General features: G+C 39.8%; 7 protein-coding genes and 1 pseudogene across 9 annotated transcripts; 4 read left to right on the top strand and 4 right to left on the bottom strand.

The window, feature by feature from the left end:
- Positions 1-6,352: 6,352 nt before the first annotated feature.
- LOC117987895 (uncharacterized) lies at positions 6,353-12,108 on the top strand (annotated as a pseudogene).
- A 31,035-nt stretch (positions 12,109-43,143) lies between these two features.
- On the bottom strand, positions 43,144-88,095 carry Hel89B (histone acetyltransferase 1). Its single transcript, XM_069502753.1, is given in 44 exon segments — positions 43,144-47,423; positions 47,834-48,009; positions 48,488-48,746; positions 49,612-49,760; positions 50,520-50,693; positions 51,377-51,550; positions 52,187-52,482; positions 52,593-52,773; positions 54,739-54,974; positions 55,346-55,478; positions 56,353-56,588; positions 57,183-57,330; positions 58,142-58,293; positions 58,886-59,013; positions 59,862-60,080; positions 60,854-60,996; positions 62,115-62,211; positions 63,041-63,152; positions 63,934-64,108; positions 64,603-64,688; positions 65,356-65,398; positions 65,401-65,495; positions 65,937-66,089; positions 66,092-66,116; positions 66,891-66,940; positions 66,943-67,028; positions 67,079-67,176; positions 67,178-67,195; positions 67,197-67,245; positions 67,879-68,141; positions 68,617-68,793; positions 69,086-69,192; positions 69,737-69,856; positions 69,859-69,880; positions 69,882-69,943; positions 70,668-70,693; positions 70,695-70,885; positions 71,098-71,121; positions 71,124-71,248; positions 74,349-74,489; positions 79,213-79,273; positions 79,676-79,853; positions 83,291-83,342; positions 87,889-88,095. Coding segments are annotated over 43 exon segments (5,649 nt in total). The 5' UTR covers positions 83,302-83,342; positions 87,889-88,095; the 3' UTR covers positions 43,144-47,173.
- A 2,329-nt stretch (positions 88,096-90,424) lies between these two features.
- LOC117987894 (nucleolar protein 12-like) lies at positions 90,425-97,119 on the top strand. Of its 2 annotated transcripts, XM_069502752.1 has the most exons (4): positions 90,425-90,614; positions 90,697-90,802; positions 91,401-91,903; positions 96,558-97,119. In XM_069502752.1, exons 1-3 carry the CDS (start codon positions 90,541-90,543, stop codon positions 91,875-91,877), a joined length of 657 nt encoding a protein of 218 aa, XP_069358853.1. In that variant the 5' UTR covers positions 90,425-90,540; the 3' UTR covers positions 91,878-91,903; positions 96,558-97,119. The 2 variants fall into 2 exon arrangements, with proteins under 2 accessions (XP_069358853.1, XP_034830850.1); XM_034974959.2 differs by lacking the exon at positions 96,558-97,119 and having other exon boundaries at positions 90,426-90,614; positions 91,401-91,946.
- Nthl1 (Nth-like DNA glycosylase 1) lies at positions 94,049-97,494 on the bottom strand. 2 transcript variants are annotated; one of them, XM_034974562.2, is made up of 5 exons: positions 97,190-97,494; positions 96,979-97,113; positions 96,126-96,296; positions 95,405-95,564; positions 94,049-95,055 (listed from the first exon to the last, which is right to left on the bottom strand). In XM_034974562.2, the coding sequence occupies exons 1-5, from the start codon at positions 97,382-97,384 to the stop codon at positions 94,154-94,156; spliced, it is 1,563 nt and encodes a 520-aa protein (XP_034830453.1). In that variant the 5' UTR covers positions 97,385-97,494; the 3' UTR covers positions 94,049-94,153. The 2 variants fall into 2 exon arrangements, with proteins under 2 accessions (XP_034830453.1, XP_069358852.1); XM_069502751.1 differs by having other exon boundaries at positions 97,331-97,494.
- Positions 97,495-97,689: 195 nt separating this feature from the next.
- Positions 97,690-100,806, top strand: EMC3 (ER membrane protein complex subunit 3). The gene is made up of 5 exons (XM_034974569.2): positions 97,690-98,050; positions 98,159-98,297; positions 98,671-98,788; positions 99,299-99,460; positions 100,141-100,806. The coding sequence occupies exons 1-5, from the start codon at positions 97,902-97,904 to the stop codon at positions 100,314-100,316; spliced, it is 744 nt and encodes a 247-aa protein (XP_034830460.1). The 5' UTR covers positions 97,690-97,901; the 3' UTR covers positions 100,317-100,806.
- Positions 100,807-101,509: 703 nt separating this feature from the next.
- Positions 101,510-112,751, bottom strand: LOC117987541 (developmentally-regulated GTP-binding protein 2). The gene is made up of 8 exons (XM_034974566.2): positions 112,465-112,751; positions 112,054-112,214; positions 111,229-111,399; positions 110,331-110,474; positions 105,454-105,561; positions 103,970-104,127; positions 103,384-103,510; positions 101,510-102,927 (listed from the first exon to the last, which is right to left on the bottom strand). Exons 1-8 carry the CDS (start codon positions 112,526-112,528, stop codon positions 102,766-102,768), a joined length of 1,095 nt encoding a protein of 364 aa, XP_034830457.1. The 5' UTR covers positions 112,529-112,751; the 3' UTR covers positions 101,510-102,765.
- A 360-nt stretch (positions 112,752-113,111) lies between these two features.
- Positions 113,112-138,996, top strand: LOC117987544 (uncharacterized). The gene is made up of 15 exons (XM_069502762.1): positions 113,112-113,208; positions 113,615-113,709; positions 114,352-114,549; positions 114,678-114,835; positions 115,551-115,748; positions 115,828-115,921; positions 116,135-116,320; positions 117,493-117,635; positions 120,634-120,752; positions 121,738-121,829; positions 123,204-123,499; positions 124,095-124,306; positions 124,949-125,146; positions 135,110-135,266; positions 138,877-138,996. The coding sequence occupies exons 1-14, from the start codon at positions 113,120-113,122 to the stop codon at positions 135,210-135,212; spliced, it is 2,181 nt and encodes a 726-aa protein (XP_069358863.1). The 5' UTR covers positions 113,112-113,119; the 3' UTR covers positions 135,213-135,266; positions 138,877-138,996.
- Positions 136,023-136,826, bottom strand: LOC138403204 (uncharacterized). Its single transcript, XM_069502744.1, has one exon. It carries the CDS (start codon positions 136,824-136,826, stop codon positions 136,023-136,025), a length of 804 nt encoding a protein of 267 aa, XP_069358845.1.
- Positions 138,997-144,179: the final 5,183 nt, after the last annotated feature.

The raw sequence follows: 144,179 nt of genomic DNA, 5'->3' as shown, positions 1-144,179 counted from the left end.
TAAACGAATAATATGTCGTTTTGAGTTAAATTTAATTAATTTTTAAAGGCAAACAAAATAAAATCGGCTGAAAATATTCATAGATGTGCAATTTAAAGCAATCCTATTATTTCTGCATAGCAACGTAATTTTTTTTTATATTTTGTTTCGCGATTTTTTTTTTTGCAGAACTCATATAACCATATAAATTATGATGATTACTCAGATTATAACAAACACTAGATGAAACAAACAATTTTTTATGAAATAATCTGTAAAAAAAATTCAAATGAGTCATCGAATTATTTTATGGCGAAAAAGACCGCGTTGATGTCTTTTGTTAGAAGGATCAATCAATAAAGAAAATACTCGAGCTAATAAAAGCAGTAACACCAACATACCACAATAAAGCCTACAATATTACATATTTAGTCGATACTTAGCATTCAACACAAAACAATAGCCAATAAACTTATTTAATATTCAAGTAACGTAATTTGAAAATGTATGACAACAATGTTACAAATGAACATAAAACAAAAGTATCGAAAACAATAACAAAATCCACGAACAAGCACCAACTACACGCTACAAAACAATGGGTAACAGAGGGAGCTAAAACAATAGGTCATTCTAATAACATTTGACACAAGGACCCTATAGGTCCTTCACAACAAAGAGCGTACCGTCGAGGGATGCCGTCGTATGCCTGGTAAACTTTTTTTAGTCCCCTCAAAGTCAACACGAGTCCTTAAAAAGTTCTAATATTATACCTGACTTAAAAACGCGTTCAAATCCAAATTCTATCGAAAAATCCAGCAACATTACATAAATCAAGCACCAGAACACTATGCACACTAAACACAGATTATATGTAATGACATTACTACTAATAATAATAATAATAATTTACTGATACACGAAACTTTAATTAGGAGAGAAAAGTTTTATAAGATCGCGCGTCAACTTTTTTTACGTATCTCAAGACGGTGATATACCGCAGCAGCGATGACACCAGCCCGGGTCGAGATCCAGAAGACACTGTCGGAGAGCGGTCGCCGGCGTGCGCGCGTCGCACGTGGCGCCGTAGAGAGGCGGAGCGAACCCATTCGCCCTCATCTATTGGACGAACGATCCCTTTGATCGGCCGCCGGCAACTAACAACATCTCTTTGCGCCTTAATCTCGGTAGTAACGTCCTTTTAAAACCGGTAATTTTATTAAAAAACGTGGATAGTTTTTACGGTCAGTGGAGCAAGCGCTGCGGCCGATAAAGTCCCCCAATTCCAGCGGATATTTCCCTATGCACGGCCCAAGTGACGGCGGATGCAATCCCGATAACGTATTACGCAGCCGTGGTCAAAGGATAAAAGGTTGCCTTTTTTGGTCGTACTAAACCGTTTTTGAAATTGTACGCATCCCTTTGAAATCCGCACATCAAAGACATTGCACAGTGGCATCACGTAGCCAAAGAAAGAGTACAGTGTAGAATGTTGGATCTGTGATCTGTATTTATATTGGTTTGTGTGTAATTATGTAACAGAGAAAAGAACTCCCACATGATGAAGAGCTTATATCTTCCAACGTGTTTCTTACAAATTTCTCCCTACTTAATAAGGTGGTGTTTTGTAAGAAATTTTAACTAGGTATTTCCAAAATGATATTAGCAGAATCAGTAATTTATATCTGATGGTACGATATAGCATGGAACTCAAACACTACTATAGACCACCCGTGTGCTGCTTCCATAGATTTACCGCAAGCTTTTTGATAATAAAATCAAAAGCACGATATCGATTTAATTGTTCTCATGCTCATCAAAATCAAAACGATGTTAAACTTCTGAACCTCAATAAGTAAAGCCGGATTAATGTACTAAAATTATGAAATGCACTCACGATAGTCTACACTCTAGTTTGTATAAACAGCGAAGTTGCAATATCAGTTAGAGCACACAAATAAGACATGGATGATGTACTGCTGTAGACGCGATATGTTTGCGAGCGTCTCATACTCTGCCGCAGAACTCGTTATCAGATACAAGCTCACAAACCTATCAAGAATGCTTATGCTATTGCTGGTATTAAGAAAAATATAGCAAGATGACATTTCAAAGTCACCTGATAATAATGACTTGTCTGATACAAAAATAAAAGCTTTAGTAGTTGTTCTGCTTAAAGTTATTAAAGTTTTCTAATTATGATAGCTAGATCTTCTATCATAATAAGAAAACTTTTTGCATACATGACCGCCCAAATCAATTAGGTACTTAGATAATGGCAAACTACGAGGACGATAACAATAAATAATATACCTAATGATAAGACTGGATGAGGAAGGTTGAGGACAGGATGTGGTAACGATCACTAGTGGCCCAGGAAACTGCCGGGATATTCTACAATCTGCATGTGGTAAGCAGCAGTCTCACATGGCGCGGCATCATCCAGGAAATCATTGGCCAGAGTGTCAAACCTCAGCAGTAAGATTAACACAGACAGAAGATTGCTCAAGAAATCAGTCTTCTGGTTAGAATCGGGCAAAAGAAGGAACCACATTAAAATATTTTTCTCATAAATAGTGTCTAAATGTTTTAGTTCGTCTACTTCCAAGTCTCTAGTTATCAGCTAAATGAAACTCCGAACTAGTTTTAAGAAGCTCGGTTCAGAGGTCTACCGAGCGCATTGGGCGCCAGTACGTCTGAGCGGCGCGGCGGCGTGCATTATAACCCGCAGTCGCCGCTCGAGGCAGAGCGTGCGGCAAAGGCGCACACACGCGCACGCCCGCACACGTCCCCGTATAATGTCAAAGGGTGAGCACGCCGCCTCACAAAGCGTAAGTGCAACCACTAAAAGCCAATCCTAAGTTTTATTGATACACATTGTATTGCGACAAAGTCTCGTCGGCGGCGGGCCGCCCCCCACCCCACGCGCCGCACAAAGACAATATCGCGACGTCAAAGGAGCGGCGTCCCGCGCCCGGCGAGCGCCCGCCGCCCCGCGCCTAGAGGAAATGAAAAATTAAATTGTCAACACATTTAATATCTGCGAAAACGTGCGCGGCGTCTCCTTTGAACGCGTCTCCTTTGCGGGCGCCGCCGAGAAGGCTTTGCGTATTAAAATTTCAGTCGTAAAATTGAAATTCTGTTTAAGTTTAATTAGACGTCGCCGGAGTTCGAAGTTGCATTAGATCAGCGGCGCTAATGAGGCTCGCGGTGAGCACACGTCACGGGATACCCGGCGCGGGGGGAGGGGGCGACTCCCCGCGTTTGATCGGCGCCGCCGCTTTGACAATTATTAAAATTTGCCTCGTACCTCTCCGGTCTCATCTTTTTCCGTCGCCTCGATTACGCCACGGGTTTGTCTCATTAGGGCTTTTGTGTAGTATCGCGAGCTCCCTTTGATGCGAGGCGAGGAGGCACGGGGCGGTCCACCTGCACTTTTATTGTTCCCGCTCGGCTTCGAATTTGCACGCTCCACTTTGAGTCGTCTCTTTGAGATTAGCGACCGTGCTCTCTGCCCTCCGAGTCTGACCACCGAGACGTTAACGCCCGGTGACACGCGGGTGCGAGCCACTGTCTCCACTCCACCGCTCGGAAACACATACAAAAGCCACTTTGTCGTTTTCGATTTTGCACATCCAAATCAGAATAAACGATACATTTGACAGTCAATCGTTCGCGTGTTTTAATGCATTGTAGTTTTCCGGGGCGGCGTAGCGCACTGTTTGTGAGCAAGCGAGGGCGGTGCGCGATGAACACTCGACACCCCTTTATTACTTTTGTGCCCTTTGTGCGCACCATCATCGTCGAGCATACGACTCGAATTAAAATTTTACACAGCGATTTGTCACGGCGCGTTTATTGAGGCCCGACGAGCCCGTGTCAATAAATACACTCGACAAAGCTTTGTGACAATTAAATTCCCTTTTGACATCGTTTGGACTAAATAGGTGTCTGTTATATTTAATTTAGATTTTAGTGCACGCAAATAAACTGGCACTAGGTGTCTTATCCGTACCGCTAACTTTTAATTTATCACTTGCTTTAAAGGCGAAGGAAAACATCGCGAGGAAGCCCTGAGAATTTTCCATAGTGTTCTCAAACAAAGGTGAGTTAAGTCTACTAATCCGCACTCGGCCAGAGTGGTGAACTGTAGTGAGCCGGCGATGGGTTGATGATAAGAGGCCTTGGCTTTGTTTTCCATATCATACAAGGATTTTCCCATAATGACCGTACTAAGCATGCGTGTTGGTCATCGCAGGGCTAGAGTGACTGGTCGCACCAGCTACCGCCATTTATCCAGTAGGTATAGCCAATTTGAAATGGTTCAGTACCAAATACCACCATTTGTCGGTCGCCAAGTTTGAAGATGTTTGCTGCGGGACGGTAAAGCACTGGTAAAAGCGCAAGGCCATGGCGTATGGAAGTCCTTCCAAGATACCTATGTCCAGCAATGGACGTCTATCGGTTGACGATGATGATGATAAAATAAAATAGATATTTACTTAATATTAGCTGATTCCCGCGGCTTCGCCCACGTGGATTTAGGTTTTTAAAAACCCGTGGGAACTTTTGATTTTCGAGGACAAAAAGTAGCCTATCTGTAGTAGCCTGTCCCCGAGATGCAAGATATCTCTATAAGAATGCAATTCCTTACAGCATCAGGGCCGAGGAGAAGGGTCCTCGAGTTCAAAAAGTTTTTACTTGGTAGGTACCCCCAATATTAATTTATAACCGACAGTTTCTAAATCCCATCAACTTTTGTGTTCAGAACTCAGGTGCCGTACAGCATCAGGATTCAGGAGTTGGAATCCAAAATTTTTATGGGATAATATCGCAAAGCTTCTCTATCGATTAAAAAAATCACTATTATAGTATAGATAAACAAAAAAAAGATTCCGACGAATTGAGAACCTCCTCCTTTTTTTGAAGTCGGTTAAAAACCGAAAGACAGCCCTGAGACGCTCCAACCATGAAATAACGTTCGAAAGAAAGAACACGCTGATGTCCAGCGCACAAATTAAATATTTAGACTAAAATTCCCCAACAAAAGAGTCACGGACGTCATTAAATACAAGCATTAATTACTAAACAAATGGTCCGTGTGTGCGCACACTTGCAGCTCTGCTCACAAAGGCCTTGGCAATTCTAGTAGAGTTATCACAGACTCCGTGTAATAAGAGAACAGAATCTTCGCATTTTTTAGGGTACCGTACCTCAAAAGGAACAAGATTAAGTTTAAATCCTTTGATCTTTTATCGCTTTGTATTTTATGTCTTTTTTCTTGTACCTTTTATTTGTATTTAAATTTATTATTAATCATCTAGTTAGTGTAAGTGGCACTGCCGTTCTAATAAGATAAAAATTAAATAAATAAATAAAACTCAAACCCGACTACGATCCTCTTAATAAACGCTGAAATACATATAGTAAAATTGTATTTCTGTCGCTTGGTATATTATAATATTGTACTATATTTACATTAATAAACTCAGTATTTTTTCCTTTTTCACATTTGACATCCCACCCGATAATTTTTGGAGACCCCCACTTTTTTGGATGTAACGTCTCCGTCAGATCAATTTTGTTCGTATAAAATGTAGCATGTATTGTGCGGGACGATATAGTGTATAGTGTTTGTTTGTGAAAATAATTAATAGTTTAATAGTTATCATAGGATTTTTATAGTATGTTTAGCATGTAACTTAATAAAGATAGTTAATAGGTATTAGGGCGTAGGACATAGACTTATGTTTAGCAAGGTCTTATGTATAGTACATACTTGAATATAAACAGTAGCGTAGTATGTTAGGATTTGTTAAGATTTTACTATGTAAATTTAATAGCCTTTTATAAAGATTTTACGAATAAACAGAGATAGGAAATAAAAGTAGACAGAGAAAGCAATAGTTTAGAGCGAGAGAAATAGCGTAGATAGAGATAGCAACAGTGATAGAGCGAGATAGTTGTAGAAAGGGATAGGAATAATTATAGAGCGAGAGGCGCGGCTCTCACTACGGTATAGCCCGGAGTCGAAAAGACCCCTCTGAGTAGGCCACACCTCTCGAGCTTGCTCTCTCCTGATTGGTCAATGTAAAGATCCTCTGATTGGCCAGCCAATCAGATGGTCTACTTTTTTTATGGGATTTTCAAATAAATACTGGCCCGGTTTTGTATGCCGGTACAGTTCTCCTCCAGACCTAGCGGTAGCAGTACCTAAGGAATAAAGAAAATAGTGCTTCAACAAGTGTTTTCCTGAAGAATTCCAACCAATCCAGCATAGTGAGATGTGCAGAAGCGCACATTGAATGGTCCTTCGAGCCGGATACGTTGGAAAATCGGGAAAATTGAAGAATATTCATCGAATTCGGGAAATATGCCAGTGACACGGCAGGAGCTCAAGAACCGCAAGACTTCAACAGAAGAAGAGTCTCCGGCCGCATCAGAGGGTACTGCTACCACCACCGCAACAGAAACTACAGTGTCGGAGCGAACGGCGTCGAGGGCGGCAACAGACACCTCCGCGACATCCAGGTCGACGGCCGTGCCACCCTCCGAGACATCGACGTCCGCCGTGCCTTCCTCCGAGTCAGTCAGAGAGATGACTGCAACCGCCGCCGCCTCACAGATGTCTGCGCCCACCACCGTCGCGTTGGCACTGCCCGCCGATGCGACACAGTTGGGGCCCCCCGCTGCCGTGGAGGCCTCCGCTATAGAACAGGGGCGTAGCCAGGCTAGAGAAGCGTCGGCCATCCAGAAGAGGAGGAGGACTGTCAAGCCGCAAGAAGTACCACTCCCCCCTAGCAAGAAGGGGGAGGGGTCGACCCACAGCCGCAGCAAGGCGCATAGAATAGCGAAGGCCAAGGAAGAACTGCTACGTCTTCAGGTCGAAGTAGCCGCTGCCCGCATCGCCGCCATGGAAGCTGAAGAAACAGAAGATGAAATAGAAGATGATGGTGCATCCATCCACTCCGGAGCCGAGACGAGCGAACGAGTGGGCAACTGGTTGGAGTCACAGCTCCCACGCCCCGCGCTAGCGATCACCAGCGAGCCACACTACCCTATAGAACCAGTGGTCAACAGCACGGGACAACAGAAGCACCAGAATCCACTTCAGTCACCGGCGGGAGTGCAACCGGGTCTAACAGAACTCGCCGAAGCCATCACGCTCGCCGTCAAAGCAGCACGACGCCCAAAGTTTATCGAGCTGCCCATCTTCGGAGGATCACATCAGGAATGGCTACCGTTCCGCGCCGCATACTATGAAACAGAAAGCATGTTCACCACAATAGAAAACACAAATCGTCTAAGAAGAAACTTGAAGGGAAGAGCGAAAGAAGCAGTTGAAGGTCTTCTCATCACCAGCGCGCACCCAACAGAAGTAATGAAGACACTGGAATCCAGATTCGGAAGACCAGAATCCATCGCTATGATGGAGATAGAAGCTCTACGTGGATTGCCGCGCCTTACCGAGTCACCGCGCGACATCTGCATCTTCTCGACAAAGGTCTCCGATGTGGTCGCGACTCTGAAGACACTCAGCTGCGTGAACTACATGTTCAACCCGGAGGTTTCGAAGACGGTCGTGGACAAGCTCACACCTACGCTGCGCTATAGATACTACGACTTCGCAGTGCTACAGCCGAAAGAAGATCCGGACCTAATGAAGATGGAGAAGTTCCTCAAGAGAGAAGCGGAGCTCTGCGGGCCGTACGCGCTTCCTGAGCAGGTGGCACCACATACATCACATGCGCCTGCCACGCAACAGAGAAGGCCGCAGAAAATTCACAACGTAACAGAAAAACAGTATACACCCAAGTGCGCCATCTGTGAAGGAGAGCACGGGGCAAGCGATTGTGAACAATTTAAGAATGCGGATGCAAACGGAAGATGGGACATAGCCAAGTCCAAACGCCTATGTTTTCGATGTCTTCGGTACAGAAACAGAACACACAACTGCCGGGTCAAGGCGTGTGGCGTCAACAGCTGCAAATACTTTCACCACAAGATGCTGCACTACACCAAGGCACCGGAGAAGAAAGAAGGCGTCGAAATCACAGAAATAATCAACTCGGCGTGGACTATACAGAAGAAACAATCCTATCTGAAGATTATTCCAGTGCAAGTTGAGGGGCCCAAAGGAGCTCTCAACACATTCGCCTTGATGGACGACGGGTCAACAGTGACATTGATAGACAACAGCATAGCCGAACTCATCGGAGCATCAGGACCCATCGATCCCTTGAAGATAGAAACTATCAACGACATGAAGACATCAGAGTCAGCCTCAAGAAGAGTGAACATCAAGCTGGAGGTCTCAACGATCATGAAGAACGTATACAAGCACGAACAGTGAAGAACCTTCAAGTGTCATCACAACGGGTTTCAAGAGAGTTGGTGGACGGCTGCACACACCTGGCAGACATCCGCGACTACCTCGTATATGCAGACATCAAGCCTCGAGTCCTGATCGGTCAAGATAATTGGCACCTCCTGCTGACAACAGAAGTGAGAAGAGGAAATAGCAATCAACCAGTAGCCTCTCTCACACCGCTGGGGTGGGTGCTACACGGCAGCCAGAGCCGCGCCGCCGCACGTAGCATCGACTTCGTATCGCACGTCACAGAGGGAACAGAAGACGACCTGGACAGCCTCGTCAAACAGTATTTCGAAATGGACGCACTCTGCATACAGCCGAAGAAACCGAAGACAGATCCGGAAGAACAAGCACTTCGTATCCTGGAGAAAACCACTACCAAACAGGAAGATGGAAGATATGAAACAGGACTTCTCTGGCGCAAAGAAGACGTTACGTTCCCGGACAACTACCACAACTCACTGAAGCGACTTCACAACATAGAAAAGAAGATCGATCGAGACCCCAAGCTGAAACAGAAGTACACAGAACAGATGGAAGCTCTCATCTCAAAAGAATACGCTGAACTCGCTCCGAAACAGAAGACTGCTGGCAAGACATGGTACCTGCCACATTTCGCAGTGATCAACCCGATGAAACCTGAGAAGCTTCGAGTGGTACACGACGCAGCAGCGAAGACAAAAGGAGTAGCTCTCAACGACATGCTACTCAAAGGACCTGATCTCCTGCAGTCACTGCCTGGCGTCATCATGCGATTCCGGCAACACGCAGTAGCAGTCACAGCGGATATCAAGGAGATGTTCATGCAAGTCAAGCTGCGAGCTGAAGACAGGGACGCACTGCGCTATCTGTGGCGAGGGGAACGAAGAGACAGCCAACCACCTGAAGAATATAGAATGACTTCGTTGATCTTCGGTGCATCAAGTTCTCCATCTACAGCAATCTACATCAAGAACTTGAATGCTGAACAGCACAAAGAAGCTCACCCTGAAGCCGCAGCTGCCATCGTACAGAAGCACTACGTGGACGACTACTTGGACAGCTTCAGAAACCTCGAAGAAGCAGTGCGCATCACGAAGTCAGTACGCGAAGTGCACTCAAAGGCCAGCTTCGAGTTAAAACAATGGAAGTCGAACTCGCCTCAACTGTTAGAAGCACTGGGCGAAGTTGAACCAACAGAAGACATGGAACTCTACAAGCCAGAAGAGAAGACAGAAAGGGTGCTGGGTGTCATTTGGAAGCTCAACACAGACGAACTCACCTTCAACCTCAACTTGGCACGCGTCGCACCAACACTCATCAGTGGGAAGACACCGACGAAGAGAGAAGCGCTGCGAGTGGTCATGTCACTCTTTGATCCGCTCGGGCTCGCATCACCTGTCACCATAAGAGCGAAACAGCTGCTGCAAGAAGTATGGCGAAGAGGCACGTCGTGGGATGACGAAATAGATGAAGACCTGGCTGAGCAGTGGCAAGACTGGATGAATCATCTGAAGAACCTCAGCAGCGTGGCAATCCCAAGGCATTACCTACAGTACAACGACGCCACTTCAATCCAGCTACACGTGTTCACCGATGCAAGCGAAGCAGCCTACTCAGCAGTCGTCTTCTGGAGGACAGTGACACCGGATGGTGAAGTCAGCCTATCGCTCATCATGGCCAAAGCGAAGGTTGCGCCGCTGAAGTTGACGTCCATCCCGAGGTTGGAGCTCCAGGCAGCAGTAATGGGTACAAGACTCGCCGAAACAGTCATAGAAGAGCACGAAAGAAAACCAGACTGCAAGGTGTTCTGGACAGACAGCAAGACCGTACTCACCTGGATCCGAACAGGAGCACGCTCATACAAGCCCTACGTAGCACATCGCCTGGCTGCAATAGAAGAGTCTTCCAAAGTCAACGAGTGGCGCTGGGTGCCAACGAAGCTGAACGTAGCAGACGACGCTACGCGAGACGTGCCAACATCATTCGAAGAGAAGCACCGCTGGTACAAGGGACCTGACTTTCTCTACGAAGCAGAAGACCAATGGCCCGTCGAAGTGTCTACAGAAAAAGAAGAACCTTCTGGCGAAGAGAGAATACACCATGTCATAGACAGAAGCAAGCCGAAGCTTTCACAAGCCTTACGTGAGGTGTCCCGCTTCTCAAACTGGGACAGACTCCGGTACACCACAGCTCGAGTTCTGCAGTTCATCGAACTCTGTAGAGCCACCAAACAGAGTGTCAACTACAGAAGGACAAGAAAGAACACAGAAAAGGACCCAAACTGGAAGAAGACGAACAAGCCTGCGACGAAACAGAAACAAACAGTGAAGACAACAGCATCGTCCAGCAGGAAGTTTCTCCCAGTCACTGCAGAACATCTCCGAAGAGCCGAAGAACTCCTGATGCGCTCATCTCAAGAGGACTCCTTCGGAGAAGAAATAGAAGCCTTGAACAATAGCAAGACACTTAACAAGGAGAGCCGCCTACACCAGCTGAGCGTCGAGTACGTCAACAACACCATCAGACTGAGAAGCCGAATTCAAGCAACAGAAGGCATAACAGAACATCTGAAGAGTCCAATGGTGCTCGACGGTGACCACTCGACAATCAGACTCTGGGTGAATGCAGTGCATCAGCAGCTTCACCACGCCGGCGTCGAGACGACAGTGAACGAGTGCCGACAGCAGTACTGGGTGCTACGCCTGAGACCTGTAACAAGAATGGTCATACGACGCTGCCTTTTCTGCCGAATGAAGACACAGAAGCCACCATACCCCAGGACTGGAGACCTGCCAGGATGCCGCCTAGCTCATCACAGACGTCCCTTCACATTCACCGGGGTGGACTATTTCGGGCCTCTCTCCGTGACCGTCGGCCGAACAAGACAGAAGAGATGGGTGGCCATCTTCACCTGCCTGACCATGAGGGCCATACATCTGGAAATCGCCGGCTCACTCGGCGCAGACTCAGCGGTGATGGCACTGAGGAGAATGATGGCGAAACGAGGGTCTCCAACTGAAGTCTGGTCGGACAACGGCAGCAACCTGAAGGCAGCAGACAAGGAGCTGCGTCAAGCACTCGACGAAGCAACAGCAGAGGAAGCAGCCAAGAAGACAAACTCCTGGCGCTACATTCCACCCGGGGCGCCGTTCATGGGCGGAGCTTGGGAGCGACTGGTGCGCTCCGTGAAGACGGCGCTGACAGCAACACTCCACGAACGCCATCCTACAGAAGAGGTCCTCTCCACCCTGCTGGCCGAAGTGGAATATACAGTCAACAGCAGACCACTGACTCACGTCTCAGTCAGTCCAGATGATCCAGAAGCGCTGACACCGAACCATTTCCTGCTGGGAGGTCCAGGACGTGTACCGCTGCCAGGTACATTCGACGAAGAGGATGCGGTCTCCAGATCTACGTGGCGAGCTTCGCAGCGATTGGCCGACATCTTCTGGACGCGCTGGGTGAAGGAGTACCTGCCGGAACTCCAAAACCGGCGGGAGCCGCATGGACGAGGCCCAGCGATCCAGAGCAACGACCTGGTGCAAGTCGTCGACGCCAACCTGCCCCGAAACGTGTGGATCCGAGGCAGAGTCATCGCAACGTATCCAGGACCAGACAACGTCGTGCGCGCAGTGGACATCCGGACCAAAGGCGGAGTGCTGAGACGGCCGGTGAGGAAGCTGGTGGTCCTGCCTGTATCGACGGACGACGCGCCCGCACCGACAGACAATGCGACATAATCGCACGGCGGGAGGATGTGCGGGACGATATAGTGTATAGTGTTTGTTTGTGAAAATAATTAATAGTTTAATAGTTATCATAGGATTTTTATAGTATGTTTAGCATGTAACTTAATAAAGATAGTTAATAGGTATTAGGGCGTAGGACATAGACTTATGTTTAGCAAGGTCTTATGTATAGTACATACTTGAATATAAACAGTAGCGTAGTATGTTAGGATTTGTTAAGATTTTACTATGTAAATTTAATAGCCTTTTATAAAGATTTTACGAATAAACAGAGATAGGAAATAAAAGTAGACAGAGAAAGCAATAGTTTAGAGCGAGAGAAATAGCGTAGATAGAGATAGCAACAGTGATAGAGCGAGATAGTTGTAGAAAGGGATAGGAATAATTATAGAGCGAGAGGCGCGGCTCTCACTACGGTATAGCCCGGAGTCGAAAAGACCCCTCTGAGTAGGCCACACCTCTCGAGCTTGCTCTCTCCTGATTGGTCAATGTAAAGATCCTCTGATTGGCCAGCCAATCAGATGGTCTACTTTTTTTATGGGATTTTCAAATAAATACTGGCCCGGTTTTGTATGCCGGTACAGTTCTCCTCCAGACCTAGCGGTAGCAGTACCTAAGGAATAAAGAAAATAGTGCTTCAACAAGTGTTTTCCTGAAGAATTCCAACCAATCCAGCATAGTGAGATGTGCAGAAGCGCACATGTATGTCACTCGGACGGAAAAAAGGAAAAATCCGAAAAAAGTGAATTTGTGGTTACATCACAAAAAAAAATTTACTAAGCCAAACGTATAGCCCATCATTAACTTGCAATGTTCTACATAAAAGTGTTAGGAATATCTTGTACGATGGTACAGAATCCTTCGTGTGCGAGTCCTACTCGTACTTGACCGGTTTTTTAAATAAAGCTCAGTGGGTGGGGAGAAAAGAGAATTTTCCCCGTTTGTATTAGTAGGTGAAGTAAACGTGACATTCGTTGGTACACGCGGCTCCTTTGTGATACTGTTCTATATACCGTTCGAAATGAAATACAGGAAACTTCGGAAGTACCTTTGAAATAAAAACGCATCCGGCTCGAAGGACCTTTTCGTAAATCACATATCATATAGCATTTTCATTGTTTTTTCAAACACAATTTAAATATTATGTACGTCCGTCTGTCTGTCCGTCTGTCACCAGGCTGTTTCTCATGAACCGTGATAGTTAGACAGTAGAAATTTTCACAGATGATGTATTTCTTTTGCCGCCATAACAACAAATACTAAAAACAGAATAAAATAAATATTTAAAGGGGCTCCCACACAAGAAACGTGATTTTTTGCTTATTTTTATAGATAATGGTACGAAACCCTTCGTGCGCGAGTCCGACTCGCACTTAGCCGGTTTTTATACACATGTCTCTACTATTAAAACTTACTAGCTATATGATTATATTACTAAATAGGTGCTTCATTAAATATTTGAAGCATAGTTCTTCAAACTAATAAGTTAAGAGGTGGGTTTATTAAGCCTGGCTCTCATCTATTCAACACTGGACGCCTCTATGAATATTGATGGAAAATTGCTTTCAAGAATTTTAATTTAGCACTTTCATAATGTTTCTACGCGAATTATTTATAAATATAAAAAGCTCTAGCTATTTTATTATAAAATAAAATAAAATGGCACGATTTATTGGTTAGACTACTACATTAAATATTATATTCTAAAATAGTAATCGTAAAAATAACAATATTTGAAATACGTAGAAAAGTTAACATAAGAAAGATGGTAACTTGTGTTTTCAATGAAAAATAACTTCCTGTTATAAATGAAAGAAACTCTACAGAATATGGACACGATCTTTGATGTTTCAAAAGCTATTTAAATATGTATTGTATATCCAAAAATGGAGGTAGTTATCTATCTGCTATCTCCTAAAATATTGTTTTTCAGAAGTCCGAATTAAAAAAAGAGTTCACGTAACGAGTAAAGAAAACGAAGATACGTATTACATAGATATAAATGCGGAAATATGTTTGTTTGATGGTTTATCCTTCATCACGCCGCAACAGAGCAAAGGATCCATGTGATTTTTTGGATGGACATAAGTAGGTAAAAGATCTGAAAAGGATCATGATAGAAGATAGATAAATAGAAGTAGCGGGTGGCAGGAATAGTTAAACCCTTACAAATAATGATACCATTCAGACAGTGTATTGAAGTGTGAAAAGTTGCCGCATCAAGTGCGGTAGTCGCACACAGGCGACTGTAGCACTGTGTCACTCTACAAGCACACTCGGCGCGACAGCCCTTTGTGTCACATGGGGGTCTTTTTAACACCTCCGCGGTATACTGCTGTGTGAATAAATACATGCAAATTGACCCACAAAGGAAATCAGACCTACACTTTTACATGATAATAATATTATTAAGTTTAAAAAAAAAGAAAAACCCCCGTAGTTTATGCAGTAATCGAGTAATCGGCGATATTTATTCAAAATGGATAAATAATTGCATATAACATTGAGAGTGCAGCTGCACGGAATTTGAAAGTATACCTCATGTGGCTAATTCTGTGTACACAATCTCTAAACTTTTACAGGTCATTATCTAGTGATATGTTTTTCCGTAGGGAGCATTGTAAAAGGGATAGCAGTACATTTAGTCGTGTTATTAGGTAAGTTTTAGAGATTGTGTACAACTGAAATAACCGTACCTATAACGTGATCAGCAAAAGAATAACAACAGAGGAAAAAGTGTTTATTTAGAACCAAAAGTTTAAATTATTAGAAACATCAATATTTTTACACTGATCTTGTGCTAAATCCTCTCAAGGAACTTGTAAAAAAATAGTTAATCTATATCTTAAATATATAAAAAGAAAAGGTGACTGACTGATCTATCAACGCACAGCTCAAACTACTGGACGGATCGAGCTGAAATTTGGCATGCAGATAGCTATTATGACGTAGGCATCCGCTAAGAAAGGATTTTTGAGTCGCGAGCGTAAGCTAGTCTACATCTATACTATTATATAAAGAGGTAATGTTCGTTAAGTTTGTTTGTAGGGGGTAATCTTTGGAACTACTGAACCGATTTTGAAAATTCTTTCACCAGTAGAAAGCTACATTATTCCCGAGTGACATAGGCTATCTACGGGATCTTTAAAAACCTTAATCTACGCGGGCGAATCTGCGGGGATCAGCTAGTATTATATAAAAGGAAAAGCTGACTGACTGATTGACTGACTGACATAAGCTAGTTTAGAAATACAAATGATAAAGAACTTGTACAGAAAGAAAAGTTTCGCGTCTTCACGTAAAATAGTGTGCGAGTGTACCAGTACGTCACTTCATAAGTACACTCCAAACAACAACCCCTTTGTCACCTATGGGATTCCTTTCACCTTCACGCCTCCGCGTTGTATCTACGATGCGATGTGAGATGAATGCTAACGTGTAGCTACCTCAAGGCTCCACATTATGAGAACATGGGCTGAACACTGTGCAACTAGCAAAGTTCTGATATTCACATTACAACTATCTCAATTATTGTTATCGGCTGAGTTTTTTTAATTTTTTTATTTATAGACTAGCGCTTGGCTGCAATCAGACCAGGGCAAGTGATGATGTAGCCTAAGATGGAGCGCGTTTGCCTAGAAGATGCCTATTCACTCTTGACTTGAAGGTACCCATATTATAATTGGAGGGGAAAACTGATGCTGGAAGGGTATTCCAAATCTTAGCGGTTTATTGTAATCTTGCTACAATTGTAACTGTGCGTGTGTTATACCTATTAGCGAAAAGCAGAAAAGCGACAGACCTTGCAAGCTTAGGTTCTAAAGCTCTTAAATTTTAACTACACTAGCGGCACGCTATGATGGCCGGTTTGACACATTACAATAGTGATGTGGAATGTCAATTTATTCTCGAACAAAAAACAATTAAGTTTTGTTTTTGTACCTGATTAAATAGGTTTAATAAAACAAAAATGTATATGTTTATTTAATTTATTTGAACGAACTGAATATTTGAACGAAAATGAATATACATACTTTATATGCACACAAGAAACATATGAATACAAAAGATACCGAAAAAGGTGCCACAAAAGGCCATAATTAATCAGATTCGTCCATACTACTATTTTCACTGTCGTCACTGCTATCATCACATACATTAATAATTATATGTTCGTTTTCTATAATATTATCTATTTTCACATCTCTTTCATAATCTTCCCTTATTAATTTAACAGTTCTATTCACAACCTTTTCCCAGTCTCCTTTAGTCACATGTTCACAAGCTTCTTCTAATAATTTTAGCATTTTTTTTGTGGTAAATGGGGGTTCTGTATTGTGTCTTGCAGCATATCCCTTAATTTGAGCCCACACCAACTCAATCGCATTATACTCACAATGGTAAGGCGGTAACCGTATAACTCTGTGCCCATGTTCTAATGCTATTTCGTCAATGACGTATCGGATCTTGGTTGGTTTGTTTTCTTTTAAAAGACGTACTAATTCCGCTTTTAACATATTCATGTTTGCATCTACGCCATTTTTACGAAGCCATGCGACGATATCAGCTTTCTTTTGGGATTGGGCAGGTGGCTTGTCAATTTGCATCGAGTGGTATGGGGCGTTGTCCATAATTATAATAGATGGTTCAGGGAGGCTACACAACATTGAGGTAAACCATTCAGTAAACTTTTCTCCATTCATGTCTTCATGATAGTCTCCAGTGGTTTTTGACGCAAAAGCCATGAGAGAACCTTCGACAAACCCGTTGATGGTTCCGGCGTGACAAATTATAAGTCGCGATCCTTTTCCTACAGGAACTTTGGAAGTAGATGCTGCTGTGTCATCGTTCCAAGAACGGCCTACAGTATGGTTAGCATTAAGCCATGTTTCATCCAAGAACACAACATTTTGCCAATTTTTGATTTCTTTCACTTGCCGTAAAAAAGTATACCTTGCCATCGCTATATCAAATCTTTCCATCAATATTTTGCGTTTGTTACATTTTTTGTATCGAAATCCAATGGTCTTCAAAATCTTCGTTAAAGAACTTTCCCCACCGAAGAATAATCCAGCTTCCTTCAGTGAATGCACCAACTTTTTTCTTGTTGGATACTCCTTCTGTAAATAGTAGCCGTAAACATGTCTTCGGATAGCATCGGCATCAAAGCTATCGATGCCTACGACTGGTTTTGCTCGTTTTCTCTTTTTTGGTGTGTGAAGTTTATTTTCTTCTGTGCCAGTCTCGCCATATTTTTTTTTAGTTATCCGTCTAACAGTTCGTTGTCCAATATTAAGCGCATCAGCTACGCGTTCAACCACTGACGTTATAGGTAAAATTGGCCCTCCATTTTGAGCTTCACGATCGAAATAGTTACGAAGGCGTATTAGGAACTCACGTGTCTGACTATTTAGAACAGTTCTCTGCGTACGTTCGGTCATATCGACGAAATCCACAACAAAGGGCTTGAACAGAGTCCAAATTAACGAGCAAGGGTCAACAGTAATGCAGTATCAATATTTGAAATCCAAAGCCAGGTCAAAACTATATCACAATCGCATTGCACTGACAGTTTATACTTTTCGAAGCAACGTCAATTCGAAACTGCTTTGTTTTGCATTGAGCATTGACGCGAGTTTGCCGGAGGTAGTAGTTGTGCTAGCCAGCGATCCTATGTGACGATCGTATTAGATTCCATTTTTAAAAATTTATTGATATTTTTTTGCGATTTCAGAGGTTTGTCCACATAGTGAAAATTGTTCATATTCACAAGTACATTCACCCCTTAAATGGTGCAAACTGATTTTTCTACACTTGTATACATTTAAGAAATCAATTTAATAAATAAATTTTGAGTCCTAAACCTAAAACTACATTCGATAAAATTTATGAATCTCTGCACATCACTATCGTCAATAAAGTAATACAATTATTTCCTTCAAAGTCGTTATCAATTAATACGGAACTTCATGAGCGGACAAACGTCAAACCGGCCATCATAGCGTGCCGCTAGTTTAGTATTTCTCGAATTAAATAGAAATTGTTAAGTACTACTCGTAAATTACGGATACATACGAGTAACGAGTCAAACCTCTTTCAAAGTTCTTTATCTTCCAGTAGGGCGATTGTCTAAAACCTGCATCAATCATTATTACAATCTCAATTGTTCTGATTGACTGAATTTGTGCGATTCTTGTTGCAACAATGCATTGTGGCCAATAGTGAGCGAGCATTAACCAATCAGAGATGATTGCGATCGTGACATTGTAGCTGTCAAACAACCGCGGTAGGGCCACTGAAATATTGATGTTTCCAAGGTATTTCCTACTAACCATCAGATACCAGAGTAGTACTTCACTTACATCAAAATGATCTTTTTGATCTGTAATCAAGTGAAGTTTGTTGTTAACTAAATTATTGTAAGGGTTGCTTCATGTTTGATACATTTTGGCAAACAAATTAACTCCAGTCATAGAAACAGTCCGCTCGCTATAGGCTTTTATATTGCATTTTTCCAATAATATCATTTAGAGAGAGCACATCTTGGAAAAGTAATAAAAGTTCCACAAGCGCGACATTTGATTGTCTCCGAGGCAGATGGAGTCGCGACTCGCAAGGCAGATTGAAATAGTAATTTGGGCGGGAACTGCACTCCAAGATGCTAAGTTAATTCCCGAAGAACGATCGCGCCGATATGTGGCACGCGGGAAGAGAATAGAAAAGAAACTGAAAAATTCAATAATATGAAAAAAATGCCTAAAGATATTATTTTCTGAAAAAATCATGGCCATGCATAGTTCAAACTTATTAATTAAAAGAAGAACGAAGTTATCAGAGAAACATCATAAATAACATCATGCAATGGGGGTGGAATTGTTACTAGCAAATTAATAGGTAACTTTATGTAAAAAAAATTGGACTCATAAATTTTTGGTACAACTACACATCGCGGTCCTAGCCTCAGCTTGCCAAGATGTTACGGACTATCTAACACCTTGTATAGATTTTAAGATAATATTTTATTGATACTTTTCACGTGCCTCCAAAAATCGAGGCTCAAAATATGAAGGTTCAGTAGTTTTTGTTCTATTCTGTGCGAAAACAGAAAACGGCAAAACATACAAGTTACTTATTTATTCTCAAAATGTGGTAGAAAGCTCCTGTCATCTTGAACAGATTTTCAGTTTCGCCATTCACGCGAGCGGCGTCCGCAGATTTTTCTATTCAGCGTGCGGCAGATGTTTCTCGCGGATTGAATAGTCAATGCGATAAATTCGGTTTGCGGAGACGGCGCGGCGTCGAGCCTGCTGCCACAATCTACATAATGTACCAGCCGTGAGTCTGAGCTGGCCAGATAGCGGGGAGCTATTCGATGCTTTGTTACCTATATTACTGATGTTTTAATACTTTGACTCCTAGCTTTACTGCTAACTAGCTTTGGCCCATAATATGTAATTTAAACGTGGGAACTCTTTGATTTTCCGGGGCCAAAAGTAACCTATATCCTTCTCCGCGACGGCTATCTCTGTACCAAAATTCGTCAAAATCGGTTGGGCGGGTGAGCCGATATGGAAACATAACAGATAGACAGGAGCACGTTGCCATTTATAATATTACTATAGATGTTACTTCTGGATAAACTAGCTTTCTAATGGTGAGAGAATTATGAAAATCGGTTCAGTAGTTTCAGTTTATCGATTTATGTTAGATAGTTAGATTATGTAATTATTGAAAAAATTTCAAACCCGGCGTCATGAATCCGACCTACAAACTCAAGAACTAATCATAATATTAAAAACATTGTTATTTGTGACTCTACCTACTGTTACTATGTAATGTGTGTTGTACGTATAAGACAGACTAGCCTAGAAACGTTATGATCATGAACTAGTCTCGAACTAATCTAACTTCTCAATCATCCGTTGAAGGCAGTTTGGCAAGTTATTATGGAACAAATCAATAATTTTGTACCTTTTACTAAAACATTAGTGGAGACATTATACAGTGTTGAAAATAAAATATTTACTGGTATCAAATTATTTATTTCTTTAATATATTCATTTTTTATTATAGTATACTAGCTGAAGCCCGCGACTTCGTTCGCGTGGATTTAGGTTTTTAACAATCCCGTGGGAACTCTTTGGCTTTCCGGGATAAAAAGTAGCCTATGTCACTCTACAGGTCTTTGACTATACTCGTTTAAAAAATCACGTCAATCCGTTGCTTCGTTGCGACGTGATTGAAGGACAAACCAACAAACCAATAAACCAACAAACAAACACACTTTCGCATTTATAATAATGTTACTGATTATATTGCAAATATTAATTCCTAACATAAAGTGGAGATATTTATTTAGTACCTACTTGTATATATGTGTTCTGGGAACAACAAAAATATAAATGAAGTATGCCGCACACAAATTACCTACGTCTACGTACGAAAGTAAAAAATTGTCAAAGTTCAAACACAATTGCGTTCCGTCAAATAACTCTGTACCACTCGACAGGTTCCAATTAAATTTCCTTTCAACAATTTAATATGAGGTAATTTGTAGATCCTGGGAGTCATATAAAGAGGAAGCTGACACCGGTTCTCACACCCCTCCTTTGATAGGCAAAGCAAGTCAAAAGGCTCACTTAACCTTAGCGAAACTCAATAACTTTCACTTTAAATAATAAATTCTCCTTTGAGACGAGCCGAACACAACTGGTTCAGGGTTGCGATGTTTAAATGAATACATTATCGCTTGCCTTTAAAACCTTTTTGTGCGCAAGATGTGGGAGAATTAAAAAACATTATGCATAAGTAACAGGCAACATTGTTCTTCACTCAAATGCTTATATAAAACGTTTTGCATAGATGATGAAGATACTATCGTATGCCCACTTTAAATCTTAAGTAGGTAAGCGATCTAGAACAAATAGAGTCGAACTGCAAAACGATTGTATTTTTCGAAATTCATAGCAATTGAACATATCTCTATATATAAAAATGAATCGCTAAATGTGTTGCTGATCGCAAATCTCGAGAACAGCTGAAGCGATTTCGCTAATTCTTTTTTTATAACATTCCTTGAAGTACGAGGATGGTTCTTATGGAAAGAAAAATTTAAAAATTGCCAGGTTCCCACGGGATTTTTAAAAACCTAATTCCACGCGGACGAAGTCGCGAGCATCAGCTAGTATTGTATAAAAATATTTATTTACCATGTTCTCTGAAATTTTAATAAAACATTTTTGTGCTCATACTGCTTGTGCTTTTAACAACTGTATAGTACTGAATGTTTTAAACAAATGAAAGATTGTGATACCATAATAATTTTGATAGCAATTCAACCAGAATACCTTATCGCATTAAATTGATTCCTTCTAAGACATGGAATTAAACTAGCGGTCCGCCCCATTTTCAAATGGCAATAGATGCAGTGGTTCTTTCTGCAAATTACCCTCCACATACGCACAAACACAAAATTCGCACTCTTTCTTTATAATAATTATTGGAGTATTCAACAACGGAACGTTTTTATGATATTATGGTATACTGGTAGTTGTTTAAGTGATAATGAACCGTAATTCAGGTTTTAAGAAATACAAAGGTAATAAAGTCCCGCCAGCCCTGAAATGATGAAAATTGGCGTTATCGGAGACGCGCGGGCGGAATCCTGCTAATACAAAGAATTGGTGAGACAGACAAAAGCGTCTTTACTCCTTTGATTTTTGACATATTCTCTTACGTAATGTTATCGCACTTGTATAATTGCCGCCTTAAAAACGAACGTCACGTGATCTGTTGCGTCAACATTGAGTCGATTGTATAAATACGGCTGGTTGATGGTTTTTAAAGCTACAGACTTTATCGACTATTAATTTTGTGTTTAGGTCGCCATTTTGATTGAGTGGTCGCAATAGCAATTGGGCCCTAATCAAGTTAATATTGCAGTTAGGTTATTATAAAAGGTAAAAGTTAAAACTATCGATAAGCCTGCGCGCGTCGTGATTAATATTTAAATTCACTTCTTGTATGTTTATATAGATGTTTAATATGAATGGAAATATGTCCACGTTTCTCTCCTAAATGTCAAACACATACCTACATTTCGGCAGATTTACCCACAGTTAACGTTAACTTTAATGTAGTAACTTTTTTGGGCTCTAGAGTATAGTGTACTCGTAAAACCAGGTTAAAAGTTTAAAGTGACCAACAGAGTGATAGCGGAAGATAGTTAGGACAACAGAGCTAATGGAGTTCAGCGGTTATTTTAGCCCCGGGGCGGTGGTTTGTTCATAATTAGTTTAATATTCGTCCGTCAGAACTCGCCACGCCGCGGCTCGCGATCGAATTAACCGAAATTGCATTGTCAACGGGAATCGCCATTCGCCGCGGCTAAAGTTTGTCCAATTACCAAATGAAATTTAGCTCTACAGGTCCCTAAATATTGTAGCACTCGTAGTTTGGTATAAAAGCAGTGAAACATTGCACGAAGTTTGATAAAGCGATAACGAATATTCGAGTTAACGTTCGTTGAGCCTGAGCTGAGACTTGAGGTCTGAAGATTCGGAACACAAAAAGGGTATCTGGATACCTCTGCCCATATTCGTCTCATTATTAATTTCTTAAAAACTCTCGATTCAATTATATTTTATTATCAGAAAACTGAGATGTCCTTGTTATTTACTAGATGAGTGTGACTACGTCCGCATGAATTTAGGTTTTTAAAATCTAGTTCCGTCTCCGGGATGCAAGCTATCTTTGTACCCCTCAAAATCCGTAAACAGATGGGTCGAGAAAAAGTAACAGACGACATTACACATTTATAATATACTGGCGACCCACCCGGCTTCGCACGGATTACAATTTTCGTAGGGATCTCCGATTTCTTTTTAATAAAGTAAAGCCTACGTCACTCAGAAATAATGTAGCTTTCTACTGGTGAAAGAATTTTCAAAATCGGTTCAATAGTTCCAGTTATAAACAAACTTACAAACTTTACCTCTTTTTAATTTCAGTATAGAAGTATGGAGTAGTACAAAATCTGTAATAAAAGCGTTAAAAATGTAACTATACTTATTTCTAATTTTAAAAGAGTCGCAAGAAAAATACAACAATCTTAACGAATCTTAATCTTAACAATCTTGTACAAGAGACCACGAGACTATCAAAGCTCTATCAAGAGTCGCGACATTTGAAATTTCAATCAACAAGCCAAAGTTAAAGAGAAGTAAACAGCATCCGTCGCGCCGTAAGAATCCGCAAACAATAATCGATCGGCCACCACAAACGGAGGCGCGTTAGGCCGATCCAGTCTCATTCTGATCTTCTAGCAAACAAAGCTCGGCTGGCGGCGTCAAAGGCTCTGTGTAAAAAGGAATCCAGCGATAGAGGTAGGCGACAATGGGCCGCAGACTATGACGCAATTCATAGGCGAACGCGATTTGAATAAGATTTTATTTAGGTTTTGGAGTGAGGCACAGTCTTCTTTCTTTCTTTATCCTGGGTTCTTTTTATTTATATTTAATTTAAGTACACCAATAACTTTTCTACAATTATATTATGGCCACAATATATTCAATTTAACTTCATCATAGTTGTCAACTACAGGTGTAAAAAGCCATAATTCATCGACTTTAAAAAAAAATACTGTTCCAATGTGGCGTCTAGTAAGCACCATATTTTTTCGCATGGCTTTAATAAGTATATTTAGTAGCACTCCGACGATCAATCACAAATCTATTATTGCAAGAATCATTAAAATCGGTCCACGGCCATGTATTTAGTCTCTTATGTACCACAAATGAAACAAAATAAACATACACAGACTGATTCAAACACACACACTCGTTTGCGTTGGGTAAAAATACTCACATGCACTAACTTAAAATGAAACAATATTATAATAACATTTACTACTACTCTCGTATCTTAAGATTCTAATAATAAAATCAAAATGTGTCACATATTGCCTTGCTTTATTCTCTACTAGCTGATGCCCGCGACTTCGTCCGCGTGGATTTAGGCTTTTCAAAAACCTCTTTCTTTGATTTCCCGGGGTATGTCACTCTCCAGGTCGTTAAATATACCCATGCCAAAAATCACGTCTACGGTCAATCAGTTGCTCTGTTGCGACGTGATTGAAGGACAAACCAACACACTTTCGCGTTTATAATATGGGTACTGATTATATGTACTTTAACATCGTTCTTTCTTTAAATTCTTTTATCTTTAAACTTCGTATTTATAACACATATTAAGTATAGATTGAATCGCATCACTTATGACTTACACACGTCGAGCGCACCGAGGTGAGCTTCCGGACTCTACATCGCCGATAAGTATTGTAGCGAAATCTCCATGCCTGCAGCCACACTACATAGCCAAACATTGGCCTCGTCTTCCTCCGAACATTAATGTAACAGAACCTCCTCCGTGCCAGATATGGGGTGAAATCCCATTTAATATAGGAAGTCCTACTAGTGCAGTTTTAAAGTTATATTTTCCTTGTAAAGAAAATACTCTTGCTGAGAGGTAGGTATCTGTGGGATGTGGTACGGCAGTACGCATTGGTAATTATAGCTTTCCCCCGAATGAATAATATAAGTTTTTGACTCCTTCCCCCCTCTTTAATTTTATTAATTTCAAGTTTGAGTGTATTGTTGTATTGAATCACATTGTTCGAAAAACCGTCAGGCGTTGGGGTCCCACTACAAAGTGCTGGCGAGCGGAAAATACTGCTATGCAGACCCTCCCAATAGGTGGACTCCCAATAGCCGCTGAATTTAGGCAGCGCAAGACTGTGGCGTGTGAAAGTTCCTACAAGAAACCAGCAGTGGACGACTATCGGTTGACGACGAATTTTGAAAGATTAATGCCACCCAGCGATCGTGTGCTTCTTCTACATTCAGAAAGATTCCGTGAATGTATATAGTTACTTTCTACGGGCGTTTTTGTATCATCCCGCTATACAAGAATTCGTCTCACCGAGCAAACGCTAGTGGTAGACTCACAGTTAAAGGCAGTGGAAATTAGACGTGTATCAACTGCATGTATTTATTCAGTAGTCACTGCCATTTGATATCGCACAAGGGATGTTTTGTGTGAATAGGCTACTGGTTAGGTTTGAGTATAAGGCTGGGGACAACTCTGAATTGTCGCACGCGGATTTTCGCTACCTCAACTGAACGCAACCACCAATCTATGATATAAAATCAGTTGTTTAGCAATAATTTTGCAACGTTGTGAGGTTATACTTCGTAACACTCTTCGCAGAGCGGTCGTGATAATCACGAAGTGACACCTTTAGGGGCATATGTGATGCAACTCGACGAGCATTCGTCAATCGTCACTTAGTTTGGTGTTGCTGCCCACAGCAGACAATTAGGTCGGTCCATCGCAAGGGCTACCTTTCGCGCTTGTTAAAAAGGAGTTATTCTTAAGATCATATATTATGAAAAAAAAACTCATGGGTATATAAGTGGACTGATAATATCCCGTACGTAGTACGTTGTTTAACATTCCACCCATTAGATTTTTCTTGAATCAACTCTTCGCATAATTTCAGGTTTAGTTAAAGGAGAAAGAGGAATAACAATCTTCTATTCCTCAAAAAAAAAAACGCTATAAAAATGTCCTTCTCTTCTAACCTTCATAATGAGAATCTTGAATCTTTCAGGTGTTACAATTCTACCGAAACTAAGTACTTACGCGTCAACATGGTAAGCCGTAAATTCGCGGATGTGTGAATTTTTCAGTCCAGATATGGCACTTGAATATGATGTATTTCGGAATGCCAGCGAGTTTGCTGCGATTTTCTACTTAGATTTGACCCTACCCTAAAGTTCCCCGGTGTCGACAGTCGCAACTCAAACATAATAAATCGCTTGTGCGCGTGTAAACAACCGACAATCGTTATGATCTAACCGAGCGAGGCTTTGACGGTAACCTCAAAGCTCGCGTCATCCGCTCCTGATAAAGTCGTTTTTGCCACTTTTGTTTGTTCATTTCCAACGCGCAGGTATTTTGTTTGTTTGATACACAACTAGTGACAATGTATCATAATATTTGTAGCTTCTTTTTGAAGAATAATTATCCTTGTCTCTTTTTGATATTATCTTGTCAGTAGATTCTACTTTCTGATCCAACATGGTAGATGTTGGCTTGATCTGTCATAAGCATCTCTGTTTATTCGTTTAGTGCATTATAGTGTCTGTTTTATTAGATTCAATTGTTTTCAATACATTTTATTAAGAAGATCGTGATCTTCATGATGATGGAGATCGGTATTTTCTTTGGAATTGCGTCTCCGATCGTAATCACTGTATTTTAAATTTTAGGGTTCCATACCCGAAGGGTGCCAACGAGACCCTATTACTAAGCCTCCCCCGTCCACCGAACCGAACCATTCGTATGCGAGTTTGACTCGGATTTGCTTGTTTTTTTTTGATAATGAGCAGATATTAGTGCTATTTATGACTGACTTAACACGTAGGTACCTATAATATGCTCTGACACACAAATTCATTGTCATTGTCGTAACGATATTGCTCAAAATGTATGAGACTTTTCTATATACATAGAAAAACCGTATTCGCTTATCAACTTATTTAATTGAACGTGACAAAGTGAAAATCCAATTAAAATTGCATAGCTACAGCCTACTGGATACTATGTATAACGCCATTAAAAATAATAATATGTCGCCAGCCCTGCTCAGTGCTCGGCGGCGCCGTCTCTTTGATCTCGACGCTCTCACGCCTTTCGCGAGCCTCGATTGATTTCACTACATTCCCATTAGAGGACGACTGACGACCTCGGCTTAGTATTGACTTTTTATACAGATCTGGACTTGACCGCGATCTCATCCGTAACTTTGTAAGTGATGATGGAGTCTGCATAAAGTACATATAAACCGCGTCAAAGATTCTTAAACGTTATTTAAGAGGGGTTTATTCGTTCTAAACAAACATACTTAGGCTCTCAAGTCTCAATACACGAGATACGTTCTATGAAATAATATCTATGTCAGTGGTATTCCAGATTTCCTTTAAAATATTCAGTTTCAAAGTTACACGGTCTTTAAAACTATATAGGTACTAATTATTTTTACAGAAATCTAGCAAACCACATACTCGTAGATATAGGTATTAGTTTCTAGAACACGTCTACAAATTTACATCGAGTTTGATTACTTAATATTCAAATGAGAACCAAACTATAATACGCGACAGGTCGAGATGGCAATCGGCAGATGACCCCCCGCAATCCCGCACCGGGTTATCGCGGGGGTTGTGCGGGTATGCGGGGCGTCCCCACCACGATCTCGACCTGTCGCGTTTATATTATGGCAACTAGCAAGTGGCGCATTTGAAGATTAAGTTGATGTTGATACATTTGTTTTTGCCCGTGATAGTGTCATAAAGTCGTATCGTGCCGTAGTTTTATAATCCTCCTAATCAACACCGATCTGTAAAAGCGATACGGCTTTGATTAGTTGCCGAACATAAGAAATTAAGAGACGATCAGTCATGCTTGAGTTTTCGCACTAATATTGCGAGGTTTTATAAGATCATCGGCATCACCATTCACCAACGAGTCAAAGTCGACAGGACAGGATACAAGTAGGCAATGAGAATGATAATTCATCGAACAGAGTGAAAATTTAAAGAATTTCCAAAGTTAGAATATAATGTAGAGTATTTGTGATTGTAACCCTCCATCGTTTGGTTAAAATAAAATCCAGCAAAAAAAATTGTTCCTGCTTATTATGATGCAACTGTCAAAGGAATTACGGACAAAAACCCAAAGAGACCATAATGAGTTGGGCCCGGGCACACACCGTACGCAGCCGAGGTGCGAAACGTCGAACCGAGCGTAAAATTGTACAAATAAATAGCGGTAAAGATAACAAATTACGGGGAAATTGCTAATGATGAGCGGAGCGGGGCCGCGGGCGGTGCATTAAGCCGGCGGCAAACATCAAAGGGCCCTTTGACCGAGCCGACACTCCCACTACCCTCCCGCGCGACCTAAAGCCGTGTCACAGTGGATGTTTTTGTACGTCGCGTGTTTTTCGTATTCCTGTAATTAAAACTGCTACTGCGTATGTAAGTACGTTCAGGTAAATTCAATGTCATGCACAGTATACCTACACTGTTCAGTTCATTGATAGCAAAGTGTATTTAATACCTATTACTAATATTGGCTTACCTTCAAAAGAAGAGTGAATAGGCACCTTCTAGGTAGGCGCGCTCCACATTAGGCTGCATCATCTTCTACTGTTTTGTATGATTGCAGTCGAGCGCTAGCATATAAAGTTAAAAAATCAAAGAATCTTCTTCTGCTTGCCCTTGTTCTATTTGAATTGGGGTCGGACTTCTTTGAACGTAAGCGGTTGCTTCTGCCCGCTTAAGCGCGAAACTTGTGAAATCTCATTGCTAATAATATTTCAATTGTTGTGATTGATTGGCTTCAGCCTCTCAGGGGATCTGCCTCACCCTCGTGGTTCGATCGAAATGTTGAGTAGGTATCAAGGAATCTATAATTTTTATCAACATGAATTATTACCTACCGAAATAAAAATCTTAATCGCTAAATTATACCACCGACTGTTTCTTTTTATAATGGTACTTATTAGCAACATAAAGACTGGCCGTTTTAGCTAAATTATGATTAACAGATCAAGATAATAAAATAAGTAGGTACAAGTACAACCAATAGAATTAAATATAGGAGAACATTTCATATTCCTAATTATTTTAGGATTAAAACATAATTAGCAATCTTTTTCATATTTTTTGTTAGTAATGTGGTTCAGTCACACTTTAGTGAAGTTTCAAGGGTAAAATAAATAAATAAAAATCTTTTTATTCGAATAAACTTTTACGAGTACTTACGAATAGTCGGATGCATCTACCACTGGTTCGGAATGCCTTTCCTACCGAGAAGAACCAGCAAGAAACTAATTGGCACAGATACTAAATAAATAATTTGTTAATTTACAAGTAAATTGCTTCAATCAGACTATTTAATATTGAGTTTCAATATATCTGTAATCTATCGATAAGTTACTTAGCAACTTTTTTTGACAAAAAATACCATATACCTACATATATCTTTAATTTTTGACAAGTAACAACGTTGCTACTAACTAAGCAATTTATCGACAGATTACAGTTATATCGAATATTGAAATCCGATACTGTATTCTATCAGTTTGGTATAGCCCTTACCGATTCTACTAGTGGGTACCAATTAATCAATGACTCCCGTATTTGGACGAGCGCCGCGCCTTCCGGACTTTTGCTTTGTAAGTTTTTGTACGATAGTGATTTAGTGCGAGCTTTACTGTTCATGGCACACTTCACCCCTTTCATTTATCTATAGCTACTCATTTTAATTTATACAAATAAATAAAATTGAATTGAAGAGTCTGTTTGTGATTTCGAAATAACTGTCTTTTATTAAGCTCATAAAATATGATTGTAAACGACGCATAACTAAAACACGTTAAAGCGTTTATTTGTAGCGAGCTCCTTATAAACTTGTTACGATTTTCTTTTTTGAACAGGTATGTATTAAATTATTTATTAATCACATCTCTAAAAATGTGCACTTACTTAGTTTCAAAGTCTCATGGGCTCAAAGATTTGTACTTAATCTGTATCTTTAAAACCACACATTTTTACAGAAAACTGGGTGTGTATTATATTCGGGATCGGGGTGTATGTAACGAGTTTGATCGATTTGTTAATCAATATTAAAAGGAGAACCAAACTACATTTTTATGGTGAGCGCTGGAGAGCGCGCTAGGGCAAATTCTCTTTAAAATTGTATATCTATCTATCTGTGTGGCCAAGCTAAATATGAGGAACTTCTGTGCCGATATCGACGGGCCCTTCACAAGCTGTTACTAGTACAATTTATACAAGGAGTAACCTACTAACTAATTACTTACTTGTTATCTCGAAAATATTTAGTGTACCTACCTGGGTAAATAAAAAAAAACTAAAGTTAAGGGAAGAGTGTATAGGCATCTTCTAGATCTAGGCCTTAACTGACCTCATCGTTGGTTTCCTAATTCCTTAAGGCATGATTTTCGTCAAGCGTAAGTCTATCCTGTATCGAATAAAAACAAAAAATTTACCCTATGGTAGTAAAACAATATTGAAATATTGGCACCGATTCTGAGTAAAAATCTTCTTACCAATGTAATATGAAAAGGACAGACGCAGTTTGACAGTTCTAAATTTAATTTTATATGGTAAAACCCGTGATTTTAGCGCGCAGTTGCGAACCTACTGATTAAATTTGTATTGTGCACTAAAATTTAGAGTCTTTAAATGTGAAAGTCATGTTCCGTTCCTTTTTAGCATTGTTAAAAAGAAAAGGATGCAGATACTCTAAATTTAATTTAGAGGAAGACAAAGGAATCGGTGCCTGACGTGTAAGTAATTAAAATCCATCAACGTACAAGTGATGCCGCGCATGTAGCATTGCAACGGGATTTACTAAAAATGTAAATCCACGCAGACGAAGTCCGGGTATCAGCTAGTGTATATCAATACAAGTAGACAGCCTTATCCGATTAGCCTCTTTGATGCGCGGGTCAACAAATGAGGGCCCGAATTTGTTAGATTAAACGATAATGAGATTAAAGCGTTTGATTGATAGGTATTTTAAGCCACCCAAAATTACACGAATTTGTATACAGTATGTAATTATAAAACTACTAGCTGAAAGGAACTAGTAGGAAGGTTCCAGTAGGAACTCTATAATTTTCCAGGACAAAAACTAGCCAACGTCACTGTCAAATTTCTCTTCAATTATATTCATATTATATAAAATCAGGTCAATCCGTCGCTCCGCTGCGACGTGATTGAAGGACAAACCAAACACACTTTCGCATATGGATAGTGAATAGTCATTAGATACGCCCGCGACTTCTTGTCGATAGATCCTTTTGACTTTCTGTGAGGGAGTTAAGTGCTTGTTGTCACACTTTTCGCAATCCCCTACTACTAATGACTATAATAAACTCTTCTCGCCGTTGCTTTTACTTCTTCAAAGTAACATTTTGAGTAAATCCCTCATATCAGTGTCACATATCGCTGCGGAACCAGGGCGGCTAGCGGGATGCTCTAAAGTGCTCGTTATCACACTCTCAGCGCCCGCGGGCTGTTCCTCTTTGACACCACCTTAACACATTTCAAGGGGTTTGATACTATCACACCCTCCGCGGGTGCAATATTATCATAGATAAAAGAGTGAATATTATCATCAAATACAGTGCGACAAGGCTATCTTGGCGCATGGCGAAAATCGGGACTAACATTGCCGTCATGCAACGTTAGTTCCGTCGTTGCCCTTCTCTGGTCCCCTTTGTTCTTGATTGAATATTCTAAGCCTTTGTTTTCCAACAGCACCCCCTGTCAATGTCATTGAAGTGCCAAGAGAGCCTTGCTTGTCGCACACTGTATCTTAAAATTCTTATCGATTGATATATAGATAGATTATATACTAAACACTAATACTATTTTCAGTTTAAAAACGAATGTCTTAAATTTAAAGTGCTCAAAAATTAACAAAAAAAAACTGTTAATACCAGTCCGATAAGTAATATCCCTTTGTTTTTCTCTGTGGGAGTTACTTACTATAAGAATATTTGTTAGACAGAGGTTGGACACTTTTCATCGTTTGCAACCATTTGCAACTAATGACTGTTATGGGTTTATGGTTTCAATATTCAATCGATAAGTTTCTTGACGTTATTTGTCAAAAAAGACCATACAATTTTTAACAAAAACAACATCGCTATGTAATTTATCGACAGATGGTCACATAATAATCTGTCGATAAATTACTTAGCGATAATTAATATCAGAATATCATGTCAAACACAATCGACCTTTGCTGTGACCTCTTTAAAGTAACATTTTAAGCAAAATCCTCAAATCAGTTAACATATCGCTGTGGAATCAGCCCAGCTGGCGACATGTTCTAAAGTGCTCGTTATCACACTCTCAGCGCCCGCGGGCTCTTCGACTTTGACACCACCTTATACCTAACGACACTGTCAAGTGCTGATGTGGAAACACCTAGACGAGAAAGTTTGACTCAGTATTGGACTTGGATATTCTAAAATGTACAAGACTGCCCAAAAAAGGGGTGTTATGTTTTCAGGGTTGATGTGTGTATTATGTTAGTTTCTTTATTCCTCCAAAACCTTTAAATGCCTGAACAGATTTGGATTTAGTATTGTTAGAATCATTACACCATCTCGAGAAGCACTGGCTAATTTTTTTTTGAAAACATTCAATATAGCGGCTGTTTTTAATTAAGTAGGTACGTTTAAGTTTTAGTAGTAAGTACAATTTTTTTAAATTCCGACTTTTTCAATATATTATTAGCGTTAGTGTAGCCAAGATAATTAGGAAGCTGAAGTGGCAATGGACGGCCAGTTCAGCGGCAGGACATGTCTGCCGCAGAATCGATGGCCGTTGAGGCAGACGCCTCAAGAAGTAACAGACAAAGGACACTTTCGGATTTATATAATATAGGCAAGTACTCAATTAATGTGCCCTACAAAGTTTTAGAGATATTTGACATTTAAATATAATTTCGTTTGTCTAGAAAGTTACGAAATTGGCTTTAATCGTTATTAGGCAAGTTGTACTCAACAGACGATTGAGGTTGTTTCGCTTATGCTTTGAACATAAATATTCTATTATAACTTATAATATGAAAGTTCAAATATCACATCACATAGCATCGCCATAGGTAAGATTTGTTTGTGAATTTTTGAGCTGCATAACTTTAAACTGCACACTTTTACATAAATCTGGCAACCTACAGACACATAATAATATGTACTAGTTTTTAGAACATATCCATTGAATTAGATTGGTCAATTAACGTTTGTTTTACACCAAACTTATTATTAACAGCACAAGGAGTAGCTATTTTTATTTTTCCTTGGACTGTTTCGTCCAATCGAATTTTGATATCTGGTTAATTAGCGTTTGTTTTACGCCAAACTTATTTTATAACAGCACAAGGAGTAGCCATTTTTATTGTAATTTTTTCTTTGACTATTTCTGCCAATCGAATTTTGGTATCTACCTCATTATTCGAAAAATATACTTGCAGTCATGTTGCAAATAATTAGCGTGTCCAGTGTCTTGTGACGAGATGGCGACGCCTGATGCCATTGGCAACGGTCGCCACTCGAAGCTAATGAAGATAGTGACTGAACACTGTAATTGCAACCCATCAGCTAGCAATATCACAAAACCGTTATACTAGAAACAATGTCTTGATATTGAACAATTTCCAAGAGCTTGAACAAGAAAATCTAAAATATTTTATGAACTAGCTTATGCTCGCGACTTCGTCCGCATGGACTGCATAAATTTCAAACCCCTATTTTACCCCCTTAGGGGTAATTAATTACTTAACTTTATTAATTTTCAAAAATTCTTTCTTAGCGGATATCTACTTTATAATAGCCTGCATACCAAATTTCAGATCTTTTATATATTTAGATGTAAACAGAGAAGGCTATGGTGTTTTAACTTGCTTTTTTGTTCTCAAATCTGACATCCCTACTGTTATATTTTCAAACCTCTGCAACGTTCTTAAATGAGTGAAACACTTATTATGTTGATAATAACTTCGGAACTACTTCGGAACTTTACAGATCTACTATAAAATAGGATCCCCTATAAAATTAGCATCGATTTTTTTTGTTTTTATTTTTTTAAACTAGGTTTATAGATTAGATTGAGTGTGATTCAATATGCCGATTTATTTAGTTAAGGAAAACTCTGAATAGATACATAAATAGCTTCTGTTATACAATAGTTTAACTAGAAATATAATCCGTTCTAGTTATTGTTAATTAATCTCGATAGGAAGACAAACATCAAAGCCCTCAAGGGGAGGACCATGTTTGCCGATCGCATATCAACAAACAATTGTCAACGTAGATTCGATATCAAGCATACTCTCTACAGTGTAGTATATAAAGGACCAAGGAGAGTTTCCGTACGACATACAGGTCTACGCCTCAAGTGACACTAGACAACGGTCTCAAAGGCAAGTGTTTGCCCCTTTGTCTTACCAGACAATTAGTGCAGTCCGTTCATTTAATTCTATCGGTCGATTAGTAGAGGACCAGGTGGTCATTAATTGTGAAGCCAATTTGCGCGTCCCATCTCGGGCGCCAGTTTCGTTTGATCGTATTTCATCAGAGATATTTTACCGTACAGCTAGAGGGGTTATTGGTAACATTTTCATACTAATATTACGATATTTAATTCTATCTGAAACCGATTTAAGGGTTTCGTACTCGAAAAGTGCCAACGAGACCCTATTACTAAGCCTCCGCTATCCGTCCGTCCGTCTAGCTGTCTGTTGTATCTCGTGAACCGTAATAGGTAGAAAGTCCAAATTGTCATAGAATGTGCTATAACATAACTATTGCGATGTAAACTGACTTACCAAAGCATTGGTCAAAGGAATTTGAAGTTATAAATTAGTCAGGAGCTATGACGAAGTATAGATAAGCTATTGGGTTTATCAACCAAAATTTTAAGTCCATCGATTAATAGCCTGGCCATTAATGGCAAAGCCAATTTGCCAGTCCCAGCTTGGGCGCCAACGAGACGGCAACTCGTTTCGTACATATATCATAGTTATATTCCAAATGGTATTCTCACGAATACTTGCGAATGTAATACGGTTTAAATTGAAATGAGAGCTTACTTAAGCATTGGTCAAAGGATTCGAAATTTTAAATTAATTTAAACTTATCTAGTCCTAGGGTTGTTTGGGGGAGGAATTTTGGTGTTTTATAGCTTTGTGCGCAATCGTATGAGTCAAATTCGAAGGAACATGCATCCAAGGTGCGATTCGCCTTATTTGAAAATGTTCCAACTATTTCACGTACCTGCATATTCTAAGCCGATTTGAAAGGTTGCAAATTTGGAAGAAAAATTTCATGAAAAAGTAAAATGTATTGAAAAGTATAACTCGCCCGCATTTACTGATCATATTACTTACTACCGAATACCGATATATGCATTAGTGAAACTCTTTTCTGAGACATCGCGGAAAGTTTGTGTTTACCTCAGATCGGGATTCTGAAGCGACGAAAGTTTGGAAACTTGATGAATTACGAGAGGGTGCCCGCATATCGGTTCCGTACCACTTTTATATTAGTTGATGAGAAAAAATACTAAAACTAAATGGATGCCCGCGACTTCATCCGCGGGATTTAGGTTTTTAATAATCCCGTGAAAACCTTTTGCTTTTCCGATAGATAGAAGACCGACATTGATAGGCAGGTCACATTGAGCCTGATTTAATTGTGATTGAGATGCTGGTTTTTTTTTCCATAAACGCGTAATTCATATCACTTGTGCTTTACAAATTACAACTAAAAGCTTTTGCCTACATAACGTAAACTATTTGCTTAACGAGTTTGTTGAGTTGTCGTAACATTATGCGAGTGATGCGAGATCTTTTCAATTCTGCACAACGCGACGTTTTTGTTCGAGTGTTGATTTTCCCATTACGTAGATTACGTGGTCAGTTTAAAAATAAATATCTTTAACATTTTAGGGCCGACTTTTTTAATCGTCGAATAACTTTTATACTTTTATATAATGCTTTTATCTGAAGAATAAAGCTTTCATAGGAAAACTCAAAGTCATTCGGCGGACAATGTAGAGAGCTTGAAGTTTATAGGTACTCGGGGTTTTTTTTATAATTTATAAACTAGCGCTTATCTACAATCAGATCTGCTAGCAAGTGACGATGCAGCCTAAGATGGAGAGCGCTTGTCTAGAAGATGCATATTCACTCTTGACTTGAGGTACCTATAGTGGAAGGGGAAACTGATGTCGAACAGTATATTTTCAATCGTAATTACCTGCTACAAGCGATTTATTTTGCACCATAGATACCTATTATATTTATTTCCATTACGTAAATTGTGTGGTCGGCGGCGCTGCCTAACATAAAAATGACTACATTTCATGCAAGTATTTAAATAAAATCTAAATTGTACAAGTTGATTTAAATAGATTTGGAATGAATAAGCTATACAAAATCGGAGCAAATAGTGGTCAATTGGTAGATTCATTACCAACCGATGGACCTTGAAGCAATTTTTATAGATTTAAATATTACTGGAACGTCGTATAGATGTCGTAGACGCAATTTCCGTCATGCATACTTTGTCTGTTCAAGCATAACCCTATGCTTTTAGATCCTACCATAGCTAGTGAGTGACTAATAAATTCGAGAGGTCTTAAACCTTTTGCACAGTCCCAGAGTGATACTCAGAAAAGTTAATTCGTGCATTGTACAATAAGCCGTCTATAATTTGAATTATGTATAATATTATATTGACCTAGGATTTGAATAATGAAATGTTTTTGGTATGATTCTGCTGGTGGTTCAATAAAAATTAAAAATTAAAACGTTAGCCCGGCTCTTTTCGAGCCCGCTCCGTCCGCAAGGCAACATTTGTAGCACCAGAGAAACCGCCAATGCGTTGTCGGCTTATCAGAAATTTGTTGATCCGCTCCTTAAATAACCCTATGTTGAAATCTAATGGGAACACCCCTGAAGTTGGTAGAGGTTGGCCGCCGCAGCCAAAATTCGGTCGCGAGGACATCAGTATGACGTCCTGAAGTGCAGTTTCCCTCATGCTTTGTCTATTTAAGCCTTTAACGTTTTTAAATCCTACCATACAGACTAATAATTCGAGAGGTCTTAAACGTTTTGCATACAGTCACAGACTGGTACTCAGACAAGATAATTCGTGCATTGTAAAAAAACGTAAGCCAGGCTCTTTTCGAGCCCGCTCCGTCCGCAAGGCAGGACAGTAAGTCCCACTTAGACACAAAGCTAGGAATCCTACTTGCTCTGTGATCGTCCCCTTTGCGATCCGACTCCTTTGTCTCATTATTGAAACGTCCTAACAGTTACCACTGGTTTTTAATTATTTTTCTCCAGTGTTTTTTCTTGTGATTACAAACATATTGAGTAAAATGTTATTATATTATAGCATATCCAATAGGTCTTAGTTAATTTTAAAATTTTAGCAGGACAGCTGAACACAATAAAAACTGAATGAATATATACCCACTTACTTCTTACGCTTCTAGGTCTAGTGTATTTAAAAAAAAATTGGCAGTCAACGGGGACTGCCGGCTAAACTCTAAAGTGAAAATTTAAACATTGACACTTCATTAGAAATTAAGTAATAAAAAAAATTGCATGTCGCTAATGCGACATAGCCCAACGCGCCAATGAAGTTCTCACTTCAATAAGTAAGTTGGTTTGATATTAATTTATATGTAGGTAGGCAGAGTAATAAATTTAGTAGGTAGGAGTAGTACCAACAATTAATTTAAAAATTCATTTTCGTGGCTTTAATTTTTTATCTCTGAAAAGAATATAATAAATACGATGTATTCTTTAGAACATCTCTATATATAAAAAAAAAAGATTCCGACGAATTGAGAACCTCCTCCTTTTTTTGAAGTCGGTTAAAAATGAATCGCTAAATGTGTTGCTCATCGCAAATCTCGAGAACAGCTGAACCGATTTCGCTAATTCTTTTTTTTTAAATATTCCTTGAAGTACGAGGATGGTTCTTATGGAGAGAAAAATTTAAAAAATTACAAGTATTAAAAAAAAAAAAACGACTGTTAGGCAGTACGAAGTTCGCCGGGGCAGCTAGTGTCTAATAAATAGCTATTGGAAGCTAAAAGTTAAAGACGAAAATGCTAATTATGAACATTAACATTCAAAGGGTATGACAGTATGTTACAATATCACACTACCACGTGAAGTACCTTAGTGATTCGTGTGTCAATAAAACCTTTATTACGTATCGTAAAGGGGTTATTTTTTACATAGCATTTAGCAGGTTCGAGGGTCGCTTACGCCGTTGTGGCCCGCGCCGGCGGTATTAGCGCAATGTCGCATCTTCAGAGGGCGGCGAGATCAAAGGATAGGTACACAGCAACCGCCCCCATTGATGTCGCTCACAAAGGGAATTGATTGTTGCAAACCTCTTTTTAAAAAAACCTAGATATAAAGAGAAAGGATCGATCACGCATCTGCCTCTTTGAAGAGCTTTCTCTAACTCTAGTTTGGAATTACTATTTAATATTGGCTATCCATACTAATATTATATGTCTGCTATCTTTTCATGGCCCTTTTAACCGATTTTGGAGAAATTTGGTACAAAGATAGTTTGCATTTCGGGGATGGATATAGACTACTTCTTATCCTTGAAAATCAAAGTTCCCACAGGATTTTTAATAATCCTTAATCATCATCCTAATGTGTAAATTGTACCTACTCGTAGATTTATCAACTCAGATAAGAATTTCAAAAAACGTGATGCCTAGTTTTTATTTACAATATACCTATTGATCAATTTTAATTGGAACCAAATAGGCTTTTTGGATTTCGACGATTAACTAGAGGCGCTAATTGTTTTGTGAACATGAGAGAATAAAGCTATCAATTTACAAATAGATAGACAACAAATAAGTATGTAGTAGGGGTGTTACGGATATTGGCATCCGCATTAATTCAGACATCCGCATCCCCATCAATTAATGCGGAGTTTTTACGGATGCGGATTCGTATTTGGAACAAGTAACGATCTGCAAAAAAATTGCGCGGGGCCAGAGTGGCGCGTACTTCGCGCGTGTTTGCTAGTTGATTTTTTATTTTGGTTATTTTTCATTAGCTAACTGACCAATCAAAAAGTGAATAATGATACCCAACAGGGTGTTACAGATATTCGCATCCGCATCCGTAAACGCGGAACATTCGCACTAATTCAGACATCTACATCTGCGGATGCGGAACTTCTAATAATCCGCATCCGCATCTGCGGATGTCAAAATATTGGCATTCGTAACAACCCTGGTATGTAGGTACAAACAGTTCTGTACAAAATTGTTTGATTTGTAGTGTGCTAATGACGACTGTATGAATTATGTTATGACCTTTAAAATTTACGTGATCAATAATAATAAAATAAAAAAATAAAAACTTACTAGATGATGCCCATGACTTTGTCACGTGGATTCAGGTTTTTTTTAAATTTCAGTGGGAAGTCTTTGATTTTCTGGGATAAAAGTATCCTATCTCCATCTCCTGGATGCAAGCTGGACTCATCAAAATCAGTCAAAGGATGGACAGTGAAAAGTATATACACAGACACACTTTGTATTCATATTGTTAGTATGGATTATTAAGAAGGTACTAATGTCTTAAATGATGGGAAAGATAAAGATAATAATTTATGTACCTATTTGCAAATGTGAAATTATCAAAGCACAATACCTACATACAACTTAATTTATGGAATGGAGAATGAATTAAATGACTCAAAAAGACATGATTAAACTATCTACAGTCTTTTGATACATAGTAACTTAGGGTGAGATCTATAGAGTGCAGTCTGACTTAAGTTAAAACGAGACAGAGCTATGTCCCTCACATAAATCTGTCTCGTTTTAACTCAATTTTAAGTCTGAGCAAAGTCAAAGTGTGCTCTATGAGTCTATAGATCTCAGCCCTAATGTATACTACAGTCACTAGTGACAGCTAGCTACAGTCGTTTTCTTCAGTACTGTTTTATTTCTACTGCAAGGTTTTCTTTGATAAAGCTTATTTTCTTGAATGTTGTCAAGGTTTGAGATAGGATTAGTAAATCTGTAATCAACAAAATATAAGTCACATTTAGGGAGGAGATTGGACTGCTTTATAGTCAACAATTTAAGTGTCTCTGAGAGCATGTTAAAGCTGTTGGTCCCAGTATTATCACTAGCACCTGATAATAATTTATGATCTAATTTCATCATGATCAACCCTTTGCCGGTAAACTACTGAGCAAGGATCTCTTCTCAGAATTAGAAGGATTTCGGCATAGTCCGCCATGCTGGCCAAGACTTGGCAGACTTCACACACCTTTGAGAATTATGGAGAGTTTCTCAGGCATGCAGGTTTCCACACGATGTTTTCCTGCACCATTAAAGCAAGTAATATTTGATTGCTTTAAAAACACACATAAGTTAGAGTTCGGGAGTTCTCTCCCGACCCCGGAATAGGAGGTTGACGTGTTCACCACTAGGCTAGTGCTCTTTTAACCATAACCTAAATTATGTGATACCTATTTCACAATGGGCTGATGCAGTGTCTTTTTCAATAATTTTTAACCAACTTTCAAAAAGGAAGTGGTTCAGCCCGTTTTTGTACATGATAAAAGCAAATACTTCAATTAGTTTAATCTGAAAACTGTTAAAATGATAAGTTTAGAAAAGGGAGATATTTCTCTTTATGATGCTACAATACACACAATAACCAGGCTTAAACAGAAAAAATATGACTAGTAGACAGATTTTACAAAGTACCTCGTAGATAGATATAATGACTGGTTCATAAGTAGATGATTAATATGTCTCAGTTGATTAATCTTAAAATTGTAGATTAATAACAAACAAAATTACTTATATTATATATGATTATTATTATTATTATAAGTAAATAAATGAAGTATACCTATATAATTAACCCAACAAAAATTAGATTTAAGTTTAAAAGAGCAGCAAATTTAACAGAGGCGCAATTCATAAAGTATATAAATAAGAAATGTAGGTAGGTACGTAAATATTGTAAAAGTAAATAAAATTCTATGAAGAATTTATTTGCCCCCATTTTATGAGGTTAAACTATTTTGATCGAGTAAACAATAGGAAAAAGTAGATCAGAAAATACACTTAAGCAACTGTTATTTATCTGAAAAATAATTAATATTACTACATAACTAAAATATCAAAACTAAATACGAGATCTAAGCCAATTGATATTCGAGAGGACAAGACATAACCTTACACACAATTATTTATAACTATTACCTGTTTAGGTGCATTCGTAACCGGCACAAATGCATATAATTACTAAGTTCAAGAGCGGTTAAACGTGCTTTAATGCGTAAAGTGTTAATTTTAGAAGTCGTAATCTGGGAAAAAGCTTCGGATTCTTACCTCGTTGACACCTGAATTCTCAAATGATCGCAGAGTTCGTTACAACTTTTTACGCCAAACTTTTAACTTTCGATTAATTGCCCCCGCACTGATTGAATATCCAACACTTTAAGTTAGTTTTCGAAGAGTCTTTTCACTTATAAACAAACATGAAACAAGAGTTTTATGTTGAAAACAAAAATTTATCCACACACGGTTGACATCGCTTTCGCCATGGTGTTGATCAACTGTGGCGCCACCTAGTGTCAGTTTAAAATAACTAATTGTTACACCATTTTACGCAATTAAAACTTGATTAGGAAATAACTTAATTTTTTTTATTATTTTAATTGATGCGATTTGTTGCGTTGCGATGCGATGCGTTTTGGAACTCTCTCTAATCGACATAACGAAGTAGTACTTAAAAATGTTTAAAATACTTTGCTCTCTCTTTTAAACCATTTTTTGACATTTCCAGTGCTACCAAATTTTTATGAAAAATAAATAGTGTGGGGGCAAAAAGAAGGAATCACCAACCGAGTTAGTGCTGTAGCTACGGGTAACTTTAGAAAGGTGTCTAACATTGTGAGAAATTGTTTAATAAAGTTACCTAAATATATGTTACTAGCTTATGCCCGCGACTTCGCCCGCGTGGACTACACAAATTTTAAACCCCTATTTTATACCCTTAGGGTATAAATATTAGATAAGATAGATAAGTGTAAATTACAAACTTTCGCGATTCTAACTTCAAAACTGACAGACTTTCATACAAACTTCAAACCCCTATTTTACCCCTTTAGGCCCGGCGCCCATTATCGGCATCGGCAAGGAACAGGATCCTTCGGCATCCTACATGCAAGCGCACACTGTCGGAAACTATGCTTTGGCATGCTGCAACGTTCTTAGGGATGACGAGGCGTCCTACAGCATGCCGCACCGTCCTGTAGCCCCGCAGGGCAAGCTATCCCCGAGTGGTGCCTCGGCGCCGGCGGCGTACCGAAGGATGTCGAAGCATCCCGAAGCATTCTTAAGGCTGCCGATACAGCAGCCTCAAGCATACCGAAGCGGTATTTTTATTATAACGACCATATATAATGGAAATTTCTACTTTATTGTCATTATGTTAATGTACATTGCTATTTGCCACCTAAAATCCTCAGTCGTGCCGATGCCGATAATGGGCGCCGGGCCTTAGGGTTTGAATTTTGAAAAATCCTTTCTTAGCGGATGCCTACGTCACAATAGCTATCTGCATGCCGAATTTCAGCGCGATCCGTCCAGTAGTTTGAGCAGTGCGTTGATAGATCAGTCAGTCAGTCAGTCACCTTTTCCTTTTATATATATAGATTGAGTAATAATGCCATAACCCTTCTTTGGATTTCGCCGCAGTCGGGTAAAAATCTAAAGTTAGGCATTGACCGCCGCCCGGCGAGAAAACGACTAACTGTCGGCGATTTTCTCTCTCAAGAAACGCACAATAAAATTATGTACATTCCGTGTAAACGAAAGAGATGCATATATCAAAAGTTGCCCTCTGACTGTTCACACTGCCGGCGAAGACTCGCTTTACTAGTTTTGTCGCCGAGCGACGAGCCTTCAAAAATTAACTCGCTCAGCGATGCTCACTCGCTCGCGCGCAGGTTTGCACAGGACTGAGCGACCGCGGGCGAATGGCGCGAGTAATCACTTGTCACACGTGCACACTCGCTTATGGCCCGGCGACAAAACTATCGAAACTACACACTCGCTTCCCGCTGATCGCCAACTCGTTTAAGTTTCTAGTTCTACTAGTTTCTCGTTCATCGTCGGCGCGGCGGTCGGACTACTGCCTTTGGTTGGAACATAAAATATATTCATGTGCCCAGCTTGATTAAAAAAATATAAATGTTGAATTTAAAATATCACATTTAATGTGGCGCTGCTTTTCCGGGCAGGGACAACGTCTGCCGGGCCCACTAGTAAGTATACGTTAACAACGTATTAAATAAAGAACGTGTTTTTACTTAACGACTTTATTATAGAAAAATACAGGTAGATATACAAACAATAATATGCTTCAGACTTAAATTGATAACATATGTAATAAAAGAAAGCTAACATAAGATTAAGAAGTTATTGATAAACAATAAAACAAACAAAAACAACAGATAGGTACCTGAGGAAACTAAATTAAGTTATAATTATAACCTTTCGTTATAAACTAAAGTTAGATACAATAATGGTCATCCCAAATAATTATAATTACTGGAAAGACTTAAATTTTATTTAATTTTATATAGATAGAGAACCAGTATTAGTAATATGTACCATCATCTGTTATTTAATTGTGATAGAGAATAAATATGATAGATATTGTGTAGATTGATACATCGCACATAGGTTGCCTAGTAAATGACGTGCCATTTGCCAATGATATTAAAAAAACGATCAACTTCCCTTATTAGTTAAAGTAAAGTAAAAGTAAAGTAAAATATGCTTTATTGTACACCAAAACAAAAACAATAGACATATAACAAATACAGCATGTACAATAGGCGGCCTTATCGCTAAAATAGCGATCTCTTCCAGGCAACGTTACGGTAGAGGATATTATAAAAATTAAAGAAAGCGGAAGGGGTGTACTAGTTATTTATGAAAGTCGAGAAAGATTATTATACCACAATGAGTTGAAAAAACAATTAAATGCTTAGTTTTCCCTCCGCGCGGAGAGATTGGGAATAAAATAATCTTTCATTGGATACAAAATTCGATTAAAAACAGACGATAGTATATTAATAACGCTTAATTATCTCTTTATACCTAAGAACCCTATAGTTGCGCAGAGGGGAAAGTAGGCAATCTTTATGTTTCAACTCCTCGGGGTATATTCTCTCAGGTGATGCTAGATTTTCATAAATAACTAAATCAAAGAAGTCGATTGATTACATTTAATTTTATTTTACTGTTTAACACCATTAGCACGTGATTTCGCTAGGCAATCTATTTGCGATGTATCAATCTATACATTAGCTAGCATACATTCTTTATCACTATTAAATAACAGATGAGGGTAGATATTTCTAATGCGGGTTCTAAGACCAATACAAATCAAGTGTGAACAGTCACAACTCACATGTAGCTAAGCTGTTGTACGCAATCTCTAAATAAAACTTAACTAGACAGGTTATCTAGTGCTATCCTTTATCCTTTGCTGCAGAGAGCATTACGAAAGGGGTAGCAAACGAAAGTAGAGACTGGAAAAACAGACCTGGAATAATCTAGTTAGATACTTTTGAATTCCTTTGATTTCATTTCTGTTAAAAATAGGTTATTCCAGGTCTGTTATAGTAATTTTGGGGCTGCCATACTGAATTTTTTTGAACATGCCGCGCTTTTCCAATCTCTTCATTCGTTGATCAGAATAGTTTAAGATTGTGACTGTATACAAGCAAAGCTCACTATGGTTGCTTATTATTATTTATATGTTTACCCTTCATGAATTTCGTCGTACTGAATTGGACAGATACAAACATAAATAAATCAAATAAAACAAAGGAGAAAACCATTACGCGTACAAATACATTACACATTGTAACTTATCTTCTACACCTACAAAAATGACTAAGCAATATGACTTCAACTTAACATTCTATACTTCAATTTAAATAAACACAAATTTATTGGGGAAAAGAAATATTTAACTAATTCCACTAATTCGGTTGTACACAAATCTTTGACTCAGTTGAATTGAGCGATATAACTCCAGGCTGAGATCTATAAAGCGTACTTAGCTCAGACTTAAGATGGAGTTAAAACGAGACAGATTTACGTACCTAGAGATATATAACTCTGTCTCGTGTTGACGACTAAGTACGTTCTATAGATTTTAACCTAAAAGAACCAACATTGCTTCACAATAATTTACTTTGTGGAAAGAAACAGTACCTATAGTTCGCGACGCATGCTAATCGGGTTACGAGGGGGGGGGGGGGGGGGGGGGGGCGCACACCCGTACGACACCCGCGCTATCCCACTCCGGGTAAGCGCGGGGGCTGCGCAGGTGTGAGGGGCGTCCACACCCCGATTGTCATGTCAACCTGTCGCTATCTATACCTACTAGAGTAGTCTTGACCTATCACTTTAATTTCGAGATTTTGTGTATAGCCAAATAGCGCATTGAGGTACGTCTCATTATAAGGAACTTAATATTAATTACAGTTTATAACAGCAACTACCATATTATAAGAGTAAATGAAAATAAATATTTTTCTTATTATTTTTAAATTATTAAGAAACACAAGAAAATGAGGATGTAACCTTACTTCTACGAGCTTAGTTATAATATTATAAATAGCTACAGTACATAAAGGGGAATGCCAGGTAGCCATAGTAAATTTGGCCCTTAGGTGCCCACACATGACACTATATGGAATCAATGGTATATAATACTGCAATTAATTGGTAAAAATATGGATTTTAAAATGAGATGGTTTCAATGTTGCAAATTATTTTTATTCTTTATTTTCCATAGGATCAATTTTCAAATTGTACAAACGCATCCTACAATGTTAAATACATGTATCATACATAGGTATTAAAAACTTAATTTTTTTTAAAAAGAATTATATAATTTTTTCACAATAAGAACATGCTGGGCATTTTTGGGCCAAATCTCGGCATTCCCCTTTATCATTGAAAGTTAAAACAGCTGAGTAGAATGCACAACGCACAACGGAAACCTATTCACCGCGAATCCTACACCTAGATATGTACTATATCCACGGCAACAAGTACCTAAGTATAGCGCTCTCCCTGTAACGTAATCTCATACAAATGACAGAGACGAAAATCTCAGTGGGCGTCAACTATTTTTAGCCACCAACCAATCACAAACGAAACTATGTTTCCGAATTTCGAAGGTTTTTGTGAACATTTTCGAATGTTTTTTGTAAACATGTTTGTACGTCGGTGACACAAAATGGTTAACGCATATTGAGATTTTTGTCTATCATTTGTATGGGATTACGGAACAGAGAGAGCGCTATCCTAACTTTAGATAGAATACAAGAACAAGGAGCATAACACATACATTACAATGTAAAGATTAATTTTAAAGGTATGCGTATATTAAAAGTATTAGGTTTGCTTCGTAGCCTGTGTTTCATTATTTTAAGTATTTTATCTTTAACTTTAGTGTTCACAAATATTTTATGAAAAAAAAAATGTATTCATCACATTTAGTCGTAATTATTATAACTGTTTATTATTTTCCGAATAAGTTTATTTATTTAAAGTATATAACTGGTAAGGCAACTCTTTCTAAAGCGTTTACTATGGATTCTAAAGCATTTAGAAACGATATTTATATAAAAATTCAAGATCATTATTATTTATTATCCAAACACTAATTGACCTATTGAAAGGCTTATATTCCTTACAAATATGTTAAAAAATAGTGAAAATATATTATTTTGAAGGAAGTTTTCTATTGCTCCATCACAGTGTAAGCCTCTACTAAATTAAGCCTGAACATTAAATTAATATCTACTACAGTACGCATCGACTTTTAGAATGAGATAGGTTTGTAGAGCAGTCTCCGTCGTTGAGACCAACAAAACGTCATATAGGTATGAGTGACAGAGACAACGCTCTACAAAGCCGAAATGTCATTCTGAAGGCCGATGTACATTACTTTCGGCCGCGTACTGTACACACTTACTCGTATCCAACAGAAAAGAAAAATAACACTGATTTATTTCAATTGCGTTTGCGCCCAATCTAAACACGAGGCGTATAATAAGAGTTTATGAAATGAAAATTTTCAGACGAGAAAAAACTATACGAGGAGCCTAGTACACATTTGCCAAATACGTTCGTCAAAAACTGGTGTATTCCAATTCTGTACTCTGTAAAAATTCTGTGGAAGGCTGAGATCTATGGCTTTTTTTTCTCAGACTAAGCGTCAGATAAAACGAGATAGATTTATGCCAGCGTCACGTTTCAACAGTGACTTAAGTCTGAGCAAACTGAAAGTGCGCTCCATAGATCTCAACCTAAGCTTTCATTTTCTTGAGGCCCTTAACAAACGTGCTCATATCGTATTCCTCCTCGTACTGCTTATCGTCCCACAAGTCTGGGAGGTTGCTCACCGCGGGCTTGGGGGGTTGTTGGTGCGACGTGGAGGGTCCGGCCGCGGGTGACGTCTGGAACAGGTCGAGCAGCTGGTCTGTGCCCATGGTCTCCATGGCCGCGTTTTCGCTGCTGATTACCGTGTTTGCCGTCATTAGTTTAAATTTTTGCAATCTGGAAAGAAAAAATCCTTTAAATTTTTTTTAAAGACGGAAAACAGATTAAAAGAGATTGAAACAATTTATATTTAGTGTAGGTATATATGGGTTTCATTTTTCACAAACGTGTCATTAGGCCCGGCCACACTATTCCTAAGTGTCCAAGTCAACACGATTTACGCGAGCAACTCTTGGGTTCCAAACGTGCTCTACGAATATCACCTGCAACTGGTTCATCTCTAGATTAAATCGCTCTCAATGGTGGAGAAGAAGATTATTATGGTTCCCCTTGGTGATGAGACGACGGTGAACGTTGACGACTCGCTTCTGTCCGATGCAATGTGCACGGTCTATGGCCTGAAGATGGGATGGGGTTTCAGTCAAAGATCACCCGAGCCCGTTAGGTTTAGACCTAGACCAACTCACCCCATAATCTTCTCCTCCAAAGTGTCCCTGGTGATGAGTCGATAGACGTTGACGACTCGCTTCTGTCCGATGCGATGCGCGCGGTCCATGGCTTGAAGATCCTTCATGGGGTTCCAGTCGTGCTCGACGAAGATCACCGTGTCGGCGCCCGTCAGGTTCAGCCCTAAACCTCCCACCTGGAAATAAGGGAGGTTGTGTATTTATACAAATTTGGATGCCTCGACAGCACAGAATTCTACGAGTTCTACAGTGTCTGGAAAACAACGAAAATTGTCACGATTGGTTTTTTTTTAAATAGAGATAGCGAGCAAACGAGCAGGCGGATCTTGTTTTAAAGATACCCGGACTATAATTGGCAGGAAACATTGATCTCGGAAGAGTATTCCAGACCCTAGCCATGCGTATAAGGAACGATGACGCAAAGCGTTTCGTACGCGTAGATGGAATGTTGAAGACAGGGGTGGAAACTTGCCCGGCGTCTTGCGGTATAGTGGTAGGTGATTCCTAAGTCTGCTTGTTTCACGATATTCACCGACTACGCTGCTAATTGCTCATGTTTGCCGGGCACTATGAGCGGCACGCTGCCGTCCAGCCGCAGGTATGTGACGGACGGTAAGTGCCGTTGAAGTAGTCCTTCACAGCAGGTATACTCACAGCAGTGGTGAGCAGCAGCACGTCAATAGACACGTCGGTGTTGAAGCGCGTCACTATCGCGTGGCGCTGATGCGGCGGCACGCTGCCGTCCAGCCGCAAGTATGTGACGGACGGCAGATGCTTCTGCAGCAGGTCCTTCTCTACTATATCCAGCATCTTCTTGAGCTGACAGAAGATCAGCGCTCGGTGCTGGGAGACGACTGCAGCGGAGTCGCCGACTGTTGCCGATGTGCCAATGCCGCAGTCGAGTAGTAATTGTCTGTGCAGAAATGACAAAATGATCAAAATCACTACCCCTATTATAAATGCGAAAGTGTGTTTGTTTGTTGGTTTGTCCTTTAATCACGTCGCAACGGAGCAACGGATCGACGTGTTTTTTTGCATGTATAGTTTAAGACCTGGAGAGGGACATAGGCTACTTTTTATCTCGGAAAATCAAAGCAGGATTTTAAAAAACCTAAATCCACGCGTACGAAGTCATGCCCTAAGTAGCTGATGCCCGCGAGTTCGTACGCGTGGATTTAGGTTTTTAAGAATCTTGTGGGAACTCTTTAATTTTCCGGGATAAAAAGTAGTCTATGTCCTTCCCCGGGATGCCAGCTATCTTTGTACCAAATTTCGTCAAAATCGGTTGAACGCTTGAGCCGTGAAAAGCTAGCAGACAGACAGACAGACAGACAGACAGACAGACAGACAGACAGAGACAGACAGACAGAGACAGACAGACACAGACAGACAGACACAGACAGACAGACAGACAGACAGACAGACAGACAGACAGACAGACAGACAGACAGACAGACAGACAGACAGACAGACAGACAGACAGTCAGACACAGACAGACAGACAGACACAGACAGACAGACAGACAGACAGACAGACAGACAGACAGACAGACAGACAGACAGACAGACAGACAGACAGACAGACAGACACAGACAGACAGACAGACAGACAGACAGACAGACAGACAGACAGACAGACAGACAGACAGAGACAGACAGACAGACAGACAGACTGACTTTTAATATTAGTATGGATTAAGACTGCCAAATTTTCACATTTAACTTATTCTATTTGTATACTTTCGTTGTGAGTATTGTTTTGCGTGGCAATATCTTACTTGAGAGCAGGCAGTTTGGCGCCGTGTTCGATGTCGTCCAAGGAAGAGCTCTGCGAGGCCAGCTGCTTCGCGACGCGCATCGCCTCCGGGTGCTCCGGTACCAGCACCAGTTTGGGATGGTTGCAAACATTTTGTAAATAATGCAGAGCCTGAAAAGACAATAAATCATTTTTGAAAAAAAAAACTATAGGAGTACCGTTTGACTGAGATTGCTCGTAGGATAGTTTGCGAATTTCACACCTATACATATAAAGGTACTATTAAGTTTTTTTTATTTATTTATAGACTAGCGCTTGGCTGCAAATGGACCTGCCGGCAAGTGAGGACCAGGCTTGCCAAGAAAATGCCTATACACTCTTGACTTGAAAATACACATATTAAATTTGCAGGGGAAAACTGATGCTGGAAGGGAACAATACTTTAGAATATATTCTCTTCTTCGTCGGTTCCTCAATTTTGAGAATCCTGGCTCCCTCGAGATATCACCTTCTTCACGATTTTGTGCCATTTTTCCCTGTTGGAGGCCGTACGGAAGGCATAGCAGACAAGGTGTGTCGACCGCTTCTCGTATCTGCGGGGTGATTACGTAAAACGTTGCAGTAGCGACAGCAGTAGCAATCCGACAGTTTATTTGCTCTCTTCTTCTTCTTCTTATTTTGCTTTGTGGCTATTGCTGTCTCTCTCTAGCCGGACGTTTGACAGCAATGATTGCGAGATTTACGCCTGTCGCAAGCCTGTCGCGAGATACGTAATTACCCCGCTGGTCGGACCAACGTCTCGGCCTTCGTCCGCGGGATCTTTTTCCTTCGATCTTGCCAGTGATAAGCAGTTCCTCAATGCTACTCGAAGTTTTTTCTAGCAATGTGACCAAAGAAGTTACAATATATTAACATGGAACAAAGGTTTACCTGGAACACATGTGTCCGGGAAGACTCGAGGTCCTGCGGCATGTGTTCGCGGGAGAAGTGCTCGTACAAGCGTCGTTGCAGGGGACTCAGGTCGCAGTAGTAGTCCTGTGTGATCTTTGGCGGCAACTCGCGTAGCACGTCCTCCTTCACGCGACGCAGGAGAAATGGAAGCACCTTGAAAATAAAAGAAACTTACAGCGAACTAAGGTCGTAGACATAACCGTCAATCAGTTTTTTCCCGGATTGTGATTTTATACGAATCCTTTCTATTTAATAAATGGCCAGTAATTTCCTACGATCGTATTCACATGCTCACGAAAGGAAAAAATCCAAAATGTGAAAATTATTTTGTCGACTTCAAAAATGACCGAATCCATACTAATATTATAAATACGAAAGTGTGTCTGTCTGCCTGTCTGCTAGCTTTTCACGACCCAACTGTTCAACTTATTTTGATAAAATTTGGTACAGAGTTAGCTTACATCCCTGGGAAGAACATGGGCTACTTTTTATCCCGGAGCTTTTTATTAAGAGTTCCCGCGGGATTTTTTAAAAACTTAAAACACACGTGGACGACGTCGCGGGCATGATCTAGTCTAAAATAATAATAAAATTTCAGTGATTTTTATAAATTAGCTAATTTATTTCAATACAAAAGAAAACTATATATAGTATATAACTACATACAGAAAAAACTTATCGCTAAAAATTTTATATTTACAAAAAATATACGCCATCCAAATGGTCATTTATGGGCAATAAAAATAATAAAATAGTTCCAATATTATGAATTTAGGAAGTTGTTAATTACCAGTATATCAAATTTTTTGCGTTATCACGTCAAAAATATGACTTACCTGTCTATGAAGGGCTTCGCAAGCCAGAGCCCCAGCCTGCAGATGGTGAGGCGGAGCGCGGGGGTCTCGCGCGGCTAAGATGGGCCTCGAGTATCGCGCAGTAAACTGCCGCTCGGTCCCCAGCAGCCCTGGCATCAGGAAGTCGAAGAGCGACCATAGCTCCAGGACGTTGTTCTGTTCGAATGACAAAGAAAATTTTTATATTTGTAATACTATTTTTTTTTGGTGACTAAGTATTTAATGTGACTAATTTTATCAAAACTATGTAAACGTTGTAAGGTGTATCATAAAATATTGCATGCTAATAGTAACAGGCAAAATTTGGCTGTTTTGTTTATGTAACATCTCCACTGTTTACGGCAAAATGTAAAATTGAGCTTGAGTTGAACGGCTGAGTAAAATGTTCACGGCAAACCCAAAATGTCTGCTGCTGATAGTCTACGTCCTTCCGCACGATGTCGTACGAAGCTCTATGAGGTTGTACAAGTGTACGTGAGACCGCAGTCTCTCTCTTTCCGCGGGCGGGCCCACGTATTAGTCGTTCAAAGAATTTGGTTGGTATAAGGCCCGCAAATTGCTAATGCGCGTGGCCGCCATTTTACTGACTAGTCAGCACTAGATTGAAGTTTCGAGCTGATGGTATATTTTTATTTCGGCTGACGTCAGGTTGTACAAGGCCCACGTATTGGAGCGGTTTCAGGAATTTGGTTGGTATGAATTGTTTAAAGCTACCTATGTCCAGCAGCGGATAACTATCAGTGATAATGGTGATGATGAAGAAAAATCCCTAACAGAAGTTCTGTAACTCACCTGGATGGGCGTTCCCGAGAGTATCAACCGATGGTTAGCAACGATCTGCTTGATGGCCTTGAAAGCTTTGGTCTTCCCGTTCTTAATGACGTGGCCTTCGTCCAACACGCAGTAGTTCCACTTGATACTGCTGAAGTAGTCTATGTCCTTCCGCACGATGTCGTACGAAGCTACGATGAGGTTGTACAAGTGTACGTGAGACCGCAGCCTCTCCCGTTCTGCGGGCGGACCCACGTATTGGAGCGGTTTCAGGAATTTGGTTGGTATGAATTTGTTCACTTCGAATACCCAATGGCCTGAAAAGGAATGCAATTATGTGAATTTGACAATGATGTGAAACAGACAGACAGATTCGCATTGTAATATGTATGGATAATTTAGGTATTAAAGGTTGTAATGGGCTTACCAGTGAGCGTTGGTGGACAAACGACGAGTGAAGGCATAGCGGGGTCGCCGCGAAGGTTGCGCTCGTGGTGCGAGCCCGCCACTACCACGATGGACTGCAGCGTTTTGCCCAGACCCATGTCATCGCATAGAACACCATGTAGTTTGTATTCGTTCAGAAACCGAAGCCAGTTTACACCCGCCTGTAAACGTTGAAACAATATTATTACTCCAAAAAAATGAGAAGACAAAGATTATGTATCATTGATTGTAAGCCTAATTACTGTTATTATATAAAACAGTTCATTATCACAACTTGAATTATTTGGACAAAACTAAATGTTTCTACAACTACAAAAAAGTTACAGTATTTTGTTCGGAATGAAACAGGCTACATTCACGGTCATCTAAATATATAAAAGGAAAAGGTGACTGACTGACTGACTGACTGAATGACTAACTGACTGACTGACTGACTGATCTATCAACGCACAGCTTAAACTACTGGACGGATCGGGCTGAAATTTGGCATGCGGATAGCTATTATGACGTAGGCATCCGCTAAGAAAGGATTTTTGAAAATTCAACCCCTAAGGGGGTGAAATAGGGGTTTGAAATTTGTGTAGTCCACGCGGACGAAGTCGCGAGCAAAAGCTAGTACTGAATAAAACATTTGTGGAATAGCAGCTTTCATAAAAGTGAATTGACCGTAAAGTCGAAGAAAAAGTTAATCACGTAACTTGCGCCATAATTGAGTGAGTCTATCTAGCCATTCCGAATTTTCAACGCAAGCTTTGCGGACAGGTATCGCCAATGTAATCTGTGGTAAGTGATAATCTATCATGTTTCTGGAGCAATTTTAATCGCTCAAGCTACAAGAACTTACCTGCTGGTAGCTCCTAAGTTCCGCAGATACTGGTATAGGCATCATGCAGTCTTTAATGGACTTAGGGGTTGAAGAGTTGCTCTAAGAAGTGTTTGTCCTCTCCCGCTCTCTTGGGGATAGACCAATACTTCTCCTTAGGCTTCTACTTATGGTCCTTAAACTCACCTGCTGATAGCTCCTAAGTTTCGTAGAATGAACATGGGGTTGAAGAGTGGCTATAAGAAGTGTTTGCCCCTCAGTTTCCTCTCCCGCATCTCCTGGGAAAGGCTAATATTTCTCCTAACGCTCGTAACTTATAGCACGCAACACGCTATGATCCTTAAACTCACCTGCTGGTAGCTCCTTAGTTCCGCAGACACTGGTATGGGAATCTTGTAGTCTTTGATGGACTTGGGGTTGAAGAGTTGTTCTAAGAAGTGTTTGTCCATCAGTTTCCTCTCCCGCATCTCCTGGGAAAGGCTAATATTTCTCCTAACGCTCTTACTTATAGCACGCAGCACGCTATGATCCTTAAACTCACCTGCTGGTAGCTCCTTAGTTCCGCAGACACTGGTATGGGAATCTTGTAGTCTTTGATGGACTTGGGGTTGAAGAGTTGTTCTAAGAAGTGTTTGTCCATCAGTTTCCTCTCCCGCATCTCCTGGGAAAGGCTAATATTTCTCCTAACGCTCTTACTTATAGCACGCAGCACGCTATGATCCTTAAACTCACCTGCTGGTAGCTCCTTAGTTCCGCAGACACTGGTATGGGAATCTTGTAGTCTTTGATGGACTTGGGGTTGAAGAGTTGTTCTAAGAAGTGTTTGTCCATCAGTTTCCTCTCCCGCATCTCCTGGGAAAGGCTAATATTTCTCCTAACGCTCTTACTTATAGCACGCAGCACGCTATGATCCTTAAACTCACCTGCTGGTAGCTCCTTAGTTCTGCAGACACTGGTATGGGAATCTTGTAGTCTTTGATGGACTTGGGGTTGAAGAGTTGTTCTAAGAAGTGTTTGTCCATCAGTTTCCTCTCCCGCATCTCCTGGGAAAGGCTAATATTTCTCCTAACGCTCTTACTTATAGCACGCAGCACGCTATGATCTTTAAACTCACCTGCTGGTAGCTCCTTAGTTCCGCAGACACTGGTATGGGAATCTTGTAGTCTTTGATGGACTTGGGGTTGAAGAGTTGTTCTAAGAAGTGTTTGTCCATCAGTTTCCTCTCCCGCATCTCCTGGGAAAGGCTAATATTTCTCCTAACGCTCTTACTTATAGCACGCAGCACGCTATGATCCTAACTCACCTGCTGGTAGCTCCTTAGTTCCGCAGACACTGGTATGGGAATCTTGTAGTCTTTGATGGACTTGGGGTTGAAGAGTTGTTCTAAGAAGTGTTTGTCCCTCAGTTTCCTGTCCCGCATCTCCTGGGACAGGCCGGCGGGCTCCGGCACTGCTCCATCCAAAGGCATCAGTTGTATGAGCGTCGCGAAACAACGCGTCGACATCATGCGGACGGATTCGTTGTGGTCGCTCATTCGCCCTAACAACAAAAATTCAATAAGCTGTAACTTTTGTGCCGTTTCGGCAATGAAAGTGTATGAATTTGTTAGTGATTCTCTCAAATTGTTATCGTTTTAGGTTTAACTATGTAGGTTTGATTTTAATCTAGTTTGTAACGATGGGGCTGGCATATAGATCATCTGTAGATGATGCAGCCTAAGATGAAGCGCGCTTGCCTAGATGCCTATTCACTTGAAGGTACCCATATTATAGTTGAAAAGAAAAACCGATGGTGGAAGGGCGTTCCAAATACTAATCGCTTTGTATGACGTCAATCGGTTGATGATGATGATGATTATTCGGTAACTGAAACGTTAGATACTTAGCGTATAAAATAAAGTGTATGACTACCTAACAGAGGCACGACGAGCAGAACGATGTAGGGTACAAGTTGTAGCTGCAAGGCGTCCACCACGCGCACCAAGGACTCCGCCGCACCGCAACGCACGCGGTCGTTGCGCATCTCTGACAATGCCTCGATTAACTAGAAAGACAGAATATGGTTTATTTCTTTTACAACGCTCTGGGCCAGATCCGACGCAGCACGTGACCAATGACTCTCGGTGCCTTGGGACAGATTTGTCAACGTCTTTCCACGCAGATGCGGTCGTGTTTCAGGCGATTTTAAGCTTTATCTCTATAGAAATAGAGTTTAATATTCTTTGCCTATGAATCTGAATGAACCAATAAACCACAGACAACATTCACTCAAACCTACGTTCATAGTAATGTGTTTAAAAAAAACCATTTAATTAGCTTATGCTCGCAATTCCGTCCGCGTAGACTACATTTTCAACCCCCTATTTTACTCCCTTAAAGGTTGAATTTTCAAAAATCCCTTCATAGCGGGTAAGTGAACAGTACGCGACAGAAAGTAATGTACAACGGCCTTCAGAATGACATTTCGGCTTTGTAGAGCGTTGTCTCTGTCACTCATACCTATATGACGTTATTTGGCTCTCAACGACAGAGACAATGCTCTACAAATCCGCTATCTCCTTCTAAAGGTGCATGTACATTTTTTTATGACGCGTACTGTACTCATCTCTTATTCATAACCCTCTTCTTTCGCTGCATCATATCTGAGTCCAAAACTTATATATAATCCTTATATAAAAGCCTCAATAGCTCAACGGGTAAAGAAGTGGACTGGAAACCGAAAGGTCGACGGTTCAAACCCCGCCCATTGCACTATTGTCGTACCTACTCCTAGCATACAAGCTTGACGCTTAGTAGAGAAAAGTCATTTAACCAGTGATATTTAACACGGATAATATTCTTTTAAAAAAATCTTGATGTTGCGGTGCTTACGGCGTGAACTGAAGTGTTCATAACCGCATGCGGTTCAATGTACTCACCTCGTGAACTAGCGTGTCCATGACCGCATGCGGCTCTCTCGCAGCTAAAGCCGCCATAGCGCGCGCCGCCATGTGCCGCAGCGCGGTATACCTGGCCCGCGTGAGCGCCGCACACGCACGCACGCCACTGAGCAGTTTAGGCCACAGCCCTTTGCCCACCGCCCCCGCCACTGCTTCCACAACTTGTAGTCGAGATATTAGTTCCTCTGCCGCTTCTTCTTCTAGAGATTCCAGCTCTAAAGAACAAAAACAACCCATTATAACTTACAGTTTTGATTTTGCACCAATTTTCAACAAGTCAAATACAAGAAACGTAAAAAATTTATACTTTACTAGCTTATGAACACTTCGTCCGCATGGACTACACGTATTTAAAACCCCTACTTCACCCCTTTAGGGATTGAATTTTTCAAAATCCTTTCTTAGCGGATGTCTATTGTCTACTTATATCCGCAACTTCGTCCGCGTGGACTACACAAATTTCAACCTACTATTCTACACCTTGTCTACCAATCCGCACATGGCCAGCGTGGTAGACTATGGCCAAAACCCTTCTCACTTTGAGAGGAGACCCGTGCTCTGTAGTGAGCCGGTGATGATGATGATTACCTTCAGGGATTGAATTTTCAAAAATCCCGTTCTAGTGGATGTCTTCGCCATAATAGCTACCTGCATGCCAAATTTCAGACCGATCCGTGCAGTAGTTTGAGAATGTGTTGAATGAGTAACTCAGCCAGTCAGTCAGTCACCTACTACTTTTATGTATTTAGATATACCCCATTTAATCCTGAATCATGTTTGTGAGCTAATACTGACTAAACAATACTCACCACTATCAGTCATAACTTTTTCGAATGGTTCTGTGATGAACTCCCACAGCTTCGGCAGCTTTTCAGGCAGCTTGTCCCCAAAATACTCTGTCAGACTCGTTAGCGCCATTGTCGCTCCTCGCCGTTGAATCCTTAACAACTTTCGTGCCTGTTGATAATAAACTACCACTATAATATAGTGCAGTATTTTTTAAATAATCTTTGCAAAATCGGTTTCACTAATCGAAATTCTGTTTTTTTCCTACCTCAGGACACTCATCAAGGGAGTAGTCGAAAAATTAAACAAAAACAATATGGATTCTTCAATTGAATTGATAATGAAACCTTTTCAAAGGAGTGCTCTTAGAGACTTAGAAATCAAATGGATTTTTTTTGGATAACAAGAATGGATGAGATAAGGAATGAATGTAAGGGGAAGGTTGAAAGTTGCGTCAGTGGTAGAAAAGATGAGGGAAATAGGCAGGCATGGTATGGGCATGTAATACGAAGGGAAGAACAGCACATAACTAAAATAATGTTAAATACGCATGTGGGAGGAAATAGAGGAAGACCAAAGAAAAGATGGACGGAATGCGTGAAAAGGGTGGATGGTGCGTTGATAGATGACAGAAGAGAGTGGAAGAAGACATGTTGTGCCGACTCCATATAGTGAAGATTTTATGACTTTACATAGGTTTGTGGGGAATCGTTTAACATATTTTTGAGTAATTAGCTTATGCCCGCGAATTAGTCCGCGTGGACTACAAATTTCATACCCCTATTTTACCCCCTTGTGGATTGAATTTTCAAAAATCATTTCTTAGCGGATATCTACGTCATAACAGCTATCTGCATGCCAAATTTCAGCCCGATCCGTCCAGTAGGTTGAGCTGTGCGTTAATAGATCAGTCAGTCAGGTATTCCTCATATATTTTTGAGCAACTGGGGTCTGGGAGCAGATCTGAGGAGCAATGCCTCACCTCGTCTTCGTTGGGGAAGAGTTGGTCGATGCTGAACTCCCCGTGGTTTTGCTGCTGAGTGTGGGCAGCGGGCGGCCGGCCGCGGCGCGGCACCACTCGCTCTGCGCTGCGGTGTTGCTCGCGCAGTGTTATGATACCGTCGAACTTATCCACTGGAGACGATACAAACTAAGTCAGTCTGGTAAAAGCTCCCATATCATCATCATTATCTACCGATAGACGTTTACTGCTGGACATAGGTCTCTTGTAGGGACTTCCACATGCCTCGGTCTTGCGCCGCCCGAATCCAGTGGCTTCCTGCGACTCGTTTGATGTCGTCTGTCCACCGCTTCGCTTTTCGGTGCGAGGTCGCCATTCTACCACCTTGGGACTCCAAGGTCTATCGGTTTTTCGAACTATGTACCCTACCCATTGACACTTCAGCTTCGCAACCCGTCGAGCTTTGTCAGTTACTCTGGTTCCTCTACGTATCTCCTCATTTCTGATTTCATCATGTAGAGAAACTCCAAGTATAGATAATGTGTCTCCTGTGGTTTTGGATTTCCGCATACTGTCCCAATTGAAGTTAAAAGAAAGACACTTGGTAATTTGTGTGTATCTGCATGTAGTGTTTGCTTTCAAATGATTTTACATACAAAGACATGTATCTACAACTTTATGTATTTTAAGATTATTCTATGTAAAAATCGCTAGCAAACCTTAAAATAAAAATAACAAAAGTAACGGAGTACCCAGTATACTTACGAGTAGGTCCATGACTAGAATGTGTTTCAGTTTTGCTCTCCGTGCCGCTGTCGCCGCCGCTGCCGGAATCGCCGTTCGCTTCTTCGGCATTTTCAAGAGATATACGCGGCGTGTACTCGGGGTCGCATCTGTATACATTCACATCTTATAAGAACGAATCGCTAAATTTAGAGACGTCAAATCCACTAAGCCATTATAAATTAAAAAAAAAAAAAAAAATGTGAAAGTGCGTTGGTTTCTCCTACAATCACGTCGCAACGGATCGACGTTATTTTGCAGGTGCATAATTAAAGAATTGGAGAGTGACATATGTTACCGGAAAATCAAAGAGTTCCCACGGGATTTATAAAAATCTAAATCGCAATCGTATAATATGTTTCAAAATTGGTGGCAGCTTTTAATATCTTAGATAATGCTTCACGTAAGATGACTGGATCCAAGAAAAACTGGTATTAAAGTTAACGAATATTAAGGGTTATGAATCATAATTGTACTGATGGCAGGCAATATTCGTTTTTTTTTAATTTCGATTTTAACGATTCTTTTATAAATCCCCTATTTTTAGGGATATTGCAGAAAAACTAGAGTAAATTAAAATCAGTGAAATATTTTAGGTGCACCTGAGGAAGCATTTAAGGTGGACCAGCACTTTGTTATAAAGACAGGGCTGCCCGTAAAGGAGTTGAGAGAGCAACCAGCGTATTCGCCGAGCCTCGTTGCAGTTCCTCTGAAGCCTCCTTCTTGATATTTCCCATCAGAACTCTTATTACAGATTCCTGTAGATTTTTTTAGATTCTTTAACTCATCTAAGGAAGGCTCCAGCACTTTGTTGTTGGGACAGGGCTACCTGTTGACGAATTGAGCGAGTGGCGCAGCTAACGTCCTCGCCAAACCTCGTTGCAGCTCCTCTGAAGCCTCCTTCTTGGTGCTCTCCATCAGAGGTCGAACTACTGTTATCTCACTTGTATCAACTTACCTGAGGAAGGCTTTAAGGTTAACTAGCACTTTGTTGTTGGGACAGGGCTGCCTGCTGACGAGTTGAGCGAGTAGAGCAGCTAACGTCCTCGCCGAGCCTCGCTGCAGCTCCTCTGAAGCCTCCTTCTTGATGCTCTCCATCAGAGGTCGTACTACTGGGTTGAGTCTTTCTGGTAAAGCGGCTAGTTGAGCCACCGCACTGCTTAACGCTGCTTGAACTCTGCAGATACGAGAATTTACCCGTCAGTTTGTATTTTATTAGTTGACAAGTTAGCCTTTGACTGCGATCCTGCTAGTACTTAAGTGACAATGGAGTCTATGCTGGGAGTGGAATCTCGTGCGTATGGGGTTAAAAAATTATGTTGTGCATGACCAATTTTTACAAGTTGACTTGTTCTTCTCTAATTTAATGGGACTGCTGTAGTTTTGATCAATAGTCTAGAAACTAATATCGTGATAAGGACTGAGAATATGTATTGTAGCATTTGATGACTTAAACAAACTGAACGTGAATGTAGGCGATACTTACCATGTGATTCTTTTTTTGGTCAGATCAATCCAAACTAATATTATAAATGCGAAAGTGTGTCTGTCTGTCTGCTAGCTTTTCACGGCCCATCCGTTCAACCGATTTTGACGAAATTTAATACAGGGATAGCTTGCATCCCGGGGAAGGACATAGGCTACGTTTTATCCCGAAAATCAAAGATTTCCCTCGGGATTTAAAAAAAAATCAATCCACGCGGACGAAGCTGCGGGCATCATCTAGTACTTAATATTTATAATTTTTATGATAGTGTTTTTACCTACACTTCAAGGAAATTGCTTAGTAATTTTTAAATACATATTTTCAAAAATTGTGAAACAGGCGCGATTCCTAGAAGACGCAGGTTTGAATCCTGCCGGTTCCGCAATTTTTGATAAGTACCTATATATTTAAAAATTATTTAGATTTGCTACTTAAAACGACGAAAGTCTTTATTTTGGACTTACGAGACGTTCAAGATGGCTTGTTCAAGCGCGCAGTTGGCAACCGCAGAATGCAACGCGGCTCGACGCTCTTCCAACGACGGCGCCACGCGTTTAGCTTTCATCGCCGCCACCAGGGGTTGCGTCGCCGCTGTCATGGCCGACACCTGTGCATGATACGTGTGACACTTACCAAATTAGACCCTGTTCCTTTTTAGGGTTCCGTACCTCCAAAAGGAAAAACGGAATCCTTATAGAATCACTTTCAAATTCAAATTCAAATTCAAATTTCTTTATTGCGAATATGGGTAAACAGTGCAGATATTACAAAACAAAAAGGTACAGCCAAATTCTGCCTATTAGCATGCAATATGTTATGACTTATGATATACCGAACAACGTGTACATAGTTTTGATAAAATTAGTCAAATTAAATACTTAGTCACAAAAAAATACAAATTTAAATGATAATGTTACAAATGTCAAAAATTAAAATAAAACTAAAATTTTTCTACAAGGTAATCATTAATCGAGTAATATGTCTTTTCTAACAATAGTTTTTTCAATTTTATCTTAAATAAAGGCTTTACTTTGTTGTCTGTCTGTCTGTCTGTCCCGTGTCTGTCTCACTTAGAATCATGAAATTTGGCAGGTAGGTAGGTCTTATAGCAGACTTTCGGGAAAAAAATCTGAAAACCGTGAATTTGTGGTTAAATCACACAAAAAAATTAAATTGTGGTCTTGAACTAATAATTAGTACTGTCAATTTTCGAAGTAAGATAACTATATCAAGTGGGGTATCATATGAAAGGGCTTTACCTGTACACTCTAAAACAGATTTTTATTTATTTTTATGCATCATAGTTTTTTAATTATAAAAAATACGACTGTAGGACGGAACCCTCGTTGCGCGAGCTGACTCGCACTTGGCCGGGTTTTTTATCGCATTGCAAGTCAGCCCTTGACTGCAATCTCATCTGATGGTGAGTGATGATGCAGTCTACGATAGTAGCGGGCTAACTAGGAACTGTATGGCAGTTTCATTAGACCCATACACCTAGTGATTTCATATGCCAGTTGTGAGATTGTAGAGTAGCACTAAAATAATCTTTAATTTAAAATTTATCTTTCGTCCTCTTTCAGTAATATTAAAAGGAAAAAGATGCAGATACTCTAAATTTAGTTAAGAGAAAAATATCAGAATCGACGCCAGTCCAGTGTAAATAATTATTAAGATACATAAACATTCAATAGTTTCAAGCAAACGATAAGAATAATGAAATACCTGTTCTAGCCTTATAATATTATTGAATTCTTCATTATCTATGGGTAGTTTGTAATGTTTCATCATGGCTAACAGATCGCGAGCCTCTTGCAGTATCCTGAAAGGAAAGATTACAATTCTGAATCACTTGAAAACAATCTTCTTTAGTCCAGTTGACTGACTGTATAGTTAATCAGGGAAATCTTTCAAGTAGGGATGCACCTTGTATGAAATACATAGGTGTAACGTCATAAAACAACAATCAGTTCGCTGAGTTTGACTTATTTTACCTATCAAACAATAAATTTAAAAAGGAATTAAGCAACTGTCATCGTAAAAAAAAAAAGTAGCTAACATCTAAATATGCATGCAATCACACACTCCCACTTACACACACGCACACACACACACATAAGCACACACTCAACACGCATACACACACACACACACAATCATACACACACTGTTGTGATTTTATTTTATTATTGTATATACCTACATTTATTCTAAATCTATTCTGTTAAAATAGTTGAATTATAATTTTAAGTATCTCTTTGGCCTTCTGTTATACCTAGATTTAAATTTTAAATAATAATTATGTATTTACGCTGTTGATTACTTTCAAATAAACAAAATAAAATAAACATTTGACGTAATTTGATGTTTTTTTTTTAGTTAAATCGATAACTTAAAACGGTTAGCAAACTTAAAACTTAACAACGAAAGTGGGTTTTACGAATTTGGAAGACCCTCTATATTTGCCTCTATTATCCCAATGGCCTTAATACATTTTCTCTACTTTTAATAGATGTGGCTTCATGTCAAGAGTGAATAGGCATCGTCTAGACTCTAGGCGCTCCATCTTAGGCTGCATCATCACTTGCCAGCACAGCAGGTCTGATTGCAGCCAATCGCTATTCATTAAATGAAAAAAAAAAAGTCCTTACCTGTTACAATTCAAGGCAACTTCGTCGTAATATAGAGTTTGGTTCAGTGACATATGTAGAGTCGTGATGAGTAGAGGCGGCGCCAGTTTGGCAGTAATTCCATATTTTGTTGCTCGTCTGTATCGTCTTTCTGTAGACGCTCACGTCCTAGCAATTGGACAGATTTATTTGGTTCACTTTTGTATGGAAATAAAGAAACACGTTCATTTCTTAAATTGTATAGTATTTAAAATTTTGCGCAGGATTTATTTGGACGTGGTTTAGGGTTTTAAAATCCCGAGGGAACTCTTTGATTTGTCGGGACCAAAGTGGCATCCTTGGAATGCAAGCTATCTCTGTACCTTTTGTCAAAATTGGTTAAATGGATGGACCGTGAAAAGCTAGCAAACAGATAGACAGACATAACCTTACCATATATAATATTAGTATGGAAGTATGGATATGATGGGTAAGTATATTTCCGTGGTATCATTCGGATCAGAGGACCCGCCTGAACATCAGCACTATATGCTTTTGGTGCATGTACAAGGCATACAGCATTAATACTGAGCTCGAACTTTTCTCAGGTTGTCCCACACATGACACAGTTTATTCCGGCGCTTCATCTGCTCGAGGAATTCTGGTATTCAAGTGGAAGAAGCGCCACTATAACCAACCCTTAGGTATAAAGTGATGTGTGGTACAGCTTACAAAATTAACGTTCATTATTTCTACTAGCTGATGCCCACGACTTCGTCCGCATGAAATTAGGTTTCTGAAAAATCCCGTGGGAACTCTCATAATTTCCCGGGATAAAAAAGTAGCCTATGTCACTTTCCAGGTCTTTATTATAAGAACCATGCAAAAATCACGTCAAATACGTTGCGACGTGATTGAAGGACAAACAAACACACTTTCGCATTTATAATAAGGGTACTGATTAATGGATACCTCATTAGTAACGCCGTTAGTGAGCAACGGGCGGCGGGAACAGCCGGTGCGCAGGGTGTGCCGCGCCCACGAGGATATCACCAGCCCCGCCACTAGGCGCTGCAAGGCGCTGCCGGAGCGCAGGTATACTACCATAACCTGCAAGATACGTGCACATTTCTTACTCACTTCTCCATACACTACAATGCCGGACTGCGGACATAAGGCAGCGGCGCTGCGCTTCGTTGTCCACAGACATTTACTATAATTTGTCCCTTTATAATAAATTTGGCACCATTGCAAATCACACAATAATAAACGATAAGTTCTAAGGAATAAAGCAAACAAAGCAATGATGGCAACATGACGGCAGGGGAAAAGTTATAGTGAACGGTCTGTATGCCGCGACGCGCAGTTAAAAACCCGTAATTAATCATTAAAATTAAATATGGCGTTTAGCACTAAAAGTCACCGGCAGTCCATCGATGCAATGCGCGTACCGCGCTAGATGATGTAACTCATAGACATAAGCTACAGATAGTAACATAGCCATAGCAATAGCATACATAACGGCCAAAAGCGACGCGCGGATTGCCATGAAGCAGGCCGAACTGTACTTTAAAGGAAATAAATATTTAAAGCAGAACGGTTACCTTAACATAACAATCAATAGGACTTTCGTCTTCTGCTTTGTATTCAATGCCGGGAGCCGGCTGGACTAGATAACACGATAGATAACCTGAAACAATTCAATCATAAAAGAAGATAATATTTCTCCATGTTATCAATTACGAAGTCGCCTCGACTCCATGCGCATTTACACGACGACTTCCATATTATATTTTATTTATTTTAATTTTTACTAGCTGCCCCGGCGAACTTCGTACCGCCTAACAGTCGATTCTTTTCAGGCAATTTTTAAATTTTTCTCATCCATAAGAACAATCCCGTACTTCGAGGAATATTATAAAAAAAGAATTAGGTGAAATTGGTTCAGCTGTTTTCGAGATTTGCGATCAGCACACATCAGCGATTCATTTTTATATATAGGAGATTATTAAACTTATAAAATGACATTTTATTAAAATTACATACAAATTACAGATTCTAAAGGTAACCGTCGACTGAGTCCGCCAGCTAATCGACCGTGCGCGAAAGATGGGTCTTAAAATATCCGAAGCTAAACATCTTGTGCTCGTAATTGTGGCGTCGTCGCGTAACGCGGCCTGGTTGGGACACATTGCCGCAAAAGATCCGTGTCGCCGTGGACGCGCCTCGCTATCTGTGCTGCTTGGGCTCGAATTAGTGCCTTATCCTTTAGGGACTTTCAAACGTTTTTATTATGTAGGGTAATGGGAATAGTGTCCGAAAGAGACCTAATAGCTGCCTAATGAGATGGAGCGTACCTAAAATCTCTGCAGCAAGACACCTCGCTCTCGTGACCGCGTGGGCATTCCCTCAAGGGCCGCTGGCTGAGACTCGTTGCCGCCGAGGTACCACTTCTGCCCCGTGACGCGCCTCGCCATCCGTGCTGCTTGGGCCCGAAGTGGTACGAGTTCGGTCGCTCCTGAATATCACCCAATACAATAATAGGGTGCTAAGAGAAAAATGCTACTAAAACCAACAAATTGAGTTCCGTAGAAAACTACTGCTTTTAATTATTAAAGATATCCAGAAAGTGGAGATCATGAAGCTAATTCCTACCTCAATTTCATAAGATGCACTGTTTCTTTTATCTATCATTTATCCTTTGTTTAACAAATTACGGTTTGAGAACATAATAAAAGTTTCAGGGAGTCCGACAGAAGCGAGCTTCTATGCTTTTATGTAATGAAGTTCCATACATAACCAATCGATTCCAAACAGTTAGTAATATGAAGTAAGTCAAGTAAATTAGAAATTAAATAAAGTCTTGTATGTGTCTCTGGAAAGGTGAGGTTTTACTCAGTTACTTCCCTGTGGTAGTGCCCAAAACGTCCCATCTAATAAGCGCTCCCTTCAAAAACGTACCTTTGTTTCAGGGCGGTGGCGGTGGGGTTCAACAGCAGCGGAGGCTTAGCGTGCAAGCGCGCCGGCTGCATCGCGAGGCACAGCCACAGCGCCAGCATGGGACACGCCGCCACCAGGATTGTACCCAGAGACCGTGACGTAGCAAGTTCTGCCACACCTATGAGATTAGATCCATCCTTCAATAAATAATTACTATACACCTCTGGCGAATTGTTTTGGGTTGATCAGTGAGTGGGGTGATAATGAATAAATTTATCTTTAATTAGCTAATACAGGAGACTTCATCCGCGTGGATTTAAGTCTTTAAAATCCCGTGGGAATTCGTATTGATTTCCGGGATGAAAAGTAACCCTTATGTCACTCTCCAGGTGTAACTAGATCCAGCAAAAAGTCACATCGGATCAGTTGCGCCGTTGCGGCGTAATAGATGGACAAACCACAAACACATTTTCGCAATCAGTAGATGGGGAAACCTTCCAAAAGTGTTTCTTTCAAAAATAAATTTATATTTTACGGATTGCCTACCAGAATCAGAAAACAGGGGAGTTCTTACCAAAAATTGGGAAAGGAAGAAGTAGCATATTTTGCAATAATCAAAATGCGAAAGTGTGTTTGTTTGTCGGTTGTTTGTTTATTGTTTGTCTTTCAATCACGTCGCAACGGTGCAACGTGTTCGCCGTGATTTTTTGCATGGGTATAGATAAAGACCTGGAGAGTGACATAGCCTTCTTTTTATCCCGAAAAATCAAGGGGAGTTTCCACTGGATTGTTAATTTTTTTTTTAAATCAGCTAGTTTTATATAGTTAGAGACTACTGTCTTTTGTTTAATTAAACAGATATTAAACAATTAGAAAGAGGTCCCTAAAAAATCCAAATCATGGTGCTGATTTAATTTTATAACGATTTCTTACAGTAACAATAAATTCTCACCTGAACCGCAATCTCTTGTATTTCAGGAACATGCTCAAAAAGAACCCTTGGTATACTATGCGCATCGCCTCTTGCAATAGCTCAGGCGTCCACATCAGGTACTGACTCACTTCACCGTTGCACTTTTCACTGTTGTCACTTCACTTCCACTTCTCTACAATTCCTTTGGGAGTTACACTTGCTTTCACTTTCTATGTTTATTGTTAGTATTCGTTTGGCCGTTAATTTCTGAGGTAATAAGCGGTCGGGGGTGAGGGGTGCGTAGGGTTTGTAAAGTAGCTTTTCGGTACGGAGCTGGCCGAGTGGGTCGAGGTATGGCCATAGTCTCGGTAGGACGTCCGTCAAATCGATGGGACTGGACAATAAACAATATAAACGTATTATATGGGTATGCAAACAGTCTAAATATAAATAAAAGACATGATTTCTAAAACTCATAAGTTCAAAAGATCAATTTGTCGTTGCAAATGTTATCTCATGCTGGAACGAACTCAGTTCAGGCCAATTCTGCAGAGAGAGGCAATGGCTAAACCTTACAGTCTAGCGATTCTATGATTTTTTCATTTAGCGATTGTACAATGTCACACTATTTTTGTATGTTATGACCATTCCGGTAAACGATAGAGTTGCTCAGTGTCAAAAAACAATACATACATGGTGTTGATGCTGTAAACTAGTATATAAAATACATGCTTGCAATTCCTTAGGTCTTAGGCCATAAGTAACGGCTGAGATCTTTAGAGCGCACTTTGACTTTGCTTAGACTTAAGACAGAGTTGAAACGAGACAGCGTTTAATCGCTGACATAAATCTGTCTCGTTTTAACAGAAGCTTAAGTCAGAGCAAAGTCAAAGTGCGCTCTATAAATTTCCCCCAGAAGAGTGTCATGTAAGCCGGGGTGGCAAGGTCATCCTGATCGCGCAACAGTTGCCACTACTTCGCTGACAATCGCACGAATCTCGCAAGCCTGATCAACACTAATACTTACTGCAACTTGGTAGCAGCAGCAGGCAACGCCATTAACGAAGCTAGGAGTGCCATGTACGCGTTAGCCGGGGTGGCAAGGTCATCCTGGTCGCGCAACAGTTGCCACAGCCTCGCCGCTAGTCGCGCGAGTCGCTCAGGCCTGGCCGCTGCTAAGGCCGCCGCAGCAGGCGCTAGGGCTCCCGCTGCAACCCCTGATACGTCCTCTGCCCCGTCTTCTAGACCAGCCATTAGATATTCTAGGGCTCCGCATTCTACTGCTAGTTCCTATGAAACAAAACAAGCGGCAATAAGTGTGTGAAGGAAAGTTTATCAAATACTAGATCGCCACATCGTCTGCGTGAATTTAGGTTTTTGAAAATTGTGATTATTCCGTCTATCTCGCTTGCACTTATGCTCGTGCATGTCGCGCCATCGCAGTCACAAAACACACTGCGCAGCTCAATGTTGTTTGTAGAAAAATATAGCACCAGAAAGTTAGCTGAAGTACAGCACAGCGCAGCATAGCTCAATGTTGATGGTCGCCCTTACGCTCATTGATGTAGTGTTTAGGCACTGGTACTGATTAATGAGGTGCTTCGGATGAATGAAACCACGAAGGTTAAATGCAGCACACACTATATTGTTAAGCGAGAGATACGTGTTCATGTTCAGCAGTCGAATTGCAAGAGATTGACAGTTCAAGTCTAATTGACTGACATAATGTTATAGATTGTCTGTTGGTGTTGCCAGCACTCATTACCTGTCTCGCAGCCAGCAAATACTTGAAGGCGAGCAGCGCGCCGTGCCGCGCCTCCCACTGCGCCTGCCGCGCGAGCGTGGCCACGCGCTCCGCCACCAGCCGAACCCTCGCCGCGCGCATCTGCGCCAGCGTCACTCCCAGCGTCTGCGCACAGGTTTCCCTCACTGGTGCCACGACCTACAAGTAGTTTAACCACGTTCTGGCTGTAGTTTGATGCAATGGCATGTTCTAATTTTACTAAATTTTCGCATTTTTGGTAAAAACTAAACACGGCTAAAAATTTGCGCACAATTTTTTATTTTATTTCAAGTCACCGCTTCTTTAATCTGAAATTCGAAAATTCTTTCACCAGTAGAAAGCTACAATTATTCCGGAGTAACATAGGACTATCTTTTCAAAAAAATTAGTGATTCCTACGAAAACTGTAATATAATAAGCACCCGTGCGAAATCAAAAAATTAAAATATACCTGATCCGATACGAAGTCGCCGAATCTATCCAAGGCGAGTACACAGAGCAACCTCAGCGCCATGTCTTCTAACCATTCTTGGTGTGCATCCTCCATCTGAAGAAAACGTAAAATGTTAATTTTGTGTACAGGATCGCGGTGGCGGCAACGTGGTGCGCCTCCCACGCTGCGCTAGATGCGCTTGTACCAATGCTCTTATACAAGCACCTCTATGTATACACGCACCGCTCAACGTATAGTTCGCGACAGGGTCGACAGGGTCATCGAGGGTGGGAACGCCCCGCACACCCACACAGCGTCATGTCGACCTGTCGCGTCTTGCAGGCCGCTTGCAGCTTCATGCCAGTCCGATGCTCAGCAGACGATGATAAAAAAGTGATCCGCAAGGTGATTACGTATCTCGGCGACAGGCGTATAATCTCGCGATCATTGCTGGCAAACGCTCCGGCTAGAGGAGAGAGACAGCAATAGCACAACGCAAAATAACCAAGAAGGACGAGAGACGGCAAATGACCCTGTCGCATTGCTACTGCTGTCTGCGTATGCTGTCGCTACTGCCAAACGTTTTACGTAATCATCCCGCCAGGTATCTTTATACGGGCACATGTGATATCTTACACACATGACATCGCTCAACATACCTGTTGCGATGCATGCCGGCCCTATGCCCAGCGGAACTTGCTAAAGGTGACCGCAGCAGCTCCCTCAGCGCACTGGCAGCACCGTGCCGCGCCTCCCACGCCGCGCTAACGAGTTGCGCCTGCAGAGCATGCACCACGCGTCCAGCGGCCAGCGGGGAACCCTCGCCCCACTGTCCGCGCGTCCTGGTACTGCGACAACCTCCGTACGTGATGTCAGCTGTCAACAAATTGATACAGGTAACGCTAACTTCTTCAAAGGTTTGAATTGGTAACATTATAGTGGAATTAACACGGTCATTAATGATTTTAAGCTTATTTCGTGGTTTAACGACATAATGGGTACTGATTCTGAGCACAACCTAATTTTAGAGTATTCGCATCCTATTCTTACTAATGTATATGAAAAGGACAGACGCAGTTTGACAGTTTAATTTAATTTTTAGGTGTTTTTTAGATTGTAGCGCACAGTCGCGAGCGTACTGTTTAAATTTGTAGCGCGCACTTAAATTTAGAGTCTTAATGTAAAGTTCATGTTCTGTCCCTTTTTAGCATTGTTAAAAAGAAAAGGATGCAGATACTCTAAATTTAGTGTAGAGAAAGACAACGGAATCGGTGAGATTGTGTAGTATAAACGGGTACTTAATTAGCAGAAATAATATCGGCAGTTAAAAATCGCCTCATCAATCGTGGTATGTACCTACCCGTTTTATACAATACAATACATTCATTTGCCGATCACATGATACCATGCTACGGGCTCTAACAGGTTATAAGCTCGTTACACAAAAGCGGCCACAGCAGAACGGATGTATACTGCCCACAAACGGGTATCATTGGAAAGTGGGAGTGAGCTAACAGAGCATTACTTCTCACAGCATTTCCAAAATTTGAGGGTACGTTTAATAGGAAAATAAACATGATAAAAGTACAAGATATCTTACGAATCTCTTCGGCAGGCTCGAGTTTGTCTTCTCCTCTCCGGCTCGAGAGGCGTCAGCCTCGGCGCGCTGGGCGTGGTCGGTGTGAGCGGCGCGGGAGGCGCGGGCGGTGCGTCGTCGCAGTCGCGCGACTTCTGCTTGCTGAACGCGGCGCGCGCTTTGCGCTTCGCCAATTCATCTCGCGCGAGCGTAGACATTGGACATCAACTCTTGACTGGCCTCTGGAGAAAATTGATTTTTGGAGTTAGTTGAATACAACGATTCTAGGTTCGGGTTTATGTACCTATACAAATTCTTTTATCTAAAAAACAGTCTATGAGGAATGTTTCCCTGTTTGGCACATAACAGATTCAGTTGAGATTGTATAACACACACGAAAAACGCCATTTAACTACTGTATAAGGCCTATTATAGGAATTTATAGTAAACTCACTCTAGTCACTTCGGATTTGGTGGGTGCCTTCAGGGTAACAAATCATCATTGGAGTACACCGCACTGATGTCCATGCCCAGCGAGCACGCCACGTCCAGGCCCAGCCGGGAGTTCAGCTGCTGGCGTTGCTTCACCAAACGTTCCTTCATATCTACCGACAAATAATACCATTTTACATGTTTATGCAGGACACAATGTTTAACAGTTATTATTTCTACAATAGTACAGCTTATTTCACACTATGGACATAAATTATATTTTAACCGACTTCAAAAAAAGGAGGAGGTTCTCAATTCGTCGGAATCTTTTTTTTTTACTCTAAAATATAAATTTACTCTAAATGTACGAATGTTAGAAACGCTAATATGACCGGACTATAACATAATTTATATCCCATAGTTGAAATAAGCTTAAGATACTCTATCCACAGAAAATGTAGTATAGGCTCACTCAGTTATATTTACGATGACAGACGAAATTTAAACATTTTGAGACAAACAATCAATCACAAACCTATGTTTGCGAATTGAATTCGAAGGTATTTTGAAACAGTTTGTGATGTGAGCTTAGATTCATAAACTAAGAAAACAGTAAACTGTTTTAACTCAATATACAATAAAATTGATCATATTCGTGGAGTTGCAGTCTTTCATTTACCTCGCAGAAACATTGCATTTATCTCATTAATAGGCACAATAAAATACGGTAAATGTATCAAATTAACGTTTGATATTAGAGAGAAAGGCGTTTAAAATCCTGTTTATTTTATCGCGTTTGTATGTACCTCTTACTCGTGTGTGCCCATATTTGTATTGACACGGTGAAACTTGAATGCCTTATACTGATGCCGTAGCGCCAAAGAGCAATAAATTGTATCTTCATAATCCCATTATTAATTACTAGCTTATGCTCGCGACGCGTGGACTACACAATTTCAAACACCTATTTCACCTCCTTAGGGATTGAATTTTAAAAAGAGCCTTCTTGCGGATGTCTACGTCATAATAGCTACCTGCATGCCAAATTTCAGCCTGATCCGTGCAGTAGTTTGAGTTTGTGCGTTGATTGATCAGTCAGTCAGTCACCTTTTCCTTTTATTTAGATTTAATATTTTGTCGAACCAATTAATCCGAACCAGTGGTAAATTAAAACTACCGACTATTCAAAAGCACTTGTAAAAAGTTTACTTGAATAAACTATTCTATTCTATTCTATCTCTCGAACCTTTTAAAAACAAGTGACCCTACTAACTATCCTACACTCAAACTAAGACCTATTTACTTTGCAATAAAAATGGCGCGGGCGGCAGCGTGAGGGCGGGTTGCCAAAGGACCCGAGAGTCGCTCAGGAGCGCTGTCCTTCCCAGTTCGAACCTGAACTATTCATGTACTAATTTCAACCATAATAAAGACCTACATACATCGACTCGTTTCAATGTTCAATCTACCACCCCGTAAAGAGTAATGCGGGTCAATGTTCCGACGTCTGAGCTGAGGCGCCCCTACACTTTTGGTAATCGCTTGTAAGTATAGATTTAGCAGAGGTGAGGTGAAGGTACTTGTACCCTAGTATGAGTTTACACGTGTCGTCAACGTTTATAGATTTCGAAAATCGAAACACTTAACGATCGTTAAATTAAAGCACTTTTAATTGTATACTACCCAATTTTGTTGCACAGTTCCGATTCAAACAAAGATTGTCGATGTATAGCGAACTCACGGTCATATACCTCGTATTGCTTGATGTTACGTTTGAACGTTTCGATATAACGTTTTCGATATGTGTAAAGTATACTAAGCCTATAGTTATTTTTCGTTTTGACCCGGACGCCCGCTCGCCACACACATCGTCATAGGTTTGACGACTCAGATAGCAATTTATCATACGGCGAATGAAATTCAATTACACTATTGTTATAAGAATAAAAATAGATTTATTGCGTGACTGCATGTACCATGGTACGATGATAAAAAAATTAAGGCGTGCAATTACAATAAGCCATATTATAAATAGTCCTTCGTCAACCGATAGACGCTACAGCTAGACATAGGTCCACCTATAGTCGACGCATTTTAAAATGAGTCGTCGAGTTATCTGTTTGTTTCGCCCCTCCCACTTACCTGTAAGTGCGAGCGAACAGACGGATAACTCGACGACTCAGTTTAAGATGCGTAGACATCACAAACTTTGGCCTCAATTTAAGCACCTGTTTTGCTGGGGAAATAACTTCAGATTTATATTCAGTGGGCCAAAAACGTTCTATACATAAGGTTCGCAGTCGGTGGGGACTGCCGACATTCAGCGAAATCTATAAATCATACTCGACACTTTACATTAAAAAATTGAACCTTAATAGGTTTTTGTTAAAGAACTTAAGAGCTAATAAAATTAGGATGCCGGTAACGCGAACCTTGAAGGTTTTTTTTAGAAGTTTTCCACTTTAAAAGTTCGACCAGAAGTGTAATTACTAATTAAATATATTGACTTGTCCGAAAGTTCCTCAATTAGCTTTTAATCGATTGACGACCTCCCTGGCGCAGTGGTGAGCGCGGTAGTCTTATAAGTGGGAGGCCTCGGGTTTGACTCCGATATTTTCTAAATAGTCTCTGGTCTGGTTTGGTCTGGTGGGAGGTTACGGCCGTGGCCAGTAAGTAAATTCTTTTGTTTTTGAAATGTTAACGTAGTCTCACACTTTCCTTTCTGTAACACTCCGTCTGATTGTGACAACGCATACTATCATATTACGCTGTGCTTTCCGCTTGCTCTGCGCGTGGTCACCATCAGATGCGTAGTGAGAGACTTTGCTCAGCCACTGGAATGTGCGTTCCAGGTCTGGATTCCGCTTGGGACCTTCTGGATTCCGCTTGGACCTTCTGGATTCTCCTTGCACCTTCTTCGTGCACCTTGGTTCTCGTTGCCGCTGCCTACGCCAGGCGCATCACGTGGCACCCTCTTCCGGCGCTACGAAACTCCCCGCACCTGGTCAGCGGTCTGCCGCCGTGCACCTCGTCGAGTACGCATTCCACTTCCCGGAAGACCATCTCGCCGGACTCCCGCTACCTCTGGGACGTTACCGCACGGCGAAACAGGGAAGTACAGCCTACTGCAAGTTTAGTGATTGTAGTGACGCCAGCACGATAACTCACGACCCTACTTACCTAAATAAATTCTCGTGTCGACTTGTGGGTTTTATTCCTCACCACTAAACCCCCGACGTCACAATAGGAATAAAATAAAATAAATTATCTTACCTATAGCTGCAAGCGCTTCCTCCTCAAGGTCATACTCGTGCCCTTCCGAGCCCATCAGATGCGCGCCGTGCTCCAGGACCTGCTTTATATCAAACGACTCGCACCGCAGCCGCCCGTTGTCATCTTGATCTACTTCCTCCTCTATTCACAAAAAAATTAGGACTCATTTTAGATTGAAATTATTTAAAGGACATATGTGTCCTTTAAATAATAATTTATGAATCAATTCTGACATGAAATATATAAAAGGAAAAGGTGACTGAATTAGGCTGAGATCTATAGCTAAGCGCACTTTGACTTAGTAAAACGAGACAGATTTATGTGAATCTCTGTCTCGTTTCAACTCTGTCTTAAGTCTAAGCAAAGTCAGAGTGCGCTCTATAGATCTCTACAAATATGAATCGAATACATTTGTATGGAGATTGGAGATGCGCGTATGATCAATAAACTGTAACCTTAAAAGCCGAGTAATTGTTTGAAATATACATGCAATTTGCTACAATTTGATGGCCTTGAAAATTTTAGTTCACATAAAAATCCGCCGATAAGATTTCAGTAAATAATAAATTGAAAATTTTATGAATACGCTCAATCAATGCAGTAAAATCGAGTCGTAAACGAACAAGGCTGATTTTTTTAAAGGTGGTAGAAATTATACCTATATCATGTTTAGGTACCTACCCACTTCCTACCACTTTTAAAAGTCGCCAAAATGGAGATCGCCAAAACGCGATGGAGAGAGCTATGCTTGGAGTTTCTCTACGTGATCAAATCAGAAATGAGGAGATCTGTAGGAGAACTAGAGTAACCGACATAGCTTAATGGGTTGCGAAGCTGAAATGGCAATAGGCAGGGCACATACATAGTTCGTAAAACCGATAGACGTTGGAGTCCCAAGGTGCTGGAATGGCGACCTCGCATCGGAAGACGCAGTGTTGGAAGACCCCCACTAGGTGGACGGACGACATCAGACGAGTCGCAGGGAGCCGCTGGATTCAGGCGGCGCAAGACTGTGGCTTGTGGACCGAAAGTCCGAAGGAGTCTACCGCCGTCCATAAACATTAGGTGTACGGGGAGATTTAAATATCCTGTGGGAACTATGATTTTTCGAGATAAAGCATCATACTGTCCTCAGAGCTTAAGCTCTCCTAGCCAAATTTTGTCGAAATCGGTTCAGCAGTTTAGGCGTGAAAAGGTAAAAATAGGCAGACAGAGTTACTCTCGCATTTATAATATTAGTATATGGATACAGATTCATTCATTAAGTGCGTACATTATAAAGGAAACAAATACCCAAATATTATTATACACCAACCTAAAATATTATTAAACAAATACCAAAATATTATAATAGGTTGAAACATGGAACTACGTATTATTTCATCGGCGGCAGAAAGAGGATATCCGGGTCCGATAGGAGTGCGGATTCCGTTCTAAATACGTGCAATGATAGGTATAAATAAGATAAATAATGAAACCCCTTGTATATGGCGGTATCACTTATAAACTTTGACCTAATATGTTACTATAACTCATCACAACTATGACAAATCCGTCCAGCAGTTTGTGCGTGAAAGAGTTTAAAACATAAACAAACACACACACACAAACTTTCGCCGTCATAATATTAGTGTGAAGTCTGATTTTTATAATGTCTGTGAGTGTGATACACAGACAGACAGACGAAGCTATAAATAAGGATTCTTTGTTTTACTACGGAACTTTAAAAAACTCGTTTTTCTGTTACAGTACGCGGCAGAAAGTAATGTACATCGGCCTTTAGAATGACATTTCGGCTTTGTAGAGCGTTGTCTCTATCACTCATACCTATATGACGTTATGTCGGTCTCAATGACGACCCGTCAACGCTCTACAAATCTGCTATCTAAATGTCGATGTACATTACTTTTGGCCGCGTACTGGAAATGTTTACTTACTTATATTTAGGATTCCGTACCTCAAAAGGAAAAAGTAAGTAAGCATCACTTTGTTGTCTGTCTGTCTGTCAAGAAAAGGAAATCAAAACCTATAGGATACAAGAATCATGTTTGGCAGGTATAGGTCTTATAGCACACTAGCGACCCGCCCCGGCTTCGCATGGGTGCAGTGTAGGTACTAATGTGGTGTCAGTGAGATTTTAATTATCCTACGAATCTCTAATTTTTTGAAACTTAAACTATACCTATAAACCTTCCTCTTGAATCACTCTATCTATTGGTGCAAACCGCATTAAAATCCGTTGCGTAGTTTAAAAGATCTACGCGTTCATACATACTGACAGCGGGAAGCGACTTTATTTTATACTATGTAAAAATAAAGAAGTAAACGAAAAAATTAAAATGTGTTAAAAAAAGTAATTACATAGTTTACTAAATCACATGAAGATGGCGCTTTCCATCATTAATTTGCAGTGTAGCACTTAAAAGTGTACTATGACATATCGTGTAAAACGGTATGGAACCCTTCATGTGCGAGTCCGACTCGCACTTGACCAGTTTTTTTGTATTTCACGAGTCACAATCCTGAATTAAAGAAAATGAACCTATTAAGCTATTGCGACGATTGAACTAAGTGGCAAGGTCGGGGAACAAAGACGCTATTTCAGATCTAGGTCGCTCTACTTCGAGACATTGAATTAATTTCGATGTGAGCTATAGGTACAATTTTCCTGACAGGAAAATCTTTCAGCCTTTATTTTCAACTAGCGACCCGCCCCGGCTTCGCATGGGTGCAATGTAGATACAAATGTGGTGTCGGTGAGGAGTGATTAATAATCCATACTTCCATATGAATATTATAAATGCGACTTTCTCGTTTTTTTTTCGCGTTAGTTCGTCATATTTTAACAAATTAACACAAACCAATATTAAACTATACATATAAACCTTCCTCTTGAATCACTCTAACTATTGGTGAAAACCGCATTAAAATCCGTTGCGTAGTTTAAAAGATCTACGCGTTCATACATCTAGCCTATGCTCGCGACTTCGTCCGCGTGGACTACACAAATTTCAAACCTCTATTTCACCCCCTTAGGGGTTGAATTTTCAAATATCCTTTCTTAGCGGATGCCTACATCGTAATAGCTATCTACATGCCAAATTTCAGCCCGATCCGTCTAGTAGTTTGCGCTGTGCGTTGATAGATCACCTTTTCCTTTTATATATTTAGATATAGACTAGCGACCCGCCCCAGCTTCGCATGGGTGCAATGTAGATACTAATGTGGTGTCAGCGAGGAGATTATAGGCGCCGCGGCACATTTCTCTTTTTCTCATCTCGTTTTGTTGCGCGTTAGTTTTAATTTTAGGATATGTTATATTATTTTAATTTTGTGATTTCTCGTAAGATATTATTCTAAATTAAATGATGTAAAGGGCAATTTTGGTCTAACTTGAATATTACAAATGATCAACTATTTTATTTTGATAAGAATTAATAGTATGTCAATAAAAACACCCTCGAAAGTAAGGCTTTGTTTCAGATCACATTTGAAAACCATAAAATCGATTATTGTAAGCCAACCTTAAAAGATACATGTATGCTATCGCGGACTTTTTTTGTAGAACTTTTTAAGAGAAACAATTTTATCATACATTGTTTTCGTGTAACTTTGACCATTTATGCAGCGCACGCCTCGGAAACTCTCAAATGAGAGGATTTTTTCCGACCTAATTCACATTATTTCAATTTCTCTAGGGATCTCTACATTTTTGAGAATTGAACTATATCCATAAACCTTCCTCTTCAATCACTCTATCTATTGGTGAAAACCGCATTAAAATCCGTTGCGTAGTTTAAAAGATCTACGCGTTCATACAAACATACAGACAGCGGGAGGCGACTTTGTTTTATACTATGTAGAGATAACTTGTTTAGATATAGATAACTTGCATGACGATTAGGTATACCTAGTGGATTTTTCCATTGTGAATGAAGGAACCTATTAGGGTGTTTCCACTAAAACGAAGCAGAGCGAAAACATGTTTTCGTTACCAATCAAATTATTGGAAGATCACTAGTTACTACCCATATTATAAATGCGAAAGTGTGTTTATTTGTTGGTTTATCCTTCAATCACATCGCAACGGGACAATGGATCGACGTGATTTTCTGCATGGGTATATTTGAAGACCTGGAGAGTGACAGAGTCTACTTTTTATCCCGGAAAATTAAACAGTTTCCACGGGATTTGAAAATCTAAATCCACACGAACGAAGTCGTGGGCATCAGCTTGTGACATTATAACATTAACATCATCCCATCATCATTTAAAAGAATATTAGCCATGTTAAATGACTAACATTCCCCATTCCTCTCCATTTAAGCGTGAAGCTTGTGCTAGGAGTAGGTACGACAATAGTGCAACGGGCGGGGTTTGAACCGTCGACCTTTCGGTTTTCAGTCCGCTCCTCTAACCGTTGAGCTAAAACATTATGTTTTTTGCAACTAATACATCGCAGTCTTGATAGCTCCGTCTGCATCGCCGATGAATCAGCCTGTCAATCGGTTCTTGTTATTATCAATGTACTGATAAAGAAAATATACTTAACTTGCTGATGCCCGCGACTTTGTCCGCGTGGATTTAGGTTTTTTTAAAATCCCGTGGGAACTCTTTGATTTTCCGGGACAAAAATTAGCCTTTGTCACTTTCCAGGTCTTTAACTATACCCATGCAAAAAATGACGTCAATCGGTTGCACCGTTGCGACGTGATTGAAGAACAAACCAACAAATAAACATACTTTCGCATTTATAATAAGGGTACTGATGGCAATTGTATAAGGAGGGCGTTGATTAAAGGATAAGATTACAGTTAAACGTTCGCAAATCGCAATGCAATATTAGTATGCAATGGTATATTACCTTTGGTAGTATAGGGCGGGGGATGCCACTCTGGGACCTTTGATAAGATTGCCTCCACAGCCTATAATAAAGTTAATACAAATTTAATGCAATTGTAGACACCTTTAGACAATGAATTTTAAGGGAAACTTGAGGTATCATCTACGTGCCATTAACACCTCATAGCATTAATATGAAATGAATACTGTAATTTTTAGGGTTCCGTACCTCAATATTACTTATAGGATCACTTTGTTGTCTGTCTGTCTGTCTGTCCGTCAAGAAAACCTATAGGGTACTTACCGTTGACCTAGTCATGAAATTTGGAAGGCAGGTAGTTCTTATAGCACAAGTAAACAAAAAAATCCACAAAACAATTAAAACATTTTCATAACCAAAATATAATAAGCCTAAATGGATAAGGTTAAAAGCCGGTTGGACCTACGAGTACTAAAATAACGTCCCTAATCTATTTTCTGTTTACCTGCGTGGCGGCAACCCTGGTCTCCCAGGCGGTGGCGCGCAGGTGCTTCATGAGCCGCGCCAGCAGGCGGTGCAGCTCCTCGGGGTGCGCGCGCTGCACCTCGCCCAGCTGCAGCGCCGCCGCGCGCCGCGTGGCCACGCCCGCGCCCGCCTCCAGCAGCACGAACAGGCGATCTAACCTGGAATATCTCGCCAAAGTAAGTAATCCTATCCTATCTCAGGGATATTTTTAGGGTTCTGTACCTCAAAAGGAACCCTTATAGGATCACTTTGCTGTCTGTCTGTCCTATATCTGTAATGTCTGTCAAGATATAGGGTACTTTCCTACCTGTGCCTAGAATCATGAAATTTTGCAAGTAGGGAGATCTTACAGCACAACAAGAAAAAAATCCGAAAACCGTGAATTTGTACGAGTACCTACATCACAAAAAAAATGTTTCAAGGAACAATTAATTTACTAAATCACATATAAATCACGCAGTCTGTCATTAACTTGCAGTGTTCTACATCAAACGGTAGCTGTATATTTTGTATAATGGTACGGAACCCTTTGTGTGCGAGTCCGTTTCGCACTTGACCGGTTTTTTATTTGATTGATGTTTTCCTTAAGCAATTGAACATCACTCGGAGTCTTGGAAACCTGCATGCCTGAGAGTTCTCCATAATGCTCTCAAAGGTATGCCTATCCGTACTTGCCCAGCGAAGTGGAACCCAAATAAACCCTTCTCATTCTGCGAGAAGGCCGTGGTCTGTAGTATACAAGAGAGTCGGCACGCGATGGGTTGAACAACTTGAACATGATGATGATTTTTCTGACACCAAATGTACACCAAAGAAAAAAAACAAATGTATGGCAATGTACCTACTTAATGATTAAAATCTAGTTTTTATCGCAATTATGTCAAAATACCTTACCTGTAATTAACGAGAATAATAACGCAATTAGCGGAAGATTTATCGTGTAAGTATCTAATAAAATTACAGAGTTATTGTAACAAAAATACAATATAGGTAAGTAGTTATTGAAGTAAGTAACTATACTTAAAATATTTAATCCCATCGTAATTACAAATTATTCAATAGGTATTTTAGCGTTTAAACTATCGTGAGTGATTTCCATTATATATAATATCTGTCCCGGCTTTACTCACGTGTTTAGTCGACGTTAGCCCGACTAGTTTCGAACCCATCCGGGGTCCTTTTTCAAGGGAGTCAATTCGCGCACGCGCCGCAGCAGTCACAACCGCGGCAAATAGTTAACTATGTATTAATATCAAACAACGGGAAATTATGCCTCTGGAAATATGATTCGAGTTCGGGCATACGATAGGTCGGCATTTGACAAATCAACCGGCTACACTAATCGGGATACGGCGAAAGTTTTGTTGGGCGATTTTTAAATAATTTTGGCAAATCGGCCAGTCGGCAGACTCGACATTCTGTGACAGCGAATAGTTTTCTAATGTACTTTTGAGATCATACAGGGTGTAACCAGAACGCCAGCAAAAACTTAGCGTTACCTATTGTTCTAGTATCTAAACACAATCCAATACCAATAACCATGTGTCTTTTATATTTTTAGTGATTTAGTACTTTTCAAACCCGCAATGTATATCGCGCATAACTGGAATCAATGCCCCACCTACGACGCGGCATTGACTCCGAGTAGCCTAGTAGTAGAACTTGAGGAAACAAGGTACCATACAGGTTTTGAATCCCTTGACAAACACACACGACAGATAGACAGACAACGAAGTGATCCCATAAGGGTTCCTTTTTTTCTTTTGAGTTAAGGAACCCTAAAAACTGAACTAGGTATCTATAGTTAATACAATACTTAAAAATAAGTTATTGAATAATAAAAATGCAGTTGGTGCACGATTACACTATTTAAAACAGCATTCTTGTCACGAGACAAGACGTCACAACTAAAACATACGTAGGTAATCCTCATTCTTCGCAGGTGTACAAATATTTATTTATTATTTTAGGTGCAGACAGTAAGTAAAAGCAGCAGACCTAATGTAAAAAAACAGTCAAGTGCGAGTCTGACTCGCACACGAAGGGTTCGGTACCATCGTACTAGATCTAACACTGTTATGTGCAACACTGCAAGTTAATGACGTACAGCGCCATCTACATGTGATTTTTGTAAACTAATTATTTATTTGTTCATGATACAACACCTGTGGCCCTACCGCGGTTGTTTGACAGCTACAATGTCACGATCGCAATCATCTCTGATTGGTTAATGCTCGCTCACTATTGGCCACAATGCATTGTTGCAACAGGAATCGCACAAATTCAGCTAATCAGAACAATTGAGATTGTAATAATGATTGATGCAGGTTTTAGACAATCGCCCTACAGGGCCCAAAGTTGCACTAGCATAGGCATAGGAGGCATAGCCTCGAGTCCCGTACCCCCGTTTGGCCGTCCCGGCTAAACGGAGAAGACCCGCACAACAATGAACACATTTTATTTTTTCTTGTGATGTAACCACAAATTCACGGTTTGCCATTTTTTTACTTTACTGACGTCAAAATGACGTCATTTCGATGTTAATGAGACATTGTTCCCGCGCAATAGCAATTTGCGGGACTTATACATGGAATAGAACACTTTACATTGTGCTCACTGCTAAAAATAATTGCCTACCGATTGCCTGCCTATTTCGTTTGCTAATTTATAATTGGCAACAGCTGCCTACCAATTAAGTTTTATGAACCAATTCAGTATTATGTGCGCCGCTAGCTTTTATAGGAAACCATATTTTCTAATTGATATTTGATGCCAATTCAGTTTTAGTAGCTACCGCAGGATCTTATAGGAATACCTCCCTATTGGAGATAAATACAACACTACCTTTGAAGAGGGACATCACTAGTCCATGGTCACCTTACTACAGTCTGTGATCTGTCACTTTACTTGTTCCTTCACTTGCCATTTGTTGCGTTTGTAAAATCCAATCTCTTATCTTGAATATAATTTAATTATAACGAAGAGTTTTATTTTAAATAGTTTTATTAGTACCTACAGACAAACTTTTACAATTTAGAACTAGCGCGCACTACGGTAAATTTCCGTACGTTTTCTTCCCGTGAAAATCTGTGAACTATATAGAAGCGCGCGCACTGCGGAATTAATTCCGAACCGGATTTTCATACACTTTAAATCTATTCGGAGTCTATTTAAGTCACGGATTGTAAACGCACTGCAACTCGCCGCACCGTGTGGTACGCACTACTCATTAATCGTACCATACGATTAATTGTAAAAGTTTGTCGATACTTACGGTACGGAACCCTTCGTGAGCGAGTCTGACTCGCACTTGACCGGTTTTTCAAGAGTTAAACACAATATGAAGATAATCTTTATGTCACAGGGGAACACGTTTTCAGCGACCCAAAGGTTGTCTGAAAGAGATCGTTTTAATAGATAACCTAATCTTATCAGCTATCACATTGTAATGCTAATTTCTTTAAGTAGGCAAGTAGATATTTCAGGATAACAAAGAGCATGTTTTCATTCAACAATTTTTCTTCTTATTAAAAATAAGTAGGTACCCCTACACCTATTCAATGCAAAGTAGCTGTATTGATTAGTAGGTACTTACCGCGACGTCATTTTGTTGATTTGATATCAACGTTGAGTTTCTCAAAGTCCGCCTGAAACAAAAATATAGTATTAAGTAAAGTCGCATACCTAAACAATAATATTATAAGTCCGTAAGGTAACAAACAGTAGTCATTTTCATTTTTTTTATTCAGATACGTATACAAGTTAACCCTTGACTGCAATCTCCTGGTGAAAAATCATGATGCAGTCCAAGACGGAAGTTGGCTAACTTTTAGGTTCAACCATGGTTCAATTCAACCTACACTAGCGATACGCTACAACCTAACAGAACACTACCACACGCTACCATTTGTCTACATAACAAGAAACTAAATGTCATATATGTATTCACTACTAAAATGGAATAAGAGAACTATAGTCTGCGACAGGTCGAGATGGCAGTCGGGGTATGAAGCGGGGGGATGCCCCGCACAACCGCACATCACCCGCGCTCGCCCGCACCGGGTTAGCTCGGGGGCTGTGCGGGGCGTTCCCGCCCGGATTGCCATCTCACCTATCGCGTACTATAGGTACACCTTATCTAGCGTACTTATATATTAATATGTCCATAACTGTGGTACCTACGAATACATTAAAAAATTGAATAATTTGCCGTTTTATAGATACGCCGAGTGATTTGGGTATAGGTACCTACTTACTATAAGCACGGATATATAGATGACACATGTAAATTGTAAAGGTCGGTAAGAACTGCTTTAATTCCATAAAAAATGTTGATCACAGTTGGATAATTTAGTGAATGAGCAGAAATGTCAAACTAAATAAAACTCTGACAATAGGTAGGGTATTTAATAACATGGAGCTATGAGCTATTGGGTTATATATAATTAATCTATGATTGGGTCTAATAACAAATAATTCTTAAGTAAGTACTAAATTACGGTTAAAGAAGAACTTATATTTAAAAAATTATACCTTCGTAATTTTATAAAAGCTGAAAGTTTCTTTTGTATAATCCCCAACATAGGGAGGAACGATCGGCAACTATGAAGTTTGCATCATGGTGGCTTTGGGAGATAACAGCTTTGATTAACAGGTAGGTACCTACTTAGGTGTAAAAAATCTTACGTCAAAGTATAGTCTAATTTTTTTATGTTTTCTTCGGTGTCGTGGCAAAATTGTCTTCTCGGGATAATCTAAAAAGTAGTCTTCGATATCAGCATGTCGCAAGTTTCGCCTAAAACATGGTAATCTTGATAGATCGCCTAGATGTCGCTGATAACCTATTCTGGAAACGTCAGCAAGCAAAGTTTTGAGGTCAACAAACGTGTTATCTCAACATGCCAAGTGCCAACATAAACGGCACACTTTCGATTTTGATTTTGTTAACGCGAAATACCTAAGTACTAAGTATCTAAATAAAAGGAAAAGGTGACTGACTGACTGACTGATCTATCAACGCACAGCTCAAACTACTGGACGGATCGGGCTGAAATTTGGCATGCAGATAGCTATTATGACGTAGGCATCCGCTAAGAAAGGATTTTTGACAATTCAACTCCTAAGAGGGTGAAAAAGGGGTTTGAAATTTGTGTAGTCCACGCGGACGAAGTCGCGAGCATAAGCTAGTTAATTATTATTATGATAATCTTAAGGAAACCAAACCGGGTTTTACCTATCCTATACAAAAAAGATTTAAAGTCAAATCATTTCTTCAATGTAGGTACTATTGTACTCTTTTTGATAGTAGTTGGATTTGTAGGATAATGAATTCATCAACATCATCATCAACTGATAGACATCCACTGCTTCTAGGTCTCTTGTAGGGACTTGCAAACGCCACGGTCTTGCGCAGCCTGAATCCAGCGGCTCCCTGCGACTCGTCTGATGTCGTCCGTCCACCTAGTGGAGGGTCTTCCAACACTGCGTCTTCCAGCACTTGGGACCCCAACGTCTATCGGTTTTCCGAACTATGTACCCTGCCCATTGCCACTTCAGCTTCGTAACCCGTTGAGCTGTTTGAGAGTTTCCTCACGATAGTCCACCACGCTGGCCTGGCAGACTTCACACATCTTTGAGAACATTATGGAGAACTCCTGAGAGAGGAAAACATATTGTGAGGAAATTTTACATGCCTGAGCATGTAAAATTTCCTCACGATATGTTTTTCTTCACCGTTAAAGCAAGTGATATTTAATTACCTACTTAAAACAATGTTCTAAATTCAAAAAAATAGCTCCGAGAAGTTAGAGGTGCGTGCCAGGGATCGAACCCCCGACTTCCGAATAGAAGACGGACGTTTAGTAATTCCGGAGTAAACCCCTTATAAAGGGTTTCGTTGGCACCCTTCGCCTTCAAGTACGGAACCCTAAAAACTCACCACTGCAACACAGGGGTATGATTAGGTAGTTGATGCAATATTCTCAAGGTTTATTATTTTACCCTATTACTTAAATATTTTATTTGTCAGGGGTTATCAGAGGCTACGCCAAACAGCTGTTATCTTGTGGAGCAAGATAGGTGCTCGTCATTTCCATCCAAACTTGTGAAACCAAGTGCATATTAGGTATATTGTTTCTTCTTTTAAATGATGCCACAATTTATAAATTTTTATGCTAGTGTTTTACCTACACTTCAAGGTTCCTAAATAATTTTTAATAGGTACATAATATATCAAAAATTGCGGAACCGGCAAGATTCGAACCTGCATCTTCCTGGGAATCACGCCCGGGGCGCCTTAGACCGCTAGGGTAGGTTCAGAGACTACAATAGTAACAAAATTAAATTAAGTTGCTTACTCACTTACTCAGTTTTTACATCTAAATAATATGATCTCATGAATATTTATTAAATAGATTAATTATCTAATCTTTTTTATTCATGAGGCCTCTATAATCTCACAATACCCAGATGAAGTGATTATTATAACAATTATTGATTACAGCCATTTTAATTCTATGGGTCAACTTTCATGTCAAAAGTACGGTTCACACATCTTTAAAATAAGGACTAAAATGGTGCTTACTACTTTTGACTTGAAATTTGACACAAAAAGTTAAAATGGCGCGTGAGGAGTTAAATTTTACGCGTTATAACTAATTTTTCAGTAATATTAATGGTAAAGATTGAGAAGGTACTTTGGCCTTATAATAATACAATGCCCAGAGCCATGATAGCGTAGTGGTTAAGAGGTCTGCCGCCAATTCCAAATGGGAGGTCAGAGGTTCCACCTGTAAATTTTCGAACCTATTTTAAGTAAGTAAATATCATTTGCTTTAACAGTGAAGAAAAACATATCGTGAGGAAATTTTACATGCTCAGGCATGTAAAATTTATCAATTTATCCTCACAATATGTTTTCCTCTCTCAGGAGTTCTCCATAATGTTCTCAAAGATGTGTGAAGTCTGCCAGGCCAGCGTGGTGGACTATAGCCAAACCCTTCTCATTCTAAGAGGAGACTCATGCTCAGTGTGGGCCGGCGGCAATGGGTTGATCATGATGATGATGACTATGGGTAGGTAATAGGTACATACCGTTTTACTGAGATAGTTTGTGAGGTAGAGCGCAGGTTGTGGAAGAGTGACAGTTAACATAATCAAAATTAATCAAGGTGCTTAGTAACAATTAATAATTAATTAAGGTAACAATTATAAATAATAATTAATTAAGGTGCTCAATACTGTTGTCACTCTCCTGCAACCCCACGAGCTGTCTCTGTCAAGTGCTATCTCACAACACAATCTCCCATTGAGTGGCTTGCAAAATATTCTAGCTCTGCAGAACTACAATCATGTACATCATGTTTCATTCTCAATATACTGTACTGATTTATAAATAGGACAATCTCGTTGTTCCATATTTGAATCTGCTATTACTCCTTTTGTATCTACTTCATTTTTTTGTTTTAGTATAATATATGATGTTCTAAATTCAATTTTATTTTAGCTAGTGATGTGATGTATTATATATTCAATATAATCTGTGTAAAGCCAGAAGAAGAACAAAATATATATATATATATATATATATTCAATATTCTATAGCTACCGTTATTTCGTATTATGTTTTGTACAAGTTTGAAGAGACTAAACTAGAAAGTATCAAGGTTTATGTATAACAAGACTAATTAAAGCCCACTACTATTACTTTTATTCATACGTCATTCAATCGAAAGATACTATATGCCATAAGAGCAATTTTTGTGTAACAATTTAAAAGCGCAGGCTCGCATGCCTTTAATCGATATTCTGTCAATCTTGAGATATTTTTGTGCCTCATTCGTTGTTTTTAACGAACATATAGAATGCGATTTATAGCCCACTGCCCATTATTCAACAGATCCGAGAGAAAAGAAATAGAATTCTAACGGTATGCGTAACATGAGCCGCTCGCGCGTGTTAACATATGGCTCTGCCTCTATGACAGCAGTATTGATTACCAAAAAATATTTTTCTATTTATTTCCTTATAACGCGATAAAGCACCTTTCATTATCAATAACTTCGATTTAGATGCATAACACTCCCAATTCAACTTTTATGGGCATTCAAATTTGTTTTTCTTCCTCGATATTTTTTACTTGACGGAACGTTTTTGCAAATTAATTTCGTTCATATTGCTATTTATTTAACTCACCTTGCGTAAGAAGACGCATGTCACGTCACTGCACCAAAATATTTCCATATTTCATCAAACCACTCAAATTCACACACGATAACATTTTTGACAAAATGCACAAACAAAAAAAACCAACGTGACGAGAGGAAGCGCATCGTCCAAGCTTCAAATATATACTGACAGCCATGCTGCGGATGAGTCCGTCTTTATTGTGCACTTGAGTGCTGATTGGTGGAAAACGGTGAGAAAAAAATAAATATAGTATGTATGTGTGTGGTATGCGCCAATCAGGTGAGAGTATTTAAAATTCTTGATTTGGTGCCAAAAACTTTTGTTGTGGTGAAGATAAAAATATAAATTTATTTTATTAAAATACCTCATTCATTTGCGAATTCAATTCAGATATTACAATAGGGAATGAGTTGCTGAGTAGTCACATTGTAGTCCCGTACATACCTAAATGCGAGTTTTTACAAAATATTAAAAACCGGCCAAGTGCGAATCAGACTCGCGCACTGAGGGTTCCGTAATACAATCGTATTTTATCGACATTTTGCAACGATAAATCAAAAACTTACTAGATCTCGTTCAAACCAATTTTCGGTGAAAGTTTGCATAGTAATCCTACATCATATATTTTTTAGTTTTATCACTGTCTTATTTTAGAAGTTACAGGGGGGACACACATTTTACCACTTTGGAAGTGTCTCTCGCGCAAACTATTCAGTGTAGAAAAAAATGATATTAGAAATCTCAATATCATTTTTGAGGACCTATCCATAGATAGGTTTGATGAAAAAAAAATTTGAGTTTCAGTTCAAGTATGGAGAACCCCAAACTTTATTGTTTTTTTTTTCTATTTTTGTGTAAAAATCTTAATGCGGTTCACAGAATAGGTACATTTACTACTTTCAACAGTCTATAGCTTATAGTTTCGGAAAAAAGTGGCTATGACATACACACAAACAGACAGACAGACAGACATTACGAATCTATAAGGGTTCCGTTTTTTGCCATTCGGCTACGGAACCCTAAAAATATTAGATAGGTTTATTGTATAAATAAATAGGTATTAATTCTTTCCAGCTTTTCATTTAATGTAATAGTGATGAGATCCTGGTACCTATGTATAGGTACCTACTTCTTCTAGGTTCTAGGCATAGACGACCTACAGATTCATTTTTGATTAAAAATACATACAATGCAATGCGTTCATAATAATCTATATATATATAATATATATATAAAAGGGAAAGGTGACTGACTGACTGATCTATCAACGCACAGCTCAAACTACTGGACGGATCGGGCTGAAATTTGGCATGCAGATAGCTATTATGACGTAGGCATCCGCTAAGAAAGGATTTTTGAAAATTCAACTCCTAAGGGGGTGAAATAGGTGTTTGAAATTTGTATAGTCCACGCGGATGAAGTCGCGAGCATAAGCTAGTTAAATAAAATAATAAAACCGCTAAATCTATAACTACTATGTAAATGCATAAAGTTTTAACTTTACTTTTACAATGTTTTTAAGCTAATTTCATTAATTTATTATCATCAGAAATATCAAATATTGCATGTAGGTTTTTAAGTAATAAGCCGCCAATGGTGCGGCGAGCATTTTGTATACTTATCCATCGCGCCGTGCAAGACGAAAAGCATCAATCCAAGCATCTATCTCTATCTCTACAATCTACAAATGACCAGTGGTCAATCAATCCCATGTTCCAATAAGAAGTTTTAGATGGTCTACGTCTCTAGTAATATAGTTGATAATCTATGGTCTACGTGCCCCAGCTCCTATAGATAATATAGATACTAATACGTGCCCAATGCCTATAACCACAGAGTACATTGAATATAGGCTATAACTCAGTAGACAGGCGTTGGGACTTGGGACCGGCTTGATCGCGATGTGCAGTAGGTAGGTATCCAATGTAAGTACTCTGTGGCAGTATCGTCTTTGGTTTGGCGACATTGTGGAAGTGGAATTACGATTTTTGTTCAGAACAGCAAAATCATTGAAGCGCAAAATATAGAAGTTACGAGACGAGTGTTAGCGTGTACCTACATGCCTGAAACGAGCGTAAAACGCCCAAAATAAACGCCAGTCTGTTTCACTCCGTTGCAATATAAATTTTCAGTGTTACCCAACTACCGAACTTTAATTTTTCCCTATATTTGGGGAATTATCAGTTAAATAAATATTCTAGATATGTTTGATAAATAATATTGATGAACTATCGATTTGTTTTATACCTGTATGTATAGTGCGCGCAATACAAGTATAGTCCAATATGAAGTTGTAACATGACGATTGGTGCAGGAGTCTTAGGTTTACAAGCCCAGCCGTCATGTTGGCACCATTGCTTTGTTTGTCTTATTTCTTTTACTATAGGGTTTATTATTGTGTGATTTGCAATGGTGCCAATATAACGTCAGAGGGCAAGTTATAGTGAACGGTATGCACTTGGTTTATGGCACTACATTACTTTACTCTATGGAGGCCTTAAAGGACTGTTATCCAGGGCCGTAAAATAAATTAAAAAAAAAATTACTCTATGGTTTATGGTCTGTGTTTTTTAGGTTATGTTAATGTGATTTTGTGTGGATTTTGTTTATTTTAATAATAATAATATAAAAAATCAGCCTTAAATAATTTTCATAAAAATGGGAAAGAGTCAAAAGAAGAATACTGCAAGAAAGCGAAAAGTAAATTTAGTTTTTGATGAAGCTAAACGAAAGTAAGTCTAACTTATGTGACTTATTGAAAGAAAGACATCAAACAGTGATCAAAAGATTCATTTGAATTTTACCTAATTTCAGGGATTTTCTTTGTGGTTTCCGGAAAAGAAAGTTAGAGAGAAAAAAGAAAGCACAGGAGGAGCTGCAACGAATGTTAAAAGAAGAAAAACGGCGAATAAAACAAGAGGTAGGTACCTACCTATCAGATACTATTTATCCATACTAATATTATAAATGCGAAAGTGTGCCTGTCTGTCTGTCTGCTAGCTTTTCACGGCCCAACCGTTCAACCGATTTTGATGAAATTTGGTCCAGAGTTAGCTTATATCCCGGGGAAGGACATAGGCTACTTTTTATCCCGGAAAATCAAAAAACCGAAATCCACGTGAACGAAGTCGCGGGCATCAGCTAGTTTAGTCTATAAATCAAGTGTTTCGTCTAGTGGTAAATAAAATTGCAAGCTAAATTTAACCAAATTTACTTTTGCTGTATGTATATAAATATGATTATGAATATCTATTGCAAAGTTTGATAAAAAACTAGTCAAAATTGTGTAAAACTTATAATATTAATTGCCTGGAACCCAAGATGTGACTGACTGACTAATTTATCAACATATAGCTCAAAGTACTGGGCGGATCAGCTAAGAAACGATTTTTGAAAATTCAACCCTAAGGGGATAAACTATTTGTTTGGAATTTGTGTAGTCCACGCGGACGAAGTCGCGAGCATAAGCTGTTAGAAAATATAATAAATAACCAGTGCAATTATTTTTAAACTTGTAGAATAAGGAGTCATACAAGAAGCTTGTAGTGTCCAGCCGTCCCATTCCTGACATAGAACAATTGCTCCAGGAGGAGTACGAGGATGATGATGTCAATGTTAAAATTGTAGAACTCTCTTCAGAAACACTTCAAAAGAGAGACATAGTTATTGGCGAGAACAGACCAAAAGTTACTGCACTGAAAAAACAAGATAAAATAGTCAAAAACGACTCCAATGAAATACCAGGAATGAATACACAAGAAGAAAGTATATCAGAAGACGAAAACTGTGATACTGATGATAAAAATTTAAAATCAAAGAAAGAAGTAAAAAAAATACTGAAGAAACAGGCTACAAAGAAATTACAGAAGAGCAAAGTCTTCCAAATGAAGTCTAAGTTAGACAGAGTACAGAATAAGAAAACCCAGAAAAAGAAAGTCAAAAATGATCAGAGAAAGGAGAAATCTAAAAAGAAAAATCATAGGAAGAAACACTAGTGCCTTACTTGTATCAATCTATGATAGTATGTACCTATCTAATGCTGCAGATATAATTAATTAAACCTACTTAGTTTGTTTTTATATTGTAGTGGAGTGATGGGGTAATCACATTTAGCTAAGTCTGTTGTACACAATGTCTGTACTGTGGAAAAGTACAGCTCTAGATTTAGACCTGTCCATTTGGCTTAGAGATTACATATAACAGCCTTACTTATGTCACTTTTTCAATACATCAACCCATCGCCTGGCTCACTACTGAGCACAGGTCTCCTCTCAAAATGAGAAAGGTTTGGCTATAGTCCTCCACATAAGCCAAGTTCATATTAGCAGACTTCACACACTTTTGAGAATCCATACTAATATTATAAATGCGAAAATGTCGGTCTGTCTGCTAGCCTTTCACAGTCCATCCATTCACCTGATTTTAACAAAATTTGGTATGGTTGGTTTGTCCTTCAATCACGTCGCAACGGATCAACGTGATTTTTTGCATGGGTATAGTTAAAGACCTGGAGAGTGACATAGGCTACTTTTGAGTCTGCAAAATCAAAGAGTTCCATGGGATTTTAAAAACCCTAAATCCAGGCGAATGAAGTCACACGCATAATGAACTCTCAGGCATGCAAGTTTCCTCACGAATCACGATGTTTTCCTTCACTGTTAAAGCAAGTGATATATTAAAATGCTCATAGGGGTTTGAAATTTGTGTACTACACATGGACGAAGTCGCGAGCATACTAGTTTGTATTCATATAATAAGGTACATAGAGTTAAATTAAAACAGTTGTAATTAACATGATTTTAATTTCCAAATATTAAGTTTACATGCACAATAAGTCCTCATTTTCACAAGCATCTGAATAAACATGCATGAATGCAAATAAAGAATAAAATAAATAGGTACAGTATCTACTACTTTTTTTAAAGTCACATCTGAAAAATTCGTTTGCGCAGAAAAGTACAACCTATACCGATGACCAATAGGCTACTTGACTCATATCTAATTTCGTCCAATAAATGATTATTTATTATAGTATTTTGCTTAAGACAACGAAATATATCAATAACAATTATTAAAAACGCAGGATGGATATATAAATCCAATTTAAAAAAATACAATTTTTATTTTTATTTGAAACGCAGAAAACGCTGTCAGCCATGATGTGACAAAGTGTAAATATGTAAACAAAGAAATGTCATCCCTATGTCACGCGGGGACTAACGTAGTATCCATATATGTAAAATTTAGAGTCCTGACTAACTTATATATCAACGCACAGCCTAAACATCTAAACAGCTGGTCCTAGATACATGAAATTTGGTGGGTGTGTTCTTTGTAGGTAAAGAGAAGGTATCCACTAGGAAAGGATTTTTTGAAACTCCACCCCTGAGTGGGTTAAATGGAGGTTTGAAATTTATGAAGTCCACGCGGGCGAAGTCACAAGCATAAGCTAGTTTTTATATATTTCTAAAAACTCATAGTAAACGTAAAAAAATATCGTTTTCTCGTTATAAATTGAATAAGTTATTAAGTAAGACTTACAACAAAGTGATCTTTGCAAAAATAAATTTGGGTTGAAGTCGTTAGTCATATAGGATCCCTTTAAGCAAGTCTTTGCGTGTTACGTATATTTATTTCACTGAGCACTCTAATTCACAACTTTCCTGTGGTCGTTATCGATGCGTTTTTTACATTCTTGGATGATACATTAACGATAATTACTATATTTTTCATGTAAACTAGTATAGAAGTCATGTTTATTAAACTTTGGGAGGTTATGCTGTTGTTTACAAATGCATGACGTCAGAGCACAGATAATCTATCGGCCAAACTGTTTTTACCTGTCTAAGAAAAAAATATTTTTAAATTAAAGTTTTACGGTTTTTAGGGCGCAAAAAAATATAGTGTTAATTTTTTTGATATAATAGGACAAATATTAACCATTTAAGACCAACTTAAAAAAAGTGTCAAGTAGCCTATTACAGACCTTATTACTTAATGTTAAGATTTTAAACACAAGAACAAAATAGATTCGCGCTCTTTCGCTCATAATTCGCGCGTACAAAACATTCCGCGTAGGCAACAAGCAACAGTGGTCGGACGTGCGCTTTACTGAACACTTGGCAGTCATCTTTGAATCGATTTTGGACTCAGCAAGTTTATTAAAATGTTCTTGTAGGAGAGTTTTATTTAACCATTACCTTTAATAACACCAGGTATAAAGGTATAGGTATAAGGTAAGGAAGAAGAAGTTAATGAAATAATGATTATCTTAAGTTTTGTTCCTGGTTTTCGTAGGTTTGTTAACTATTTCTTTTTTCTTAGACAAATTGTCTGTTGAACTATTTTTATTAGCAATTCTAGGAGACTTTCTTTTTACACCTGTTTTTAATTCCTCAGGCATTTCTAATGGATCAGTCCCTGTTATTTTATCAATATCCATTTTGCACATTCCTGTGTTCGTACTCAAGGTTGTACAATCATGATACTGTTCATCTTCTACATTTTCAACTTCTATTTTAATTTTGCTTGGACTTAATACTTTTGGATTAACCTTTTTTATTTGTTTACCTTTTACACAATTAGTTGATGCATAGTCTAAATTAATATTCTCCATTTTTGCTTTCCTAGATTTTTTATTAGATGTTGTTTCTGTATCACTAGATAGACTGATTATTTTTGTTGAATTATCGTTTATTTTCATATCTTTGACAAGATCAGTAGATGCATTATCTAAATCAACCCTCTCAACTTTAATGTCTTCTTTTAATTTCCTTGGTGATGTTTTATTAGGAGATTTCTTTCTTTTATCACTTGGTAGACTGATTGTTGCTGATTTATCGCTTTGTGTTTGTGTAACTTCAACATAATCAGCTGAGATATCATTTACATCAGCTTTTAACTCCTCTTTAACTTTTTTTGGTGACTTTTTATTAGGCGATTTCCTTCCTTTACCACTCGAAGGGCAGATATCATTATTTAAACATTCATGACACATAGGGCCTATAGGTAAACATATTGTTTGTCCGAATCCCACCATTAAATGGTTGACTTCACTCCATAAGTCAAATGGTAACCATGCTTCTAGCGATTTGCGGGTGTCCTCAGGCGTGGTGGTGGATTTCTTGACCCAGCCTATTCTGTTGCTGATCCTGTGGACATGTGTGTCCACACCTGCAGATATTTAACAATATTTTATTAAATAATAACTAGGTAGCCACAAATGTTGATTCTTTAATGTAGGTACAGTGATTAAAGCAAATCTGACATAGTTGCCTATGTATTTCGAATATTCAAAATAGGTATGTATAATATACAATCCATTTCAAAATTTTATACTTTAGATACTTATTTATATCTTGTCCAATCTCAGCATTCTACCTAATCAGTAATTTACTGATTTCAACCTTTTTTCCAACTATCAATTTGGTTATTGCTGCAAAGGGTTACATTATGGTCTTTAGTTGATAATGGTTCCCTTGCTCACCCTATAATTATACAGTTTATTTTCTTAGTAACTTACCAATGCCAGTAACTTTATTCCATGCAACTTTCATACAAATATGTGCCATTTTTGGTCCAACACCAGTGAGCTTGCAGAGTTTCTCCACAGAATCTGGGATATCACTGTCATACTGATCCTTTAAGGTCTGTGTTGTTTTCTTTATATATTTCACTTTGGTCTGTTTGAAAAAAGAAATGAAATCAATTAAGTCCCGCAAATTGCTATTGCGCTGGAACCATGTCTCATCAACATCGAAATGACGTCATTTTGGCGTCAGCCGAAATAACAGTATACGAGAAATATACGATCAGCTCGAAACTTCAGTCTAGTGCTGACGTCACTAAAATGGCGGTCACGCGCATTAGCAATTAGTACTAAATTTGTTGTTAAGATGTGCTGGACAAATTATTTTTGCAAAAAATTTAAAACTAGTATTGATTGAATGTGAAAGAACTAGCTGCCCGCGAATTCATACGCGTGGATTTTAAAAATCCTGTGGGAACTCTTTGATTTTCCGGGATAAGAAGTAACCTACATATCTCTGCAGGTCTTAAACTATACCCATGCAAAAATTCACGTCATTCCTTTGCTCTGTTGATTGATTGAAGGACAAACCAACAAACTACGCACTTTTGCATTTATAATATGGGTAGTGATTAAGTAAACTACTTTGATAAGTTAATTTTTTGCTAGAAAAACTTGCCCTTAAAAGAATGATTTTTAGAAACTTAAAAGTAACCTTCCAAAATCCAACAGGGTAAATCAGCTGGCCCAACTCTTCATCACTTATGGTCAGTACATTGTCTACTGTGAGTCCTCGGGCCCGGAGGCGTTCCATGGCTGCAAACGTCACTTGATCCTTGGTTTGACTTGACAACATTAATGATATCAGACTTTGATATCTTATTACCTACAAAATAATGTTTTATATATATTTATCAGTATTAATTACTAGCTGACGCCCGCGACTTTGTCCGCGTGGAATTAGGTTTTAAAAACTCTTTGATTTTCCGGGATAAAAAGCCTATGTCACTCTCCAGGTCTTTATCTATACCCATGCAAAAATCACGTCAATCCATTGCACCGTTGCGAAGTGATTGAAGGACAAACAAACACACTTTCGCATTTATAATAAGGGTACTGATTTATTTCACATTGAAAAAACTTCCAGGCAACTGCAATGTGCATGGATATGGTTGATTTCTCTTACTGACAGCAAAACAAAAGGGCTGAATGGGCTGATGTGTGGCTGAATGAAATTTATCCCAGCCATTGCCCTTTACCATGTCACAAAATAGTGACAACTATACAATTGTAAATGCTAAGTAGTGCAGGTACAATTTATTGTTCTGATTTTTTAATAATTATATCTAAATTAAGCAAAAAAATGTTTGTTACTTGTGGTACAACTAAGACAGGTTTTTTTCACCACAGAATACCCCCTGATATTTATATTTCAGTGTCCTTAAATCTATTTTGTTATTATTAGGTAGGGAAGTTATGAAGTTCCCTGCCGGTAGTCTCCTCGGTTGAACGTGAAATACATGGAAAGCGGTTTGTTCTAGTACGTATTAAACTGTATGTATACCTACTTTTGGGGAAGCATCTTTGTCCATACTCATATGGCATCCCATGGAGTCTACTGGAGCGTCGTTGTTAGACCTCATGTTCCTCAAATTAATCAAAAGCTCTTTCCAATGTGGTGGTTCCCACAGTCCTTTACCTTCCTAAAACATCATAAGTAGGTAGGTTATCTAAAGCTTATAAATACGAAAAATAAAGTTTACAAGTTAGCCTACCTACCTCTTTTATGGGAAAATCCTTTTCGAACTCTATTTTTACATGAGGCTTTTTCTCGAATTTAAACTTATTTAAATCAGGAATATTATTAAATTGAGTTTCAACCTCAAGGTCTTTAGGATTAGTATCATAATTAGTATTTACTTTGTTAGCGACACTATAACCTTCTGCAAGTGTTTTCATTTTCCCACGCGGCATATCCGTAACTATTTTAGCAAACCTTTTGATTGTTAATTCTTAAAAATAATTGTTTATAAAAGCGATTTCCGAAAAATTCAAAACCAACATTCAAATCCACATCAAAACAAACTTACCACAGAACACAAGATCAAGACAAGATCGCAATGTTTATTTTATACTTTTTGTAAAGGAGGCTCTGCTCTGACTTCTTGGTTTTGTTCATTTTAGTGTTGCATGCAATGAAAAATCAAATCTCCCTAAAATAAATATCCACTATAGTGAAAGTTTATAGACCAAAAATTGTCTATAGTTTACTAATTGTTGGGTCAGTTACTCTGTGGGTGGTGCGAAGTGCGAATTTTCAAAATGTCAATTTGGAATTGACGTTGTTGTCAAAATAAACTACACAGAGTACATTCAATGTACTCTGTGAGAGTACATTATATTACATACTGATAAACTTTAAATTAATATTAAATATATTATTTTATCCTTTCAATAATCAATTACGAAAACTCTGCTATTTTTATAAACCATGGCAGAGTTATTACTCGATCCAAACATACGTTTATGGGTGTTTTTGCCCATAGTCATTATCACCTTCTTGGTTGGAATTGTAAGGCACTATGTATCGATTATATTATCTTCCCAGAAGAAAATTGAGCTTTTGCAAGTGCAGGACAGGTATATATAGCACCTTTTATATAAAATTGAAAATTCACGATATAAGATGATTAAAGGGTATAACCTAAAGTGGACCTTAACTAAGCTTTTCCCTTTAATATTTCCTAGTCAGGTGATGATACGAGCTCGATTGCTTCGTGAGAATGGCAAATACTTGCCCCGAAACTCGTTTGCGATGCGGCGGCACTGGTTTAATAATGAAGACACTGGATACTTCAAGGTCCAGAAAAGAGCAGCAGCTTCTCAGGTATCGTAGATTATCATCTCCAAACCCACAGTCCAAACCTATGGATTTCTAAATTAACAATTTATATTATGGTAAGTATAAATAATCTTTCTTAGCAAATAGTTTCTTAGAAAAATGTTGTATGTAGCCAATGTGATATTATATAAAAAATCAATCCTGTAATACAATTCAGATCTATGTAGATCATAATGAATTAATTCACCATCAAGTTGTTCTACAGGGTTTTAATTATTCATCTTAGGCACTCACTTATGAAACCCTTCTCATATGAGGAGAGACCGTTCAGTAGTAGGCTGGTGATGGGTTGATGATTATGATGTCAGTTATTTTCTTTTATATACTACACAATTATAAATTGTACACCTTTATCCAGAACCCCATGACAGATCCGGGCATGATGACAGACATGTTGAAAGGCAACGTGACCAATGTACTGCCCATGATTGTGATCGGAGGATGGATTAATTGGATGTTCAGCGGATTCCTGACCAGTAAGTTGGCATTGCCTCATTGATCTATAGCATGAGTCTTTGTTTCTTTATTCCTTAGAACTTAGGGCTTAATATTGTGTGATTAGCAATGGTGCCAACATATTATTAACGCGTCAAGTTTCGATGAACGGACAATACTTGGATAGATTATACATTTTATAATTTTTATGATAGTTGTTTTTTCACTTCAAGGCTAAATAACTTTAAATAATACCAAAAATTGCGGGACCGGCAGGATTCGAACCTACGGGGCTTGCGCCCGACGCTTTAACCGCTAGGCCACGGTTCGCTTGCTGCCAGTGACGAAATTTGTGATATGTATGTACACTGTTGATGCCATCTAGTAGCGACACTTTGCACTTTGTAGGCACTGGCAGCAAGTGAACCATGGCCTAGCGGTTAAGGCGTTGGGCGCGTACCCACAAGACGTAGCTTCGAATTCTGCCGTTCCGCAATTTTTGATATGTATTTAAAATTATTTAGATCATAATACAATCTGTTACTCTCCAGCTAAGGTGCCGTTCCCACTGACGCTACGCTTCAAGCCGATGCTGCAGCGCGGCGTGGAGCTCGCGTACCTGGACGCGTCGTGGGTGTCGTCTGCGTCGTGGTACTTCCTCAACGTGTTCGGGCTGCGCACTATTTATGCTCTTGTTTTGGGAGAGAATAATGGTAAGGTCATCCCACAGACTAATGGCCGATTCACACTGTGAAAGCAGCGGCACGGCGAGCACTTTCAGTGTGAAATAATTTTAAACTTTATCTACATACTAGCTGATGCCCGCGACTTCGTCCGCGTGGAATTAGGTTTTTTAAAAATCCCATGGAGATCCCTTTGATTTTTCGGCATAAAAAGTAGCCTATGTCACTCTCCAGGTCTTTATCTATACCCATGCAAAAAATCACGTCAATCCGCTGCACCGTTGCGACGTGATTGAAGGACAAACCAACAAACCAATAAACCAACAAACAAACACACTTTCGCATTTATAATAAGGGTACTGATTAGTCTGTAAGTTAGTGCATGTTAGTTTATAAGCAAAGTTTCACCTGTAATTGACGACCATACTGTTTATTGTATGTATTTAAATGTGCGGTCTTTTATGTATGGAAGTTGTCGGTGATAAATAAATTAAAAAAAAAAAAAAAAAAAGACGAAGTATTGCTAGAAAAGCTCGAAAAAGTCACGCGCGTCTTGTCAGCTGTACTGCCCGCGGCGACGCGATGTTTCTTACTTCAGAAATAAGTGCTATAATTCCCAATTCCATCATTTTCACTCCAAACACACGTTTCCTTGCCGAATGTAGAAACGCCTACATAATTAAATTATGATTGTTGTTTGTTTTTTTCAGCGGCTGACCAGTCAAAGGTGATGCAGGAACAAATGTCGGGAGCCGCGATGGCGATGCCTCCAGACCCTAAAGCCGCCTTCAAGGCCGAGTGGGAGGCGCTGGAGATCACCGAGCACCGCTGGGCGCTCGCCTCCTCTGAGGCTGACATATTAGCCAGCACCGAACACTCTCAGTAGTCAAATTGTAGTATAAGCTATGCCCTAATTTATGAAAAATAAAATATATTAACTACTTATTTACTAAGATTTTGTTATCTCTTTAGACATCAAACTATCGTTATTTTAAACTATTATTATTTATACTTTTCTATAGTCCGCGACAGGTTGAGATGGCAATCGGGGTAAGAGGCGGAAGACGCCCTGAACGTTCTCGCGCTCGCCCCGCACCGGGTTAGCGCGGGGGCTGTGCGGCGGGGCGTTCTCTCCCCGATTAACATCTTGACCTGTCACCAACTATATCTATATTCTGTCGGTTGATCTATTTGATCTGATAGTTCACATCAGGATTATCAATATTTGCTAGGAAGAACCAACAAGGAACTGTTGCATTTAGATATAACCAACAAGCTAATTTTCTAACGATTGAGATATGGTCGGGAAGTTTGTTATAATATCATAGGATTCATAGGTTTTAATATGAATAAAATATATTTATTACACACAAAAACTTGCGTATTTTATTTTTGGATCACATCCATACTAATATTATAAATGCGAAAGTGTGTCGGTCTGTCTGCTAGCCTTCCACGGCTCATCCGTACAACCGAATTTGACGAAGTTTGGTACAAAGATAGCTTGGCTTCTGGGGAACGACAGGCTACTTTTTATCCCGGAAACCCAGAGTTCCCACACGGGATTTTAAAAAACTTAAATCCACGCGTACGAAGTCGCGGGCATCCTCTAGTGCAAAATAAATAGATAATACCTTTTCACAAAGTGAGCTTCGTGGGTGCGTAATTTTTAAGAAACCTATCACAAATAAAGTATTAGGTACGAGAAAATAAACAGTCCAATAAAGAAATCATGAATTAAAGTAAAAAGATGTTTTTTTCAGTTGAAACGCATATAGTTTGCGTCAAGTCGAAATGGCAATCGGAATATGAGGCGGGGGACGCCCAACCCCCCCGCACAGCTCCCGCGATTGCCACGTTGACCTGTCGCGAACTATACCTTCTACGCGTTCTATTTTCTGAATAAAATAACGAACGACCAGCGCCGCCATAACATATTTATTTAGATAAAACTTGAACTTTAAGTTCAAGATGTTTTTTATTACTCGTATTTATGTTTTCATAATATTTTTTCTATGCATATAGGATGAGGGAGGGAAAGGAGGAATGTTGGATGGAGGGTGGTGAAATAAAAGGATATTATAAAAAATTTAATAAATAATTTTATTGCAACATTTTTTTTAATCAGCCATGATCGGTTTAACACTTTGGCTGTACTTCCAATACAAGTGTAAGTTTAACAAAACGCATTTATTGTCGATACACGTTTCCGAGTATCCACCCTAGGGTGGCAGTTTTAGGTGGATAAACAGCATAACGCGTTGTGGTATTGCAATCAGGTGATTACGATCAGCGTGAGAACACCAACCTAAATATAGCTCTAAATTTATTTTAAAAAACCATTACAATTCGCAAAAACCATATTTATTCTAATGGAAAACATTTTACGTTTATACATAAGTTTAATAGATTAATAAACTGGAAAATGAAATCTTTATAGTCAATTTTTCAATTCCACGTAGTAAATTACATAATTATTTACTACAATAGTTTGCAATAATTTTTTTTCCTTTACCCGCGCGATTTCGGGTCAAGTTGATTGAATAGTATTCAAGAAAATTCTTTCTGTAAGTAAGTAGCTTACGTAATTAATTGACAACAAAACTAAGGTAAATGATAAGAGAGTAAATTTGTCGTAAGTTAATTATTTAAGCTTCTTACGCGAGTAAAACTAACAGCTGTATCTAGTCATGATCAGCTCTTATAGCCAACAGTTACAAAACAAATACACTCATGAATGCAAAGTCAGATTCGGTATTAGTACCAATTTGAACAGTGGTACTGACTCTGAGCACAACCTAATGTTAGAGTATTCGCATACTCTTCTTACTAATGTAATATGAAAAGGACAGACGCAGTTTGGCAGTTTTAAATTTTATTTTAAGATGATAAAACCCGCGATTTTAGCGCACAGTCGCGAGCCTACTGTTTGAATTTGTAGCGTGCACTAAAATTTAGAGTCTTTAAATGTAAAGTTCATGTTCTGTCCCTTTTTAGCAAGAAAAGGATGCAGATACTCTAAATTTCGTTTAGAGAAAGACAACGGAATCGGTGCCATTATGAAGTTAAAATATAGAGCTGGGAATCACATGGTCTTTTTCTCGATGAGCTGCACGACATTCCAAGAATGCAGTAAATCCAGATTTGCTGTTGCATATGAGCATATTATAAGCTTGCGTTTAGCGTCCGTCTACTTTGGTGGTCTACTTTGATGAGCTCCACGACGTCTTAGACGTAACGATTTGTAAGATGACGTAATACCCGGTTCGCTGTTAGTACCAATTTGAACCGTATGAGCTTGGGTTTAGAGTTGCAAGTTGCGTGATGCTTCACTACTACTTCTTGATGAGCTGTACAACATCCTGGTCGTTGACGGAGTGCGCCAGGCCGACTCGCTGCGGCGAGTACTTGGTGCTGGTGCCCCACACTAGCGCGTACTTGAGCGCGCTCGCTAGCGTGCGATGGATCGAGTGACACACATGCTCGATTGTCACGCCCTGTAATAATATGGATGTCTAACTGCCGCACTCAGAGTCGCTTAATCATTACTTAAGTTTAGTTAAAACGAGGCAGCTATATCTCTCACATAAATCTGTCTCGTAACTCAATCTTAATTGACGATTAGCGACTCTGAGTACGGCTGAAAGTGAAACTTCTGCTGAAAACTCGTTCGGCGAGTCGAATCGTTCACAGACTTATCTGATACCTGTCGCTACAGTGCCGGGCAGGAAATATTGCACATCACTACTATATACTAATGAACGACCAGACGTCACTGAGGGTGCATTGGTGCTATTAGCACCACTGAGTCGGTGCCATTTTGTTTATTCAATGACCCTGTCGTTACGAAGTAATAAATAAGTCAATGGATAAAAGCAAATATGTATGAATAATTATTTAATTTGGATGAACGACTGTGTACGCTTTAATTATTCAGCTCGACTGATACTCACTCTTCTCAGGATAAGTCCATCATCAAAATCTGGCGGCTGTCCCGGCTTCTTGGTGTAGACTCGGATGAGGGCCAGGTACTCCCACAGCGTCTCCAGCAGAAAGTCCAGGTTAAGCTTCATGTTACAACTGTAAAAAAACATCATGCAAGTAAAAACAAACAAAAATAAATTTACATTTACACGATGTCTAATAAAAAAAAAAAATGTACGTATGTTAGAATATTAGAAATAGTGCTTTAAATGTAAAAAAAAAAAAAAAAAAAATATGTTTACAAGTGATAACCGGTGTACTAAGGTTAGCATAACTAATTTTTATCCTATTGTGTATTTATGGTGTAAATAGAACGGTAAAATATGAAGCTGGTAAGTTTGAAAGGGGCGTCTTAGCCTGCCAAACTATGTTTAATTATATTTTTATGTGTTTATCCTAGGTTAATAGGTCATAAACTATGTATATATTTTTGTTAATTATTAATAAAGACATTTTTCAAACAAACAAACAAACAAACAAACAATAAATCAAAAAATGTTTGCATGTATACGTGCGGTTGCCGGAAACCACTGGTCCGCAGTACACGGTTCATACCTGACAACGACCGAGTGTGGTTGTCGCGCTATCCGGTCCACCTCCTGTATGGAGATCTGATCGATCTTGTTGTACACGTAGAGGCACGGCAGGTACACGCGGTTGCCGAGAATCACGTCGATCAACTCGTCTGGAGTGCAGTCTTCGCGGAACAATACCTTCAAAACAGATTAAAAATTATTTCCCACTTGTTTGAAAATTGTTTCATTATTTAAAAAAATGTCAATCGGCTCTTTTCGCTACGCTACAAATAAAATAACCATCCATCAACTTATCCAACACGAAAATAATAAAAACAGTTTTAGGTACCAATGTGCCAGCGAGGTTCTGTTCGGTGCTTTCTCCATACAAACGTAGGAGGGAAATACAACAATATTCGATATTGTACGCACAAAACTAAGAATTATATTGATTTATCTCGTCATTATCTAGGTTCAATGATATCTAAAACATTGAAAAAAAATATTGATTTAAAAGTTACGAGCCTCAAAAGAATCCTATTTTAACACTAAATTTATGACAACTTTGGGCGTAAATAAATAAGATTAGGGATATGAAAATTGTAAAACAATTTATCATTAGACGTAGTTTATTTATTCATTAGTTGAAATAACTTTACTTTGCAAACATAAATTCAGTAGTTTTTTCTCAAAAATACTTTTCCTAAACCTTTTTCGCGCGTTTGATTTCAGTGATAATCATCGTGCCTCTCAACTTTCTCATACAATGTCAAGTGAAAAGCAAACACGTTACCCACGTGCGCTGCCAATTTCGGTCGAGCGTCCTGCGTCACCTTAAGTGTAGCACTAACATAAATTAGGTATTTTTGAATGCACATTTCTTTTCTAAAATGAAAATGAGTATGGATGTTTTCATACATGTAACACAATTTTTAAATTATATAAAAAAGAGGAAAAAGAATTGTCATTAGATTTTACAAGGCAAGACTGCTCAATTTATTATTGTTTTGACATTATTGAATTTTATTTCATGTTTTAGCAGTCTTTGAAGAATAAAGAAATCTATCTTTATTGCGCAGTAATACCGGCGTCTCATGGTGCGTGATTCTGCGGATTATCACGCACGGACAACCACGCACTGCACACAAGGCTCGTCATTTTGAAGTGACCGACTCGCCGCGGATCGGATGCACCGCGACGGACATGTCTGCTTGCGCTACCACGGACAATATCTTCCCGTGGTGCGTCAGTGCGGGCTGGTCCGCGTTCGTCCGCAATCAGTGGCGTGCACAGGGTTTGAACCTAGGATAAGCAGTAGGTAGCTAACTACCTATTTAATGACAGGTCATCATGAAAAATGAGCACTAAGCCATTTCTACTAGGGTAAGCAGTGCTTTTATGCCTCTATGATCTGCACGCCACTGTCCGCAATACCCCGCACCGTGACAAGCAAGTATTAGGTTTACAAACCATTGAAAAGTACCTATTTTAATAAACATTTTGATTATTTTTGTATTTATTTACCTCAGCATTGAATATTTTATATTCGTGTAAAATCATCTGGACCATCTTCTCGTCTACTTTGGTAAGCTGACACGTGGAATTGAACGATAAACCACCACCTTTCTTCACCTGGAAATAGTTTTAAGCGACCGTTTGATTAAAAAAATAAAAATAAAGGCCGCGATTACATCTATTAGTTCTACTCACGTAAGTGTTAAGTTTCTCAGGTTAAAAGGAGGGCGTGTACGCACGTCAGTGAAACAAGCCGGGTGGTAGCACACTGCTTTAATGTCTAAAGTGAAAGGCCCGCGTTGCGAGTCGCAGCGCGCACATATAGGTAGTTAGGTACATCTACATAACATCCCTTCCCCTTAGGCTAAGAAACACGATTAGACCTACGTATTATTATCTAACTATTAACTAAATCGATATATCACTATCGTGATGCGGATCCGATAACGGTGTGGAGAAAATCGGACTTATTGCCCGTCGCCTGCGCGCGACGTCGTCGTTGCCAGCGCGCGGCGGTGACGCTTGGCAATCTACCGGCGGCGCAGGCGTCTCTTCTTGCCCGGGCTCCCGTGCCGATTCTCCTTCCCTTTCTGGTTGTGAGTGGACTGCAGCAGGTGGTGTTACGTCTGGTATCACGTCCGGGTCCCAGGTCCGGTCGTCGCTTGCCGCCGAAGATGTTCGTGGTCTAATCTGATCGATATGTCTGGTGATTTCGCTGTCCAAATTTGGCACATATACCACATACATAACATGCCCGATTTTCTTTTTAATAATTCCTTCTATCCAAGAGAACTTTTTAGTATCCCTGTTTTTAGTTACCCATACGTTATCATTTTCCTTAAACTCCGCACGTTGTACTCCTTTGTAATGTTTAGCCTGTGAGGACTGTTTACGTTCGACAGTATGAGTGAGGTCCGTGGACGAGGGTGAAGGCGTGACGGGGTTTAATAAGTCCAACCTCGAGCGTAACGCGCGCCCGTATACCAATTCCGCAGGCGACTGATCAGTGGTGCTATGCTTTGAATTACGGTAATCAAATAAAAACTTATTAATCCTTTCGTGAAGAGACTTTTTATTATATCCGTCTAAAATAATACCCTTTAGCCCCTTTTTTACAATTTTCACAAAACTCTCGGCTTGGCCATTGCTGGCTGGGTGATATACTGGGGATAAAACATGTTCAATACCGTTACGTTTACAAAAATCATTAAATTCGATCGAAGTGAAAGAAGAAAAATTGTCACTCACCAGCGTATGCGGAACCCCAAAACGTGACATCATGTCATACAATTTATTTATAACTGCCTTCGAATTGTATGACGAAGACATATCATAACATTCTACCCATTTACTATAAGCATCTACAATGATTAAAAACACGCAATTATGAAACGGGCCCAAGAAATCCACATGAATTCGGTGAAATGGGTGCGGTGGCAGCGGCCAAGGCGCGAGCGCGGCGTGCGGCGGCGCGGGGCGCAGCGCGGCGCAGACGCCGCACGCCGCCGCCAGCGCCTCCAGCGCCGCGTCCACGCCCGGGAACCACAGCCGCTTGCGAGCCTCCGCCTTCATTTTCACTACCCCGAAATGTGAACTATGTAGTTCTTTACAAATAGTGTTTTGTAAGTTTAAGGGAATAACGACTTTGTGTCCACGCATTAGAATACCATTTTCGTATGACAACTGTGACCGACAATTAAAGAAGGACTTTAAATTCTCGTCAGTTATTTTCCTAGGCCAGCCGTTCATTACGTACCGTATAACTATAGCTAGGTGGGGGTCGCGAGCCGTTTCGCGCCGTAAGTCACTTAGTGTCACCGGCAGGTCGCCGTCTACTACGAAGTTGACGTAGGTTGCGCGATCTTCGCCCTCCGCGAGTTCTTCTTGAGTTTCCGCGAGCCCCCCTGCCCCGCCTGTCCTAGAGAAATAATCCGCGCTGTTCCGCTTGCTATCTATATATTCTATAGTGTAATTGTACGCCGTTAGGAATATGGCGTACCTCTGCAGGCGGTTTGCGGACACTTCAGGGACGCCTTTGTGCGGCCCGAATATTGCTAGCAAAGGTTTATGGTCCGTTCGTAATGTAAAGGGCTCGGACCGACCATACAAGTACTGATGGAACCGCCTTATGCCGAAAATGATAGCCGTAGCTTCTTTTTGAATTTGAGCGTAGTTTTTTTCAGCCGAATTCAACGTGCGAGAAGCGTACGATATCGGTCTTTCTAAACCGTCACTGCCGACTTGTGACAGTACGGCACCTAACCCGGTCGGCGACGCATCTACGGTCAATATTAGCTTGGCTCTAGGGTTAAAATGTGCTAGTGTCTTATCAGACGCTAAAATATTTTTTATTCGAATAAATGCGTCATCATGAATGCTAGTCCACTCCCACTTGGTATTTTTATTTAATAGATTATATAATGGACTTAATACGGACGACGCGTCGGGTACAAAGTTCCTATAATAATTAGTGAGACCCAAAAACGACTGTAGTTGTGATACGTTTGTAGGCTTAGGAGCTTGTAATATAGCCTTTACCTTATCGAGCGACTTCCTAATTCCGTATCTGTCTATGACGTGGCCTAAGTATGAAATTTCATCTTTAAAGAATTCGCATTTACTCATCTGTACCGTTAATCCCGCGTCATCTAAACGTTGTAAAACCGTATACAGCCTATGTTTGTGCTGCTCTTTATTCGCCCCCGTGATGAGAATGTCGTCCAAAAGAAATATGATTCCATCTATACCCGAGAGCAGGCATTCCATCGCCCGCTGGAAAACGGCCGGCGCGCTCGACAACCCAAAAACTAAACGGGTAAAATTGAAAAGACCGCGATGAGTGTTGATGCATGTTAGACTTTGCGAATCTTCATTTAAAATAAATTGATTGTATGCCATAGATAAATCTATTTTACTAAATTGTACGCCCCCATGTAATTTAGCTAACAAGTCATTCACTGTCGGCAACGGGTATTGGTCTATAACCAACTGTTTATTTATTGTAACTGAATAGTCGGCACATAGTCGAATGCTGCCGTTCTTCTTTAAAACAGGTACCACCGGCGATGCATACTCCGAGTGTTCGACAGGTTTCAAAATGCCCAAAGATAATAACCGATCCAGTTCCTTGTCTATTTTATCCTTTAACGCGTAGGGTACTGATCTCGCTTTAATGAAAATCGGCTTAGCGTCCGGTTTTAGGTGTAAGCTTATTTTATACTTATTAAACGATCCAAGATTGTCAGAGAAGACATTGGGAAACTGATTAGCGAGTTGTTTGACAATATTAGACTCGCCCCCGACCTGCATCTCCGTGCATAACGCATGCACGGCCGCGCCCCTTGCGGTTGCTAGTTCGAGGTCAAACTCGCGAATGAAATCCCGGCCTAGCAATGACGGTCTGCTTGCGCACACTACGTAAACATTCAATACTTGCGTACGACCATTATATGATACAGGTAATAGTACAATTCCGATTGTTTTAATATTTTCACCCGTATAACTAAATAACTTTTTGGTGGTGACTGTCAATGGTATAGTTGTTTAAAATGAGACTTGTAGGTACTTTCTGAAATTACGCTTACCGCAGAACCACTATCGATTTCAAATTCCAAAGCCAGACCACTGATCATGACGCGCTCCGTCATCGGTTTCCCTTTTACGCATCGTATATTATAAAAGGACTCACCGTCATCTCCGTCCACAGTACCTTCATCCACGTACTTTACTTTCCCCTCGTTAGGGCACATCCTACGTAAATGACCTTTAGTATTGCACTTTTTACATTTATAGGTTTTAAAACGGCACTGATTAGCCCTATGGTTGGAGAACCCGCACACACTGCACTTTTCCTTGTTGGTGACATGAAACACGCTGTCTGGACTCGCTGCGCCGACGCTGCTCGCGCCCGGCGCCGGCTGTGAGGAGGCCTGCCGCGCACACCGCACGCTCTCGGCCAGATCGATGGCCTTAGCGAGGGTCAGCTCCCGCTGGTTTTGCGCAAACAACTTGTCCCGCTCGCTTCCTCCAAGTTCTTGAATTCACAGTGAGCTGCTAATCCTCTTATCCTGGCTGCCCATTGAGTGTGACTTTCTCCTGATCGCTGTGTTGCGGCGTAAAATGTTGACTTTTCCGCAAACCCGAGCCTTTTTGGTGTGAAGTGATCGTCGAGTAGTTTCACTAACTCTTCGTATCCTAATTCTTCCACCTTCTTGGGTAACGCCAGGTCACTCGCCAACTTGAATGATGACTCACATAACGACGTTAACAAAATGGCCCTCCTCCTAGTGGTTGCTTTGTCCGTTATTGAGGTTATGTCGTTAGCAATAAACCATTGATTTAAACGCGACTTGTAGCTGTCCCATTCTTGTGAGAGATGGTCAAAAGTTGATAGGACCCCGTAAGAGACCCCGAAAGACCCCAAACCCGTCGGGAGCGATCCCGTAGACATTTCTACCAATTTCGAATCCCATCCTCGTCGCCACTGTTAAGTTTCTCAGGTTAAAAGGAGGGCGTGTACGCACGTCAGTGAAACAAGCCGGGTGGTAGCACACTGCTTTAATGTCTAAAGTGAAAGGCCCGCGTTGCGAGTCGCAGCGCGCACATATAGGTAGTTAGGTACATCTACATAACATCGATGGCAATCGGGGAGGGGCACAGCCCCCGCGTTAACGAGGTGCGGGCGAGCGCGGGTGACGTGCAGTCGTGCGCGGTGTTGCCCCCCCGACTCATACTCCGATTGCCATCTCGACCTATCGCGGAGTTATACGTGAGTAAAACTTACAGGTGTATCCGCAGCCTTATATGTCCTACAAGGTTCCATACTGCATTTTGAAGTGTGATAAAAAGACGCTGATTTGACTTGTAGTCATCATCAATATTATTACCTTGAAATAGATGTTGGGCTTGTTTTTGTTCAGCCTGATGCCCACGCTCTCCAGCTCGCGCTCCAGCAGCTGTCGGTGCACGTAGGGCTTGGTGGCGTCCAGCATCATCAGCACCAGGTCGGCTGTGCGAGCTACCGCTATCACCTGGAAAGAAAGAAAGAAAACTTTTTGATTTGATCACCAATGAGCCTTTCTGAATGAAGCTATGATAGCCTAGTGGTTAGGACGTCCACCTTCTAACTGGAGGTCGGGGCCCGGGGTTCGATCCCGGGCACACGCCTCTAACTATGTGTGTTTGCGAGTTATGTGTGTTTTAATTAATTAAATATCACTTGCTTTAACGGTGAAGGAAAACATCGTGAGGAAACCTGCATGCCTGAGAGTTCTCCATAATGTTCCATAATGACTATGGCCAAAACCATTCTCACTCAGAGTGGAGACCCGTGCTCTGTTGTGAGCCTTTCTATCCTTATAAGTAACCCATACCCATATTATAAATGCGTGTTTGTTCGTTGGTTTGTCCTTCAATCACGTCGCAACGGACCAACAGATTGACGAGTTTATTGCATGGGTGTAGTTAAAGACCTGGAGAGTGACATAGACTACTTTTATTCCGTAAAATAAAACCTAAATCCACGCGATCGAAATCACGGGCATCAGTTAGTCAGTACCCATATTATAAATGCGAAAGTGTGTTTGTTTGTTGGTTTGTCCTTCAATCACGTCACAACGGAGCAACGGATCAACGTGATTTTTTGCATTGATTTAAATAGTTAAAAGACCAGGAGACTGACAAGGGTGGGAAAATCAAAGGGTTTAAAAACCTAATTCCACACGGACGAAGTCGCGGGCATCAGCTAGTATTTATTGGTATAGAACACTAAGTCATATTTGTTACCTGTCGTCCTCTACCCTTGCCCTGGGCAGCACCTTCAATGATTCCAGGTAGATCGAGCAGCTGTATATTGGCACCTCTGTATTCTATCACTCCCGGGATACATGTCAGGGTTGTGAACTCGTAGCTCGCCGCCTCCGAGTGTGTGTGCGTCAGGGTTGACAGCAGGGTAGACTAGAATATAAACATTTGTTGACCTCAATTATTTTACAACATTTGGCATCATTAGAAGGCCCATATTATTTCGATTTTGACTAAATTTGGCACAGATAGTGGCCTAATTGCCAGGGATGGAAATAGGCTACTTTTTATTCTGTAAAATCAAAGAGTTCTTACAGAATTTTCAAAAACCTAAATTCACATATTCTTATAATTAACTAGCTTATGGCCAGGACTTCGTCCGCTTGGACTACACAAATTTCAAACCCCTATTTCACCCCTTTAAGTATTGAATTTTCAAAAATCCTTTCTTAGCAGATGCCTACATCAAAATAGCTATCTGCATGCCAACTTTCAGCCCGATTCGTCCAGTAGTTTGAGCTGTGCCTTGATAGATCAGTCAGTCACCGTTTCCCATTATACAACTTTAAATGTGAATTCTGCCTAGTCAGGCTCAGGTATAACTAACATTTTATAATAACCGTTAAACATAAGAGTTTAATCTCATTCTCATAGTCAAATCATATGCAGAAGTATCTGGAAACCCACCACATTATTATTCCTAGTAGACTCTGTAAACAACAGAAAGGAATCAAGACTCTCAGCAATGAAGAATATGATGCAGAGAGAGAGAGAAATTAATTTAAATATTATAGTAATTGTTCTTACCTTACCAACTGAAGGGAATCCTATGAGAGCAACTCTGGCATCACCTGATTTCAACACATCAAACCCTTCACCCTTGTCTCCACCTTTCTTTGTGGGCTCAAGTAGCTGCGATCTGTATTTAGCTAACTTCGCTTTTAATAGACCCAAGTGATACTCAGTGGCTGGAATAAAAATATATCAGACATGTTTATTTCTTTGTACAAATTAACTATTCCACTTAAGTAGATTTTTTAAAGTAAAGCCCTTAGGGGCATCTATCTTCCATTCCTTTTAACAATCCTTGTAATATGCTAGTAATCCTTAATCTGAGTATTGTTTATGTCTGGTTTATGTGAAACCAGACATAAAAGGTGTACAATTATGGCTTAACTAATTAAAAATACAGATTAGAGATAACAGGTCTTGTTTTACCTTTATTTTTCTGAGTTCTCGCTATTTCTTTCTCGATTTCGGAAATCTTTTCCAAAATACCCATGGTCCTTGTAACAACTAACTAACAACGCTTAAACTAAATCTAACACCACAAGATATGTTTTTAATGTTTTAACAAAAAAATAATCTCATTTCGACACAAAACCTATGGATAAAAATTGCTGAGAACAAGTATTTTTATGTTATTTTCTTATTATAGTGCCTAATAGGTTAGGTTACGAACTTCGCGATGTCAACATGTCAACATTAAATTGGTGATTTTAAATTCATGAATGACAAAATATGGACAAATGACATTTTGTGACGCTGACAGCCAACGACGACCGCCTCACGACAGCTCATGTGGCGTACCACAGATTATTATAAATGTGATGTGGCCAAGCAACGGCAAATTCGCGGACTATTCACATTTTTGGTTTCCTGAATCCTATAGAATTAAACACTCATGCAATTTCATAATAATTGATTTTATTAAATTTTCAACATCAATGGTGTACGGGAGGTCAGAGAACGAACACTTCTGCCACTGTACCTAAAGCTGTGACCTAAAGTAATACTGTTTGTCAACGATACACTTACAAATATATAGTTATTAAAGTATCGTTTAAATCAGCAGCCAACGAGATTATTGGCAATGTTGAATATTAATGATAATTATTATTTATCAATCATTACAAATATGTTGCTAATAAAATGGCTTTATTCATTCGTCTTTGTAAAAAGGTACCTACCCATGTATTAACTTAAATCAATATCTGATTATACATGCAATAATTGCTATTTTTACATGAACAAACCTGAACGAAGGAGATCCAATTTTAAGAACCAGACTAACCGACATAGCTCAAGGACTTGCAAAGTAGAACACAGAAGTAGGTAGGGCTCAAAGCTCGGAGGACCGATAATGTTACACCTATACCTATATCTCCTAGGTACCGGATAAGTCCAATATTGGTAGCTTGACTAGGCAGACAGACGACACAAGTGGTACAAGACCATTTAGACTGTAGTATGGATTGTCCTACAACCCATGTCCTACAATAGATGTCTCTCCGTTAAAACAATGACTTTTATTGTTTTGATAGTTTTGATATTCAGAATACAATCAACCTTTTCTTAACATTTACAGTATTTTAATGCAACAAAGGCAAACCAAATCTTTAGAAGAGTTAGAATTGCACTATGAAGATGAAAAAAATTCTATGATCGCAATCACTGAAACAGGTATTTTTATGAATAAATGTAAAATAATACAGTGAAAGTTGAAAATATAATACCTGTATTTGAAGATAGTGTTAAACAAAGCTTTAACCTGAACTTTCAAACTATAGTAGGTAGTTACGCAACAGGTCAAGATGGCAATCGGAGAGGGAACGCCCCGCACACCCCCACGCTAACCTGCCTACTGATTCGCTAACTCAGTGTCTAACACTAAATGATGGCCATCGAGCTCATTTGAGATTTATTTTTAATCTATTTCGTTTCGTTTCATTTCGTTCGTAGAACGTTTTCTTCGAAAAATATTTTAATATCACTCAGTGAGGCAGCAATGTGGAACCAACTAATGTCAAATAAGCTCGGTGGCCATCATTCATTGATAGACACTGAGTTAGCGAATCACCCCGCTGCGCTGGTGCGGGCGAGCGTGGGTGTCCTCCTCGCCTCATAACCCGATAGCCATCTTGACCTATCGCGTACTATAACTAGCTTTTGCCTACTAGTGCCTGGGATTCATCATGATCAACCCATCGCCGGCTCACTACTGAGCACGGGTCTACTCTCAAAGTGACAAGGAATTTAACTTGTATAGCAAATCTGTTCGTAAACTTAGATACACTGAATTTTAATGATGAATGACTTTTATAGACGATGTTATTTATGATGATTTTTACGACGAAGTGGATAACAGAATAAAAACGGATAATTCAATGGACATTATCTTTTTTGGACCACCCAGTTCCTTTTTGAGATTAGATCCTGAAACGATTCTACATGTATTAACAAATATTAAAAAGACTTTTATACCAATATCCAGAGCATTGCTGGCATGGGATCTTATTACTGGTAACGTAAAATAAAAAATTACACACATATTATGTATTACATTATTATATTTCTTGGAACAGCGATGTAACAAAGATATGTTAATTAACAAAAAGACATATTAATTATGTTTAATTTTTTAATTGTAGATGGAAAAACAGCTGCATTTTTACAGGGTAGAGAATTTTTGGCCTTTGAAAGACTGTTGAATGTAATTCCTGAGGAAGACTTGTACTACGTGAATTTTGGAGACCCTTCTGTTTTCAACTATTTTTCAAAACGTTATGTACCTCTTGAAAACAGAAAGGTTTGTTGGATTCGAATACTTTGGAGTAGAAGCATCGTGGAGTTAAAGGAACGGTGATTTTTTGGTTTCAAATTGCACAAGCTTTAAATGACCAGCAGTCAAATGGCTATTTGACCTCATTTATTTTTCAAATATTCGCATCTTCCGGTTTTTGCGAATTTAAATTGCTTTGCGCACTAACCTAGGTAGGTAAATCGTGGTGGTCGGTGGCAGGAACTAGGGGATTTTGGGGTTCAATTCAATGTGTAGTCCCTGGTAGTAACTAGTAGAATATGCTCCACGATCGCATCATTACCCGCTACTTACATTACGTCAATAAACCTAAAACTATTACTGAATTGTGGCGACATTTTGACCGCCACCGGTCATTTAGCTACCAGCGCAATTAGACCCTGATTTTTATTTATTTAGGGGTTTTTTATATTTAGATAAAATATGATAAATCGAGACGGCTATTTGACGACCGCTGCTTTTAAATAAATCTACATCACAATCATCATGATCAACCCATAGCTTACTACTGAGCACAGGCTTCCTCTCAGAATGAGAAGGGTTTAAGCCATAGTCCACCTTGCTGGCCAAGTGCAGATTAACAAACTTCACACACATTTGAGAATTTTATAGATAACTCTTACGCATGCCGCATGCAGGTTTCCTTACGATATTTTCTTTCACCGTTAAAACAAACCTACTAATAAAAACTGTTTAAATTTAGTTCGGAATACTGGCTGCAGCATACAGGCGCTATTACGGCAATGATTGGTATGAAAGTGGTTCGCAAATAAATGAGTTGGGCTATTTAATTTGTGGCTTTCCTTCGCATGATCTAAAAAGAATAGCACCAAAGACATTTAAAGAGCTTACATTTGATGTATTGAGTAAGCTCGATAGATGTAGCGTGAAACAAACGAAGGTAATTTTATCAAGGAGATATTTATGTTGGGTTTTGTTAACGGACGAACTGAAATTGTAAGAAAATTATATTATTCCAGGCTCTATATAACATTGCTACACATCCTGATGCATATGGGGAGCCATATAAGTGGTCGTCACATGAAGTTGGAAGACTCAATATTTTATTTAATTGTTAAGTTAAAACTATTTATATTAAGTATTATCAATTTGTACTTTATTGTGTAGAAATTTTATGCTTGGACTAAATAGTTCAAGCTGCTCTTAGGAATGCTAATACTATTTGAACGCATCATGCTTAAGCGACATTGATATTTCACTAAAATTTCACTAGCATGACTAACGGTGGAAAAAATCCACCTTAAGATATTATATTTTATCTTTTAGGTATACCGAAAGAACAAATCAGTTCAATACAATTAGAAGCAATTACAGCAATTAGCCCCAAAGTCATAAAACATATGAATCAGAAAAAACTGGAATTCTTTACAAAGCAGCAAATTCTAAGAATGAACCCAAAAACTCGACGAATATATATTTTAAGAATACAATTAAAAAATAGTCTTGATACTAGTCAAATTGCGAAAAAAGGCACTAGCAGAGTAAAGTTCTGCGTTTTAAATCTATTCATGGGCATGGTCACCCTATTATTCTAATTTTTTTGATTTTTGATTTTTGATGATTCCTTGATCCTTCACGAGTCACGACTCAACTCACGTATAAGTACCAGCCAAAGAATTTGGATGTACTACTACGTTAAAACTTGGTTCAAGTCGATTTTATTGAGTTCAACTCAATAAAATCATCATAAAATAATTAACTGGTTAGAGTGGTCTTTTCTTTTCTTTCTTCTGCTTTCTTCGTTAGAAACAGATCGGAAACACACAAAATACACATTAAAACACTTTATAATTACTTTCAACTTGTCGGTTAGGTAAGTACCTACTTAACTAAGTACCTACATAACTATTCTCTGAATACCTAACTAACTAAATAGAATATAATATGTTAATTGTTTGTTAGAATATTCTTCCGTGCTTTATCCAAGATATGACAAAATTATTCTTCTTTGTATTTTTATCATTTATCATAATATAGTTAGATTAGGTATTGGTCTCGCTAATGCATTAACATTTAACATACCTAGGTATTTTGTTTCGATATTTAAACTTTTTTTGACATTACTGTTTGTTGCTGTCGAGTTTTTGAACTTTGTTTTTAAAGGATTCGGTAAATTATTCGAATTTTCGAAATGATCAAATTTAAAATTTTGACACAAGCAAGGAATTCTATAAAGTTTAACTTCCGCTATTAGGACTTTTAATTATATTTTAGAGATTTATTAAAATTAAATATTTATATAAGACTTTGACGCACATAGAATTTTAAGTTTTATTATTTGCGATATGCTATTTAATTTAATAATCCGTAATATGCTATTTTACATAAGTAACCATAATAATTATAAAAAATAAGTACCCAATTGACTCTTTTTAGATTTTCAAGGTCACATTATTTTTGGTTTGGGTTTTTGCATTGCGCCATTTTGTGTTGTTTTGGAAATACGCCATTTTATTATTTCTTTCTATGAAGCTCACACGTTTTTGTTGCTTACAACAAGGGCAAATACGCGTTATTAATTAAATTAAACATTTAATAAATCCTTAATTACATATTATTTATTATAAGAATTAAATCTATATCAAAAATGCCTTTAAACCTAAAGCAATATTTTTCAAGTGAAGTGAATCAATATGAATTGTCATCAAGATTATTATCTCTGATGGAAAATAATCCTTCATATACATTAACCCAAATTAATGGCCAAAGAATTTTTAAAAAAGCACTACAAGCATGGCATGGTCCGGAGCCTTCAAGGAATTGTGAGGTAAATCACTTTATATATTTATTTAATTAAATGCCTTTTAGAGCCCTAATGTGATTTCCCGCCAATCTTCATCAGCCATGTCGCCATTTTGAATCTTGGCTTGGCTGGATGTATCCAGGATGGCTATACCTGAATTTCTTAATTTTATCAGTATAGTTTAGCATAAAATGGTATCTATTGGCACGCGTCTGCGTTGCGCCGGTCAAACTCTTCTTAATTTTATTCACCACATTAACAATACTGACGTGGTTGACGGGTTGACTATTTCTGGTCCTATCGTTTTTAACCGACTTCAAAAAAAGGAGGAGGTTCTCAATTCGTCGGAATTTTTTTTTTTTTTTTTTTTTTTTTTTTTTTTTTATTTTTTATTTTTTATGTATGTTCCCCGATTACGCAAAAACGCCTGGACCGATTTTGAAAATTCTTTTTTTGTTTGAAAGGGTATACTTCAAAGTTGGTCCCATTTCAATTTGGTGAAGATCTGATGAACATCTTCGAAGATAGATACTGGAACTCCTCAACGGATAAGAGTAAATTGCTCGCGATCAGTGTAATAGCTTAGTAAACAGTAGATTTTTAACCAGTCATAGCATAATTCCATGGAGCCACTAAAAATTGTGAAATAAAAAATTTTTACAAAAAAAATAAAAACCGACTTCGTTACACAAACACTAAAAATTGAAAATAATTTAATTTATTACCGAATATATTATGTATACAAGAGTTAATATAGTTCCATAATAATATTTTTTGGGGTCGGTGCCAATGAGGTGCCATTGTGGAGTCCCATAAAAATATGAAGTCTAGACGATTCGCGCAGCTAAAGCTAATTGGCACCGGCACCAAAAAGTATTATAATGGAACTATATTAACTCTTGTATACATAATATATTCGGTAATAAATTAAATTATTTTTCAATTTTTAGTGTTTGTGTAACGAAGTCGGTTTTTATTTTTTTTGTAAAAATTTTTACAGTTTACACGCGACCTAGAGTGACCAGGGTCGATAGGGCCGATATTTCTAAATTAACTCTGCCAGTATTCGAACCTGGGACTATTGAGGCGATTATTTACCCGGCTATATCACCTTTGAGGCCCGTGTTTTAAGGCTAGGATTACGTCATCGTTGATCGTTTATTAGTTTTATTACTAACTACCTAGCTTATGCTCGCGACTTCGTCCGCGTGGACTACAGAAATTTCAAACCCCTATTTCACCCCCTTAGGGGTTGAATTTTCAAAAATCCTTTCTTAGCGGATGCCTACGTCATAATAGCTATCTGCATGCCAAATTTCAGCCCAATCCGTCCAGTAGTTTGAGCTGTGCGTTGATAGATCAGTCAGTCAGTCACCTTTTCCTTTTATATATATAGACTAGATGATGCCGCGACTTCGTACCTACGCGTGGATTTAGGTTTTTAAAATTCCGTGGAAACTTTGACTTTCCATTGCACCGTTGCGACGTGATTGAAGGACAAACCAACAAACCAATAAACCAACAAACCCACAAACCAACAAACACACACTTTCGCATTTTTAGGGTACTGATTTCCGAAATCATACTCAAGTGCGCATGCACGTACGACATGTCGCGACATTGTGATTGGGAGATAGTCAATTTCTACGATACCTATATTTTGCGAAATCGTATCCCGCTCACGCACGACAAACTCTCGTGTGGTTGTAACCTAATTGATTTTATATTTGCGGAATCGTTTGTTGGTACCTCAGATAAGCACTCACTTTCAACAACCGCTAATATGATTGAGACTTTTTAGATTTCTACTATAGGACTTCGTATTTGCGAAATAATATTTAAGGGCGCACGCACGACATTGTGATTGGACGATTCTTATTTGCGAAATCGTATCTTATGAGCGCTGAGTAGGGTTCATGATTTCTCGAGCTTATCAATTTCTCGGGTCTCGAGAATTCTCGAGGCTAATTTCTCGGGTCTTCTCGGGTTGTCGAGAAATTTACATTTACGTACGGATTTGCATATTCTTCGGTTCCAATAATGCGATTAATCAACAAATTCAGTGGTTTCCTCTCAAATAAAAGTACCAAAATAATTATAAGACTTTTATTGCCAGTCTTCAACATAATTAGCTTCTTTTTCTTAAAGAAAACTAAAAAAATAAGCTACTCTGACATTTGTGACTTATACATATATACAATTACAGCACAAGCACAGCATTAAAAAGAAAAAAAATCAACTTAAAACTTCTAGCTTCTTTCTTTTAAAGAAAACAAACAATAAACAAAAATTTCAACATGAAAACGTTAACCTTATCCTAACTTATAATTAAATTACAATCACAGCACCATTTTTGGCATGTTAATTAGAAAAAAAAATCAAATGAAATTTTTGGATTTAAAACAAACGGCAAACGCAAATCGTTTTATTTTATAATTTCATAGACTCAAATATGATTTCTCGACTTCTCGAGTTTTCTCGAGCTTGATTTCCCGGGAACAAAGCCCAACGATTTCCCGGGAATTCTCGGCTCGAGAATTCCCGGGAATGAACCCTAGCGCTGAGGCACGAAAAGCGCTAGTGTTATTTCTACGATATTTTTGCGAAATCGTAATTAGTATCACACAGGACTGCGCACGCTCGACAAACGGTCGTGTGAGTGGGACCTAATAGATCCCTCATCCGTCCCGGGTCATCGCGTCTCATTCCATTACACCAAATGGAGCTATAAAACCACCTTCAAGGTAAAACTCTTTTTCGTGACGCCAACTGTAACTAGGTAGAGTGGTCTCACTCTATTAGATGTTTGTATTCCTTCCTCTGGTTCTATCAAGATTTCCAGAGAAATAAAACCACTGGATAAGAATGAATGTTGTTACGGCAGATTTTCATCGGCCGCATTCCTCACGACTGCTTCGAGGACACGCTGGTGCCGCTGTTCTGGCAGGCGGGGCAGCTGTTCGAGTTCCGCCTCATGATTAACTTCTCCGGATGGAACCGAGGGTGAGTTGTGTTACGGCAGGTGTTCATCGGCCGCATTCCTCACGACTGCTTCGAGGACACGCTGGTGCCGCTGTTCTGGCAGGCGGGGCAGCTGTTCGAGTTCCGCCTCATGATTAACTTCTCCGGATGGAACCGAGGGTGAGTTGTGTTACGGCAGGTGTTCATCGGCCGCATTCCTCACGACTGCTTCGAGGACACGCTGGTGCCGCTGTTCTGGCAGGCGGGGCAGCTGTTCGAGTTCCGCCTCATGATTAACTTCTCCGGATGGAACCGAGGGTGAGTTGTGGTACGGCAGGTGTTCATCGGCCGCATTCCTCACGACTGCTTCGAGGACACGTTGGTGCCGCTGTTCTGGCAGGCGGGGCAGCTGTTCGAGTTCCGCCTCATGATTAACTTCTCCGGATGGAACCGAGGGTGAGTTGTGGTACGGCAGGTGTTCATCGACCGCATTCCTCACGACTGCTTCGAGGACACGTTGGTGCCGCTGTTCTGGCAGGCGGGGCAGCTGTTCGAGTTCCGCCTCATGATTAACTTCTCCTGATGGAACCGAGGGTGAGATGTGGTACGGCAGGTGTTCATCGGCCGCATTCCTCACGCCTGCTTAGAGGACACGCTGGTGCAGCTGCTGGGTGACTTTCGTTCGAACCCTTATCCGGGAAAATACGTTCCGAAGTTGTCATAGAACTAAGTACAGTTTACGCGCTACACTACATCCGACTCCCGTCATCCGAGTCGAAGAAATTACACAGAAGTAGTCGTACTTTTTTTTTTGTACAAACGGATTCAGTAAAGAATATCCGAATTCAGTCAGAGTTTTTATATCGACTTCGGTCGCGTGGACTACACAAATTTCAAACCCCTATTTCACCCCCTTAGGGGTTGAATTTTCAAAAATCCTTAGTGGATGCCTGCGTCATAATAACTATCTGCATGCCAAATTTCAGCCCGATCCATCCAGCAGTTTGAGCTGTGCGTTGATAGATAAGTCTGTCAGTCAGTTACCTTTTCCTTTTATATATTGAAATTTTCACGGTTTCTGATCGATCTGACGTAGGTAAAATATATTATTGGTTGGAACATTCGCGGAATCGAATATTTTTGGTAAAGTTCAGTCTCTGTCCAGGTATGCCTTCGCGATGTATGCTACGGTGGCCGAGGCGAGCAACGCTATACGCTTGTTTAACAACTACATGATCAGACCCTCATGGCAACTGGGTAAGTATAATCTTTTCCATAATTATATCAAAACTGTAGGCTCATAGTCAAGAATCAGATAGTCATCAATAATATTTACGCTAATAAAGGGCGAATAAATAAATCTGCGACGTATCAATCACAAATGCGTATTTTGGAAAATCGTCAAGATGAGAAAATCTGGGGCACGTGATGATCAGGCGCGAGTGAAAGTGGTACGAACTCCTACAAAATAATTCAGCATGATGGGAAAAATCCGACAGAGAGTAAGACTGGAATCGCGAGTACTCCGAACTGTCAACTATTTCGCCTCGGACTATAGAACAGAGCTTACCAGACCGACTGCCAACCTTCGCTAGACGGAGAGGCACCCGAAGAAGAAGAAACTAAAATCATTCAAAACCAATCAAAATTTTAGAATAAATTAGATTATCTGTCCATCTGACAAAGCTTGGCATCGTTCCAAACGGTGTGGAGTGGAGATGTGTTCAGTTGACCAATCAGATTTTTGACGCGATATTTTTCACATTTTCTACTAAGAATTTGATTTGCCTGCTAAACAAATCTCCATCTCTGCTTGAGGGATACTTTCCTAACTACCTATTTTGAGCTGTCGGGACTCACTCCTAAGTACTAGGAGAAGTCGCGGCGACGTGATACGAACCGATACACCACAATGTATTATTGTGGTGTATCGGTCGGTAAAATGCGGACTAAGGTTCAGTTGCATCACTGGCGATTATCACACAAAGAAAATTAAATTGTGGTCATAAACTATTAATTAGTATTTTCAATTTTCGAAGTAAGATTACTATATCAAGTGGGGTATCATATGAAAGGGCTTCACCCGTGCATTTTAAAACAGATTTTTATTTATTTTTATGTATCATAGTTTTTGAATTATCGTGCAAAATGTCGCGAAAATACGACTGTAGTACGGAACCTTCATTGCGCGAGCCTGACTCGCACTTGGCCGGTTTTTTTTGTTGTCAAAGTTTAACGAAAACTAACGTACCTAAATTAAATCGCCTCTCCTGCAACTGGGCTCGACTCTAAATTAATGTAGGTACCTACGTACGTAATACGTATCATGTTACATTGTTTAGTTTACATCGTGTCAGTGCCGTGCCCCACCTCGCGTCTATCTATTAATCGTTTCATTATTTAAAAATAAATGACTATTGACTATCCATTCTATTCATAATTTTTATTATTTTTTGATTCAGTAGGTTTTACCGTGCTAGTTTGACAACTTTAATTTCAATTGCAATCACCCTTGATTGGCTGACACTCAAGTCATTTTATTGGCTGAAATGCTCTTTTGAGGTGGTACGGAACCCTAAAAATACCAAAAATTGCGATTGCAGCAATGTGGTAATCACAAGTTTCTTGTAGGTGTATGCCCATCGATCAACAACTGTCGCATATTCATTTCGCGAATCCCGCCGACAATGCCGTCTGACGAGATCGTGCGTCTGCTGTACGCACTGACGGACGAGGTTGAGGAAGTCCGCATCCGCCGCTCGCCGGCGTGCTGCGCGGCTATAGTGGAGTACCGCTCGCACCGCGGCGCGGCGATGGCCCGCAAGACTTTGGCCGCGGCGGCCGCTGCGGTGTGGGGCAGCGGCGCGCGGCCTGCGGTCGACTGGTCGCTGCCGCAGTCGCCGCAGCTGTTGCGGCAATACCGCGAGGTATGTATTGTGTCTGTAAGTGCCTAAGGATAGCTTCACCATCATCATTGTCATCATCATCATCATCATCATCATCGTCGTCGTCAACCGATAGACGTCCATGTTAGACAAGTCTTGTAAGTTGTAGGTAGTTCAACACGCCACGGTCTTGCGCCGCGTGAATTCAGCTGCTTCTAGAGACTAGTTTGATTTCTATCGATCCACTTAGTCATTAGTGGGATCTGCCAACAACGCGGCGCTTTCCAGTGCGAGGTTGACATCCTAATTCCTAGTACCTTTAGGACCCCAACCGGCAACCTCTATCGATTTTTTGAACTATAATGCAGCTTATTACGTCTTTTTACTACAGTTACACACACACACACACACACACACACACACCACATATACATGGTTCGGCTATTTTACATCAATTATTACGAGTTTGCAAATCTCTATGGTCCATCGCCCACGGCGACTTTTTGTAGCGGTCTATACCATGCGTATCTTGATTCTTGAACGCGGGACTGTATCACAACACTCGATACATTTTGTCAGAACACACAATTACTAAGTATCTGGAAGCCCAAAGATACACATTTTTTGTGATATACAGATAGGTCGCTGGAGTCTCGAGCGCGGCGTGGAACTGATGCGGGCGGATGACGGCCCGGGCGTCTCGAACGCTGGCGCCAGCTCCTACTCGCTGGAGCGCGGCTCGCAGGCGCGCCGTCTGCGCATGATACGTGAGGCGCAGCGCAACGCGGCGCTGCAGCACAATGCGCAACATGTGCGCTCTGCTAGCGTTGCACACGCTTCCGCGGACGAGTAAGTTGCCAAGTCTATCTATCTAGCGAGACTAAGTCGATACTGGAGTGGATGCAGGTAACACGGCGGTCGGCGGGTGGTTACATTACGATACATGCGCAGCGCACTAACGCTGGAGTCGCCACTGCTGATGAGTGAGCTACACCAAATACGAGGATGTTCATTGTTCAGATAGTTTACACATTGAATGCCAAGTGACTGAGGCGGCGGCTTTGGTGAAAACAAACGGGGTCTTGAAGTTGCCGCACACAATACACGAGGCGCAGCGCATAACACGTAAGTTATATTATTTGTAGAAATAAAATAGTTCATGCCCTAGCTACCAAGTGCGCTGCAGCGAGTGTTTGAAAGCCCGCCACCGACCTGCGTCTACGAATGCCACGAATCGCTCGGTGGCATTATTGCTATTAAATTTTTGGAAGTTTTTATACTTTGACGAGTGATATCTTGAAGAGCTCGCATGTCCAGTGACGTGAGCATATTGCAGTCTGGAACCTACTTCAATGGACCACGTATGCAACCCCTTGGACTGCTAAGTAACCGCTTAACAGTCTAAGGTCACTATTCTGGTTCAAATATTTAATCGAACCTATACCAGTCACGATGGCTTTAACGAGTCTTGATAAATTATATTGTCTGCAGTTGGTCCCGCCAACTCTACGGCATGCCCTCTATATCTTCGCTGAACTTGGGGCTCGACTCGGACGTGTGGGGCGCCCCGGAGCCCCCCGCGCCGCACGCCGCCTCGTCCTCCTCTCGCGACTTCAACCCCTGGACCACTAAGTACCCGCTCGAGGAATTCATGATGCCGAAGAACAAGGATGACCAGGAGGATCAGGAGTGAGTCTGTTCTTACTGGGTAGACAGTATGCTCTCCAATATCGTCGACTGCTAGGTGCAAACATTGAAATTTTGAAACGAAACTTTCTTACATACGTTTGAACTCCGTCGCCGAGTAAAATGTTAAAAAGACTTCTCTGTAACGCAACTGGTGATGATTTTTAACATGACTCACATGAGACATACGAGATAGAAATTCTTTTTACCGGACTTCTTCGTACAGACTGACTGACTGACTAGACTGGACCCACTGGAGCGGATAGGACCGAATCAAATAAGACTGGAAGAGAATCGAACTTGACTGTTCAGTCTGGGCTCACCAAAAAGGGGTCTTCGCTTCTGTCGGCCATTCCTCGACGCCTTAATTTTTTATCAAGCTTTATAATTATGAAGTATGCCATATAAATCTATATTATGAACCTCGCTTGTCGATCATTTGTCTACGTGGCACCCAGCGTAGTCCGTACGTAAGTGTACACTGCATTGCTAAACTTATTCAGATATTAAAATATAAATCGCATAAATTACAAAAACAAGTGCAATCGTGGTTGAGATGATATTCTCACGGACACTTTTGACGTCCGTAAGCTCGTCCTGTAATTATTTATCACAGGCTAGCACCAAGCTATCGTCTAAAAGACAAAATCTGGAGTTCGTTGCGCAGGACGATGCTAGGCAAGCTCAATTTGGCCCAACCTGCAGTTTCAATTTTAACACTAGTTACTGAAAAATTACACCATTTGTTACCTCTTTATGCCATATTGGAGAGATGCTGTTTAACCCTTATCAATAATACTAATATTTTGTTTGTCTATGTTTTTTTTTTTCGTCTGTGTTGCACGTAAAATTGCATTTTTTCTAAATGTCTAGTTAAGGTCTGTTGCACATTATAATAAGCAGGTCGCGGAACACGTCGCGCGACAACGAGGAAGCGTTGCATACAGTACACTGAACGCGTGTGACCAACACCCCTCCGAACATGCTATCTATAATGGAGTCGCGGCGCGAAACGGTCGCTTCGCCTACACGGCTCCTTTTCCTGGCCGGCGGCGGCACTAAATCTTCACTGTCCGAACTGGGGCGTTTCATTCCGCTCGAACCAGAATCTAAAAAATAGACGCGCATCGGCCTTATATATATATATTTTTTTTTAAAGAATATTAGCCATGTTAAATGACTAATATTCCCCTTTCCTCTCCAATTAAGCGTCAGGCTTGCGCTAGGAGTAGGTACGACAATAGTGCAACGGGCGGGGTTTATTCCATTACAAGTCTGCCCTTGACTGCGATCTCACCTGGTGGATAGTGATGATGCTAAGATGGAAGCGGACTGACTTGGAAGAGGTATGGCAGTTTTATTAAATCCATACATACCCTTTATCGGATTCTAACCATCTATCGTACCGGAACGCTAAATCGCTTGGCGGTACGGCTGTGCCGGTAGAGTGGAAACTAGCTACAGCCGAAGCCTCCCACCAGACCAGAGACTATTTAGAAATAAAGAATTCCTGAATTGAACTTTGGACCAAATAATACGTGTACATTGGTACCGATTCTGTGCACACCTAAATTTTAGAGTATTTGAATCCTCTTCTTAAAGAACAGATACATGTTTGGAAGGATGATATCTATTATTACGTTGTCCGCACGGTTCGTAGGCATGCGCGCGCAGTTGTGATGTGGATCCACTTGTATGTCGTAATACGCCGCGCGTTTTTCGTGACAGCACTTAAACGTGGCAGTAGCCTTATACTTTGCAAGAAATCATTTATAATTTTTGAAGTAACATAATATTTCGGTAGGTACTTAATCTTAGAATAATTATTCAAAAGTCAAAAGTCAAAAGTCAAATGATTTATTCAAAATAGGTAATTAATAACTCTTTTTGATGGTCAGATGTTGGATTTCTCCATAATCTAACATTAACAAGATAATACTAATCCAACATCTGACCATCAAAAAGAGTTATTCATTACCTATTTTGAATAAATCATTTGACTTTTGACTTTTGATTCTCTGCTGAAACTGGAATCTGAGATCATAAATCGGTAGGTAGATCTTAACAGAACTAAGATTTTCAATGTCATTTATTGAACTGCGTAGCTTGTAGTGGTAGGTATAATGATAGTAAAACATCTATTAATTTTATATGTTTTATTTATACTGAAATATTATTATGAAACTGCAAAAAGTTTTACCTAATCAGTAATCAAATTTTAACAAAGCTGTCAACTTATTTAAATAAAATTTTATAAAACTGCAATGATTTTAAGTTTTTTGTCGGTATTTAATTATATTTAGGTAAATAATAATGATTTGATTATTTTAAGGATTTTAAGATTGAGAACATTACAATTGTTATTTTTGTTAGTTATTTACTAAAATTCAGATTCGTAAAGGCGAATTTTGGAACATAGCTGGTTTGTGATCTCAGTTAAGTTTCTGTTTACTAACACATTGGAGGCAGAATAGGGCATGGGTGTGTCATAACATTACCAACGCTAATGTGGCCGGCATTCTACCACATTTTTTTCTTGTGCCACAAGCAATAATGCATTAGCGGAATGCACGTAAGCTGAACTATTAAGTTAATATTATATTTATTTTATTTAAATATACGACCGCGTTATCGTTCTAAAGGTAAGTAGCATACATAACGGAGTTTTTGAAAATCCTGGATGGGATGATTTTATAAATGGCGTCAGGTAAAAAAACTTTGACCTGCGCAGTGGTCGATTTAACGATTTCTAACGTGGCCTTTTGCTAAAGCGCTGTTTACCCCATGAGTTTCTTTAAAAAACGTGGAATTTAGAATAACTATATTTCCGCTAGCTTCTATTCTAACTTCATTAGCGCTATACTAACTTCTTTTCGCGAATAGGGTATAAAATACTTTTTGGGGTTAGCCACTAGCAAAAAGGCCTACTATAGTATAATACGCGTTGCGAAGTTGGAATTGCCCTGAATAAATCGGAGATCTATATGAATCTGTCATCTTGCTACGTTATTGTTTCAATGTATGCTTCAGCTTTTACCTTCGGAAAATTCGAAATATTTATACGTGGTATTATGTTCTGCTTTTGCATTATTGTTGTGTGCAAGTGTTTGGATTCTGTTTGGGAGTCTTTATCATTTATTTTTATAATCTTAGACTATAGGATGAGTTGTGGATGAATTAAAGGCTTGGCGGGAGCGCAAGAGACATTCCGATTTTTTACCATAGTTTAATTTAGGCTGGGAAATTCCTGCCAGAATATTGATAAAAACACCGGCCGTGAGACCGATTCGTGTTTCGTGGCTTCGAATAGAAACTAAGCTAAAAGCAAAAACATCGCGCAAATGCATTGTGAAAATTCCGGCCAGAGTTCCTATAATTTTATTGCAAACCTACCTTTATCTATACCTACTCTTTAGGTAAATACTAAATACTTATATGTATATTAATGCAACCTACTCTTTAAATAGTTGTCGAATACGCGTTTTAATATTTTAATGGATTATTTATACTTACATGAATGAACGATTAGCTTAATTAATCTAAGCCCTAAGTCACTTTCCAAGTTAACGTTAACTATTTGCATGATAGGCGGTTTAAAGTTGCAGTTCCCGTTAAACTTTGATCGTCAATAAAAGCATAGTGGATGGTACAACATACCAATTCATATCTCCATGATTAGGGTTAAAGGTTAAATGATCCATAGTAAATAAATCCTGACTTGACTTTAAATATTGACTGTGAAACCCGCTGCTTTTTATTGACATCCAAAGTTTAACGGTAACCCCGGTAGCCGTAACGGCGGCTACGCACTCATCCGATCCGAGTCGGTGAAAATGCGTTCCTTTTTGTTTTGTATGGGAGCTTACAATATTATGTCGTAGATAAATCCTCACGGATGACGGATAGAATTCGGATGACGGAAGTGTAGTGCGTAATCGCCGTAACGTAACTTTACCGTCTCTTCACGCAACTGAACTGAAAACTCACGGGACGAATAACTTAAGTCATTTTTAACATCTCCATGCTATTTTGTCAGCTTTACGCGCAGTTAACGTTAACTTGAAGCGTCAAAGTACTCAGGGATCTGGGGATGTGGTATAGACTAATATTTTGTTCTTTCATTTAAATATTCCTTTTATTACAGTCTCTTGTGCTCTGCATTTTTAGTACTTTAGTCTTTAGGAATTAGTATAGGTAGGTTGATTTAGATTTTTTAAAAGCCTAACATTTAATTTCAATTAATATGCTTAAGCATCTAATTGATTAGTTTCATCAATTAATTTAATGATTTAAATTGGAAGCTTTTGTAAGCCAGTATCGGTATATTTAAGTACGATTCTATATTTGTTTTAATTTTTAATGGAATAATAGACTATGAATTAAGAACAACGGACCCGCTCGGAGCCCATAGCAATTATTGCTCTATAATCCGTACTTTTTGATGTTTTTTCAACGAAATATTCACGATATATCTTATTAATGTACGAATAAGTCTATTTTAAAATCAGGTATTATTAGTACATGAATCAATTTGGATCTGTTTTCTCAGCGTTTAAATGAATGCAAGCATTATGAAATTATCTACTATTGCACTTTGCAAAATCTGTGCACTCGGGATCGCATGAATTGAATAATGTATCAATTCTCGGGTGTTTTATGAGGTTTTTAATTCTTATTAATGCATGCCAGTATCGATTAATTGAATAATAAATTTAAGTATAATATTTAACGCTTGGTGTTTTATTTTGTCCTCACGTTTGCTTACTAACACTGTTGTACTGCACGTGTTTGTGTCTTGCACCATCGCATCGTCGCAGCCGGGCCGAGCTGCGAGTAGGTGTTCGCGCGATGTTTTGGTCCAATGTCACACGTAGAAGCGCGTGAAAATACCAGTTTGTGTCAAACAAAAGTGCGCGCTTGATGTGCGCGAACGCCTCCGACCTAGCTAGCCTCTGCTGTGTCGTATCGTGTGTGTCGTGTCGTGTCAATGTCGTGAACAGGGACCACAATCCACATAAAGGCCAATTTGATCGGCCGATAGAGTTTACTGGTTGTATTTTTTTTAAAAATTGATATGAAAATCGAACGTGAAAAAATTCAATGATTTAAGTAAACTATAAAATCAGGCTAATCGTCTTATTTAAAAGTCGTCCCGACTTATCGGCCGATCGTGTCTGTTTACGGGAGCGGTAAACAAACAGCTGTGTAAGTTGTTGTGTATTCGCTGGCTTATCGCGCGATGGCGCTTTGCGACAAGTGGGTCGCGCTCAAGATAGTGGAGTTTGTAAGTATATCACCATTTTGCTACTTGTTTACTGATTTTATGACTTAAAAGGTAAGATAAGTGCACTTTTGCTTTAGTTTAATCTATGTTTATGGGTTTGGGTAGATTTTTATGCGTACAGCGTACTGCACTGCTAGTGCATTTTCCTTATATGGATAGAATTGTGCTTAGGTAAGATAGGTAGGTAGGTACTATAAACTGCATTCTTGACTGAGATTACTAAAATCACACTATTTTTTAGACTTAGGTATGTATTTAAAGTTTGTTTGTTAACACAATCTATGTTTGAGACTGGAGGAGGAGCGAGGACCCGGAGACACAGGTTTTTTAAATTAACTTCAGGGTTCCCGACACAAAATTATAAACCGACATAGCTTTTATAAATGAATTTTGATTTCATTTTGTTCATTCATTGCTATGGTGATTTTATTAGCCTTTTAGGTTCGTAGTAAAATTGCGTTTGAAATTTTCATTTAGTTTCATCGAAATAGGTTCAGTTTCAGATCTAAGAGCTTAGGATCATCTTTAAGTTAAAAGTTTAATGTCTGGCAGTTGGTTGCCACGATAAAGCGTCTGGCAATGCATGACGTGATTTCTAATTCCGAAGAAAATATAAAAAATTAGACTATACCTACTTACCTAATTTTATTTTACACCTTTATTAAATGTTATTTCCCGAAGCCACCATGATCTAAACTTCATAGTCGCTGATCGTTCCTACCTGTGTTGGGGATAATACGCAAATAAACTTTCAGCATTTATAAAATAACGAAGGTCTGGCACGCGCTGGCTCTGTCCATTTCATTAAGTACACCTACCTACTGTTAAAAATTCTTCGAATGTTAGCCGCGGCCCGCGAGCCAGCTTGACATTATACGCAGCACAATATTGCCAAATGTTGTTTCACAATAATGTTATGTGGTTTAGCGCTTACTTCACTGCTTATTCGACCATTTATCAATTTATTGAAACGAGACGGACAAAATTTGCCCCAGGCTGAACTATCCAATTTTTTTTTCTTGAAATAGAAGATTTTTACTATTCAATGGCACATATATCATCTCTGTACATTTCTAAAATTGCACTTATATTATCATCTCTGTACATTCTGGGGCAGCGTCCATACAATTTTTGTCCATCTCCTTTGAAATATAATCTAGTGGTGTAGCATAGTTCTGAGCAATTAAATGATTATGAAGACAAAAGTTTAAGTAGGTACTAAAGGTGCAATTAATTACTATATTCTTAGGTAGGTACTTACTACTGTACCTACGCGGCAGAAAATAATGTAAATCGACCTTTAGAATGAGATTTCGGCTTCGGCTTTTGTAGTGTTGTCTCTGTCACTCATAAGACAGACAGACACTGCTCTACAATATACCTGAAGGTACATGTACATTAATTTCTGCCATGCCCTGTACTTTATTGAATATTATTTATTAGTGGAAATACCTATCTACCATATTGTGATAGCTATTTGAGAAGCATAGATGATAAGTCATCATAATAAAAGATGACGTAATATTAGTGAAAGAGATTCTAGTAAGCTGTAAGTAGGTAGGTACTCTGCATCCAACGTACTTTCGGCCCTTGTGGTCAAGGGTAACTAGTAACTTGCGCTAGCTGGAGGCACCATGCCACAGATTAGGTTTTAGGCATGTTTGAGGTAGGTAGAGGTACCTACTCTTGACTTCTTGAGGTTTGAAGTTCGAACGCACGTCGTTTATCCCTTCCGTGACGTAATTTTTATCGATTGTGCTTTCTGAATTATAAAAAACTGGTATTGGTAAGGCTCGTCCGCCTTGATACGAAACAAATAGTTATTTTTAATTAAATGTGTCATACACTGCATAAAGGATGACACAATACGACGTTTGAATCGTCCTTTAAAGAAGCCTCTTGACTATGAATTCCTCCCAGTGTTAGTCGCAAAAATCCTTATTTACCATCAATGTTTACCATCTTAGTACGAAACCTTAGGGATCAGTAAATTAGGGAATTACTTAGTCAATAAGGGAAAAGTAAAGTTCATAAAAAAATTGTAAATTGACAAATAGTCTGGAATAAGTCTTGATCTAGGTGCCGAGAAGAGTACCTCCTTAGGTCCAACTATCACTAGCAGTCCAACGATTTTTAACAGAAATAACCAGCCTAGTGCGAGTCAGGCTCGCGCAACGAGGGTTCCGTATTACAGACGTATTTTTTCGTCATTTTGAACGATAAATCAAAAACTATTACCTATGCATAAAAATAAATAAATATTTGTTTTAGAATGTACAGGTAAAGCCCTTAAAAAGTTTACTAAATCACATAATACTTAGATGGCGCTGTCCGTCACTAACTTTCAGTGTTGCACATAAAATTGTTACAATTAATTAGTACTTATATTTTGTGCGATGGTACGGAACCGGGAACCCTTCGTGTGCGAGTCCGGGTCGCACTTGACTGGTTCAATTCAAATATTTTCCTTCATTTACTTACATTAAATGTTTTCAGTTTAACATTATAAACGCCATCAAACACAATTGTCGCCAATGCCACTTCCCACGGTGGACAATGACGTAACGGCAATCGGCCGAGAGGTCGTAGCTCCGAAGGTTTAGGGCTGTAAGTGTTAACTGACAAATAGCCAGCCCATTGTCTCTGCTCCTCGCATTGTTCCGGAGGACAACTGAACAGTTAGCCTTATGAGCTTACACTTATTAGCACACAATTATTGGCCATTGAGCCCATTGAATTTAATGTACGACTGTAGTTGGGCTATTAGGGCAGAGCTTAATAATTGTATAGATAATCACTACCCATATTATTATAATTATTATGCGGAAGTGTGTTTGATCTTTGGTTTGTTGGTTTGTCCTTAAATCACGTCGCAACGGATCAACGTGATTTTTTGCACGGGCATATTAGCTACGGTAAAGACTTGTAGAGTTCCATAGGCTACATTTTATTCCGGAAAAATAAAAAAGGTTCCGACGAACTGAGAACGTCCTCCTTTTTTGAAGTCGGTTAAAAATCAAAGATCACCCGCAAGATTTTTAAAAATCTTATAGGTAATCCACGGGGACAAAGTCGCGGGCATCAGCTAGTGTTTAATAAAACTGGTTAAGTGCGTGTTAGATCAGAAGACACCTATGGTAGGTAGGGCTCTGTAGCCTTCTTTTCTTTTCTTCCTGGGTTTCTTTCGCGCACTTAGTTTGCGATTACACCTGTAAGTTTCACTCATGAGTCATGACTAACGTAAGTAGCTTACATAATTGACAACATAACTAATTTATGTACTTTTATGAGTGTTTACATTAGTAAAGTCGTAAGTTAATCGTGTAACTTGGAAGATACTTGCGTTAGTAGAACTTACAGGTGTAATCTGCTCTGCGGTCTTAGACGCAGCCTTCTGTTGTACATGGGGTTCCGTTGCCATGCTAGGTACCTACTTTGCTAAAAACTGGCGGTAATTATTATTTATTTCTTTACCAGGGGCTTTCCAAAAAAAATGTAAGAAACCTCAAAATTTTAAAATAAGCAACCCATCTCGACACGGGGTAAACCAAAATTTTATTTTCGACTCACGCTTCTTGAACATGAAAAGCGTGAGTCGAAAATAAAATTTTAGTAATAGATAGGTAGGTACCCTAAAAAATTTCTTCCAATAAGCCTCTGTGCAGCGGTATTAGGTTTCTATAACTAAGTATAGGTACTTTTCAGCTTAACAGCTCTTGTAGGTTATTTTTAAACGGCTGTGACAGACAAGACGGACAGAGCGACTGAACGAAATTATTAGTCACAATGAAGTTAGAGTTTCTTTCCAGAGAAATAAAATACTTAAAAATATTATATATATAAAAAGTAGCCTATGTCACTCTCCAGGTCTTTATCTATACCCATGCAAAAAATCACGTCAATCCATTGCGCCGTTGCGACGTGATTGAAGGATAAACAAAGACACTTTCGCATTTATAATAAGGGTACCTACCTACTGATTCAATTACCTTGCTAGTATAGTATAGTTTAAGTACCTACTTTTGAATCGTCAAATGCATCTTCCACTGGTTCGGAATGCCATTCCTACCGAGGTATCATCCTAATAGGCACGTAAGTCTCCTAAGTTAGTACAGGTTAATATGTGGAAGAATATTCTTTAGATACGTAGGCATGTCATATCTACAACTAGATACTGATTTTAACAAGGCAAGTAGGTAAATAGTAAGTATATTTACACCTATACAAATAACCTTGTGATGCTAATTAATCATTTATAGTTTATTTATTTATAGATAGGTACTTATTTATCTAATTGGTAGACTATAAAATATGTGCTTTGCATTTTTATTCCGTTGGCATCAAAACAATCAGCACTGCAGCTGCTATTTTGCTATAAACCTATTTTATTCAATATTCTTAATTTCTTGAACCTATTAGATAATTACATATACATAGGTGAACCAGGTCTTAGATCTTAGTATTTCCTCTTAGGAGACCTTGATATTTCTCTGTGCTTGTAGATACTAGATAGTCTATATAGACCGTCCGTCCAGTGGATCTTTCGCATGGACGACCCATGGTTTTGGTGGTACCGTTTACTTGGTGACCTTACTCTAGTAAAAGTAAATGTATAAGTAGTAGTGGTAAAAGGTGTAAATGAAGAGATTTTGTTTATACAATAGCATGTTACGTTTACGCAGTGTTTCTGTGTGGCGTGCCTGGTCACGAAGCGCGTGTCGAGCGACGACGAGGCGCGGCTGGCGCTGCTGCTGCAGAAGCTGTCGCGCGAGTGGTCGCTACTGACGTCGGTCACGTGGGACAACATCGGCGGCGCCTTCGCTGACGCGGTGTATGGAGGTGAGCCTTCCTGTACGACTTGAAACCTGCTCGGGAGTCGGAGAGCAAATACTTACTGTTATTGAGACAATTTCGACACCCTACCAAATCGACAAGTTTTATACCTGCGCAGTACTATAGCTGCGTCTATCGAGAATTTTCAGCAAAACTTGGGCGTCTCTTCAAATGGAACCTACGCACGAAAATTCAGCATGTTATTAATAAAAAAAAACACTTGGCGGCTGCTGGACTAAAAGGAAGTATCTGCTTGGAAACTATAAGAGACCCAACTTTATTACAATATGAATTGATGATTGTGGTATAATTTGCTGAAAATGCTATCTCCTTGTAGACGCGTTTTAAACGCGTTTTTTCAGCTCCAAATACTGTATCCTCATGGGTTCCAGATTGCACTATACACACTACAGGAGACCAGTAGAAAGATACACTATCGAACTTCCATAGACGATCACGTTTACCGTCAAGTTTGCAGCGGACTTGAAGCGGCGTTTAGTAAACTGGACGGTGTATGGCCATCAGTCTCGTTAGAGAATAGAGAATAGTATTGTTGTGGTTAAATAAAACTCGTGATAACGATTGATCAGAAGGTAAGAATTGGAATGGAATCGGATGCGTTTAGGTCGTAGACCTAGGAACGAGCGCGCCGTGTCTTAAGTAGCCCCACCACACTACAAGAGCACGGGTGCGGAGCATTAGCGCAGCTCTCCGCAACAGCTGCCTTACTGTGTAGAAACGGACTTCCCATAGTACCCCCTTTCAAGCGAAGCGTACTGCTCGTTTCACGACTCGACCGCTTCGTGTGACGTAGGGGCTAGGTGCAGGCGCTGGCGCTGGTACCGGCGAGCTTGTTTCCATTGCAGACTCAGGTTGCAAACTCGTCGATACTGATGTTTTCTTTTCCGCACTTGCAGTGCTTGCGCCTGTGTCTTCCTCGTTGAGCATGTAAGCGGGCTTGAGTCTGTCCAATGATACCACGGTTGTTCGAAGTGGTAGCTGGATCTGGTAGTACTTGTCGTGGCGCTTCAAAACTTGATAGGGTCCGTCGTATGGCGGTGTTAATGGCGGTCGTACGGTGTCGTTTCGTACGAAAACGTGCGTGCACGTAGCTAGGTCTTTGTAGATGAATGTTGATCGGGTCGCTGGTGAGCGTTCTGTCGGTGTTAGCGATGCCATTGTTTCTGTGAGACGTCGCACGTAGTCTGCGTCTTCGATTTTCGACTGTGTAGGTACGAGGAAATCGGATGGTACTCGTAGCGTTGCACCGTACGTCATCAGAGCCGGACTGAGATTGTTGTCCTCTCGTAATGCCGTACGTAGGCCAAGTAGTACTGTCGGCAGTTCTTCCGTCCAAGTTGCACTGGCACCGCGCGCCATGAGAGCCGCCTTCATTGTGCGATGCCATCGCTCGATCCGTCCATTGGCCTGTGGGTGGTAGGCCGTAGTCCGGATCTTTGTGACTCCCAATCTCTTCATCAGTGCGGTGAACAGTGCAGATTCGAAATTTCTCGCCTGGTCTGTGGTAATCCTTAATGGTACTCGTAGCGTTGGACCGTACGTCATCAGAGCCGGACTGAGATTGTTGTCCTCTCGTAATGCCGTACGTAGGCCAAGTAGTACTGTCGGCAGTTCTGATTGCACCGGTACTGCTTCTGGCCACTTGGTACTTCTTGGTTCATTGTTGGCCAGAAGAACTTCGATGCCATCTGCTTCCGTGTTGTTCGGACACCAGGGTGACATAGACCGTGTTGCGCTTTGAATGCGGCGTAACGGTATGTCTTAGGCAGGTACGGACGAGGAGATGCAGTTGAGAGCTCGCACGTGGTTGGTCGATCGAGCCCTGGCAGTGTTACTTCACCGAACTTCAGATGGGGTTGTTTTCTCAGGTCTGCCAGTTCTTCGTCGCTTGCTTGATCTGCCGCCAACTGCCCGTAGTCCAAGACGTTTGGACACTGGATGTCTTCGATACGAGATAAGGCGTCGGCGACTGGGTTCTCTTCGCCCTTGATGTATTTAATGCGCGTGCAGAATTGGCTTATGAAGTGAAGTTGCCGTTCTCGCCGAGGTGTGTCGCTGCTGCTCGGCGATCGACTGAGTGCGAAAGAGAGAGGCTTATGGTCGGTGAATAAGGTAACTTCGCAACCCTCTATCAACCGTCGGAAGTGCTTCACGGCTGCGTACATCGCTAGTAGCTCGCGATCATAAACGGAGTAGCGGCGCTGCGTAGGGCTCATTGTCTTCGAAAAGAATGCCATCGGTTTCCAGACATTTTTAACCTTCTGTTGCAGCACTGCGCCTACGCTGTGGTCTGATGCGTCCGTCATGATAGCGAGTTCGCAGCCGGGCACTGGGTAGCTTAGTGTTGTCGCTTCTGTTATGCTTTGGCAGCATTTCACAAAAGCTTCATCAGCCGCCGGTGTCCAGTCTATTGGTGTTTTGTCGTTCCTCTTCTTGTTGTGAAGGTACTTATTGAGTTCGTGTTGCTGCTCCGCCTGATGGGGCAGGCAGTCGCGATAAAAGTTGAGCATGCCCAGGAACCGACGTAGCTCGACGATGGTCTTCGGTTTTGGATAAGTCGATATAGCTTCCGTGCGTTCCTTTGTAGGTTTGATGCCACCAGCGGAGACTTCGTAGCCCAAGAAGTTGATTGTTTCGACTCCAAACTGGCATTTCTCGACGTTAAGTGTTACGCCATATTTGTCAAGGCGTTCTAATACTTGATGAAGTAGCTTTTGATGCTGATCTTCATCTTCGGAGTATAGGAGAATGTCGTCGACGAAACAGAAGCAGTTTTCTATGCCACGGAGGACTTGATGCATGAACCGTTGGAATGTTTGACTTGCGTTGCGTAGGCCGAACGTCATGCAGGTGAACTCGTACAGGCCAAAAGGAGTGATGATAGCCGTTTTCTGGGTAACCACAACATTTTGGTTACCCCGACGCTGGAAAAATCAATTATTAAGAAAATGGCAGAGGACCAAGCCACCGAGACCAAACTCGCGGACCTAGCGGCAATCTCGGTGCAATCACGTCGGGGTCACCAAAATGTTGTGGTTAAATAAAACTCGTGATAACGATTGATCAGAAGGTAAGAATTGGAATGGAATCGGATGCGTTTAGGTCGTAGACCTAGGAACGAGCGCGCCGTGTCTTAAGTAGCCCCACCACACTACAAGAGCACGGGTGCGGAGCATTAGCGCAGCTCTCCGCAACAGCTGCCTTACTGTGTAGAAACGGACTTCCCATAGTATCATGCACACTTGATTAGTACCCTTATAAATTCGAAAGTGTGTTTGTTTGTTGGTTTGTCCATCAATTACGTCGCAACCGAGCAGCGGATCTACGTGAATTATTGCATGTGTATAGTTTAAGACCTGGAGAGTGACATAGGCTACTTTTATACCGGAAAAGCAAAGAGTTCCCACGGGATTTTTGAATCCACGCGTACGAAGACGCGGGCATTACCTAGTGGTGTAATATGACTATCAGTTGACTGGACGCCGCTTCAAATCCGCTGCAAACTTGACGGTAAACTTGATCGTGTGTTACCAGCGGCGTGACATTGTACAGCACGGTGAATCTTTCTGATTGTTGTATTTTTGTATGTTGCCAGGTTATGTCATCATAACATTCGCACTGATATTGGGAAGAGTCTTCCATGAGATTCCTAAGGGGCGACGGATACTTGAGAGCATCTTACTTGGCTTTGGAATGCTCTTCTTCCTTGTTTTGGGTAAGTGTGGAATGAAATTTAACTATAATAGTATATTATGTCAGGTGGGCTTGGCGTGAGATTTTACATCACACCGATGTTGATAGAATTCGAGTGTCAAACCACTTCAGCTTTAAGGCGAAATGAACTTAATTGCCTTGTGTTAAAGTTGAAGTTCGTCTATACATCTACAGCCAGCGTCCCAAGCGGAAAACGTCGATAGTAGCTATTGAATTTTTGACTTCTACTCAAGGAGCTTTTTAGGTCCATTTTACTCTGATATTTTGATCTTGAATTCTATCATCTTTGGATAAGATGTAAAATCTAATACTAAGCGCACTAATTGAACGTGAGAGTAAAATACTATGTCATTCCACAGGTGGTCTAGAGCTGGCATCTCTAGACTCAGTTCCACACAACTTGATAGTGAACGCATCAGTGCTGGGTTCGTTGTCATTGGTGGTCGCTGTTCTATTCCTCATAGACCTCATGGCTCCTAGAATCTACACAGCTACTCGGCCTTCACAAACTGACAATACAATCTCCTCGCCTAAATCTGAGAAGAAAGTTTCAATAGTAACACAGGCAGTACAACCCCCGTCATTAGACGTAGTGGATGGCAAACAGAATGGACATGTAGGGAATGACAAACAGAACGGACACATACCGAATGGCAAACAAAATGGACATGTTCAAAAGCCTGACAGACCAAAAGACTTGGACCTTACCAAATTGAAAGACAAAGAAACAACAATAGATGATTTATTTGATGAACCTACCAAAACGAAATTCGGCGATCTTCCAATAGAGAGAGATTTAGAAAAATCTAAATTCGGATCCCTACGTAGCGGCCTCGAAGCAGGAAACTATGTGCGTCTTTCCGACCCACTGTCTATCCCCGACAAATTTCATTACGAACAGGAGCTCGCTAAGTTTAACGAGAAATATTTACAAGACTATTACGAAAACGTTCACGGAAGATTGTCTGTCAAAGAGGACTATTTGCCAGAGTTGCAGACGCCGGTGTTTTCTAAAGTTAAGACGGGACGTAGTTTGTATGACGACGTATCGCCAAGCTACGAACTGAAAAGGTCGACCTCGAAGTCGCCAACAAGAGCAAAGACTGTTCCTACGCCAACGATTCAGCAGCTCGAAGATTATTTGCGTGGTTCGAATAGATCTAAACGGTCAGAGACTCCTGCTCTATTCCCAATGGAGCCTATTGAAGAGAAAGACAGGGAAGGAACCGACGTGGAGGGCAGAGCCTCTGGTACTCCAAGTGATAGAGGTTATGTTCAATATACAGCCGGCAGATGGCCGGACAAGACCAGACAAATACGGACTCCGAGACATAGTCCGACCGAATGATATTCTTACTCTAATAACCGATGACATCAAGTCGTCGTTGCGAACTTTACTTTGTGACGTGATTAATGAGCGGTTTGTGCAATTAATGGGACTGACTGTAATGGACCGGAGTATCGCTCGAATTGATCCATTTTCCGGTTTTGTATGTTACCTCCACGTAATTAATGTTTAACCAAATGTATTATTTGTGTGTATGTATTATTTTATAACTGCCATAGTCGCGGTGTCATAATTTTGTTTTGTGTTTATCAACGATACTAGTACATCGAAGTTTATGTGCGTTTTGTATGCGAAAACATACCTAATTAAGATTTGTATATGAGATACGTAATGTGAGAACAATTGTATTTTTAATATTAAGTATTTTGTAAGGAACGATAATTATTAAATTTTTGTAAAATGCATTCATGCTTTGATTAGATATACCTTCTATAATTAATTTTGTTTGAAGTGAAATAATTAAGTGGTGATAGCCTAGTGGTTAAGACGTCCGCCCTTTCGGGAGGTCGGGGGTTCGATCCTGGGCCACTAACTTTTCGGACTTATGTGCGTTTTTAAAACAATTTAATATCACTTGCTTTAACGGTGAAGGAAAATATCGTGAGGAAACATGCATGCCTGAGAGTTCTCCATGTTCTCAAAGGTTTGTGAAGTCTGTCAATTCTGCCAGCGTGGCAGACTATGGCCTAAACCCTTCTCACTCTGAGAGGAGACCCGGCTCGGTAGTGGGTCGGTAATGGGTTGATAATGATGATGATGAAATAACGTAGGTAGATTTTTAAGTAATGTGCGAGACTTTCAGCTTTATTAAAATTGACGTTATGAGGCTAAAAGTCCCTTTGTTTCATCATCCTCAACCCATCACCGATGGCGAGCACGGGTCTCCTCTCAGATGGGTTTAGTCATACTCATAGTCTACCACACTGGCCAAGTTCGGCTTGGCAGACTTCACACACCTTTGACAATATAATATGGAGAACTCTCACGATGTTTTGTTTTACTGTTAGAGCAATTTATTTTTAATTGCCCTTTATTTAGTCAGCATTTACTCAAAATTGTTTAAGTTTAAATAATCATTATATTAGGTGACTCATTCCTATGATTCAGCTTCAAATAAGCTATATTAGTGGTTCCCATAAGATTTTGCTGATAAAATTATCATAAGATTTTTTGTGTTCGCTGATTATTTCATTTACGTGTTTTAATTACTTCTTGCAACGTTTCAACTTGGAAATACCGACCAATCAAAATTGTTTGGCATCTCGTTAAACTTTAAAGACAAAAGAATTGGGTGTCATGGATTTTAAACCTCTCATGAAGGAAGTTCGTTGCTCCTAAGTGGAAGATTAGAGTTAATTTGAAAATAATGAGTTGGGACAACACGATACATACCTAGGTGTCTGTGTTATTTATACAACATACGTAAGTATTTACTAAAGGAGATTATTATGTCGGTAACATAAAAACTTCGATATAGCTCAATGATAAGGGTACGTCTCTGCTGACCCGGAGCTGGGCGGAGTGGAGTGGAGAAGAGTAGTGAAAACAGGCAAGTGTTTACACTGAACCGGAGCGGGGCGGAGTTGAGCTGAGCTGAGCTGAGCAGACTAGAGTTGCATTAAGCCGTGTTCCGATCAGTCAAATTTGTCTACACTACCCGCCGCGCCGCACCGCCCCGCTACCCTCCGTTTCGTGACGTCCGCTCGGAACCACAGCATGTTCGACTCCGTTCTGTCCGGCTCGGGGCCGCGTGTTCATATATTTTATTTGAAAGTCCCGTCCGCTTCACTTACCTACCCAGTTTCCACTGAAGTGGAGTAGACATTTCGAGTACTGTGATTGGCCAATTCACGGTCCGCTTCGCTCCACTCCGCCCAGCTCCAGTGGAAACGTACCCTTAGGCGCGAGTGGCGGACTAAGATTATATAATTATAGAGCTCGCTTTGACTTTGCTCAGATTTAAGACACTGTTAACACGAGACAGCGTTATATCACTGGCATAAATCTATCTCGTTTTAACATTTTTATTCTATTACAAATTAGCCCTGGACTGCGATCTCATCTGGTGGTAGGTAAGTGATGATGCAGTCTAAGGTGGAAGCGGGTTAACTTGAAACGGATCGGTTAGGGGTCCATGCCACGAAACCGACCGAGCCCCTCTTTTGTTTACTCTATTCTATTCACTCTTTTAGTGTGATTGAGATTGTTGTAATTTCTTGTTTCTTTCAGCTGCATTCGACACCCGTTACAGCTGACTTCTTTGCGTCATGTTTCCCAAACCTTGTCCTTGTGTTGTTTCTTATATCTGTTGAGAAATATTAAAGGACTAAAGCATGCAAAGTGAATCCTACTCACTATGAATGAATTTCGTAACAATTTACGCGCGAACCTTAGTCAAAGAGTGCTAACCAAATAGACCGCCAAGTTCAACGCGTGCGTCTATTCATAGTGGTTCTATTAAGGAACTTTTGATATAAGGTTACCTTATATACCTTAAGGCTGCCTTTTCACTAGCGATGTGTGAGGCATGTGTGCAACTAACCGACCTTCATAACTACCTACAGCTTAGCTCATCTTAGCTCTGGTCGAAGGAAAATGCTTGTAAGAAAAGAGTAAGTGAGCGAAAAAATAGTACAAGAACTGGTGCTAGAAATGACTAGTTACCATTTGTCTTGTGGCAACCGCCACATCGGTTCACGGAGGGGAGTGATGTGGCGGTTGCCACAGTCTGGTGGGAATTTGGCTTTAACTGCCCTATCGGTAAAGCCCTGCTGCCAAGTGATTTTCTTCCGGTACAATGCCGTGACGTGAGGTAAAGGTATGGGTTAAATTAATGCCATATCCCTTCTAAACTAGCCCGCTTCCATCTTAGACTGCAATCTGCATCATCACTTACCACCAAGTAAGATTGCAGTAAAGAGGGCTAACTTGTACCTAGGTACCTACCTAATCGAAAAAATAAAACAAAGATGTCTTTGCTCTACCCCGTTTCTGAATGTAACCGAAACAGGCTTGCAAAAAAGTTTTCAACTTGGAATTCGGAATGGCAAAAGGACAAACATACGATATAATAATATTTAAACCATGGAGCATGAGTTTTATGACAATAAATTAAATGCAAATAAAATCTAAACACACGACATTAATAGTGAAGAGAGGTCGGTATGTTTCTCACGCATAGATCCAGCCTTGCAGGTAAACACTGCGAACATGGCGCGTAGGTACATTCATACATAATAATGGTTTTTAAGTTAATAATTTCTGTACTTACCTACTGAGAATTGTAATGTTTGTGATTCATATAATAGGTATCTACCTAACGTAATCATAGGATTCATAATTAATTTGTTTTGAATTAACCAAGCGTATCGTGTACAAGTTGCAATTAGTTAAAAATAATCTACTAAATAATGAAAAATTAGACTTGATTGAAAATATTAAAAGTTATACCTCGAATTTTCCGAAGAAAATTGTGTAAGCTATTAAGTAGACGGCCTCGTATTCGGGGGTTCGATTACGGGCACTACAGTAGCAAATAGTTTTTTTTTTGCGCAACGGATTCGCCTGGCTGCCAGCGCGGAAATGCTGCCAGTATTCTTGGCATCATTCCACGTGGGCATGATTTGTATAGTAATTAGATAAGGCTAGCTTTAAGTTTTAGTGTAATATTTTAAGTACGAAATATGTCATCATCGTCATCAATCCATCGCTGACTTAATAGAGCACGGGTCTCCTTTCAGAGTGAGAAGTCCACCACGCTGGTCAAGCGAAGATTGGCAGACTTCACACTCCTTTGAGAACGTTATGGAGAACTCTCAGGCATGCACGTTTCCTCA

The sequence above is a fragment of the Maniola hyperantus genome, chromosome 13 (genome assembly GCF_902806685.2).
Source record: "Maniola hyperantus chromosome 13, iAphHyp1.2, whole genome shotgun sequence".
NCBI classification, from domain to species: domain Eukaryota; kingdom Metazoa; phylum Arthropoda; class Insecta; order Lepidoptera; family Nymphalidae; genus Maniola; species Maniola hyperantus.
The sequence above is the reverse complement of the archived record's forward strand: the minus strand, read 5'-3'. Positions and strand labels throughout refer to the sequence as shown.

What these genes read in the sequence shown, in the direction of transcription:
- LOC117987894 (XM_069502752.1), top strand. Translation starts at nt 90,541, where the DNA reads ATGGGAAAGAGTCAAAAGAAGAATACTGCAAGAAAGCGAAAAGTAAAT. An exon ending in TTTGATGAAGCTAAACGAAA is followed by an intron (nt 90,615 to 90,696) that starts GTAAGTCTAACT and finishes ACCTAATTTCAG; the next exon opens with GGATTTTCTTTGTGGTTTCC. An exon ending in AACGGCGAATAAAACAAGAG is followed by an intron (nt 90,803 to 91,400) that starts GTAGGTACCTAC and finishes TTAAACTTGTAG; the next exon opens with AATAAGGAGTCATACAAGAA.
- LOC117987544 (XM_069502762.1), top strand. Translation starts at nt 113,120, where the DNA reads ATGTTGAATATTAATGATAATTATTATTTATCAATCATTACAAATATG. An exon ending in ACTCAATATTTTATTTAATT is followed by an intron (nt 115,922 to 116,134) that starts GTTAAGTTAAAA and finishes TTTATCTTTTAG; the next exon opens with GTATACCGAAAGAACAAATC. An exon ending in GCACACGCTTCCGCGGACGA is followed by an intron (nt 124,307 to 124,948) that starts GTAAGTTGCCAA and finishes TATTGTCTGCAG; the next exon opens with TTGGTCCCGCCAACTCTACG.
- EMC3 (XM_034974569.2), top strand. Translation starts at nt 97,902, where the DNA reads ATGGCAGAGTTATTACTCGATCCAAACATACGTTTATGGGTGTTTTTG. An exon ending in CTTTTGCAAGTGCAGGACAG is followed by an intron (nt 98,051 to 98,158) that starts GTATATATAGCA and finishes AATATTTCCTAG; the next exon opens with TCAGGTGATGATACGAGCTC. An exon ending in AAAGAGCAGCAGCTTCTCAG is followed by an intron (nt 98,298 to 98,670) that starts GTATCGTAGATT and finishes ACCTTTATCCAG; the next exon opens with AACCCCATGACAGATCCGGG.
- LOC138403204 (XM_069502744.1), bottom strand. Translation starts at nt 136,826, where the DNA reads ATGACGTACGGTCCAACGCTACGAGTACCATTAAGGATTACCACAGAC.
- Nthl1 (XM_034974562.2), bottom strand. Translation starts at nt 97,384, where the DNA reads ATGCCGCGTGGGAAAATGAAAACACTTGCAGAAGGTTATAGTGTCGCT. An exon ending in AGGATTTTCCCATAAAAGAG is followed by an intron (nt 97,114 to 97,189) that starts GTAGGTAGGCTA and finishes ATGATGTTTTAG; the next exon opens with GAAGGTAAAGGACTGTGGGA. An exon ending in GAATAAAGTTACTGGCATTG is followed by an intron (nt 95,056 to 95,404) that starts GTAAGTTACTAA and finishes AAATATCTGCAG; the next exon opens with GTGTGGACACACATGTCCAC.
- LOC117987541 (XM_034974566.2), bottom strand. Translation starts at nt 112,528, where the DNA reads ATGGGTATTTTGGAAAAGATTTCCGAAATCGAGAAAGAAATAGCGAGA. An exon ending in GAGAACTCAGAAAAATAAAG is followed by an intron (nt 112,215 to 112,464) that starts GTAAAACAAGAC and finishes TTTTTATTCCAG; the next exon opens with CCACTGAGTATCACTTGGGT. An exon ending in GATTCCCTTCAGTTGGTAAG is followed by an intron (nt 111,400 to 112,053) that starts GTAAGAACAATT and finishes TTTATATTCTAG; the next exon opens with TCTACCCTGCTGTCAACCCT.